This window comes from Azolla caroliniana, unplaced genomic scaffold (assembly GCF_043228905.1).
Source record: "Azolla caroliniana isolate FFs.n. ecotype wild unplaced genomic scaffold, voAzoCaro1.0.p SCAF_8, whole genome shotgun sequence".
Classification (NCBI taxonomy): domain Eukaryota; kingdom Viridiplantae; phylum Streptophyta; class Polypodiopsida; order Salviniales; family Salviniaceae; genus Azolla; species Azolla caroliniana.
Window position 1 is genome coordinate 2,424,124 of NW_028230443.1, and position 124,806 is coordinate 2,548,929.

General features: G+C 39.2%; 8 protein-coding genes and 1 long non-coding RNA gene across 12 annotated transcripts; 5 read left to right on the top strand and 4 right to left on the bottom strand.

Annotated features, from left to right (window-relative positions):
• Positions 1-11,520: 11,520 nt before the first annotated feature.
• LOC147860745 (tRNA ligase 1-like) lies at positions 11,521-28,088 on the bottom strand. The gene is made up of 28 exons (XM_087323477.1): positions 28,071-28,088; positions 24,554-24,874; positions 24,339-24,389; positions 23,950-24,029; positions 23,770-23,869; positions 23,501-23,579; positions 22,870-22,990; positions 22,655-22,761; positions 21,780-21,905; positions 21,214-21,278; positions 20,992-21,132; positions 20,722-20,873; positions 20,468-20,499; positions 20,167-20,333; positions 20,014-20,093; positions 15,385-15,450; positions 15,029-15,297; positions 14,774-14,881; positions 14,156-14,256; positions 14,012-14,072; positions 13,858-13,934; positions 13,193-13,264; positions 13,040-13,116; positions 12,862-12,942; positions 12,676-12,778; positions 12,401-12,565; positions 11,956-12,222; positions 11,521-11,870 (listed from the first exon to the last, which is right to left on the bottom strand). Exons 1-28 carry the CDS (start codon positions 28,071-28,073, stop codon positions 11,742-11,744), a joined length of 3,201 nt encoding a protein of 1,066 aa, XP_087179603.1. The 5' UTR covers positions 28,074-28,088; the 3' UTR covers positions 11,521-11,741.
• Positions 28,089-34,731: 6,643 nt separating this feature from the next.
• LOC147860746 (uncharacterized) lies at positions 34,732-35,236 on the bottom strand. Its single transcript, XR_015530115.1, has 2 exons — positions 35,159-35,236; positions 34,732-35,122 (listed from the first exon to the last, which is right to left on the bottom strand). It is a non-coding gene; the product is annotated as an uncharacterized LOC147860746 (long non-coding RNA).
• Positions 35,089-37,739, top strand: LOC147860747 (uncharacterized). The gene is made up of 4 exons (XM_087323515.1): positions 35,089-36,097; positions 36,302-36,574; positions 36,845-36,991; positions 37,120-37,739. The coding sequence occupies exons 1-4, from the start codon at positions 35,302-35,304 to the stop codon at positions 37,680-37,682; spliced, it is 1,779 nt and encodes a 592-aa protein (XP_087179641.1). The 5' UTR covers positions 35,089-35,301; the 3' UTR covers positions 37,683-37,739.
• A 1,923-nt stretch (positions 37,740-39,662) lies between these two features.
• On the bottom strand, positions 39,663-41,534 carry LOC147860748 (homeobox-leucine zipper protein HOX10-like). Its single transcript, XM_087324009.1, has 2 exons — positions 41,337-41,534; positions 39,663-40,045 (listed from the first exon to the last, which is right to left on the bottom strand). The coding sequence occupies exons 1-2, from the start codon at positions 41,498-41,500 to the stop codon at positions 39,667-39,669; spliced, it is 543 nt and encodes a 180-aa protein (XP_087180135.1). The 5' UTR covers positions 41,501-41,534; the 3' UTR covers positions 39,663-39,666.
• An 11,832-nt stretch (positions 41,535-53,366) lies between these two features.
• On the top strand, positions 53,367-60,872 carry LOC147860749 (flagellar WD repeat-containing protein Pf20-like). 2 transcript variants are annotated; one of them, XM_087323150.1, is made up of 14 exons: positions 53,367-53,448; positions 54,552-54,615; positions 54,706-54,834; positions 54,974-55,104; positions 55,212-55,357; positions 56,050-56,155; positions 56,795-56,914; positions 57,194-57,474; positions 58,468-58,611; positions 58,698-58,794; positions 58,896-58,984; positions 59,293-59,485; positions 59,986-60,155; positions 60,614-60,872. In XM_087323150.1, the coding sequence occupies exons 2-14, from the start codon at positions 54,555-54,557 to the stop codon at positions 60,750-60,752; spliced, it is 1,806 nt and encodes a 601-aa protein (XP_087179276.1). In that variant the 5' UTR covers positions 53,367-53,448; positions 54,552-54,554; the 3' UTR covers positions 60,753-60,872. The 2 variants fall into 2 exon arrangements, with proteins under 2 accessions (XP_087179276.1, XP_087179275.1); XM_087323149.1 differs by having other exon boundaries at positions 53,371-53,448; positions 54,521-54,615.
• A 3,172-nt stretch (positions 60,873-64,044) lies between these two features.
• Positions 64,045-70,921, top strand: HAP6 (ribophorin II (RPN2) family protein). Its single transcript, XM_087323567.1, has 19 exons — positions 64,045-64,391; positions 65,727-65,910; positions 65,992-66,081; positions 66,179-66,238; positions 66,341-66,410; positions 67,319-67,383; positions 67,472-67,526; positions 67,632-67,762; positions 67,883-67,998; positions 68,084-68,153; positions 68,264-68,362; positions 68,430-68,519; positions 68,625-68,764; positions 69,044-69,155; positions 69,254-69,337; positions 69,429-69,512; positions 69,601-69,819; positions 69,929-70,051; positions 70,522-70,921. The coding sequence occupies exons 1-19, from the start codon at positions 64,243-64,245 to the stop codon at positions 70,636-70,638; spliced, it is 2,058 nt and encodes a 685-aa protein (XP_087179693.1). The 5' UTR covers positions 64,045-64,242; the 3' UTR covers positions 70,639-70,921.
• Positions 70,922-77,976: 7,055 nt separating this feature from the next.
• On the top strand, positions 77,977-81,734 carry LOC147860751 (GDSL esterase/lipase At1g71250-like). Its single transcript, XM_087324029.1, has 5 exons — positions 77,977-78,351; positions 78,827-78,954; positions 80,054-80,293; positions 80,849-81,104; positions 81,372-81,734. The coding sequence occupies exons 1-5, from the start codon at positions 78,009-78,011 to the stop codon at positions 81,566-81,568; spliced, it is 1,164 nt and encodes a 387-aa protein (XP_087180155.1). The 5' UTR covers positions 77,977-78,008; the 3' UTR covers positions 81,569-81,734.
• A 2,290-nt stretch (positions 81,735-84,024) lies between these two features.
• LOC147860752 (uncharacterized) lies at positions 84,025-93,607 on the bottom strand. 3 transcript variants are annotated; one of them, XM_087323545.1, is made up of 10 exons: positions 93,500-93,607; positions 92,667-92,734; positions 92,512-92,573; positions 92,004-92,153; positions 91,745-91,915; positions 90,602-90,817; positions 88,520-90,339; positions 88,212-88,277; positions 86,993-87,062; positions 84,057-86,897 (listed from the first exon to the last, which is right to left on the bottom strand). In XM_087323545.1, exons 1-10 carry the CDS (start codon positions 93,544-93,546, stop codon positions 84,549-84,551), a joined length of 5,019 nt encoding a protein of 1,672 aa, XP_087179671.1. In that variant the 5' UTR covers positions 93,547-93,607; the 3' UTR covers positions 84,057-84,548. The 3 variants fall into 3 exon arrangements, 2 of the variants coding, with proteins under 2 accessions (XP_087179671.1, XP_087179670.1); XR_015530117.1 differs by lacking the exons at positions 92,512-92,573; positions 92,667-92,734; positions 93,500-93,607 and adding an exon at positions 84,025-84,055 and having other exon boundaries at positions 84,334-86,897; positions 91,745-92,020; XM_087323544.1 differs by lacking the exons at positions 92,004-92,153; positions 92,512-92,573; positions 92,667-92,734; positions 93,500-93,607 and having other exon boundaries at positions 90,602-90,735; positions 91,745-91,925.
• Positions 93,608-119,836: 26,229 nt separating this feature from the next.
• Positions 119,837-122,128, top strand: LOC147860753 (L-type lectin-domain containing receptor kinase IX.1-like). Its single transcript, XM_087323524.1, has one exon. The coding sequence runs from the start codon at positions 119,962-119,964 to the stop codon at positions 122,014-122,016; it is 2,055 nt and encodes a 684-aa protein (XP_087179650.1). The 5' UTR covers positions 119,837-119,961; the 3' UTR covers positions 122,017-122,128.
• The last annotated feature ends 2,678 nt before the right edge of the window (positions 122,129-124,806 follow it).

Consider the following 124,806-nt stretch of genomic DNA (forward strand, 5'->3'; position numbering starts at 1 on the left):
AAGGTTGCCGGAGAAGACCTTAACGAAGACCGGACGATACCGGTATGTTCCGAAGAGATGTACGAAGTCATCGCGGACTTCAGTCGGGGGCTCGGGTCGGATCGGACGGCCCGAGTTAGCACAAAGTACAAGACTGTGGACCGGAAGGTAAGGCCAGTCGCGGCACCCTTACCGGAGGGCAGCGAGTCCCGGATCAGAGGGGTTGTGTCGGACCCCAGTTTACGAGATCCGGCCGGCATAGGACACACCTTCACCGACGGGACGCTCCGGGAGCTCAAAATCGGTGGGGGCGGGTTCCTACTGCCGGCGGAGGAAGACTAGTTTCGGAGGATGCTCGGAAGGCACGGGAAAGCCTTCGCATTCTCACCGGAAGAGATCGGGTGCGTAGACCCGACGATCGTGGAGCCGATGGTGATATTCACGGTACCGCATGTGCCGTGGAATCTCAAGCCGATTCCGGTACCGAGAGCTCACATCCCGAAGTTGATGGAGCTATTGAGGCAGAAGGTAGATATGGGCATTCTTGAACCGTCGAGTGCCCCATACTCGAACCGATGGTTTACCGTACCGAAGAAAAACGGAACGTTGCGCTTCATTCAAGACCTGCAACCGGTCAACAGAGTGACCATTCGAAACGCAGGAATCGGACCGACCATAGACGAGTTCGCGGAGGCCTTTGCCGGAAGGTCGATTTACTCGGTCGGTGATCTGTACTCAGGGTACGACCAGTTCCAACTAGCCGTGGAGAGCAGAGACATTACGACGATGCGAACTCCCCTCGGCCTAGTGCGAATGTGTACCCTGCCGCAAGGAGGGACTAACTCGGTGGCTCACATGGTAAATGCAATGAACAAGGTACTAAGGGATTGCATCCCCGACATCACCATGCCATTTCTGGACGACATCCCGATTAAGGGGTGCCCAGTGGAGGAGAAGGACGAGACGGTCGGGCCGGACGGATGCCGGCGATTCGTGGGGAAACACATCGACGACTGCGAAAAGGTGCCACAAAGGCTAGAGGATGCTAGGCTCACCTTCTCCGGGGAGAAATCGGCCTTCGGGCAATCGGAAATCCTGGTGGTCGGACACCTATGTGGGCCATATGGCCGGAAGCCGTCTCCGGCAAAGGTAGAAGCCATCTCCGCGATGAAGACCGACTGTAGCTCGGTTACGGAAGTCCGGAGGTTCCTGGGGGCATGCGCATTCTACCACATATGGATCCCGCATTACGCCCACGTTGCGGAGCCACTATACGGGTTGCTGAAGAAAGGGCAAAAATTCGAATGGCAAGACGAGCATACGGAGTCGGTCCGGAAGCTGAAGGAAGCTCTTGCGGCAGCACCGGGGCTCCGGAAGGCTGTCTACGGGAAGGGCACCCCGGTATACATAACGGTGGATACGAGTCCGACCGGGATCGGATGGGTCGTCCACCAAGAAGACGAGGACGGCATTCGGTTCCCGATCCGATTCGGCGCGAAGGTCCTCAGTGAGCGACAGCGAGGGTACGCCCAGGTTAAACGTGAACTCTGGGGTATCGTTTCGGCAGTAAAGGCCGACAAAGACTACCTGATCGGGGCAGAAGTGATTATCGAGACGGATTGCCTGCCAATTCTCGGCATGGTTTCCGGATGCGCGACACCGGACCTGGCGATGCTCAGGTGGATAGCGTACATCAAGTCCCTGGACCCGGAGATATGACACATTTCCGGAAAAGACAACGCCATGGCCGACATGCTTTCGAGAGCGAGGTTTGATGACGAGGGCGGCATGGTTTCGGAGGACGAAGAAGTCGGTGTGGACTTCTTCGAGGCAGCATACGTAACGGCCGATGGGACGAGCACTCTGGCGCTTAACGACTTCGACGAGAGCATGTACGACGGCGAGTGGCTCCAGATTGGTGGGTTTTTGAGGACGATGACGCCGGATGCGTCATGGACGAGGGACGAGGCAAACCGGATCCGGAAGAAAGCTTACCGATTCTTTCTCCGGGACGGATACTTATGGAAGCACCCAAAGAAGAGGGACGGCGCTCCGCTCCGGGTGGTGGTGATGAAGGAAGAACAGGAGGAGCTGCTGACGGCCTACCACGACAGCCCTTGGGCCGGACACCGTGGAACCTGGGCCACATTCGAGAAGATAAAGGGGAAGTACTGGTGGCCGGGACTGTACCGGGACGTGCATCGATTCGTGACAACTTGCGAGAGCTGTCAGATGCACTCCATAGTCCGACACCGGGACGAACTTCACCCTACGTACCCTCCGGCCATCCACTTCAAATGGATGGTAGACCTGGTAACGATGCCGATGGGAGTAGGACAGATGCGGTATCTGGTCCTGGCTCGGGAAGATCTAACGAACCAGGTGGAAGGCCGGGCCCTTCAGAACAAAACGACTGCAGCCGTATGTAGGTTCCTGCTCGAGGACGTAATATGCCGGTACGGGTGCGTCGGGAAGATCGTGGCTGATCGCGGGGAGTTGGATGCCGAAGAGGCCGAGGAGCTGTTCGACCGGCTAGGAGTCAAGCTCTCGCTTACCACTGCGTACAATCCGGAGGCGAATGGAAAGGTGGAGCGCGGACACGAACCGATCGTCAAGGCGTTAGTTCGGGCATGCGGAGGTCAAGTCGGGAACTGGCCGCGGCTGTTGCCTTACGCGCTGTGGGCGGACCGAACTACGCACAGTTCGGTAACCGGATTCATGCCGGCAGAGCTGATGTTTGGGCAGAAGCCGATCATGCCGATCGAACGTACGGTCTCCTCATGGGCAACAGTGGACTGGAGAGACGAGATGAGCCGGGAGGAACTGTTGACGGCGCGCATACGACAGCTCGAGCGGAGACCGGAGGATGTGGAGCAGGCTGCGGAAAGGCTTCGGGTGGCCAGGACGAGGAACAAAGCCCGGTTCGACCGGACGCACCGGCTCCGACCGAAGAAGATCGAGGAAGGCGACTGGGTGCTAGTCTACGACAGCAGCCTTGACAACCAGCACCGAGCGACACGGAAGTTCGCAAGAAGGTGGTTCGGGCCTTACGTGGTACAAAGCGCCAACGACAACGGGACGTACCATCTGGCGGAACTCGACGGTACGAGAATGGCGGTACCGGTAGCGGGGAAGCGGATCAAAGCGTTCAAGAAGCGTCACGACGACGAGCCGGATCCGGTTGACCTGGACCGCGACGATGAACGATCCGAAACCGAGGAAGAACCGACGGGCGGGGAATGAAGGTTGGACAGGTTTTCTCCGTCCCAACACAATTTGGCGCATGCCGGTGGATGCACGGTTAGGTGGGGGCGGATGTCGTGAAGAAAACCGTCCACGAGCGGAATCGGTGCACCGGAGCGTAGAAACCGACTCTTCATGCACGTGCGCCTTAAGTTGTATATAGGAGATCCTAGGTAGATTCGGTAGGTAGGGAGTAAAGGGGGAAACGGCTCCTTCCCTGCCTATAAAAGGAGGGAGACGAGGAGGGTAGGGGGATCGCGGAGAGTCAAGGACGAAGTGCTGTCGGTTTGCGTGCGAAGGCTTCTCTCTCTCTCTCTCTCTCTGGTTCGCAAACTCCATAGCTTCCTTCTGTGCAGGTTTCGGGAGGCTCACGCTGCTCTGAGGAATGCCCGAGTGCTTCCGGCAGCACCTCCAACCTGTTCCTGTCTTTCTGTGCATTTACGAACAGGTATCGGCATCTGTCCGCCGCCCTATTCGGTTGTAACCAACTTCGTGTTTTAGTGACTCCGTGTTCTTGTCGTTTGTCTTGTCAATACATACATACTTTCGTGTCTTTCTGTGTCGATGTCCCACTCGCGTCTTGCGTTGAAGGGCCGTGTCCCTGTGAGTCTACGCTCGCACGTAGTGGGTCTACCTCTCTTGCTCTTTGGTACAGGACCCCCGAGGTCCCGCCTCACTCCACGCATCCGCGAGTAATACCTCGACAACGTATATAACTCATTCGTAAATAGTCCTTGAGTTGCTTAGATACCTCATCTTCTTCGAATCGACTTAAGCGATACGGAGGTATACTTATTGGTGCAACACCAGGTACAATATCTATACGATGGTCTATATTACGTTTAGGAGGTAACCCATCAGGTAGTTCACTTGGAAAAACATCATGAAAATCATTTAAGATTTCATCAAGTTGTTGTTGTTCAAAATATGTTAATTGAATCGGGACATTATCGATATTGTAAACGTGAATGTCCGGATCAAGTACACAATAAAATAACGTAGAACAAGACAACTCGGATATTGATGGACACGAGGAAACAATCGAGAGGGATTGTTTTTTTACACATTGAATAAAATGCGTACAATCGTTCAGTACAAAAGAAATGGAATGACGAACCCAATCAATAAATAAAGAAGAGTTTTTATTATAAAACCAGGGATAACCCAGTATTACATCGGTGGTACAAAGATTCATTACATGGAAGTCTACTTCCTCTATATAAGTATCAATAGAAATTCCTAATGAATGAATCGCCCCGTTGATGTATTGTACTCTTCCATCAGCCAAGTGCACCGTGTAGGTGTGATCACTTACGGTGGGTTGGATTCCCCATATCTGAACCAAACGATCATTCACAAAATTGTGTGAGCTTCCCGAATCAAATAAAAATTGTACGGGAGATCCATTGATATACCCGTTTGCACGTAGTAAATCATTGGGACCCAATACATAGTGAGGGAAAGAACATTGACAATTACTTAAATGATGTGTATAGACCTGAAGGACATTAGGAATCTGACCTTTATGGTCTGCAACTTTAGCTTTGTTGTCGTGCTCTTTCCGTTGGAGCTTTCGACATTGATCTTTTGTATGACCCTTCTTTTTGCAGAATACACAAAAAGGATGTTGTCGCTTACAATCGCGATCCAGGAATTCGTTGGGTGTCTTGCGTTTCCCAACAAATTGCGACTGCTTAGTCCCGGGCGCTTCGTTGGGTTTGTTATGGTCCTTCTTCGAAGTGCGTTGATAGCGAAGAACTATTTCAACGGCCTCTTCGAAGGATTTTGGATCCTTATCGTGCACTATCCAGTGATAGTCCGAATTGGGGATGCCATTGACAAAACAAGCTATCAACCAATTGTCCCCTTCTAGACCCGATTTTTGGATTTGGGTTCTAGCATGGTGAACATAGTCTTCTAGCGAGGAAAATTTCCTGCTAGAGAGGTTCATTAAAGCTTGTGCTGCCTCGGTTCGAGTGGGAGGTTGCAGAAATTGACCCTTAAAAACCGTGACAAAATCTATCCAGGTATCGGGCAATTTCCCCATAGTACGAAGCCCACGCCACCAGGCGGCGGCCTTACCCCCGAGTTCTCGGCCGACATATGCAATCTTCGTACTATCTGGCGTGGGATAGAGCTCAAAATGAGACTCCCATCGTCCCAGCCATGTGCAGATTGCTTCTTCGGTTCTTTCCTTTTTGTCTCCCGTAAATGGCTTAACGACAAATGATGGTTCGCCTTGTCGCTCATCAGGTCTATTAGTCTCACGTTGTAGACTAATGACACGTGCCTCAAGAGCACTCTGAGATTGCCGAAGTTCGGTCATCTGTTGAGCGGTGAAACTAAGGTATTGGGTTATTTGTGCCAAATACATCTCAGTGGACATTTGTCCAGGAGGATTCCCTTGAGTTCCTTCCGCTAGAGCGGATGACATGGGGTCGTTAATTTGAGCCATTAAAGATTATTTCTAGAAAAGAAATAGGACAAGGTCAGAGATATAGTCATAACATCATGTCGTGATGTAAACATATCATGGGCGAGCATTAATCGATATCATTATCTCACGTCAATACCCCTCTAGACGTATGAGATGAGGTTCAAGATCAGGTTACTATGGTAACACAAAGGTGTTTAAAAACCATGGGGGTGACAAATAAATGTCTTTCCCTGATCTCTATATCGATTTTTTCATGGTGGCTCCCTGAGGCTCAACCATGTATGTTCGCGTCATGAATAGTTTATACACGAAAAAAAATGTTAACAATAAACTATGTTTCGATGCCCACATAAGTGGTTTCGGCTCTTTAAGTCCTATTACGAGGACCCCGAGGTGCACTTAGACCTTAAGTCTAAACATGTGTTATAGTCATATGTATCAAGGATGTTGTATGGTCTTGGTCATATTTGAACTCGAGACCTCGAGAACAAATACATTAAACACTTGAGCCAACCAAGTAAGTTGCTCTTCTCGAATGCTTAATGTTTGATGTGTATAAGAGATATGCGAGGCAATTGATCATATATGTTTTTTTAAAAGAACATATATGTCAAGGGTCCTTATTTCGCCCTCATTTACCAAAACTATGTTGGTACGTTACCTAACCTCAAGTCTTGTAATTATGATGGCATACGCCAAAGTGCAACCTAATGGTGAAGCCAAATGAGCCCTTGTTTCGTAGTAGGCTCACGTGGGCCATCACATGGTCACATCATTACGAATGCCTCTCGTAAGAACGAGCTCATGGTGGCATCGTATCCATGTAACGAGGGAGGGATGTTGGATACGTGCGTCATTGGAGCGACCTCACTTGAAGCGGGTCAAGCCCTACGTACTCAACATCATTATGGCTATTGGCGTTTCTTTACGTAACGAAATCGAGGTCATCAACGGGGTTATCAACAATAAAAATTGTTGAAAAAGGGATGGTGACAACGCCATTCTCACAAAAATGTGAGGGCGGCCACCAACATCCTTTTCCCGACAAGGACAACTTTCGATATAATCACGTAATAACGAATATACACATATGTTTACTTATCACATATATACGATCAAATACGTATATATGTGACCACATATGCCTATATTAAACATATCGTTATATTAAATAGCCACAAATGATGTGATCGAGATACGTAATCGAGGTATATACCTCTACGCACACGAAACATCCACAAATAAGAGATCATCATAATACGCAATTGAGGTATTGACCTCTTACGCATACAAGACCAACCGCATATCGTTTACAACAAATCAACAACTCATACGCAAACGTAACATATGTTCGTGAACGTAATACATAATTGAGGTATTAACTCTTCTTTTCCTCGGGATTGAGACAACCCATTAGGTCAAGTGTGAACTTGCCTGGGGGCCTTGGGTATCGCTATAAATAAGAGGCCTAGCTACCCTCATTTGATCATCTTTGGACTACATCGAGACTCTGCTCGTGTGGTGGGTCAACTCTTGTAGCGAGCGCGCCAGCACCAGGTACGACTCGACGCCACGGCGGTGGTATGGGACGCCGATCGAGGCTCGAGTCCGTCTCGATCCCTTCGCTCGGGGGTGGTCGGGTAGATCGGCACCCTTCTTTCTCTTTCTCCTTTCTATCTTTCATTTCTTTATCCTTATCTTAAGCTTACTTTAGTACTTAGATCTATAATACCTACTTACATTATTAAGTAGTCAGTTTGAAAGGATACGTACATAGTCTCATATTCTTGAACTCAGTCGGAGGGTGATTCCCCGATTTATGTATAAGTCACCTTGTATAGTCTTTCTGTAATAATCTCTCCTAACTAATGGGAAAGTAGCTCCTTTTTAGAGGAAAAAAATACTAACTATGATTTCACCATATGATCTCCTTTAATAGTTTACTCATTAACTTGTTTTTTAACATGTAGGTTTCATAAAATACTCATCTATGTTGATTACCTTCTTCATTGATTTAGAATACTATAACATACATTACCCCTTTGAGACACATTTGTTTTACTTTATATGATTTCATCTACTAATCTTATGGTATATGCATGTAAGTTGGATTATATGCTCCTAAAAATCATAGATACTCAATTGGCTTTCTTATCCAAACCTCCTCAGGAACTCTTAGATTTATAGTTGAGCAAGGGGCAAGAAAATCAAGTAAACAATTGTGATTGTTGTCTTTGCACACAAATTCTTTGCTAATCCCAATTTCATTTCATATATCAAAGCCATTCAACTAATAGTTTGGTCATTCTTTCGATGGCTCCATTTTGTTGTCGTCTTTTTGTGCTAATTGATTCTTCATTGTTATAGAATACTAGAAAGATATTTTCTCTGTCGTTGTTCCCATTATCATCATTGATATAGTATTCTACCTAGGCCATGCATTGTTTGAAAAGTTACCTCAAGTTTATGCTTCACAAAATACACCTATACCTTTCTTGAGTAATCATGAATGAAACTACCATAATATACAGAAAATATGCTATGGGCATAACCATAACTTATCCTGCATTAGTTTTTATCATAGTTTTCTAAATGCAAGGATAAGAATATGGGGATTAATTGAGAATGTAAAGAAAGGAGGATCACTTTTAATCCTATGGGTTAGGACAACCCTTAAGGGCCAAGTGTGAACTTGATTGAGGGCCTTGGGTTTGGGTATAAATATGGGGGCTAGCTAACCTCATAGGGAAGATTCATGTTACAAACAAGGGATTGCATGAAACAAAGGCGAATATTACTCCAGAAGAGAGAAAGAGATACAATGGCTAAGAATGAAGAGAACGACATCAAAAGACTTGAACAATAAATTATGTAGCTAGTGTTGTTCACCTTGATCACAATGAAGGGGAGAACACATATTTATCTGGGATCATCTCTCTAAGGATGGATATATCTAGTTGGTAATTACTCGTCGGTGATTTTTTTGTCTAATCTGATTCACGTACTGAGCAAAAAGAAGTTGGGGGTGAGTCTATCAAGACTGTCGCTTCTTCGTTCCTACTTCACGCTACGGAGACCTTCCCGGAAAAAACAACTAAGGAAGGTCTCCAACTAGCCCTACTCCTTCCATGAGTCCGCCGATGCCCATAACAAAGGAAGGGGAGAACACATATTTATCCAAGGTTACAAAGGCATGTATACAAAGATATCTTATATATGGATATTGATGTGTATCACAATTATCCTAATGGGAAAAAACACTAGTGTGAGTTAGGAACATGTATGTAGTGATCGTATCTAACTAGAAATAAGTACAACCGATATCTCTATAGGGGTAACTTTTATTTATATATATATATATATATATTGGATATTTGATCAAAAACATTAACATCAAGCTCTAGTACCAATTGTTATAGATGTATCTAATGCAAGCATGAGAATAAGGAAATAAATAAGAAAATAAGAGAGAAAGAAGGGTGTCAAGGGATTGATTTGGAGTTTCATGGGCAAAGGGATTGATTTGTAGTTGAGCGCTCACCACAAGAGTTTGTTCACCACAATATCGAAATCTCAAGGTAGTAAAATTGCCATATCAAGGATTTGAACTCAAATCCTTCCCCACATAGTTAATAACCTTAATGACTTGGCTATTCTAGTTAAATTGATTATAATCAGTATGATTATATGATCTAGACTTAATTAGCACATATTATATTGGATGATTGTTCTTTATATTCTAGAATCGACTACAGCATGCACATCTCTAGAAAAATCTAGAATCCATTAGAGTATACACATTTCTAGAACTTTCTTTGTATGCATACCTCTCTAACCTTATATAAATATATGTGCGTATGAAGGTGAATAACACTAGCTACGTAATAGGTTATTTAAGGGGTGTTGGGTGTGAGAGTGGATAATGGACCACTTCTCTCAATCTTCTTCTTTTCCTTGCAGTAAGCTTCTTTAAGGGTTAGGAGGGAGGAATATTTAGCCTTTATTCTTGCTAAAGATCAAGATGAGAGGGTAGAAGAGATGAAAAAAGGAGGCACTAAAGAGGAGGGGATGTGGATGAGGGAGTCGAAAGCCATGATGAAAAAAGGCAAGGCACCGATATTGTTCATGAGTTCAAGCCACCAAAAGCTTATGTCCCCTTTCTATTTGTAATCTCACCATTGTTACACTCTATGTTAAAAGGGGTTTTCTTATTGTAATTGAAGTTTATTTGGTTCTTAATCTAGCATATGTTATGCAAAGATTGTCAATCTTAATCCTTGTTAATGTCATTGCATAACATAACGGCGTACACAACCTACTTGAGAGAAAGCAATCAACAGTTGTCAAATCAGATTTCATGAAAGGTATTCCACAAAGGAATTTTGCAACGGAATTTCACAAAGGGAATCATGGAGTGCCCTTCCGATTCCATGAGTGTTGATTCATTACATGAGAACTTTGTTCACTCATGTAGAAATCTATTTGCGATAACTCATAATTGATGATTGCATTTAGTAACTTGCCACGAGGTCAATCATGCAAGTCAACGAGGCCAATACCTTTGAATTATTCATTGGAGAGTAAGAAACTTTATTCTACTCGATATTGGTACACAGTGATGCTCAAAACTGCTTGAGATTAGAATGCATAAAGAAATATGGAGATGTTGCCTATATAAAAATCATTTTTGGGTAATTATAGATTGGTAGTCCTTTAAATATTTGACATAATTGGTGAAACTCATGGGTGGTATGTCACAATGAGCTTAAAACAATTTTTTGTTAACATAATTAATTCCATTAACAATTTGATCATTATGATCACCTTTGACTACTACTTTTAAAAAACTCATGAGCAATAGCTAAAACTATTATAGATGTTTTTCAATTCTTGAAAGGAACCTCCCACAATTTGTTCAACCATAATGAAAAAGTTTTTGTTCCATAGACCAACAACCTCGGTCTCATGTACCAATCGAACAACTGTTCAAGTAAATTAGGAACGCTTTATGTCCTATGGAGTTTTCACCAAATATATATTGAGACAATATAGCTATTTCTTATTGATGTATTATTTTAGCCACAAGCCTCAATCAAAGTTAACATTCATCTATAAGTTAAAAACAATATAAACTAACTATCTAACAAATCGTGTTAAAATATATTGCATATTGCACTAGATGACTACCCACGATATAGCATGATTTTATACTGATTAGCATTTGGCAACATCGTGTATTAATCTTAAACAAAACGCATTTGCCTATGAATAAGAGCAATAAGTGCCAACTTTACATCACCACTAATTCTAACATCCAAGTGATAGTTTGTTTCTTGGCATTCCTTGACTTCTACTCACACCACCACCCATGAAACATTTACCACCAATGTAGCCATCATAGTTCCAACCTTTGGACATAACCTTTTTCTTTTGTGCTCACAAAATGTTCGAGAAATATGACTGGTTGCAATTTCAATGGTGGCTCAAAAGAAAAAAGTCAATTGTTTGTAAAGCACGATCCTATAGTTACCACCAAAACTAAGACAATACTCCTTTGTAGACACTAAAAGACACTTGTTTGTAAAGCACAATCCTAAAGCTACCACCGAAACTGATAATACTCCTTTGTAGACACTATGGATTTTCTTGTTGCTAGGATATTTCCGAAAATAATGTTAAGCTGAAAAAATAAAAAAAGATAGTTTCCATTGAGCAAATGAGTAAAACCCCATTTGATGGATGTCTTTTCTTAGAGAAGTGCATACCTTACTTTGTACCTATGATTTTATTGTGCCACACAATGCTTCATTTCTTAGAAGCGCACATCTTATTTTGTACCTAAACCATATGCTTGAAAATACTATGACAAATAAAATTTTACAAAATTGTGAATGTGAATTGTAAAAAAAATATGATCAAGACCTAATTATGGCACATAAGTATGTACACGAGAACAAGGCCCTAGGATGATTACACTGGTTATTTTTAGGGCTCAAGATTTTCAAGAAAAAAATCCCTTATTATCACCCTCTTCAAAATGCACCTACCGCTAGGTTTTGATGCAAAGTGTTTCCTGTAAAACTCAAAGCAGCTCTATGGCTCCGGTTACTACAATAGGTCGAATAAATTTCAAGTAAGTTGCTTCCCCTCGTTCAACCAGCTTTGGAAGTAGGCCTGCTTCCTTGGCCTTTACTCCTTGCTCTGTCCACAACTTTTCCAAGATATACAGAAATTTCAGTCATACACCAAATTTAACCGTGAGTTATATAGCTACTATATATTGTTAATTAAGGTACCGTTATGTGAGGCCAGTGAACTTTTGATGCAATCCCACAATTGTTTGCAAGAATGCGCACTTCAAGTGCACACATCTTGCTGGAAAATAGTAGACCTGTCAACTCTGCAAGCAATTTCACACCATGAAATTCGCCAAAAGCAGCTACTGCAGCTACTCCGTGTGAAGCCTTGTGTGCAAGTGTCACATGAGGAGCACGCTTTTGAATTAAACCCTCTATTCCTTTCCCAACAAAATACCTTTCCAAATCCTTATCTGCCAATGCTAGCTGAAAAACATTAAACAAGGGACATTAGTATTAACTATTTTTTGCAAACTACAATGTTTACAGAACTTGCATATAATGTAAAAACTAATAGATTGTCATTATGTTAGCAAAAGCCAGAGCACAAATTTTGCACGTTATATAATATTCCAAGGTTACAGATTATATCTTCAAAACTCACCTTCTTTAAAATATCAACTATCTCTTTCGATGACAAAACCAATGCAGCATAAGTCACATTTTTAAAAGAGCGCTCTGCGCCCAACAATTTCTGTAGAGGGATATCCCCCTTCAAAATGGCTAACAATTGTTCCCTTAAACTTTCAACAGTTTCATCAAAAGGAACCTACAGAACAACAATATAATGCACAATTATCCAAGAATGAAGTGATGTTGGCCATGCCATACATGCATGCCTTTGGAGTATAAAATCATGCAATATATTTAACAGAAAACCTGGATGGCATCGAAATATGCAGAATGTGAATTGACAACTTCACGCAATTTTTGTTCCCAATTTGACCATTCTTGCCTGAAAGACCCTTTCGTACTATCTAGCCTAAAATTTTGATTATTCTTGCTTAAATGAATTTGCCCAAATGAAAAGTTTTACAACAGAATCAATATCCTTACTGAACACACCTCGCATGTTTTGCTGTGTGCTGCCTGAAAAGGTCAAGTCCATGTGTAACGACTTCCAAAACAGGTTGTGGGATATCAGGCCTTCAGTTTACAAAATAATGTTACCTTCACTTTTATGAGAGTTACAAGCTAAAAATTTAAGTGGGATAATACATCTAAGGATATGAGGTTAAATTACTTGTTTTCCTTCAGTACAGGTAACTTCACAAGGTACCCAAAACGTCGCTTCAGATCATCTTCAAATTCACTTCGGTTCTATAGGCACCAGCTGTCACATCATCATCTGCTAGAGTCTAATCCATCAAAGAAATAATAGCAAGAAAAATATTACCTTTCCCTCATAAAGGTTGTAGAACATCAGTAAAACATATCCAGCATTTGGAGAGTTCTTATCCAAATTACCCTGTATGCATTGGAATCAACAAGATCAGGATATGTGATGAAATTTTCATTTAATTTCCCCTCTTAATAAAAATACAAAATTTCATTAGTTCCAGTTTCAGTTATATGATTCTGAATTCCCCATGGATTATTTTTTGTGCTTAGCTATGCCAGGTCTTGAAGTGTTAGGATTCCATCTACAACTCCTCATTTTTCCTCACTCACCTACGTGAGTTTTATTTTCTGTGACAGAACTGTGATAATCATCAGTTTCCTATCTCCATCCCCAAGCTACCTGACAGGAGCACTTATGGAGCTCTATGTCTTTATGCTCTTGCACACTTACATTAATATAAAGGGTTACAAATTATTTCGCCATCTCCATTCACATGCATCACTCCCTCAGTCTGTTCTGAGCATTGTGAAAGACATCAATGAATGAAGTGAATCTCATATTACAGTGAGTTCGTCTTTCTCTAGGAAAACGTAGCAATTATGGTAGTTCATCACTGGACAGTAATGGAAATATAAATTCAGAAAGAATGATTCTTATGTTTCTCAGACTGTCAGAATTATGTCCAATATCTTGCAGCAAGCTCCACAAAAAGTTCTTACTGGATGATCTGCTCGTTGAAGTACACGGTATATGAACAAGCACAACATATCCAGTGAAAATGGATTTGAATCTGTGCCTGCAGAGCAAAGGTTTCAGATGACAGAAGAACAGCAAAATGGCTTAAATTATCCCTATGAATAAGGCCATTATTACCTTCTGAATCAGGCACAACAGGAACTCCGATGGCACGTGTACTTTCACACATGCTCTCGATCTGTAAACGAATAAACTTCTAAGCCACGTTTGTTACCAAACTTCCATATTAATCAGTACATACCTAAATCACATAGAACTCACAGTTTGCCAAACTTCTACATTGGGCGCATTTTTATCAGCTAATGTAATTCTCAATCGTGAGCCTTTCCGTCTCTCTTCTAAGAGCTGAGGCCAGTATCTCCCTGATCAAGTAATACATCAACAAGGTGTACACGCATGTATATATACATATATCAAAGATAGATCCCAGAAACATGGATGAAAACTCACATCACTTCTACTCACATACTTCTAATCATAGTATGAACCATACGTGCATTCGCATTCGAGAATGTTTCAATCATTCGAGTATGGTGAACACCCCTTGAAGTATGGTAAATACCATACTTTTGTATTCATTATTTATTATAAGGTAATAGTTTTTTAAAGGTCAGAAAATTAAGGTAAAAAGTGTAAAAACAAAACATAAGAATTTTTTTATAACATACGCATTAGTTTGCATTCATATGAAAAAGAATGTTTGCCAGTGCATTCGACTATATTACGTACTATGCTTCTAATTACATAACTGACTTTTCATTGAACATAAACACATGATCAAAGATAGATCCCAGAAACATGGATGAAAACTCACATCACTTCTACTCAAATACTTCTAATTACATACTGACTTTTCATTGAACATAAACACATGCATACCTTTCATAAGATCACCCATTAACATATGCAGAGTTCTCCCATCTGACAGAGCACCAGGATTTCTAAGTAGCTCCTTGCATACGGCAGATTTTCCACAGCCAGGTATTCCTGCATTTGCAGAAAATAGAAACATAGCTTGATTTATGCCTGATAAAGAAAAATAAATGCAGATGCAGCAGGCATTCAGAATTCAAGTTTCCTAAAGTTATCATTACAATACGTCATCTACGAAATATGGCAGGGAAGAAACAGTACCCGGAAAGAAAACTATCATCCCCTTATCACTATTGTCCACATTCATTGGCTCTGTGGATAGAAGTGAATCACCCTCAGAAACTGACTCATCTTCATATTCAAGCATAGGCAGGAAATTCTCAGTATTGATGACAGCTCCAGCAAATCCAACCAATTTCTGATTAAGAGCACTTCTTTTTGCATAGGCTTCCAGGAATGGCTCTGCCTCAGATAGGTATATCTTTTCATTTAGACCTCTTCCTCTAAATTTCGTTGTTATATATTGCGCCCTATTAGATCAGGTCAAACAGAAAACATAAAACACCATAACATAACAATTCTTTATTCTCCTTCAGCTTTGGCATCAGAAGCCTTACCACTCAGTCAAAAGTTCATCAAGGTGTCGTTGTTTCTCACCAGATGTATTCCAGTTCCCCAATTGCCTGACAAACAAAGACAATAAATTTTAAATAACAATGGTAAATCCGGAAAATAATGCTTTTCCAGAGACCGAAATTAAAGGATATCTATACAATATATATTATATCATTTTGGAAAGTTGATTAGCCCATGAGGGCATATCTTCCAACTCACTCTCACTCCTCAGCTACATATCAGGAAGGCTCTTTTGCAAGTGTTACATGGACACTTTCCTAAGATGCCAATACATAGATGTTTGCATATATCCTACAATACTTGCACTCTTTATTACTCCAGTTCTAGGAAACTTCAAAGCACAGTGGGAGTAGACCAGTTTCAAGCACACTCCCCTGAGCTTAGGTTCAAATCAATGAAATTGGTGAGATGCAATAAGAGATCGAGGGATGGACCTTTGCTCCATTGCATCAAAATTCTCTCAAAAAGACCAGAAACAGAACTGAACCTAATTTGCCATCATGTTATATTGATGTGACATGCGAGTTGAACTAATTTGTCTCAAAGGCTAAATTAGCCACTTGTCATATCATTATTTCTTCCTTTATTTGATTTTGTATCCTTTCCATGATGGGAACTTCCTAGATTTGACCTTGTATCTTTCCCATGATAATTACTTCGTAGGTTTGATTTGGTTTCTTTCCATGATAATTACTTCATATATTTGATTTTATCTTTCCCATATTGATGTGACGAATGCACTGTATTAATTTTCTCAAAAGTCTAAATTAATGAACATAACAAAAGCTTTTCAGGTTGTGGTTTTTGTTAACTGTAAGCAGGGGCCAGAGTTCTTTACACATGCAGACAACAAAAGGCGGGGGCATTGAATATGGTAAATGATTTACTGTTTGTTGTAACAACCTACTGTATATAGCTGCACCTTAGTTTGTGATCTAGTTAGTCTTCATTTAAGATGTAATCTCTTATTCGGTCTTATAGGCCATTTTGGCCTCTTAAAAGACGTTAATATATCTTTCTTTCTTTCTTTCTTTCTTTCTTTCTTTCTTTCTACCTGAGTTGCATCTATACATGCTCACTTAGGAGCACATGAACTTTTCATTTTTGTTTTGCCAAAACTTTCTATCACACCACCCTTCAGCACTATGCTCATATATCCTTGTTTATTTAATTTTCAATTGTGTATCTTGTGTTCTTTTCATATTTTTACACTAACATGGTATCTGTGCTTTGAGGTCCAGCACCTATCTAACAGAGCTTTGGAGGAGATGACTGCAGATGTGGGGGCCAATGAAAGGATGCTTTGCGTTTGCACAGATAACAGCAGCTAGTGGAAGTGGAAGTGGCGCCCCTAGTGAGCCTCCTGCAATGTCAAAGAGGAAGTCTGATGGAACGAACTACATGCTGTGGTAGTTCAACATGTTCACCTTGTTGGATTCATACAACTCCTAGATAGCATCCTTAAATAGATGCCAAATAGGTGGGAATAGCACATCCAAAGAATCTTATGATCATAATCACTCCAATTGCTCTAGATCTCTGGCATCAAGAAGGGTAATGCAAACAAAGTACGAAAATGTAATGGGGACAACCAATTCCATGCACACGTCAAAGGCAACAGATGCCTGGGATTAGTATGAGATGAAGAATGAGACCAAGATCCACAAACTGGAATCAGTTGTCCACTGAGCAAATGGAGAAAGGGAAAGAATGCAGAGATGTTTATCACAAGAGAAAAGCATCTTCATGATGAGTTGTCAGCTTACAGATTGGTGAAATCATCTGTGGAGTTAGCATGAATGTGTATTCTCTCTTTGCCTCCAATACGCATTATCTGCTAGAACAGATAAAGAGAAGGCGGAAAGCCAACCAGAAGGTCATTCAGCATGCCAAGTACATGGTAAAAGATATATATCGCTCAGGACTGTCAAGACTACAAAATTAAAAGCCAAGAGTTCAATTCAACTGGTTCAGTGTCAGCCAAGAGGATTTCTGCACATTTAGCTGAAGATGAGGGAGTAATGCTGTGGCTAGTGCAGGACGCGGATGATGTCAAATCCGAAGGTCCTGCAGAAGTGTTCTCAGATGTGGATGCATCTGGATACACTTGGGCTATAGATAGCAGAGCAAACCGACATATGATAAGCCAGGAATTGATTTCAAAAGTTAAGGAACATCAAAGATTTGTTAATCCCAGCGAGGAACAATTAGGGATGTCCGGCTGAGGGGAGTGGATGAGTGTATATGAGAACTTGATGCAGTGGGACAAGTGCTTGGTCTGGTTAGCAGATCCTAATTTGGTTCTGTTGGTTAGGTGCAACAATATTGGGTAACCTTTCAAAATATATTTGAGCTGGCTGACTGCATTCGTCACAGATGAGAGCAAGGGCATAGCAGATGTGAGGATATGGCTTCAGCGCTTTGGGCACCTAAAATTCTGCAGGCAGATGAGCTAAGATACAACTTGCTGAGAGTAGCCTGAAGTCCCAGGGGGAGTGAGGTTTGCATGTTGGGCAAGCAGAGATGTAGGTCTTCTATGCAAGAGGCAAAGAGCGAGATATCTCCTCTAGAATTGGTCCACGCTAACCTCTACACAATTGTGGTAACAAAAGTGTTGGGTGGATTATCCTTTTTACTGATCATCAATGGTTAAAGTAGGATGTTGTGGGTATGTTTCATCAAAGAGAAGCCTGAAGTTCTTTGGTTTATAATGTGGTGGTAGATGGTGTATAAGCAACTAGACCTGAAGGTGAAATGTATTCAGACTGATTAAGGTGGAGAATTTCTTTCGAATCTGTTTTGAGTATTTATCATTGAAGAGTATTTGAAGGAAGCTGGTTGTGTTGTATACTCCACAGCAAAGCGGAGTAGAGGAACTTCAGAATCAGATGATTGAGAAAATGGCCCATTATATGAACAAGGAGCAAATGCATCTTTGTCAAATACATAGAACCTGGAGGCAAAGCCCTACAAACTCCATGATTTTACTTAAAAGACGTGGGCTCGGTCATGATGTGGAATTTAGGCAAGGTTCACATACCTCAGATAGGACATCCAAGACATCAAAAGTAAAATACACCATACACCAGCCAAAGGTAGAGCAAGAGCAAAGGACCCAGTAAATCCTGAGTAACTCCATCAAGCTCTAGCTGGAATGTCACTTCACTTCCCAGGGCAGGCAGATTGACTCTGACACTACACTAAGTAGGAAAATTGAAGATAAGACGGTACATCCTAAAAGGTCGAAGTGCATGAAGAAGCAAGCATGGTGGAAGTGGGCAATGGATCATACCATGAACCTAGCACTTAAAGAGGGTGATCCTTGAAGATGTCAAGTGCTAAGCTCTATGGAGGAGGCAATGGAGAGTAAAGAAGAGTTTGGACGTACAAGCTGAAGAGTATTTCGAACAACCAAACTTATGGATAGACCAGACAACAAGGTCATAAGGATGTTCTAGCATTACTACTCCCCGCATTGCCTTTTGCACCACACAGTTCTTCAATAGTCTTGTTCATTGCCTATTACTCATTAACATGGTACTCTCATAGGCCAAAATCTCTTTCTTTCGTCTCTTTTTATATTAATTTTGAGGTCACATGGATAGCATTTGGTCTCCCAATGATAGTAATAATATTAATTTTCAGGTCAAATGGATAGCATTTGGTCTACCAATGATAGTAAAAATATCTGTGCATCTCTGTTTATGTAGAGTGAGAAAGACACACTCATCAAAACTTTATAGTGGACAAACCACTTAAGTACATGTGATTTAGCCTTCGTCTCTGTTTATGTAGAGTGAGAAAGAGACATACTTATCAAAACTAAACAGTGGACAAACCACTTTTGTACATCTGATTTGTCTCAAAGGAAAAAAAATCTCTCCTCTGTCTTGATTTTTGGGTCCAACGTGTCCGATTTGGTCTCTTTTGGGTCCACTGCATCGGATTTGGTCTCCTAATGATGGTATATGTATATGTCTGTATGAAAAATGAGTAAAGATGGTAATATGTCTGTTTATGTAGAATTGAGATAGGCATGCTCATCAAAACACATGGATGAATCTGAAATTGGTAAGCAAAGTAAATAAAGTAAACACTCGTTTCTTTGTTTTTGATAGTAGACAGATCACTTTTTACATCTGATTTGTCTCAAAAGCCAAAAATCTTTTTCTTTCTCCTTTCTTTGTATTGATTTATGGTTCCCATGAGTCTGATTTGATCTCCTAACAGTGGCAATATAACTATCTATCTCTGTTTATATAGAGTCAGACAAAGACATGCTCATCAAAAACACATGTATGAATCTGAAGTCAACAAATAAACTAAATAAAATATTCACTCATTTCTTATTTTCTGATAGGGCAGACAGACCATTATTTTACATCTGATTCATCTCATAGACAAAAAATCTTTCTTCCTTATCTCTTTATATTAAATTTTTGGCACATGGATTGGATTTAGTCCCGCAACAATGGTAATATATCTATATCTCTGTTTATATAGAGTGAGTTAGAGACATGCTCATCAAAACAGATAAGTGAATTTGAAATTGATAACTAATTCAAGTATTCACTTATATCACTTTAGTTACAAATAATATATATACATACTTGAGATAATAATCTCTGTATCTCCGAAAACCGAAGCGAAATAATGTGGACAAGCCATTGCGTATAAGAAAAGTACGAATCTGTTAAATGACATGTAAGAATTATATATTTATATTTGTAAAAAACAAAGACGGCTTAATTTAAATATTTCACCTTGTAAGGTAAAAATTTCAATTTTAGCATCAAATGCTCTGTCTCATCTGCTAATGGCTCACTATGCAAACCTAAACTAGTCTGGCTTGTTTGGAACATGTCTGCAACTAGAGCTGTCTGGAGCTCTCCCTCTTTACTAGAAAACAGTTCAATATCTACAAAGAAACCTGTAGAAGATCCATAATCAATCATTCAACTCCATTCGGGTGGGAACATATGAAGTGTGACTTTTTGTGGATGTTTTATTTTTCAAACAGGTGGAACAAATTGAAAGCCGCAATATTCAAAATAAAGAATTTACCTCTATACAATGGCCATAGCTGTGGATCCTTCCTGCAAATAGAAAGTATCATCAGTCAGCTTGACTCTCTATCATAATACGTTGAGATGAAGCCAAGAATTCTTTGCTACTCTCCTACTTCTTGGTAACCGTGGGATTAGATCAGCTCCCACACTATTAATTGTTGTATTAGCTTAGTGATTCCCAGTTTTGCTTTTGATGAAACCTAATAATTACTAAACAATAAATGTAACAAAAAATCACCCAAAACTCACCTCATTTGCACCTGATATCTTCGAAATACAGAGTCATTGAGTACATGGATCGTCAATCTGAAACAAATGTTCATACTACTTTTATAATTTGCCTTCACATGACAAGGGTAACGAACTCCCATATTTCTTGATCGTAAAAAATGAATCATCTCCTGCATAGTGAAGAGCCTTAGTACTGATCTCCAAGAATGTGAATTCAAATATAGGTTAAATTTTGGCATGAAATGTTTTAACTTTTTTTTATTAAGCAACAGCAAAAGGAGCACATGCCTGCAATTTTGATGCCATTTGATTAACAGGTGTGGCCTTAAGAAACTTGTTGAGCAATGAGGGATCACCTCGAGTAGCTGACCAATCTGACAAATCTGCGCACATATCATGTCCAACATCTTGAAGAAGCGCATTAACTTGCTGTGGAGAATAATGAAAGTGTTAAACTTCAAAGGTTAATCTTTCAAATAAGTGACTCTGTACTCCAATGATATAATTTACCTTCTGCTCATTCTCTCTGTTCTCAGCACATAATTCACGAAGACTTTTTCCTGGTTGTGCATTTTCTAATCCAATTCCAAAGAAAAACAATATCAAAACCCATGTTTAATTCAAAGTGTAAATGTGAATTGCAATGTGACATTGACATCTTCAAAGGCTCAATCACCAAAAGTTACATCCATGTGAATCTCAAGGAATCTCTGGTAAAATATCATGGCATACAAAGTACATCCAGTGGACCTGGGACATCATTACAATTGGCAGATTTGTGGAATCATCAATGTGTGTCATGCCTACACAACCACATGCAAGATATTTTTTCTAAACACATGGCGAGTCATATGCCTGAAATTGACGTTGAATCTATCAGCAGACAAGTAGCCCTTATTCAAATTCTGTTGGACCTGTAAGTTCTAAAAATGCACATCAGATAATGCAGCTAAAGAACAAGCAAAACTGGCAGAAATATCTACACATAAGAATGATTGGAAGTAATAAGCTTGCATATGAGGAAAAGCAATCAGTTAGTATTGTGAGGTAAATGCCAAAAGATCATAATATCATACCTTTATATGTAACCAAAGGAAACTCTCGCAAAGCCTTTTGCATTTTCTCTGGACTTTGTGGACTGACAATCCTTGCAACCAAACCCTCAAGGATCTCCCCTTGTACATCAACATGGCTTTTGGTTGCTGAAACAAAGAAAAATTCGATTTTCAAGTAGAAATTTTAAAGAGAAACTATAGAACCATTAGTTATGGTTCCCAATCATTAAGATAAAAATGTCACAGCATCGTTAGTGCCTATGATCACCAAGAGACATTTAAAAAGGGCCAATGTAAGACCCAAGGCATAAAATGTTGCACATGGAACTAAGTTAATGCTAGATCTTGCTCCAATACTTGCAAGAAAAGCATATGATTGCAATTCAGGCCAGGGAGTACAATGTGAATGATGGATGGCGCTCTGGCTTCTGAATACAAGGATAAAGATGACCACATAGCATACCAGATTATAGTCTGATATACCAACAGGATACAGGATACAGCTAAACGCGTGCATTATGAGATATTCTCTCATAGAAAGATGTAAATAGAGTCACAAACATTCCAACAGGAATGGCTCCATTATTCCAACAGAAGATTAAGACGTCAACATTGCTAGATACATGATACAAGAACCACCACATTGAGTTTCTCTCACTATTATGAAATGTGATGCTCTTTTTCCAGCAAGTAAAATAACATACATTAACCATCACATTGAGTTTCTATCACTTCTCCTCAGGGTGGAAACTTTCATAATGATCTTACAGCCTTATTTCAGGAACAACACCCAATCAAATCTTAGCAATCTAAATGTGATGAATATTTTAGTAAACATAGGTACAGAATCTAAGAATCATAACACTTGAGGTCTCCTATGTTTAGAAGCTATATACCTTCTACTGAAATGTCTGAAATCTCATCCAAGACCTTGCTTACAGCCGTTGCCGTGCCCTCCTCACACAATGCATCATATGCAGTGAAAAAGGATGTGGCTGATTTTCTACACGAATTTTGCAGAAATTTACTGTTTCCTGCTTGAATAAATCTCTGGATGGATATGTTGATGCTTCATTCCAATAACAAGCCTCTACAGTCAAAATAACAGTACCTTGTTGAAAACAGCCATACATGATTGGCCGGTAGCCTCCACTGCCGACAAAAAGCAATAATTTCTGGAGTAGAATAAAATTTAGGCTTATTTTGAAGATTCGTCACAGCAGTGACCACCACTGTAAATGAAAATAGAAACAGCTCATTAGACATCCTAATGCTAATAAATATAACATAATGTCAGTCTTAGGTTACATGAAATGTTTCAAACAAGGAAATGGCCATTAATACATAACACGCGTGATGAGTAAAATGACATAGATTAACCATATTTGAGAGTTATATTATTTGAGGTGGAATTTGTAATTTCTCATACATAACATGTGTATTATGTAATTGACATAAAATATTCACATATATAAAAAAGATGTTTTAGATCGTAATATCTGCTTCAGCACTTTGATGGTAGTAGACTTCCTGGATATAATCAAGCATGATATGCCAAAAGTAACTTTTTAAGATTGGTCTCATGACCAACCCTTTTAAACAATGTAAGAATTTATTAAAGCATGTCTTCAATCAATAAAGATATTAAGTTTGTCGCATAATTTTAGATTCTCGATACTCTTTTATGCAATTAGACATCAATTACTTTCTTATTGTAAAGGCATCATTAAAATTGCACTAACCATAGTCCTGCTTTGGCCTCTGTCCATGGTCACCCAAGACAGCTGTAACGAGCTCCATTGAAACACAGAGATGGTGCCTCTGTGAAAAACATAGTATTGAAACACAAACTCTTTCACTTGTTAATCAAAGATACATTAACTTCGAGAAATTAAGCAAACGAATATAAAAGAATTAATATAAATTATAAAATCTACAACATAATAAGATGAATTCATAAAGACCAGTAAGTTCCTAGATTACACATAAATTTGTTCACATAACACCCCACCTCAAGGTATGCATTGAAATCCCTCTTTTTCACTGCTGCTTCAGGCCCCCAAGCTTCCTGAAATATTTTACTCAGTACAAAGACCCCGACAGCAGTGTATCTGCATTAATTGAGCCGTGATTCTTAACGGTAGTGACTACTGCAGCCCAACTGAGGTTACGAGTATATGAGGCTACTTACAGATTTCCAAAGCTATTTTTGGCAAAAGCGCCATAATGGCCACTGTACATAAAAAGAGATCCTGAATGCTTCAAAGAGACCTGATAATAAGTTATAATATAAATTTCATTAAACAGTATACTTTTACGAGCATATTTGATATACAGTTTCCTTTGTATTAGTGCATAACTCACATTTAAAAAACGTAGTCAGTATATTCAGTAATGAAATCATGATAAATATAGTATTGCATATGAGGAATCAGTACCAATCTGCTTAATCTACTATTATATATCTCCACACCAACACTTAGTAAGAACTTGAACCTAGGTGAAGTATATTTCACATGTAAAAGACAAACGTTTGCCAAAATATCTAAATGTCAAAAATATGTCTTAATTTATCTTTACCTCTAAAACTCCTTTCCCTGAGTTAACAATATCAATCATTTTCAAGCGAATCTGCATAGAATCAGACTGTTTTAGTGCTTCATCCAATTGCTACACAAAGTTACCAGCTTTTAGCTCCTTCATTCAAGCAATGTACAGAATACCCTAGTTAGTGTTTTTGAACAACTTCAATGAGCACATAGCATTTCCTAAATAACTATGGCAAAAAGGAGAACCTCTTGATCAGACTTCTCATTCTCGAATTTTGGATAGAAGGTTGCCCTGATTTGCGCTTGAGCACTCCCAAGATCTCGTCCATGACAAGACGACATATGGTGATCTCCATCATGGGACACTGAAGTACTTGAACTCTGTGCTCTATCCTGGTGATCATCACGATTAATATCAGTTTTAACTGGAAAGTTTGATGATGGTGTGGATGATGTCTGTCCTTGGCTGGAATCACCCATGTTTGATTGTGATGAACCTTCTACTTTCACAACATATGCTGTTGCTGGACGTGATGGTCTCCACGTGCCCCTACGACCCCTCGTTCCCTGTGAAAATCAACATTAGCATCATTTTCAGCAAGCAAACTCAGAATATAGTCAATCATACTTCACCATGGCTTAAAAGCCGTTAATATTTCTTTCTTTGTTTCTTTCTATTTATTCGGATTCTATGCATTCATTCCAATTATCAGGGATGTCATGGCTGCACCCAATTGTTGTAGAGGCTCTATTTAGGTTGGCATCTTTCTTCATGGTGCATGGGAGCTTCCTTTGGCAATAGGTTTGCTAGGTTTGTCTTTTCCTCTTAACAGTTGGTGAGTGGGATCGATAGTATCATTTGGTATTGACCAAACTACATAATGGTTTTAAGTTGTATGGTTTAAGCAGAAACAACCGAATTCATTGGATGCACCATCTTTGGCACTAACCCCCTCAGTGATTAGCAAGCCCATCACATAAGATCTCATCCAGCCAGTGATTAGGATAAAATATATGAAACTTTTGCAGTAGTTAGGTACATAGTCTTTTTCATGAAGAATCCATCTTCTCTACACCCCTGAGGATGGATTTAAACAACCCCTTAGGTATAAATGGATAACCAGTTTTCTGATGGATTGAGATGCACCAATACAGAGCCAGAATCTGAAGCACTACATATGTTGTTCCACAGTTTACAGTTGAGATTTCAGGATGCTTTCCCAGACTCTTTAGGAAGGGATTTGGACCATTTCCCAGGTAAGGATTTTGATGAGAAATGTTTGGGGCTTTTTTCACTCGAGATGCACAGATTTAGGAAGTCTTTTGCTGACTAGATATTTAAAAGAGCTTTTAAAAAGGCATGTCTGACTTCTTCAGAAGGTCAGGCTCAAAGAAAACACAACCGGTACCTTGGATATTGTTTGATTCAGTATTCCATTCAAATTTTTCCATAGATGGCGGAGGATGCATGTCTCCTTGGGTAGTACTCACGTTCAACCTCTGCTAGAAGTATCCTTATTTTCTTCATAGTATCCTCCACAGTATTTGTAACCATGGTCCCTAAATCATTTTACTGTGTGGTCATAACCTAGTTTCATAGCGAGGCTGCCAGAATTGGTAAAGTTAACTTTGCTTTATTTTCCCAAACATTCAACAAGATTCACATGTGGCAACTTTTGATCTCCGAGGTCACTTCAGCCGTTTGACATCATAAATATAACCTTTTGTATCATTTCATTAATATAACCAAGGCTTTGGCCCACTACTCGAGGTAATGGAATATGAGAACCAGCAGTACCTGGGGTTGTTCCTGCTGAAACTCAAGAGACACCAGAGGAAGTTGTTAAAGGATAACAATGCAACCACACAAGTTCATCAACAAAAAACAATCACAACCTTCTTTAGCCCCATCACTCCTATTTATGCTACAAATCAATCAAAGGCTACACAAATGGGATCCCCACCAAGATATTGCAAAGGGGTTACAGTAGATCAAGCAATCACAGTTTTTTTGCGCACATAAACCTTGGCCTTGTGGACAATGATCTCGGCACCCATCATCAATAGATGAAGGAAATTGTCTCCCACCATCACAGGTGTTCCATTCACTTTTGGAGATCTCTCAATTCTGGATCAGCCCATGCTAGAGATCTTTCAAAGGTGGAAATTGTAATCTGTCCAACTTGAGAATCATACATCTATCGATAATGAAAATCATATAGTTTCTTTTTTAAACTTTTTATTTACTCACATCTATTGTGGTTTGCTATTCTCAAAGATGAGACAACATTTCAAAAGGTAACTTCTTGTTTGATCTTATAGGCAATTTTGGCCTTTTTAAAGACATTAATATATTTTTCGTTCTTTCTCCCTCTTCCTCTCTCTTTGATATCCACATTTTTGTATAATTGGTAAGAGTGTGAAAAACAACTTCAGCATCAGATTCAAGAGGCAAACTCTGATATGTACTCAGAAAACTAAAAAAGCCTTGACCTTGCTGAAGATAATTTCAGAATGAGATATCCACAATTAGCTATGATCAATAGATATGTACTGCAGCCGCGTGAGATATATCATGTGCAGGATGATATATAGGTATGAAGGGATGAAAACCAATATCAGCCTCAATTTCAAATAAGTAAACTCGAAATACAGTCGGGAACCTACAAAAACTCTGACCTCATTAAAGGTAATGGTATAAGAATCCAGATTTTTATATGACCAGCAAGTACGGGATTCAATTACAGAAGAAACTTTATGTGCATTATGATGTGTATGAAGAATCCATTTGAAAAGAGAAACTCCTAAAAAAAAAAATTGACAGAAAAAGTTATTACAAAAAAGCCTAACTTGAAAAGTCATCAAAAGTTCATAATTTGACAACGTTTGGAAGATACTCATACTCTAATATGGATACATACATATATGACAGTTGTTTAATACAGGTGCATATTATGTGCGAGATGGATGTAACTAGAGCCGAAGACTAAGTTGTACTATGGATAAGGTGAAGGATGAAGTATCAAGGAGAAAATCATGATATTACTATGGTTTTACCATGTTTAAGTATCAGAAGATGAAAGAGAACAAACAATTAAGAAAGAAATATGCATGGTGATTAAGTGTATTCCAAGATTTCACACTGTTTTTGAATTGAGAGATGAAATGGACAAAGATTTAAGCAAAAAATATGGATGATGATGCGTATATTCATGGACAAAGACTTAAGTAAAAAATATCGAGTCTGATAAAGGAGACCAAAGATAATAATAAGAAGCAAGAAATAAGCCTTATGATTAGTAGATTCTGAGATCCACCATGTGTCAGAATCAAATGCCAAAGGTAGATAAAAGCAAGCAAAAAATAAGCCTGATGGTGAGTACATTCTGAAATTCATCATGTGTCAGAATTAAATGATTAAAGAGGGAAACAAATACGCAAGAAACATCCATGATGAAGTATCTTTACAAATTTTAAGCCCATGTTTTTGAATCGGAAGATCAAAGAGAGAATCAATCAAGCAACAAATAGGCACGTTGACATGTATATACCATGTCTGTCAACCATATGGAGACAATTAACCAGTTCTCACCACGTTTATGAATCACAACATCGAAAAAAGACGCAATATATAGCTGTATATGCCATTTTTTCTTGTACGGTGTTTCTGGATCAGAAGTTCAAAAGAGAGAGAAAAATAAAAAAACAAATAAAAGTCAAAACACGATATGCATGACGATGGTGAGTCAATTCTGAGATTTACCATGGAAGCTCGGCAAAGGGAGGCTAAAGACAACTCCTGGACTCAGCGATGGCAGAGGAGGGAAAAGCACAAACAGTTGACTGCTGCTCACAGCGATGGCATCGCACAGGTGGGAAAGATCAAAGCTCCCGTATGAACCCAGGGCCAAACGAATGATTGATTTTCTTCGTTATATCTTCTTCCTTTGGCTTTTTACATGCTGAAGCTATTTCTGCAGGCATTCAAGAATTTCCTATGAAAAGAGAAAGCAATGGAAATGATTGGAAACAACAAATTTCCATTTGAAATTTGCTCATATTCCTTCTCTCTTAGAACCTTCTAGAAAGAAAAAAAAAAACCAGACAACCCCTCTCTAATCCTGTCATGAGGTTTTTGCGTGGTTTCCGGGGGACTCTGTGTCCACGGCCACCAGGAATGACATTCTCTCGGATCTTTTGAACTTGTCCTGTCGGCTTCGCCTAAACCCCAAGGTGCCCGTCGGGCATTGAAGCAAGCAAAGACCCAGGCCAAATCGTGGGGCTGCATCCTGTCACAAATTCCCCAGCTGCTTCATGCATGAAATAAGTACTTTGATCATTAGAAGAGATCATTCTGAAAAAACAATGCCATGCACCGATGCAAATGCCCTCGAGGTTTTCTTTCATCCCCGCCTCCTTTACTTTGTTGCTTTTAAATCAGTCCAAACCATGCATTATTGCGTACCTGCCATCCGGGACAAGGACTGTGAGGACGTTGGCATCACTAGTATACAAACAGCTCAAGAGAACACTATATCCAATAAGAATCAAACTTGAAATTTAGGGTTTAGATGACCTTCTCTCCTATCCATTAGATGATAGACCCACATTTTGACATCCCTAGTTGATAGTCAACCATTAATATCTTTTAGAGGCGACAAAAGAAGATGCAAATTTATCAACGTGTTTTCTATCTTGGATTAACATTCATGACTGTGTGCAATGGTGGGGTAAAACTTGGTAAGGTAGGTGGAATTATCTACATAGGTAACACTTGATAAACAAAGTGCACATGTTGTATGTATACAATTAAATGTTAAGCACCTGTCATTGGGGACAAGAAACACGAGGGCATTAGCACCAAGAATATGCATAAAGCTCAAGAGGACACTAGAAAAAGAGAGGGATAAAGTAAATCTTGCTTAAAACTTGTGGTCCACCCTAATCATAATATGAAGGGAGCCCAACCTCGTTGTAAAAAGCCATGAGAGTCACTTGTTGGTAACTTTCGTACTTTTCTTCTTCCTTATTGGGTTTTCTCCTTTCACATAATTCTACTAGAGTTATAAAGTCTTTCCTCTCAATCTTTCTCTCGAGCAAAAGAGTCACTAAGTTTTAAGCACTAATTAGCCAAACCCTAATCCCTCAACATATTGTCCTCTTTAGTTACTTAACTTGCAGTTTATGCATGCTACATGTACACTTCCTTCATCAAACAATGCCTGAGTAGATAATTCCACCTACCTTACCAAGTTTTGGCCCACCATTGCACATGATCATGAACGTTATCCAATAAGGAAGTCTACACATTCATAAAATTGCACATTTTTGTCTCCTATCTAAATAGTCATGGTTGACTATCAACTAGGACATCAAAATGTGCATCTATCATCTAATAAATACGACAAATGGCCTTCTAAACCTTAAGTGCATATATTGATTCCTATTGTATATAGCTCCATAAATGCATAAACAACCATTGGTTGAAGCTATGATACCTATCTCTTCTTTTTATTGGTAGAACTTCCATATCACGAGTCTCGACTCTGATAATGTCAATGTTTATGATTTGGATTTTGACGGATTATCATGTTTTTTGTATGTGTCTATGAGTTAGTTTACTAGTGCTAATGATTCCCCTGTTATTACATCCACTTCCAAATACACTATGATAGGTCACCTTCTTTTTGGGTCATCGGATAATTATGTCTGGGTTGAGATGCTCCTTAGAGGGGGTTCTCACCACATCACTTTAACCATTATCTTCACTTTCGTTTTAGGTATACGAATGATGATCAAGATTTTGATCTCTTCAAGATGAGGGATACCAAAAACGTGTCATTCTTTTGCATTGTTATAGCATAATATTGAAGAGAATTGTTTGCTTGCCTATGAATTTATACATATATTTATTCACAAGAGGATTCGATTCCTCTTTTTTAGGTGAGCTAGGAATTGATGGTTCACTTATTTTTTGCCTTACCAAAGGACACATAAACATCTGTTCTATATATTAGGCTCAGCTGGCACTTTGTTTTACATCTTTATGTGTGTCTACTCAACAACTAACCCATGTGTTCATGTGCCCCCTAGGACTAGTAAAAGTTGTCATGGTTTTGAATAGAGAACACCAAAGCTCCCCCACCAATCATGGCAGTATTCGAAGAATCATTAGAATGCATTCATGTGTATGCGTGAATAGTCCCGAATAAAAAGAGAAAAAAGGCAATGTGGGTCATTTCAAAGTAGGAATCAATGTTAACAAATCGTGGTATCATTCAAATATCGGTTGACACGAGGATTCTCAAAAGAGAAATCACATATATGCCGTAAATCCACATAAAACAAAGTTGATATTTTTTGGAAAAAAAACAAAGTTGATAAGTTTGAAGGATTGTCTAACCCTATTTACAAGGTATTTGAGTGGAAATCAAGCAAATTGTTGCATACCTCTTGAGATTTGTCAGAACAATATGTGAACTAATAATGACTATCTATCCGCCACGTTAGCAAAAAACTCCATTATTTTGTGTTGATTAACTATACATATATACCTTTCGTGTCAATTTATTTGCCACAATAATTTACATGACAGGAGTTTTTATCAATAATGGAGTTCAATTTCTATGTTCCATACACCATACAACCAACCACCCTATGACTTTTTGTTTACACTTCAAGTTTTGTGAATCATTGCCCCTTCCCAAACTTCATCACTTAGCAACATTACAAATATTATACGTACACCACAATTTGAAATTTACCTTTGAGATCTTGCTTTGTTGCTACATTACACAGGAGAGCTTTTCCTCCCATAATATATATCACCCTTGGTTACATAAATTATGTAACAATGGTCACCTTCGACAAAAGTTCCTTTTCAACTTAAGTGGTTCATCTTAAATCTAGTTGTAGCCGACACTCTTATTGGTTGGCATAAAAGCGTGGGAAACTAAAAAGATGCAAAAAGTTGTGTGATAAGATTATTACTAGGAATCCTACACATAACACTCTTACTTGCTAAGGACCATAAATTAAGACATTAGATACGTAACATAATAACGTGTTGTTCATGTCATGTTTGGAATCTTTCATGACTAAAAAAATGTGAAAAAGCGAAGACTGGGTTGAGCTTGAAATATATACAAATGTTTCTTTTACAAGAATGAGACACCATAGTAAACATCCAACCATTTTTTTAAAAAATAGCTTCATTACAAGTTACAACTACAAAATATTGTTTTAATGAAAGTAAGCACATCAATTTAGTTTTATTGGTCATCTATAGTTGTTTTCGTAAAGAGAGGCAACACAAAATACTAATATTTCTAAGTTTAGTTAATATTATCCAATACAAGAACATAATAATGATCAATTGTTAGTATATAGATATTCTAGTAGATACTCTAATAAGAATAAATATATGAGCACGAGGAGATTAGGGCCATGGTCCAAAAATAGCATTTTGCGATAAGCTTGACAATACATGCATTTATGTGTGAATCGTGATGATAATGAACCCATGAGTATTGTCGTCTAATCGATGTTAGGGTTGTGTGCTAAAGATTGTCTCAAAAGCCGAAATATCAACTCAACCCATGAAATAATAGCTAAGAGACAAGAGGATCAACATACAATAAGAGGGAATTTTGCCTAGAATAATTTATGTGCGTGAATATTGAGATTTGGTAAGTCAACATTTCCCCAAGAGTGAAGAAAAGTTAGTGAGACACTAGATTTGTGCCAATACAAAAGCAATTAAGAAACTAAGATCAACAATTTTATTGAGAGAGAGTTGTCACATGCCCAACACCATGAACACGTACAATCATGGCATACTATATACTACACTTCAAAGTAACGTGGAAGCATTGGCTCTATACATCCACAAATCTTATATTTATTGACTAAGTTTGGTATACAGTACAAGCTGTAAATTTGTGTATAAATATAGGTGAGGTAATTGTGGGTTGGAGTACGAAGCAATGGGTCTAATGTTAGGTTGTAAAGAAAAACATTATTGCGTTATGTGTAAGATGGCCTTCACTAACATTTAACTTTATCCTTTCCTACTAAAAAGCGACATTTTCAAATTCATTTTCCTTACTAGGTTAAAACAATAACATTTCCTTAGGGAATGTTAACAATAAAACAAGGGCCACATCATGAGGTGAAATAGATCCAATTTAAGTTTTTTGCTAGATTATGCATCGTTCCATAAGCAAAAACCAAAACCGGATGAATGAGTCCAAGGGTGGCATTTTGTCTCTATGGGATGTGTGGGTGTGCACATCTATCTGATTCACGTTGTTCTCAATAATTTGTCAATAATTTCAAAACGTTTATATATGTATGTTTGCATACACATACATGTATTGGTTCTCGTTTTCAATATTTGAGAACCAGACAAACAATACATGTGACGAAGCCTCAATGAGAGCAAATCACAATGAGACATATCATGGATGTGCATGTCCCATTCATGTTGTTTTTAATCATCCTTCCAACACTTCTCACACACATATGGATGTATTGTTTCAGTAGCTGATATTCGAAGTTGACAAACAAGACACATGTCTAAAGCCCCCTCGAGGATAACAAATCCAAACGAGACACGTGGTGGGGAGAGTATGTCTCATTCATGTCAGTTTCAAACCTCCTTGACAATTATTGTTTTTCCATTCTGATATTCGAAGCTAACGAGCAAGACACACATCGAAAGCGTCGGGGAGAGGAGAATCCAAGCGAGACATGGTGCGGAGGTGAGAGCACCTCATCGAAAGCCGACTTTGTTGATAAACTCTGAACATATAACGTATGTATGTATAGTTTTTACGTTTTGAACGAAGCAGACAAGTGAGACACGTGTCGAAGGGTTCCGCCTAGGCCTCCCTAGGCCCCCCTCCCCTAAGGAGGTGGGCACACACGTCTTGTTCAAAAGCCACGATTGAGCATTAATTCGGACTTGTGTAGATACATATATACATGTGTATGCATTTGTTCTTCAGTGCCATTCGAAGCCGGGCCGAACAAAGACACGTGTCAAAAGTCCGGGGAGCAGAGCAAATCCCAACTCCTCTCACAAACAAAATAACGAACAAACAAAGACGTCCACAATCGAGACGACACGTGTCACCCACCTCCTTTTCCTATCACATTCCTTTTTATTTATTTCTAATTAATCAAATAAAAATAATTGCTTATTTTTATTAGATTTTTTCTTTCTCTTTTTCTTGTTTTACTTATTTATTTTTCTGTCCCTGGTCTCTTCTTCTTCTTCATCTCTTGGTCTCTTCTTCTCTCTGCAATTTTTGCTCTGTTTTTTCTTTCTTTTTGGTCTCCCTTTTCCTCAGAAGACCTTCGCATGCTCGGTCTGCGTCTCATCGAAGACAGGCCGAGGCAGATAGATAAAGAGCCCCTGCGGAGGTTTTTTTTTCTCAGAAGGTATGGTAAATTCTCTTCTTGCCTTGATCCATGCATTTCCTGTCGCATCTTCTCTCTGTAATCACACCTCCCCCCACATCCAAAAAGAACCGAGATTCTTTCGGGTGATCGTTTTTGCTGAAAATTTGGCTCAGAAAACAAACAATGATGATCCTGCAAGATATCGCAGTTTCGGTCAGGTCTCTTCTGTTTCCTGGTGAAGGTTCAAGAGATCAGCTGTTTGGAAAACAGTAGTATTTGGAGAATGATCATCCTTTAAGAGATACTTTTTTTTTTGGAAACAATGACTTCGAGAATTCTTTTAGAGACTGTTCGTTTGAAAATGATGGTAATTCTTTGAGAGATCATATAGTTGCAAATGATGTGACAGAGATCATTTGTTTGAAAAATGATGGTTTTTTTAGAGAGTCACGTGTATATATATGTGCTCAAACTTCATTTTCCACTGTTTCTATCATGTCTATGTTATTTGGGTGCATATGCTATGGATCCCCAGTAGGAAGTATAGTCTGTTACTATGCTATTGTTGTAAACTTTAAATGGCTTCCTGATGATGTTTCTTTATCATTATGCTTGTCTTATGCCTACCTTTTCCTTCAACTCCATACTGTGTTTCTGATTAGTATGCTGGCTGCCAGTGTGTCAAATATGTGATCTTTCAACAGATTCGAACAAATCTTGGCTTGTTTCTCGATCGTTGCCTTCGAGTCATCATTTGGGGGTGACTCGGGCATTTCAGCATCAATATTATACTTAACCCTTTTGTAGACTGTGAACCATTTTATGTGACATGTAAGAATCTAAATATGTTATTTTTTTATCTCACCATAAGAGAAGAGTCTCAGATAAGTAAAATCAAGACTGAAAGTAGTTCTTTCCATTTTGTTCAATGTATTGTTGTTCTCAGTTCACTTTCCTCTATTTCATGCTTGTTTGTGTTGGTTGCAGGTGTGAAGTTCAGAATTTAAGTTCCTGTCCCGATTATTTCATTTCACTCTGGCAGGCTTTGCGGCTCTTTGCTCTTACTCTAGTGAAAGGGTGCAGGGGTTTGCTGAACAAGCGCCTTTGCACCTGGACCTAGCATATTCTACAGATTCACTCTCGTGGAGGTTCTGGCATAGGCTTCAAGGGCTCTTGGTGGATTATGGTTAAATTTCTTGAAGGCATTCATCTTGCATAATCTACCATACAAACAATGTGGTTCTTTCAAATTGGATCTAGTAGTGACAAGTAGATACAGAAGCACCCTTTTAGTAAAGGCTCCTCAAGATTACCTTTTAGCAAGAGGTCTTTGAATCCTTTTCCAAATAAACCTCCTATATTTAATGAGCAAGAATGTGTGTGCCGCTTCTAGCATCAGAATGTTGGTGTCTGTTAATATTTGACCTACAGGTCAACTGTGATTACAGAATCATCAATGAGTTCATTAATGCCAATTCCTGCCATTCGAGTTCCTACAGAACTTGATTGATTGTTGTATTTCACTGGCTGTCACACAGTTCCTCATTTTGTGTTCAAGACTTAGCTGGGGTTAGTAAAAAACAGAAGGTATGGATGATGGCAGCATCTTCATTCATCACTCCTTTAGAGAAGATGAACCACAATTGAATGAATGCAAGATGGTGATGGCAAACAATGGGAAAATGATTGACAAGGATATTTATTCTTTTCAAAATGCACAAACAATTGAATCTGTTGTGAATATGGACACTCTAGTATTTACACCTCCAACGTTGGGGTTGGACATACATCAATGTCAAGTTGATTCTTTCAACAATGCTACCCATATTCGTGCTGTGCAAAACTGTGATGCGTATCTCCATGAAATGCCACATAACCTCTATGCAGGTGCAGTTAACAGTGATGGGTATCTGGATTTCCTTGCTCACCAAGGTGAGGGCATGAAGCACAGGTCTCCTGATCTCCACAAAGACGAAATACATTCTGAAGCATCTGGGAGAGTCTATGACATAGAGGCATTGGATGGAGAAGCTTACTACTCTGATGCAGTTCCTGAATGTTCAGTAATAATACAAACGGGTGCAGGATCTGCGGATGCTACTGATGAGAGATCCTACACTAAGAAAGATCTGTCCTCTGCTGAAGCAGGATCTGATAATGAGATATCATCACACAATGACAGTGATTCCTCCTGTACTTATGAAGACTACATAAAAGAAAATCTTTTGGGTGTTGAGGATGCTCATGCTTCCCTCTCCATGCATGTGGAGGAACCTATCATCTCTGGATTTGTTGCTTGCACCAACAATATGGACAAGTTAGCTGCAGATGAAAATGTCATTACGATGCAAGAGACTTGGAGTAAAATCAGTAGTTCTAATGAAGGTTAGTAATTTGTAGCATTATGTTCCCAAGGGCATGGACCATCATGTTCGTACCTTACAGATATCCATAGCTTGTGGATCTTTGCACAACTTGATTGTTTATTTTTTGTCACTGACATTTTCATTTTACTCATAGTTAAAAGGAAACACTATCCAATCATAGATCCATACATTAACTCATTGTATATATTCTCTGATGTTGCAGAGTCGTCTTTTCATAGGGTTAGGGAATGGGTTAACAATATCCAGCCACTTGATATGCTTCTTCAAGAGGAAGAATCTATATATTGGAATGCTGGGTGTAGTCAGCCTCAAAATTATGCAGCTGGTGAGCAGCAAATAATCAATGCTGCAGCTGTGCGATCATTGCATCCACTTTCTACAGTAGCTCACATGACGGGCGTGGGTTTGCAAGAAGTACCGTCACTAGGGATGTTCAGCTACTTGAAGACATTGAACCTTTCTGCTAATACCATTGGTTAGTTATAATAAAGACCCAAAGATGGGATTGTTTGTGAGTATATACAATTTAAAAATAATAAATTCAAAGAGAGGAAAGTATGGTTGTACATGTAACAAATTATGATTTCAACAGAGTATATTTGTTATGATTTCAACAGAGTATATAAGCTGCAAATAGTGATTCAAATATAGGAGAGCAGTTTTGTACATACATAATTTCTTAGTAATAATTTAAAAAGGGGTCCTTTGTCTGTGTTTTAACTCATCACAAAATTCATTCCTACAGTTCGAGTGCCAACAGGATGCTTACCACGAACCTTGCATTCCTTGGATCTCTCCAGGAACAAGATTGTACAGATTGAAGGTTTCAGAGAATTGACTCGTTTGCGTGTTCTGAACCTTTCTTACAACCGGATATTGAGAATTGGGCATGGTAGATGATATTTTCCTTTTTTCTTTTACCTAGCATCTGTCAAAGCTAATTGCTGACTTATTGTATCTTCCTTTACCTTTATGTCTAGCCATAAAATGCCTGAAACTTTGAAGGAAATTTCTCTGCAGGTTTGTCAAGTTGCACACTTCTAAAGCAACTTAACTTATCAGGAAACAAAATTGGTGAAGTAGAAGGCCTTCACAGACTCCTCAAGCTATCTGTACTTGATCTTAGTTTCAATAAATTAACAAGTTCTAAAGCTCTCGATCAGCTTTCTGCAAACTATCGATCTCTTTTGGCCATTAATCTCGTCGGAAACCCGTTGATGACCACTTTGGGTGATGACACCACGCGGAAGCTTGTAGTGACCCTATTGCCTCATGTAATGTATCTGAACAGGCACCTCATCAAGGTTGGCTCTATGAGGGAAACAGTCATAGACAGTGTTGCAAAAACTGTTCTGGGTACTTCTCATTTGTCGAGTAAGCCGAGCAGTAAGCCAAGTGTGAAGAAAATAGCAGGTAGACAAGTGGGTATCGTAACACCCAAGCCACATGGTAAGCATGTGAATAAGAAACCGAGTCCCATGTCTGCTAATGGCAGAATGCCAATGCAGCAGCATCCCTCTCGTTATCAGCATCATCATCATTATTCTCATTTTCAAGAATCCCGTGACAAACTATCAAGATAGCATGGGTGTCAATTGAAAGTACTTGATCAACTTTAAAAACCAAAGTTTCCTGTTTCATAGCATCTCAGTTAAAAACAATTGCACTTATTTGATGTTATCATGTAAAATGTCTCAATGGAGTTTCGTAGCACATTTTCTGGTTGCGCATAGCTATGTTATATGAGGTTAAAATCAGTTACCTTAGCCTCATTCATAGGAGTTTTTCACACTCTATATAAGTGGTGGGAGTTCTAAGTGGAAGGGCAAGTCGAGTCAACTTTGTAAGTAGAATACATGATGGTATTCATAAGGTGCCTTATCATTTGAAAGTTCCTAGTTTCTGGATAGAAGTAATGCACATTACACTATGTTTCTGTTGTAATGGTCTGTTTTATGTTTTCACATAGGTTTCAGTTTCTTGCCAATAATAGATGTGTTACAAAATAGGAAGCTGGTGTAAATTCTTACAATGTAACATTGGAACCAAAACGAATGTGTAATTAAGCAGTTCTATGTTCTTGTCTTCACTATTACTATAAATCTTGTTCATGTTTTAGTGTGAGGAGGCTAGGTCTATGTTAATGAAAAGTATGGTGGTTACCCTATTATGCATGTCTAATCATGCATTGTATCCTTACATGTGAACCTTCGTTCAAAATTGTCATTCTTGTTATCTTATTTCATTTCAACTCTTCTTGACACTTACTGCTCTTTTGAGCAACTCGATGGTCTCTGTAAAACTTCGTGCTAGATTTAACTATCCCATATGTATGATTCTCATGTGTTGATTCAAGAATTGATGATTCAAAAGTATGTTGATAGTTTGAAGTTTGAACATCCATTTGTTAATAGTGTAAATCTTGTGGCTATTTATTTACAAAGGCAGCCCACTTCCACAATTGGCAATTTGAAACATGTAGATAATCGTTCCAACCATTTCTTGATTTCTATCCATAAATGTACCAAAACAAATGTTCTAGTGATTAGGTAACACAAATAATTGTCCCAAACATTTCCTAATTTTTACCTATGATAAACTTTCATGTTTTAGATAAAAAAAAGTGCTTGAAGCCTAAAACCTTTCCATGCTGATAGTTTAATTGAAACAATATGGATGTATCGTGAGAAAGTATCCTTGGTTAAAGTATGGTACAACTTCCAATCTTTAGTTGTATGCCAAGAAGAGTTAAAGTAAGAAGTGGGGTATTTGTTTGATTTGACACTATCCATGCAAATGCATATGTGTAAATGCAAGGCTAGCAAAACTTGACACTTCAAGCGGAATCATGGGATAATGTTTTGATAGAGAGTGAAATGTTGTATGATGTGAAGATTTGAGCTCATAACCTTTTTAGGTCGATAGCCAAATAGCTTAATCGCTAAAGGAAGCTCATCTGTGGAAAATCAAAAGGCCATCTTGAGAGTTCAGTCCACCTAACTCAAAGTGAAAATAAGAAACACCTCTTCAGATGTGTACATTATGTGATAATCCCCAATTAGGATTCAATGAATTAAACCTCAGCTTGAGATGTCGACGATCACATGAATCATTGGGGAAAATGATATGAACCCGAGGTCCCATTGGGGAATCAGAACACTAGCATATATTGGAATGTCTAGTGCTCCGAGCAAGACAATGTAAGAAATGTCAAAGAGTGCATATGTGGAAAGAGGATCTGATTCCTATGTAACTTTGCTTCCCAATGCTGTGTTCCAATGAGTTAAACTAGTGGAAGCCAAAAAAGAGAGTAAATTGTAAATAAAAATTTAAGCACACCCATAATATGTACATACATCAATAATTAAGAGAGTGATATCATGTGTAATTATGATTCATGATATGCATATTGTTGCAGGGACAATTATGAGTTTATATTGAAGTGCAGCTTCTACAATAACCATTCATTCACTCATCAAAATATATGTATGTATATATATATATATGTATGTGGAGAGAGACAAAATTGAGGTTATGATTTGTAATGATGAGAACAAATATATATGTTTAACTCCGATCATCTGAGGGTGATTGTTGGCTAAGGTTTATGATGTGAGGGTCCGAGTACAAGATGTCATGATGATTGCTATTGTGATCATTATGATGATGGGGCTGCAGGGTAGTGGTGGAGTGGCCATTAAACCCTGCAATTTGGTCCTGCTCATTGGTGCTGATTTGGTTCATTACATGGGTCTTCATGTGATTGTTATTCATATTGATTGCAATGCTATTGAGTTGGTTCCTCAGGCACTTGTTGTCATGCAGGAGGTGGGCAACTTGTTGCTGCAGCTGCACATTCTCATCCATGAGCATCGTGTTCATCGCGGTCAGCTTCCCGTTCAAGCACTGCAGCCTCGCCGACTCCTTCCGTTGCTTCTCGCGGCACCTGCATATTCATATATATTGAAAAAAGTCAAGGTGAGTCAAGGAATGGGCAGTGGGTTATGGGGGGGGGAGTCAATGCCTTGAAAAACAGTCAAGGTGAGAGTCAAAGTGGTTCATGTACTTCCATGAAAGTCAATGATAAAGTAGAGAAGGAGTCAATGAAAGTAAAGATAAATGATGACTAATATTGCTGAAGACCATTAGGAGAAAGGGCAATGACAATGCATGGTGCGCGATATGGTGTAATTTGTAACAATGTAGTCAAGGAAAGTCAAGCTAGATGATGGACACATGGAGTCACTGATCCTTTGGGTTTGAACTTTGAACCATTAGGAGAAAGGGCAATGACAATGCATGGTTGGAGATATTATGTAACAATGTAGTCAAGGAAAGTCAAGCTAGATGATGGACACTCGGAGTCACCGATCCTTTTGAGTTTTGAATCATTAGGAGACGGGGCGATCACAATGGATGGTTACGAGATATGATGTACAATGATGTAGTCAAGGAAAGTGAAGCAAGATGATGGAGAGTTTGGAGAGAGGACTCCTTTGGGTTTAAACCATTAGGAAAAACCACAATGAGTTGTCTACGAGATATATGGAGCTACATGAATGTGGTCAAGGAAAGTCAAGCTACATGATATTGGAGCACTTGTAGTCAAGGCTAGTGAAGCAAGGTGATGGACAGTTGGGAATTAGGGAGCGGGGCGGGAGGGGTCCTTTGGGTTTGAAGCATTAGGAAAAAGCACACTAGATATAGCATAAGAATCCGGTCAAGGAAAGTCAATCTACATGGTGTTGGACATAATTGTAGTCAAGGAAAGTCAAGCAAGATGATGGACAGTTGGGGGCAGGGGGTTCTTTGGGTTTAAACCATTAGGAAATACATATCACAATGGTTTGTCTATTAGATAAGGCATAAGAACGTGGTCAAGGAAAATCAAGCTACATGATTTGTCTATTAGATAAATCATAAGGCATAAGAATGTGGTCAAGGAAAGTCAAGCTACATGATATGTCTATTGGATAAATCATAAGGCATAAGAATGTGGTCAAGGAAAGTCAAGCTACATGATTTGTCTATTTGATAAATCATAAGGCATAAGAATGTGGTCAAGGAAAGTCAAGCTACATGATTTGTTTATTAGATAAATCATAAGGCATAAGAATGTGGTCAAGCTACATGATTTGTCTATTAGATAAATCATAAGGCATAGGAATGTGGTCAAGGGAAGTCAAGCTGCATGATGTGGTCAAGTCAAGAAATTAGGTCAAGGCAGATGAATTTACCGTCTGTTCTGGAACCAGACTTTGATCTGCTGCGGGTCAATGTTGCAGAGAGGCGCGCAGTCACGCACGAGCAGGAGCCTTTGCTGCAGGGTAGGCTTAGGGCATTGCCTGTACAGCCTCTCTAGGGCTTCCACTTGCTCGCTGGTATACCTCACATACTTCATATTGCCATGGCCATGGCCATGGCCATTGCCTGCTTGGCCAATACTGTTGATCACCTGGCTATGGCCAACGATCATGTGCCCCTGCAGCATGTCTGCTCCATTCGTCTTCATCGCCATGTCCTGCATCTGCTCCATGCCGCTGCCGTTGTGGACAGTGTTCATGCCCATGAATTGCTGGGCTTGGTGCTGATTCTGACGATCTGTGCTGCCAGCACCAGCACCAGCACCACCACAGATGTAGCTATGGCGATTATTAGTGGAGGTAGTGTGCAGGACATTCAGGTTCTCCTCCGCCTGCAGAACATCATTGAGATCAAACCCCTGCATGCTACTGCTAAACTGCTACTTCTGCTGCTGCTTAATCAGGTCGCTAATTAGGGCTTAATTAAGCAGGTGGATGCTTAATTAATTAAGCAAGGCGGTTGAAGGGTAGCAGGAAATCAATGCAGAGATTTGTACTGCTACTACTGCGTATACGTATATGGGTGGCGGTGCTGCCTTCACATACATACATACATATATATACATGTATATAATGTATGTACATACGTATATGTATACGTATACGTATACGTATTTTATTTATACGTATGTATGCAGCCGTTGTGTGTAAGAAGCGTCTGGCTACATAGATATATGTATGAGAGAGACTGTAGAGAGAGGAAATTCGTATTTTTGTTTTATCTATTTATTTATTTTATTATTTATTTCTTTAACCCCCCCGCCCGTGAGTGAGTGGTGGTGCCCCTTCCCTTTTTTTAAAACAAAATTAATTAATTAATTAATTCCCAATTTACACATATGTTTATATGTGTACATTTTTTTTTTTTAACTCTCATCGAATTCCTATAGTTTTACGTTTTTAATGTAATATATTTATATAAAATTTATTATATATATATATATATTTCATCTTTGTTTTATTTTTTTATAAAATTTTGTTTTCTTTAATTTATTTGAATTTTTTTCAGTTTATCTAAAATTAATAAACACTTGTTTTTCATCTATTCTGTTACCATGCTCTTTGCATTTATGCACACATAGATTTAAAAATAATTAATAAAAAAATAAAAAAATAAAGATAATTCTCTCTCTGTCTCTCTCCCCACCACTACTCTCACTCTCCATGGAAGACTGTTAAAGAAAGTGTTGGTTACATTCATGTCCACATGATCCACATGTGATGGTGGTGGTGATGATGATCATCATCATCACTCATGAATCCTTTGAGATGATGGATGATGCCCTTTTAATGCATGCATACTGCTATTATATGCCCCAATCAAGGATATTATATATATATATGTATATAGCTAGTATTAGAGGAACCACTCTATGTATTATATGCCCCAATCAAGGATATCATACATAATACATACATACATATTGATATAGCTAATATTAGAGGAACCAATCTATGTTTCATATGCCCCCAATCAAGGATATCATACATACATCATACATACATATAGCTAGTACTAGAGGAACCAATCAAGGATATCTATCATACATATATACATATACCTAGTATTGAAGGAACCAATCTATGTATATCGATGTGGCATGTGCCATGCACCTCCCTTTTTTTAACCTTACCTTCGTTGGATATGTGCAGGTCCCACACCATTCCCATTGCTAACTCTCCACGTGTCCGTGTAGCCCAGTCTGCATTCCACCCGTCCAACTTATGCAGTATCTCGCTTGCCCTAGCTCTACTCGGTATCATTATCCAAATGAACAAACTATTGAATTATTGTGATCCATGCATTATTATCGTTGTCTTGGGCTAGGGTCGGTGTTTCACATTCATTTTGTCCTCGAAAAGAACTATAACCCTTGCTTCTATGAACCTCAATAACATAGCCATGAATTTCAACCCCCCTAATTGTGTCATCTTAGTCAACTCACCTTCAATGTTGGAGTCACCACATTGGTGACATTGTTGAAGGATTGAATTATTCTTCCATAAATCAATGTAAAATTTCATCAAATATTTCTTTGCCTCTACGTGGAACATTGATATAGGACACTCTTCCACAACATGCTCTCAACATACAAGTGATATGTCTTCATTCCCTTTGTAGTGAAAAATGCCCAACCTACAGTCTTATGCCATTTTCATAGCATGTCGTCAGCATGCATGCACCACATTAAGATTTAATTAAGCAAAGCCTCCACGATGCCGATCTTCGAAACATCTAACTTTATTGACATTTGATAAATGAATTGTTGGCATCACAATCTCGGATCCAACATTCGAACAACGTTGCATTGAACGAGTAGATAATAACTTAATATGTCACATTTGTTCCATGACCTTATGTGATCACAAACATGTGTGCCATACCTCGTGGAGATGGATTGAATGTGGATGTACAAAAGCATGATTATATGTGGGCACAATGCTAAGAATGAGCAACAATGCACTCTCAAATGTGACATTTGCCTTGTTTGTTGTAAATTAGCCAATGTAATATTGTTGTACAAGGTTTATGTTGTATACATTACACCAATATTGGTTACAACTTGAGCATAAAACATCGAGAGCATATTATTGCAACACTATCACCAAGATTATGGCCTAACATTAATATGAATTGGATTAGTAAACGATACTTCCACATACACTAATTGGAACTCGATGGAACTTAACCTTGCTCCAATGTCTTGCCATGCATATTTTATTATATAAAATCGATTAGCTCAAACTTAATGAAGGCAATCAAGGTTTAGTTTCTCATTGTTGTTAGCAACTTAGACCATTTGCCGATAAAATGGCAACTCTAGCAAAAGGACATTCAATTTGCAACATCCACAATCCTTTTTTTCCCAAAAGAGTTCCTGGATTAATATTAAGAAAAGCGTGGGAAGGCTACAAAATGTACAAACAGAGAGTGTTATAAAAAAGAGGTGGTCAGGGCAAGGACCAGGGGTGATGATATTTCCATATCGGTCCTTGAGAGGAGACCGTGAATGGAGGCAACTTCCTCCATAAGTGCATTAATTTTTTCCTTTTCTTAAAAACAACTTCCGAAGAGCCCAACATATTGTCATGACTCATATTGCCCACACACTATTGCCAATAAGCTCTCCCATAATTCCAACAATATATTTGAGAGATGAGGAACTATGGAATCATATCGTCTTTTACAACGATTCTTCCATAAGATCCATAATGTAACCGTAGATATTGTTTTCCATACATGGGTTGCACGCATTTGCTTGTGAGGTTGCTAAAAAAGGGACACAAGAATTAGATGCCTATTGGTGACTGTCATAGCTTATGGAGCATCATCTGCCTCATACAACAAGAGTCTCAGACTAGAATGGAGAACCCCCCATACTGTTGATCCCTAGGAGAAGAGGCAACTTGCATTAATTGTCAGGAATAAAGAAATAACTTTATTCCATACATGTTGGGCTAGTGAGCAAGACTAGAGAGCATGCTTGATAGTTTCCTACATGTCATCGCAATAACAACATTGTCTAAGAACGGTTGCCACATCTCCATTCAATGACTGACCTACTAGTAGTGTTGCATGTAGTAAAAGCCATCTAAAGAGAATATATTTGGTTGATCCACTGAAAGACCAAATCCATTTCCAATAAGCCTTCAAATGAATGCTTGAAACACCATTTATTCCAATGCTTTTGGGTTGTAGGAGCTGGAATATTCTTAGACATGAGTAAGGTTCTGGCAAATTTCTCAGTTTATTGAAAGAATGGAACTTTGTGTAATGGATCCATCATGGGACTGGTTCAGAACCATCCCCCTAGGTCCCACATTAGCCTACTAACTGGTTGTTCGTGCATATATTAACCAGAGCATATCCTACAAATGAGCTACTGACGGTTGAGGATCTAATAGTCATTTCTTACTAGATTTGGCAATCACCCTAATAGGAACTCCGTGCAGGTTTTGTAGTAATTTATTTTAAGGTGTATAAGGCTGCAATTTATTGTCCTATTGAATATGGAATTAAAAAATACCATTGTCTGTAGAAATTCCTTTAACAAAAAGCATCATGTCATTCGTAAGGCAACCAAACCACATATGCTCATGCATTGGTAGAAGTTGCGCCGAGGCCTACGAGAAAGCGGGTGAAATATTTGTTGTCATTGTCTTCACCCCATATACCAAGTGTAATTGCTTAAGCTGATTCACTTCTGGCATCTGCTGAAAATGAATCCAGGATCTCACTGATGTTGTTGGCCCATTATCAAGTTTTCCTCGAGCAAGATGAGTTCTAAGGCCCAATACATTTACAACAGAATTCTGGACGAGAGAATTAGCCAAAAGCGGCTTATTCATCCAACCATTCCACATGTTAGGCATCTGTTTGTGTAAGAAAATCTTGATTACATCCCATGCTCTAACAATTCCCATGAGAAATCTATTGGATGTTAGATTCCGTCTTGGTGTCTATACATATGTCAATAACATCCATTTCAAAGAAGACTTGACCAGTTTCCTCCCATCTTGGTAGATAATTGCATCAACCAACATCCACAATCCTAAATATACAACATTATCACTATAGATACATTGCCATTTGAATGACAAGCCACAACATGAAAATAGGATGGTTGGAAGAAGAAGTCATGGGAATCATAGCAAGGGGTGGTGAAAACGCTACCCACGATATTGGTATGATCCCATCAGTGCCAATACCTTGCCATGGGAATGACCACCATATGAACAGTGTTGTCGCCACCCCCCAACCCTATTTTTGTACTATAAACAAGAGTGTCATTCATGGCATCATATGTCATGATATATTGTTTCAATATTAGTAAAAGAACCCTAGTATGGGCTCTACTATTTTACTAAGATAATAAATTATTTACTTAATTTTAAAGTAAAAAAACATTGTTCATAAAAATATAGAGTTATGCATGTAGACTATAGTGTGAAATTTGAATGTATATAGGGATGTGTACATAATTATTAAGCCTTACTACTTGAAATGCAGCTTAACTTTTTACACATGTACATTGTAAATAAGTATTTGCTTAATGTGCATAGTAAGTTGCGTGCGAAGCAAATTCACTTATTCAACAATACCTTAACCCATGAAGATACACTACATAGCATGGTTCATAAAATTCGGTGTCCTCTATTGTATCAACGAAGATCAAGGCATTCCAAAAGGGAAAATTTTCTCTACATAAATCTAGATTTAGCAAAAACTATATACCTCAAAACTTATATATATATATATATATATATATATATATATATAGAAAACGCCATAAGGATATACATACACGATATATCATAAATCCAAGATCCCCTGTATTTTTCTAAATTATAACCAATGGCTTAAATAAATACTTTGGTGCTGAGTAAAACCACTCCACCTTATCAACAAGCCGTCTATAAAATATACATATGTCCCAGATGGCATGAAACTCCAAACTCTTAAGCTCCACTTGGTGAGTATTACCTTTTTATACTATCCAACAACCCTATGGGATTATGCACAATCTCTATCCAAATTCCCGAATTTATTTGGGAAGGTCTTTCAGTCACATTTTGAAATACCTTCAAACATCGCGCCTTCCAAATATACCAAATTGTAATACTACTTACCAATTGCCATATTTGAGGTTTATCAAAAACTTATTTATATTTGAGTATGTTTACTTGAACTTAATCTTTTGAATGGATTGAGTGAAGAGGAAAAGGATGTTTGTATTCATGTTAAGGCTTAGGTGCACTATAAAGTCATAGTATTTGCGTACATTTGCTTTCCTTTGTAAAGTGAAGAGACAAGTGTGCCACATTCCAATTTAATTTGTGGAACACATAAATTTTGACCTAAATTCCAATAACATGAACATTGAGTTATACTCAGTATACTAGATGCATAACTAGATGTAGCATGCTACAAGAGATCAATCATTCCCCCCAAGTACCATTACAACATCAACTTACATGCACAAATGTTTTTTATGTGAAAATACACAATTATGTTCATTGATGCGGAAAATACTACATTTATAGCACTATTTTTTGTCTCTCTCTCTCAGTCTCTCTTTTCTTAATTAATTATGGAAAGTAAACTACAAAGAACTCAACACCAAGGAGACTATAATAATCCTCGTGGCTCATACACACTTCTGAAATTGTTGGGGAAGACTAGGCCAACAAATGGTTTGAATATGACATTGAACATATATGTATAGTATCATTTCACCATGAGTTTTTCATCTATGTATATTTGTTGCTAAGATTCATATTGTAACACCCTATTTGAATAATTAATTATAATAGTTACCATGATCTCAAACTAAAGATTGGAATTATTTGTATAATCTATTGTTATTGCTCCATATTTGCACCTACACCTTAATAAACTAGAATGCATATTCATTGCAATAATGTGATCTTGTTTATGTGCTTAACTGTAGTTTTTTCACAAGCCAACTAGTTCATGAATCTATATGCAATAATTTGTTAGCTAATATGGATATGTAAAGTCTTTTGCATACTGTTGTCATCCTCTCTTTGTTGACTCGATGAGCTTCGACTAAGTATTATGGTTTGTCTTCATGAGATAATTCTCGATCCTCGAGTTCTACAAAGCAATTACTCCTAGACATAACCTATAAATATACCCCAAGGTTAATGAGTATCATTTACCCGAAGTTCTTCTTACTTCTCATGTTATCTAAGAGGAGAGTAAGGGTGTCCTCTCAATGATATTCTATCCCGAATGTCATTTCTTTGACCACCCTATGCACATCCTACACTTAATTGGAGCCTCCTCATAAGAAGCAATAATACTTCAATTTGGTTGTAGCTCAGTTTTACTTAGCATTAGATTGTCGTTTACACTAATTAAACCATAATGCTTTTAGGCAAATATTACACACAAAGACAAAGACAAGACATATTGGAAAAAGTTACACTTTCTAATTATAGTGATAATGTTTATGATCATCTTAGAAATTTGAGCCCTTAGGAGGTTTTTATTACTTCTAGGGCAAGGAGAACATCTCAAAAGGCATCTTCAAGAAATAAGGCTTCAAAAAGTCAACGAACAAGAATAAGCCCAAGTGTTATACAAGAAATGAAGTTTCCAACACACTTGGTAGTTTACCTTGATCCTAAGACAAAATTATAAACATATGGATATACTAAACTCATGAAAGAGGATCAATGATGAGAAGTTGTTAACAAAGTATGAAACTTAGGTTTTGAATTACAAGAATGGAATTTCCAATAAAAAGTAGCAAGTGCTAAGACCCCTTCCTCTACCCGCAATAAACTCTTCTAGCAAGGATAAGCCAACCACATGTTGAGGATTAGATACATCTAGACATTGCTAGTGATTTAGGGCAAATGCACTCAACCTTAAGGTAGACTTCCCTAATAAAGGGAAGTCTACATGATGATTGAGCTCCTGTATTTGAAACATAACGTTCTAGGTCATATCTTAACCAACTACATAAAAATTATGGTTGAAGACATTTTGAGGTCAACCCCCGGACCTTGACATGATGTGCTCATGAGAGTGAGAGGCAAACTACAAACTAGATACGTGGGAACTTATAATCATAAAACTCCAACACAACGAAGTCATCAAAGAGGCTCTTCATAACTAGGTTGATTATATGCCTTACATGTATAAAATTGGAAGTTGAGAATATGGGCTTCATTCTCTTGGTAATAATGAATTGGGTTGACAATTATGTTGATATCAAATATGAGAGTGGGAGTTAGTATAATAAGTTACGATTTATAACAAAAAAAAGGAGCCCGTCCATGGGCTCAAGCTGGCTAATTTCTCTCTTACCTTACTTCTATTAGGATCTTGAGTGTATACTTGAACCACAACATTAGATGTGAGATGTCCAACAGATACTCAAGAATACCCATAATCACACCACCAAAAATAGCAAAGATTTTATAAACCACAAAACAAAGGCAAATGGGCGAATGACCATGGAGTAAACTAAAAATATGTGCCAAATGGAATAATAAGTATTCAATGGAAAGCATCAACGAATCATAACAAAGATATATTAAAAATAGAACAACAAATGTATATATCACACGTATGGAGGCCAAACTTAGATTATGCATATGCCAAGCGTTTTCTTGTTACATGATCTATGTTTATGCATGTTCCAATGGGTCACTATTGAATAATTTAACTTTGATTATATAAATGATATTTATTTGGTACCATGACTACTTAAAGAGTATTTATTATTTCCTTATTTACACCTTATTTTACACATCATGGCCTTCCAACCATTTACACACTCGTTGAACTATCAACACTATTGCACACCCATGAGGCAACAACATTTGTGGATGAACATGTGGCATCAATAAAGGGCACAAGGCTAAATGGGGGTGACAACTCAACAATCATTAGGATGGCGCTTCTCCTAAATCAAGTTTGGGTTTGTGGAATGTTAGCAAGCTCATTGGTTTGGAGCAAGGTTGGTGGTGATGTCAAAACTTCTAAGGGCTCCATGAGGCAACAATGTTTTATTGGTAGTGGATAAAGTGGAAATAGCATGTTCAAATAGGGAGCCTATGTCTCGGTCCCACGTGGACACAAAGTAATGGAGATAATTGGTCACATCTGCCTCTAGTTCTTGGTATGCATGCATTGCATCCTCTCATTTATTTGTTGGTAACTGGCCATTTGCAATTGCTTGGCTAGCAAGCACAACATTGACGTCGCATTGATTCCTATGAGGATGGGTGCAGAATTGAGGTGAGTCAATCTTGGAAGTTGGTGTTGGCTACCTCAAATGCCACTGCCAACTCTAATTGTTCAGAGCATGAACTCATGCACATTCTGCTTTAGCCATCGTACCAATAAGATGGTTGAGCATTCATGTGGTGATGTGAAACAACTTGAAGGTTCACACATTAATTGCTCTAGTCACATAAACCATAAACCATAAACCATAAACATCGATAATAACTTTAGATTCAAATAAAGACTTGACAAACCTATAAGGACCTGTCTCTTATCCATATGAAAGCCCCATTTACTATCTTCGAGAGACATGGCCCAAATGGCCAACAACTCCATGTTTACTCGAGTACTCTTCAATGTATGTTCTATGATGGGTACTTGATTAAGTGATTGCAATTGATATAGATAACGAACTCTTAGGCTTCATGAGGGGTTGCAATTGAATATCGTTTATCATATTGAGGTCGTCAATGCATTTTACTTCTTGTTATTTTGTTGTCACACATGCACAACTCCTCAAGTGTTTCCATGTTTAGTTTGGCATTTCATAGCATTGTGTCGTAGTTGTGGGCTTTTGTTTTATAAGAACGAGCTTCTTGGTTGGTGCCTCCATGTTATTGGCTCGTGGCACGAGATGGAAATTACATAGTTGTATCACTCTTAATTAGTGTCATGGCTCATATTGCACGATCTAGCGAGAGACGTACCATGGTGGCCTTCGATGTAATAAGGGAGACTATCATCTCTTGAAGTTGGTGCTCCTTGGACACAAGTTGCACCTTAAGCTCATGCATGAGGTGGACTGTATCTAGAATTGTGTACCCCATGACCACTACTAATTGGGATCATCGCTTTGTGTATATGTGTGTGTGTGTGTGGGGGGGGGGGGGGGGGGAGTTGTCAAGGTCACCACCAATTTAATGGTTGGTTGTGCCCAAAGGTGTCCTTTGGATGTGCTCAAAAGTTGTTTGCTCCCACACATATCGATAAACTTGGTGTTGATTTCCTAAGGGCTCCACCCATCATTATCATAGCGAATTAATGGTTAACCAAGGGCACTTTAGGAGGTGGATTGATATTCTTTAGTTTTGGATGTATTGGCATTACATTCTTGATATGTGGCCAAGTGGGACCACATACGAGGTGGAATTTGAGAGTAGAATTGTCGAAACCTTCCCCACAATAGGGATAAACTCCTTAATGATTGTTGCGGTATGCATCAACCCTCAATATTGTTAATGCAAATAACACCATATTTTCTAGTTTTAACAAGTCCATGAGGTTTAATATTTTTGATCTAGAATATTGTTCATAGGCTAAATTTGTCCAAAAACATGGCCATCTTGTAATTTGTGGATAATTATCCTTTATCAGGTAGTAATGACTAGTGGCCAAATTGGGCTTGTAATTTGAAAGGGGCCCTTTAGGTTTTCCAATTTGATTAAAAGGACAATATCTTTTATGTAAAAGGGGCCTTTGGGTGCCCCCAAGTATAGGTTGCCTTATGGCGCTCATTCTCTCCCCTTGGCACCCACTTAGAGCCATTTTCCTTCATGAAGCTTTTCAAACTAATTAATTGAGATACATATGATTTTTAGTAGCTAATTATATATTTAATTGAGACACATTATATGTTTCTCATATGTGGACTCACATCTTCCATTTATGGGAGGGAATATTTAAATTCTTTTAATGTGTGTGCCCATTGAAGAGAGATGTAATTGGATAGCAGCATGGGTGAACCTACCATGATTATTGAGCTTACCTACCCTAACTATTTGAGCTCAAGTGTCGTACTTGTGTGTTGTGATTGGGGGCGGTGAGGGATGTCTTGTTGTTTGGTGTTGGTGAGCAAATTGGAAATGTTTTCTACTCCATCTGCTATGATACGATTTCATATGATAGTCATTGATTTTTCCTCTTTAGAAGGTATTGTTGTTGGCATAGTAGACAATACATGATAACCCAACAAAGACATATTAATTTACATGGTATCAAACTGAATTTAGCTTGAACATGAGCTCCATGAATTCGATAATCTTGCAATTAGTGACGTCAAGTGACAAACACTTGATGTAGTTGTTGGAATGCTCTAGTTGTTGTTGTTTATTGGCACGACCCTTTGCACTTGAAGCATACCTTTTTGAATTGATGGTATTAGAGTCCAAATATACTATAAAATCAAAAGATAAAGAAATTAATGAAGGAGAAGGTTGGAACGAGGGGGGCTAGATCCGTTGGACCACCCCCTAGCGTCTCTCATTGCAAAGTTAAATGTCTTCAATTCTCTCCCTCATTCTTATGTGAATTAAACGGCACCAACTCACCATGACGCTAGACAAAACTATTGTAGAACTACCTCGTGGTTAGTTATGGTCATGCTTGTAATGGGCACCTTTTTTTTTAAAGCGGGAATTTAGAGGTCAAACGATGGTACTTTCTAGGCAATGCATTTGTTGGCATAATGGGCACCAAGGTCCTGGTATGTGCTTCCTAAATTCACAAAAGTTGGTTATGCCATGGTTTCAAAATCATGTGGATAAGTAGATGGGAGAATTTTTAATCGACTCTAAAGGCAAATGAGTTGCCATTGGGTTGTCTTGTGGGATGATTACCCTAGTGGACCAATAGTAGAGGTGTGATTATGAAGGATGCACCGTGTACTTAGGTTCCATGGGTCAACATTGACCTCTCTACGAACGCCAAAAAATTTGTAATATGTGTTTAAATGGTTGCTTGGGCATCAAGCAAAGCTAGTGAAGATCGATGAACGCCTTTGATTGTTACGTCAGACACTCCAACTGCAACATCGCAATGAGTCGTTCCTCCACCCGAGTCAAGGGTGTGGAACAATCTAATTAAGATGTTAATTAAGTCAATTGAAGATGTTAATTAAAGATGTTGCATGTGGGTTAATTATGTTGAGGTAGAGAGGCTCGAACCTCGGATGGCCACCACGAGAACGCATTGATGGACTCACTATGTATGTATCGGTTTAACGGTTCGGTTCAGTTCGGTTCGAGCCGAAACCGGGCCTATTGCTATATGTATATATGTATGTATTGGGGCAATAATAAATAACAGTGAAATCATTCCGAAAGGGCATCTCTGAGTCATTTTTTAAAACGAACTCATCCCACCTTTCTCTCTCTCTGTTTTCAGAAGAAAGAAGAATTCTCCCTTGTTCCTTTCCTGTCTGCATGAATGGCTACATAGACCCAGGTAATGCGTGTTTTTTTTCTGTGCAGACGAATGGTACAATTCTTTGATGAGTGAGAGAGAGAGAGAGAGAGAGAGAGAGAGAGAGAGAGAGAGAGGATATATGAGAATCTTGTCACCAAATCACATGAAAGGGAATGTGATGCATGATGCAACGGTCAGGTATATCCTAATGAGATTAGTAAACGATAGCTACCCAGCCATCATCTCTACAAAGTTCTAGAAATGATCTAAAGGAAGTTATAAAAATCTACAAAAGGAGACTGGGAGCCTGTATATAATATTAGGGGAGATTACTGCATCAACGTGTTCAGGTAAAACTTAAAGAATCCATACATAGTACAAAATAAAGGAATCCCATCACACTAGGAAAGAGTACAACTTCACGATGTATTCCTATGAGCTTTCACATAGGTCTATCCCTAATTGTCATTATAGAAACCCAAAGCTCAAGATAAATAGCCTTTCAAATGAAATTTATACTTAATTCCTTTGAAGGTCCAGAGTCATATATGAGACCAAATTTTCATCTACGTGAAGCTTATACAAAGTTTCATAAAATAAAGCAAAATTAAACTGCTACTGAAATTAGTCAATTAGCCCCATGTAACAGCAAGGTTGTGATGGAAGTACAATGATGTATATGAACCATGGTTCATGGGTACAAGGGGTACAAAATGTGTTATAATATTGGGAGTACAATGTACACAATAGATTGTGGAGAGTTGGACCATGAATGTATCAGCCCATGAGCAATCTCATAGGGGACAATGATACCTTGTATCCTGAAGTATCTGGATCAGCCCAATTTTTATCGGCGTGCTCGATCAAGCCTAGGAGGTGCTGATTGGTGTGCTTGATCTGGTATGTCCCTCCATAGAAGTATGATATTCAGGGGTTTGAATAGCTCTATCCTCAGGGATATGGAGAAGATGGTCTCAGCAGACGGCTACAATGGACTCTAGGCTTTGATAAATTTGTGCCTACTGATTATTGTAAAGCTTGAAGCTGTAGGGGGAATTTATTCATAACTTCGAAGTTCATGACCTAACAATGTGAATATTGTTATTTTTAGATTGGATTTCATTGGTAAAAAGATTTTTCAGACGATGGGTAGTGAAGACTTGCTGATTACTTCAAACCAAATGGGAAGATGTGATGATCCTGTTTGTAAGTCCAAGCCAATTTATAACTTCTTTATGTTTTAAAACTTGAAATATACCATCTCAAATATTGTATCTTTTTTGTAATACAATGTAGATGAAACAAGGGCTGAATACACATATGAAGAAGAAATACAATTATCTAGTGACTCTGATGAAGAGGATACACACTCTGAAGACCTGGATGCTACACTCCAGTCTGTTCAAAAGCTTTCGTATTTGTTTGGTAGATATGATGCTTATTACAATGAGAAAACTATTATATATATATATATATATATATTTTGACATGGGTTTAAACCAAAGAGAAAATTCATTTTTCTGTATACAAATTGAGAATTCTCTCAATATATTGAAATGTGTAGGAAAAGATAAGATTGCGGAAAAAACTCATGAAGAACAAAAACAGGCAATACATAGAGCAGAGGTGGTAGATGATTTTTTCCGAAATTTTCTTGTCAAAACAGGGCTCACAAAGACCCTCAATATATTTGAGGTAATTCTCTTTTTTCTACATAATGTCTGTGTTCTGCTATTTCTGGACAATTTTAAGATGGTCAGTTAGTTTTTTGGTTTTCTAATATTGTCTAATCCCACAATCAGACTGAATGGTTTGAATTCAAAGCAAGCGGAAAACTTAAAGATATTAAATTTGACAATGTTCCTGATGAATATACAAGAAGCATGCATCTGGAAGCTTCAGTGTCCAGTTTGACACAACAGCTTCAACAAGTGAATTACTTGGCACAGTAAGCACTCAGACTTGATCCTTTTTCCGATTCTTTTAGAAATAGATAGTAATCCACCCAAGAGAGTGTTTGTAGTCTAACAAAGATTGCACATAAATCTACTAAATTTTCTTAGGAAACTAAACATTTATCTAAGATTTGATAAAGATACACTCATTTCATCAGAGATTCCTTGAAATTGGTCTCAATTCTCTCTAGGAGTATGGATGCTATCAGTCTGTTTAAGTAAAGCTTCAAGCATACAATTGGGCCATTCGAATGATGAGAGTACTGTGGATAACCTCATGCTCTCAAATGGTCCTTAATCTTAATACAATCGATCTATTTATTATAACTTATAATCATAAACATGAAAGAAATGATGAAAACACAGTTACGCCCTTGGTCCTTATCTAAGCTAGGCTACAGAGAAGCAAGGGACACAACACAATGAGAACATTATTCGGGAAAACATCACTGCTTGAGAAATGCACACAAGGCATAGTAGATCCAAAACTTCTTTCATTTGCTAGTTTTGTTACACTGTCATACAACTAATTGTATCTGACAGTTTTTAGTGTGGCTATGGCAATTTCCGTAGTTGCAAATGGAAACCTCCTTCAAAAGATTTCTTGTTGATTACCTGTTTAATAGATGTTAGATAGCAAGCATGCTTTATGTCTTGAATCTGACTTTTGTCTTTCAGATTGCAGGTGCAGGCAAGAAATGTTAGAGAAACTAAGGAAAGAGAGGAATATTCATCGAATGCATCATAGGCGGATCGCTCAGGAGAAAAATAGACTCATAGTTGATGTCAAGGTCTGATTCTCATCTACTATTAGAGCTGTCTATTTTATAACCGTAATCTAAAATCTTGACAAATTCATATGATAATCTTGCATCGCATTAGTCAATTGTCAGATGTTATGTAATTGATAAACATGTAATTTTTAATAGAAATCCCATATATGCAGGCTTTAAATTTATAGAACACATAACATATGATGTCTAGCTTGTATATAACACTTGAAACCAAATTTGAAAGGTAATTATTAATGATGAGTATAGATATATCCTCATATATCTGTGTAGCGAATTTTAATATAATATTGGAAATCATCAAACTAATGTTGTAATGCAATAGGGTTTGGGATAGTGCTATATATAGAATACAGAATTACATGAAGGGAATGAGTAGAAATAAGATATGTCAGGAGGAAAGGACATTGGAAGCAATACACTGAACTGTAAAAGTCTTTCAGACACATGACAGAAACAATAGTTTTACTTTATTACATCATGTTCACGCACACCTTACTATTATGATATGTATGTCAACCATGCTCAAACAGTATAACTGTGTAAAAATGTGAACAACTAATCTCTGTTTACCATAATTGTACCGGTTTGCTATAGATTCTCTTTAACTGCTTAAGTTTTGACTATTATGAATTGCAGAGATTACAAAAACATTTTGCTCAATATGAACCAATTATAAGAGAGTTGAAACGCAAATATGAAGTTGCAGTCAGACAGAAAGCTCTTATTGCGCTTGAAAGAGACAAATTGCTAGAACAAGTACATATGTCATATGCATCTGTTATTTCTCAAGAAGGCACAAACCACATTCTCTTGCATCTGTTATTTCTCAAGAAGGCACAAACCATATTCTGTTATTTCTCATGGAGGCACAAACCAAATCGCTAGAACAAGTACATATGTCATATGCATCTGTTATTTCTCAAGAAGACACAAACCACATTTTCGTTCGTAAACCACATTTTCTTGCATATGCATTTGAAACTGACCAGTTAATCGGGTTAGTTATTAAACTAAAAATGGCAAATATGTCTGCAGTGTTCTGCTTCATCTCCCTCTGGAAAGAGTGAGACAAGTTCCTTATTTTCCTCTGGTGAAAAGCGTGATGGTTTGGAAAAAGATTCAAGGCTAGCAAAATTGGGGCAGAAAGAAGGCATTGATAGCTCGAAGGACAAATATACAAGGATTGATCCACTTTCAATCAAGTTTAGCAGCAATAGTAGCAGTGCTTACGGTAACCCCCCGCAGGAAGCTACGGCTCCTGTTGCGAGTTTTACTTTGCAGAGGACTTTTCGGGGCCACTCCAAGCCTATAAGCAAGTCAGTCTCCTTATTTGTTTCCTTTTTGGCTTTATTTATATGGATATAACTTTGGTTACCTTGTAATTTTCTCATTCTCAATTTATTCTTAAGGGTATGGAATGGTATAACATTGTTTAGCAATATTCTTCTAGCTCTTATGTGAATTAACATCCAAAGCAGGAAGCACTCACTACATCTTATCCTGTCGGTAGTTTTTTATTATCTTTATGTGTCTGATTGGTTTCATCTGCAATTATCCCTTGTTGTGTCAACGCAAGCTTCAGTGCTTTAAGGTTTAGGAATAGATATTTTAAAATAGTGTTTTAAGGTCTAGATATCACAGGACTTACTATTAAAGTGTGCATTGTCTTCTAGCCTTTTTGTAAATTGTATTGAATTCGTTTGGTAGTTTTCCTTTCTTTTTTGTAGCATGCCATTATCCTATTCACGTTTTCGTACTTTTCTTGTTTTGTAGTTAATACATTGTATGATCAAATTGGTGCATCTTTGGCCTTAACTCTCCTACGGTCTGTACACACGAGAAAGTAAGCACCGCCTTTTGTCATAGTCATAGGCAATCATTGACATCATACCAACTTCACTCTTGTACATACTATTCAGTGCAAATACCCAAGAAAACTACAGTATTCAATGTTCTAGATGGCAAATCAAAGACGCATTTATAAACGAGCAATGAATTAGGGCACCTTATACATCATCTTTTTTTATTAAGCATGTTTATAAAAGAATTCTATTTTTAGATTTATGGTTCCTCCTTTTTCCAGGGAAAGAAGTCTCAGACTTATAGATAAGCCCAGCTGCAAAATAGATCAGCAATACAATTAGAATGACATGCCAAGTTTTTCCTTTCTTTTATATTGTAAAATTTCTGGAAGGCGTGAAAGATCATTGAATTTTGGGGGATTGGATAATGTGAGGGATAATCTCTGACCTGTATGAATTTTGATAGCTCTTAGAAAAAAGATTTGATGTGAGTTTTGGCAATTTCAGTGTGGCTATTCACCCAAGGAAACCAGTTGTGGCAACAGCATCAGATGATGCTACATGGAAGATGTGGGGTCTACCTGATGGAGATCTAATAATGACAGGTGATGGGCACAAAGAATGGGTTGCTGGTCTAGACTTCCACCCGAGGTAAAACTATATGAAGGATACATTATCTTAAATCCAAGAGTTTTTTTATCAAGAAAACATTAATTTACTCGTCAAACAATAAATAGGGGCATGCAATTAGCATCTTCCTCTGGAGACTGTACTGTGAAAGTGTGGAGTTTTGAGAAGGCTCGATGTGTTCAGACCTTTGTTGACCACACACAGGTACAAACTCTGCAGGAAACTGATGATTTGATGACAAACAGTATGGGTGTTCCGAATTTCTTTTGTGGCTAATTAAATAAAATTTCTCTTTATTGTCACAGGCTGTTTGGTCTGTAGCGTATCATGATAGCGGTGATGTCCTTGCTAGTGCATCCTTGGATCACACAGCTCGAATTTGGGACCTTGGAGGGTCATTTTTCTTAACCAATAACTACATTTTCTTTAATCGATGTGCAAATTCTATCACCCTCTTGTGCTCTCACTCTGTTATAAAGGCATTTCTTAACCGCAATATCAAAGATTGTAGTGGCAGACCTATTTTATGAAACGATTGTAGGATGCATCTGTATACATTTGAATGTTATGGTTCATATATATATTATGTATCTATCTATATATGTAAATTAAGGTCATTTGATAGTTGTGAGGTATATATTGTGGATATTTGTTTTAACACATAGATGTATGTATATTAATGAAATTTGTTAATATCAACAGTCTCAAGTGTAGAGGAACATTGAGAGGTCATGTGGATTCAGTCAATTCTGTCACATGGAAGACTTGCAGCAGCATATTGTGTACTTCTTCCAGTGATAAAACGGTCAGCTTATGGGATGCTCGGACATCACTTTGTGTCCAAACATTCTATGGTCATCAGGCATCTTGCAGTCATGCAATTTTTAACCCTAAGGTATCTTATTCTAAATTAAATATAGTTTCAAAACGAAACAAAATAAGGAATGAATCATTTGTTGAGCATATTCTAAATATAGTTTCAAAACAAAACAAAATAAGGAACAATCATTTGTTGTGCATATTCTTAGGTTAAAAACCTAAATCAAGTATTGGGCATTACGCATTTGTACCAAACATTCTATGACCATCTAGAATCCTTCAGTTACACAGTTTTTAATTGTAAGGTGTCTTATGCAAAACAAATCAAGTTTTGCGATCAAATAAGAAATAAATGATTTAAAATTCAGATCCAATGGAAACACTAGAATAAGAACAAGGCAATATAATTCATTGTACACATTTGCATGTTATGCCACATGCAACTGATAAGATGTGTCTCCTTTTTGTCGTTGATATCCATCCACCTTCTAGTTTCCATTATGGAAAGAACACGTGATCTAGTACCACTATACTATTAGGCTATTATGAACTAGGCTTGTTTATTTTGTCTTTCAGGGAACATTGGTGGCTTCAGTGGATTCAAGAGGCATTGTTAAATTATGGGATACACGTAAAGTAACCGAGTTTTTAACTATTGATACTGGACCAAATGCAGCTAACAAATGTGCATTCGACAAGAGTGGAAATGTCATTGCCATTGCTAGTAGTGACAATGTCATTAAATGGTGAGGAACTACTGCTTTTGTCTCTGAAGCTGAATACTATACTTAAAAAAATTGCTTTATACATTTCCAGTCATGAGATAATGTAGGCCATCCTTTACTATAATGGAGACTCACTTACTGTGTACTTCACTTCTGTTCCGCACAAATTGAGTAGATTTCCCTATTGCATGTTTCCTTAATGCTCATGATGAAGATTAATGCAAGAGATGCATTTTCATGTCTAGATCTGAGACCTCAATGCAAAGTGAAATTCAACAAAAAAAAGTTGTCAAATTAAATTATTTGAGGCCATGATATATACACTTCAATGATTTTGTTTTGTTGCTATAATCTATATGAAAATGTTCATTTTTCTTTTTATCAGAGCCATCTATTCTCAATCATTTTCCCTCTACGTGTGTTGAAACTAGTGCATCTCGATAAAATCATAAAATCAGCTTCTCTTTTGTTCATTGCAGCTTTGAAGTGAATGATTGTGTTGTTCCTGTCATAGAGCTAGTTGGTCATGAGGATGTGGTACAAGCAGTTGTCTTTGATCCGTCATGCAAATTTTTGGTCTCAGGAAGTACAGATTGTACATTCAAAGTATGGGCTTGATGTCCATTTTCACGGATAACTATTGTTTGATACTTTGTATGGTCTATAGAAAAGACAATTATGTCCCGATTGTAAATGCTATGACCATATGAACCTGAATTCATTAAAAATTGTTTTGAATATACAAAAGCTAACTAACAATACTCCATTGAGCTTGTTCAAAAACCTCATGTTGGAAGCAAGATTGAGCACCCTTTATGCAACAAAGATTTCCTTAATTAATTGGTGGGGCGGTTTCCATTGTAACATCAACCATTATAGCATCGTAAGTCATAAATGTGAGAGAACCCAAGTTTGATTCTCACCATGGGGCTCAAGGATGCCCAAAGGATTATATCCCATCTCCCATGAATAGTAATAATATATGCTTTCCATCTCTCTAAAGTGTATTGCATATTTTTACCATACAATAAAGGCACCAAATTACATTGTCCAAGACCATCACCCATAGATTGCAATTATCACTTAAATGGTTAATGCACTTAAATTTAGTTACATGGAAGGGAGCATGGATGTTGTGCAATCATCAATTTATTGTCTTGTTCAAGACCAAACTAATATGGATTTGAACTTGGCATACATTGTAACATCTTCTTGAGCGGGGAAAGAGTTGCCTGCCACACTTTGCTTGCAACTATTGAGTTTGTGTCACATCATGTATTTTCATTCAAAGATTTAGCACGAACTAAGTGTATCCTCGTCTTTGCCTTGCAAAAATATGCCAACCTTGATTTTCTTGCCATCAGTGATTGTGTGCTACATCACATGATCCTTGTCCAATTGTGGAGTTTGAAGGATGCATCATTTCATATAATGCGTTCATGATCAAACAAAAAGATGTTTATCCTACTTTTCTCATGATGAATATATTGGCAAACGTAAACACAGACTTTATGTTGGATTGTCGATTCCAATCAAGTACTTGTGGGCCGTATGGCCTAAGCGAGGAGTGCGAGCGTATAACCTTCGGCGGTTGGATAGTTAGGGTAAATAGTATGGTAACTAAAGAATAGTATAAAAGAGAGTAGTAGGGGAGGAGAAGAGAGAGAGAGAGAGAGAGAGAGAGAGAGAGAATTCAATTTTCAATTTATGTAAGAAAAGGTCTTTCTCTTACTTTTTCTAGTTTACACACACATCTCTCTCCTCTCTCTCCCCTTTTGCTCTCTCTTAATTTTTTTCACGTTTTCCCACTCTCTCTCCTCCTAGATCTACTCACTCCCCTTATGTCTACTCATTCCCGCTCTCTCTCCCTCTCTCTCTCTCTCTCTCTCTCTCTCTCTCCTTCCCTTCTCATCATCTCACGTAAGCCTTGTTTCCTCCTCTCTCTTAATGCCCCTTATATTTCCTCACTTTTTACATTTTATATCCTAAACTCTCCCTGTTTCTTCTTATCCCTCCTTTTACAATATAACCTCTTACCAAAGCCTTCCCCTTATCACATTAAAGCCCATAAAATCCTCTTCCTTCTTCTCCAAATCTTTCCCCCCCTTTCAATCACATCCATAAGCACAACCCCACTCCCTATTGTCATTTCTCTAAAGCCACTCCAAAAACTCCCTATATAAACCTATCCACCCCGAATGGTCATGGTAGCACTGATGAGCCCCGTAGGGGGCGAAACTAGTTTGCTCATGACCATTACCCATCGTATTGTAATTGTTTCCTTTTTCTTAATGAAAATTAGTCTCCTTCTTAATCTCTCCCTCTTTCTAATCTAGACTATTTAGCTTATGGTTATGTTTTACCTTGTTTCTAATTTTAATGTTAGTGATTAATCCCTCGTCTCTCTCTCTCTCTCTCTCTCTCTCTCTCTCTCTCTCTCTCTCCCTCCCCTTCCTCTATCTCTTATTATGCCTCACTTACACCAAGTTTGTCAAATGATTTGGGTGTGCTCAAATTATTCTTGGTGTTTCTTTTCACTTTATCCCCTCTTGCACTTAATCGTAAACCCTTTTACCCTCTAAACCCTAAGCCCAAAACAAACACTAAACCCTAATTCTTAAACCCTAACCCTAACCCTAAACCAAAACTCAAACCCTAATTCCTAAACCCTAAACTTTTTTTCTCTATAACTCTACATCTTATATATTGCACCCACCGATTGCCTACCGTCCGCACTCCTTGTTTCGACTTCACGGTCCAATTGACAACAGTTCGGTTTAGGCTTAACTAGTTTGGTTGTATCCAAGCCAAACCAGTTAAGCCTAAACCGTTTTGGGGTTCTCAAACTAGAACCGAATCGATCCCTAAACCGGTTTGTGGGCCGATTTGGGACAAAAAGCTTTAGAGGTGTGAAGAAACCCAAAAAACACCATTACCACTTCTACTCTTCTTTCTCCTCCTCATAACTCCCACCACCTTGGCATGCCTCCCATCCCCATCCTTCTCCAAATTTGACATGTCGCCCCACCCCCACCCCCACCCTCCTCATCTTCCTTTGTAGATTGCTACCGCTTGATCCTTTCCAAACCTCAATATGTCCATTCTTGATTGCTATTGCCCATCCCTCGTCCACCTTCAAGTCAAGCTCGCCGCGTCCTAGGTCCTAGGTCAAACTCAAGAGTCAGGAGAGAATTTGGAACTAAAATTTCACCTATATGTATGGAAAGAATGATATATAAAAGCAAGGAGGAGACCTCAATATGTCCATTCTTGATTGCTATTGCCCATCCCTCGTCCACCTTCAAGTCAAGCTCGCCGCGTCCTAGGTCCTAGGTCAAACTCAAGAGTCAGGAGAGAATTTGGAACTAAAATTTCACCTATATGTATGGAAAGAATGGTATATAAAAGCAAGGAGGAGGTCCACTATGCAGGCTCCCTCTCTCCTTCTCTGTCCCTTCCTCTCTTGTCACTCAATAGTCTGTTGCCTATGGCTTCCTGTCATGTCGGTCTCTCTCTCAACTTTCAAATTCTAACTTCTAACTTCTAACTTCTCACTGTCTAATTTCTAACATTCTAAACCCTAACGATTAAACAGCTTAGACGGTTTGAGCCGGTTAGGCAAGGCTCAAGTTGAGCCGAGCCGCTAAGCCGTTAAAAAACCGGTTTAGCTAAACGGGTTAGGCTTGAGCCGAGCCGTTGCCGATCCCTAGAACTTGTTACGGGAGCATGTCTTTCGAGCCCCACATGTGTATCATGTATGAGTCTTGTCTCCACACACAAACACACACACAAAACTACACAAACACAACACTTCATTCATTCATTCAATTTCAATTTCAATTTCATTTCATTAAGAAAGAAAGAAAGAAAGAAAGAAGGTCTTGGGTTCGAATCCTTCCTCCTCCTCCTCCTCCTCCTTCTTTCTGCAAGTTATAGGTTTCTCTCCCTCCTCCTCCCTCTGAAATCAGACGACCACAGATCTGGAGGAGCTTCTAAGCCATGGCTACCTGAGCCTCCCTTCCCCTACCACCATCGCTTCTCCTCTGCCATCACTTACTTTACCCCCGCCCCCTCCTCCCCACACCTGACACCTCTGCAGAATTCATCCATGGCTGCTTCCCAGAAATCGCTCCTCCTCCTCTTGATCTTTGTTCTTCAACTCTGCATCGCTCGATCTGCCAGCCCAGCGATCTTCTCTGAATGGGAGAAATCCGATTCTGTGCAGATCCTCAAGGCCTATGAAGACTCTTCTACCAGGTTTTATTCTTCGTCAACTTTCAAACCACCTATTGATTCCTTTTCATAGGAATAATTGTTTTAAGGATCTCTCAGAAGAATTTTTGCTTGCATTTATGCTTCGTTTGCTTTTTTCTTGTTAATTTTCTATCGACTGCTAGGATTTATGTATAATATATTGGAGAAAAGAAAGTGTTCTTAGATCCTCTGCAAATTTAAAATTGTGGAGTTGTCTTGAATCCTATCGTACATTTTGCAGAAAATAGATGTTTTGCTCTACATACATGGGGATCTCGCCTATGTTTATGCTCAGTTTTGTCTTTGTATTTGTAGTTTTTGCTTCTCGCTGCTGTGTATAGGCTTCTGCTTTCATCTTTCGTTTTTGAATGCCGTTGAAGGTAAAAATAGTGTTCTATCGTTGCAAATGCATGCAATTTCTTCAATTATTTCACAGTTCATTATTTAGAAATAGTTGTTTGTTAGATCCACAAGGAGTTTCATTGAATCTTGCATGCTTTATGAAGAAATAGTTATTTGCTGGATCTTGAAACAATTATTTCTTATGCTTATGGTCTGGTATTCCTTTATCGTAGTTTTGTATGGAGTAGTGAGTGTTCTGCATTGTTGTTTGAACTGATTTTAAGGTAAGTATGGGGCTCTGAGAATCTTGGAGTCTTCTCAAATCTCTCGATCTTTTCACCCAACAGGATTATAATTGAATAGAAATAGATTGTATGATAAAAAAGGACGCCTTTTTGGTTATGAGAGAGCTTCAGGTAAGTTGAAGAATGATCGGATAATATCTTGTTATATGAGTGATTTCTATGATGGATTAGCTATTTTTTACAGCTTTCGGGAGAATGTTTGCTTATATTTAATGTTTTATGAGAAAACAGCTGTATTGATAAATAGGTATATTAAATGAATTGATGCTTATGTTTATTCTACAGTTCATCTTCAGTATTTGTTCTTATTAAGTTTTGTACACTCACTGCTATTTTTACATGCCCTTGTAACCGCTTGGATGATTGGCCTTTTTCTCTTTGATCAATTTTGTTTGGACTATAATCTATAATGGGTCTATTTATTAATCTCTCAGATGCATTTTTGTGTGTATGTTCAGATCATGTCACGTCCTTTTCTCTCTGGTTATCTTTATCCAACTAATTTTGAATAGCTAAGAGGATTAGTGTCTGTTTTGGAGCAAAATTTTCTGACTTGTGGACTTTGTGTGAACTTTCATTTTACGTGTTGTTCTTATAACATATTGGACAGTAAGTGAGTGCCTTGCTCTGTAGTATGTCATTCTAGTTAATTTTATGAATTATTGAATTTTCTGTATTGCTCTATGGTCAGCTTGGAAAATAAGTACAATGTCCTAAGGTCATTACAAATTCTTGGAGTTAAACGAGAAGACTCGGTTACTTGTGAGAAGATAGGAAAAATATTGGCTTCTTCAAGCTCTCCATTGAAAGATGTTTTCTATGCTGCTAAAGTAGGCCAGGTGCTACAGTGTTCTGTAACGGAAGCTGATGTCAAGGTCAGATTTGCAACCATGAAAAGTATTGAATTCTGTTTTCAATAACTGGGTTCAATCATTTATCGAAAAAGTCCATTGCAGGCCACAATCTCAAACCTACAATCAATTTTGAGCAGCGAGGATGCATTGTTGAATTTGTATTTTTCTGTTGGAACACTTTCTGTATTGAAGGTCAGTTATGCTCATTTCTCATCCCTTATTTTGGAATTGTTCTTCGAAAGGAGATATGGATCTTAATTCTGTCTATGTTTTCTTGTGTAATGAGCAGAGTTGGATCAAAGATGATCTGGTTTTAGAGAATGGTGCACGTGTGTTTGATGCCATAAAGGTTATTATTTTTTCCTTGTGAATAGTTTATTGGAACTCAAAAATGCTATAGACAATAAAGTTTTAAGAGCTGAAAGCTTTTTTTGTCATGCTATGTTTTCAGGCATTGTCTCAACAGGATGGTACCTGGAAGTATGGTGCAGATGAGGATGTGTCAACTGCAAAGGCTGCTGGTAATAATTTACTAACTAAAAAATGTAGAGTATATAGAATGGAAACTTTTTTCTGCATCTGCCTGCTCATACTCCCGAATGCTGCTTACTTATTCATAAAGGATACATCTAGAGTAAAGGCACAAAACGAATGCTGATGGACGAGTATTTTTCCTGTATGTAACAAGATACATTTACCAATGTACAATTCAGCTTGTTCTCAAAAGACAACAATTTATGGCTCATGAACCAGCATGGAAAAATTATTCTATACACTCAAAAAATAGGTCAACCTGATGGAAAGAGAAGTGGCAGAACCAATACTGGAAACAATTCTTGTACTGCATAATTAGTTGTAGTGATTGCCTAGCGGTCTAGATATACAGTGTTTGCTTGCAAATACTATTACTGTGGGATTAGGATGAAGACCTACCATGAACATGCTAACTTTGAAACGTGGAATCTGTTGAATTTGGCAAGGCAAAATAAGATGAAGTGATGTACACACCAAGAGTTCGTACATCCACACACTTCCAGCTTCAGTTCACACTTATAAATGTGGCAAAAGTTGATGCTCAGTTTGAATTTCTACAATTACTCAGCTTCATGACTTATTCTCGTTCTTCTCTGTTCATGAACCTAAACACACACTTCCAGCTTTAGTCCATACTTGTAAATGTCATAAAAGGTGACGCTCAGTTTGAATTTCTACTATTACTCAGCGTCATGACTTATTTTCTTTCTTCTGTTCATAAACCAAAACAATCATAACCAAGTATATACAATTGTACTTATAGATCTTCTTGTACTTTCAATAGCGAAATAATTATGCATTTAGCTTGGATACAGTTGGTTTTTATATGATCCTTGCAGAGTGAAGAAAAGGCTCTTACTAATTTATTATTTCTTTATTTGGAACATCATATTAGGAATTGCGATGGAGGCAGTTGGTAATTTGGTCAGCTTAGCAGGATCTTCCATTGATGAATCAATGGTTAGCTGTCATAAAGCATTTATTTCTCATATGATTCACTGTCACAACTTTCACAAGCAGAGCAGTTATTTTGCTTCACTTTTTGCAGATTAGATCCCTTAGAACCACACCAAGCAAGCTATTTGAATCTATAGAGAAATATGGTATGTGTTCTTACTAAGATTGACCATGGGATACATACCATAGCTTCATTGGATACATTTTGTATAAATATGAACTTTTTGATTAAACTTCGTCCTAATATACAGAAGATGGCACCCAATTCTTTAGTGAGAAGGAAGCCGATACTGTTAGTGGGGTAGGGGGACCATTGGCAGCTACTTCCTATGTAATCAAAGGAATAAAAACGCTTGCTTCTGTTATGCCTGGGAGATTCAAGGTACATGCTCTAAATTTTATTGTTATTTTTTATGTATTTTATTCTGCCCAGATTCCTTCTGAGAATGTCAAACATGATCTAAATTCTATTGTTATTCTTTATGTATTTTATTCTGCCCAGGTTCCTTCTGAGAATGTTATTGGGATTGCAAACTTCTTTTTAAGTGCGGGTATACTTGGGAGTAGCGAGGATACTTACTATGTATTGGATGCATTGAGTGCATTAGAAGCAAACAGGTGAGATTCAAAGCACCATGACTGCCTTACATAGCTTGATCTTCCAAATCAGAACTGTAATACCCACTATTATTTTTTGGCACAGCTTTGCAGTACCACTGCTGATTTCTGCATCCCCATTAGTTCTTTCTCTAACGCAAAAGAGCGTGCTCAAGGTATTTGTGTTGAAGCTATTTTTTTGCTAAAGTAAATTCCTCTTTCTGTCATATGTCCCACATGTCCACAATGGCATCGGTGGTTTACTGGTTGATAAATATGTGTTCAGGTTACAGTCACAACAGTATTAGGATCGCCAGTTCCGGCAACTGTAACCCTAAGTAAGGCAATGAGGGAAGGCCAGAAAAAACCTTTTTTGACCAATAAGGTATGGTATTGATAGAATACAGTTGAATAGAAGTTAAAAAAATTCTGAGTGACAAGATTCTTTGCAGGTTCTTGAATCCAATGCGCATAATCTTATTCATACACTACAAATAGCTGATAATACATTTGATTTGGGTAAATTTGTGCTAGATTTTGAGGTAAGATATTTGTCGAATAGTAATAGATTTCGCTGTTCTAATTGAAAATATGGATCTCATTTCCATCTTGAGTGTTCTATATCGCTTATTGTCTAATAATGTCAGGTTAAAGTACTAGAAGAAGGCAATTATATTGTAGGAAGTCATTCTACAATAACAATCTTAGTCACTGGTCTTGCTTCTATTGAAAATGTGGAAATAAGAGTGCTTGACAGTGACACTGGGAGTGCAGACATCACAAAGAGGTTGGTTGTATATTACTGCATTTATATGAGTTCTCACAATAAGCGTCAGATGAATTAATTAAGGTTGTTTGTAGGAAACTGGTTGAAACGTAAAATTGAGATCTAATAATGCCCAGACATGAATATCCTAACTGTGATAAATAGGTTGCTTATTTGGATACTTCTCTATCTTTATATTATTAGAAAGCATCTTGATTCACATAAGCCATTGACCTCCAGTGTATTAGCTCCTTCCTAATTTAGTTTGGATCTATCTCCATATGTGCTTGATAACTATAGGTGGGATCCATCAACCAAGAGCCAGGTTTCACTTTTTGCAACTCATCTTCAGAAGCTGCACTTCTCATTGGATGTGCTTTCTCCCCTGAAGACTCCTTTCAAGCCACATCAGGTGCGTTATAGGAAATAAAAGCATAGAAGTGGTATAGTTAGGATTTAAACCATCACTCGTAGTCCATGAATTGTAAAAGAAACCAATTACTGCTTCAGGTATTCTTAAAGTTGAGGCATGGGAACAAAGCTGAGCATTTGTTTCTGTTGAGTTCAAGCGGGCAACAATTTGAGCGGACCCTGGTATCAATTGTAATTGCACAATATTATTTGTCAATAATATCTCATCGTTTACCATCAATATTTATTTGTGAGATATGTCATTGCTATACAGGATCTTCTTGCCCTTGTCGAAAAGCAGCTCAATTATCTTTCTGGAGTGTACACAATTGAATTAAGTATTGGTGATGATGCTATGGTTAGAACAGTGTTTAAACCCCATCTATAATATATGTGTTTATATTTTGTAGTCAGAGATTGTTGAGTATGGTTTATGTTGAATACAGGAAAACTCACTGGTATGGAACTTGGGAACTGTAGAACTAGACTTGCCAGATGCCCCCGAGGGTGTACAGAAACCTAGTGGTGCAGAAATCTCTTCACCATTTGGCCCCAAACCAGAAATAACTCACATATTTAGACAAGCTGACAAACGTGCACCCTCCTCACTCTCAACCGCATTCCTGGTCCTGACTCTTCTGCCACTGTTAGGATTTCTTGTTGGAGTAATCACTGACGCCCTTAATCACTTTTTTTTTACCTGTCATGTATTTTTCGTTAACTGTTTTCTTGTATGATGTAAATGTCTTAACTTGTCTCTCTTATTTGTTACAGCTCAAATTTTTGGATATAAATGTGAAGCTCTTTCCAAAATCAGGGCTTCCAACGGTTGCGGCTCTTTGCTTCCATGCTGGCATCGCTTCTATTCTAGGGCTGTATGTACTATTCTGGCTTAAGGTCAGTAACTTCATTATGCTTTGCTACATGAGCAAATGTATTGATTGATGCAACCTTTATGTGAAGAATATTTCTGATTGAAAGACCGCATCATTCTTGTTCCTCATGATCTGTTTTTAAAACCATGCATATAAGGAATACACCTTTTTGTAGAATTTAGGTTGTATTGTAATATAATTGGTGATCTGTATCTGTATCTGTATCTGTATCTGTATCCATATCCGTCTTACAGGAAAAGGCACGCATTGAAATATAGCATGAGAGGTATCCATTTATTGGGCCTATGACAAAACTAACTTGAAACAAGCTTTCTGTAGAGTCAAAAGACCACTTCGTTTTCTACTAGATAATGCATTCAACAACTGTGTGAACTTTGATAAGCAGTCTTTCTTTGTCCTGCTAAGGACTATTGTAATTTAGGAACTTATGTACATAATTACATATCTCATGGATCTCTGTATTTCTTGCAGTTAAATCTATTCCAGACATTGAAGTTCCTTGGTATCCTGGGATCAATTATAACCATACCAGGTTATTACATTCTTTCATACTTGGCTGATTCCTCATCCAAAATCAAAACAGCATGAGTAAGCATAGATGAACAGTATAATTGGCAACCAAAGCATGAGAAGCAGGTTGCAGGGCAGAGATTCAAAGTTCAGTGAAAATTGCAACAGGATGTGGATAATATTAGTATAGCATATTCTGAGCGGATTTTTAAATTTTGTTTCTAACGGAACTGATCAGAAATTTCTGTTTAAAGAGTTTTAGTTTAAGCCTTCTTATTCACCCTTTTGTAACACTGAATTATATTGAATTCGTGTAGTTGAAAGATTCAGTACTGAATCATTTTCTAGTGGTTATAGCATTGACATTGTGCAAGCATTATAGATCTATGCTATTTAGAAAGCATATAAAAGTCATCTTTTCCAGCAATGCTCAACCATTTCATGTTATCTACCATGATAATGTTTTCTACAATCCTCTATTTGTTCGCACCTCTTATGAGTCCTCTTTTAGGGAGGGGATGGAATGAATCTGTAGAAAAGCTATTCATGAAATGGCTTTGATTGACTTTCTGTAAAGCTTTTCTTGCAGAATCAAGCAACGGAAACAAAATGTCTAATGTTTCTTCTTATACTAGAGTTCCACTTTTTACTTTGAGAAGAGAAATTTTTAATTCCTTGATACTTTAGGAACTTTGGATAATACATGTGATATACTGTATCGAATAAGAGTATGTTCTATGAAGCGCAAACATCCTCTCTAGAAACTAAGAAGCTTAGTCAGAGAGATCCGAGTAAGAGAAGGTCACAAGAATGTACAAATTCAGGTTGTGTTTTGGAAGCATAAATTAAGGTTTCTTAACTGTTAGAAAATGAGATTACTACTCAATAAGAGTAGGTTCTGTGAATGGCAAGCAATCTCTCTGGAATACCAATCAACTTGTTCAGAGAGTTTTGAGAACAAGAGTACAAATTCAGGTTGTGTTTTGGAAGCACAAATTCAGGTTTCTAAACTGTTAGAAAATGAGATTGCTACTCAACAAGAGTACGTTCTGTGAATGGCAAGCAATCTTTTTGAATACCAATCAACTTGTTCTGAGAGATTTGAGAACAAGAGTATCACAAGGATGTAAAATAAATCTGATTTGGAAGCACAAATGCAAGGTATAACACTGTTCATAATTTTGATTGCCACTGTACATTCTTCACTCCTTATGGTAGGTAACGTTTTATGGGGCCTACAACTCATATCGCTGGCCTGTAGAATGTGTTGACTTATCATCATCATCCAACTAAAATTTTCGGTTGATTGTCATGCGTAAATAATAAATTATAGTATGAAAGTCATCATATCATTCAATGAATAGGCATCAATCAAAGTCTTCTGTCTAGTTAATTCCCAACCTTCAAGAGGCATTTGTAGTAAGCATGATCAATGTCTCTTGATTGCATAATTATTGGTAATTGTTTGAGATGGGTACACAATCCTGACCATGTATCTCTATTGACATCATAATTAACGTCATTGATGTCAGTTTAGTTTATAACTGACCCAATCAATTTCTTTGCGGATGGTTGGCATAATGAATCTGTGGAGTAACATCTCTCTATTTTTTATTCAGCATCATTAAATTCCATTAGTCTTTTTTATTTGTTTTAACTATAGATTTTCAGTATGTGTCATGTACAACAGTGCAAGTAAGGCTCACCCAACAAGATCCATGTTAGAATTGTATTACTTGTCTAGTGCTCCGAGGCATGAATCTCCCTAATCGTTGTGCACTTGAAGTTATTTATCTTTGTTAGCATGGTTTCTTTGTTTGTGCCAATCTACTCATCATATTTCAATCCAATGTTCATGTATGATTGAGTTATTGATATGGTGACTAAACTTTCATTGGAGTTCACCATTGTAAAAGGAGTTACTTTGGAATGTTGAAATCTACAGAGCTTCAATCTTTTCTTGCAGGCGTACTCAAACCCATTGCCATTGTTTGGGTCCGTTTCCACTAGGTTTCATTGTTTTGTCTTTTATGGAGAATATTTACATAGATAAACTTCAAGTCTTTTGCTTCATGTATGAAAAAAAATAAATTGCAATGTATTGATTAACAATTTGCTTTGTATTTCATATTGTACATTGTTTGTAAACAATATATTATATGTTTCGTCCACATCTTTTAAATTAGCAATTGGCGATATAACCCAAAAGATAGGTAGTGGGATTGACGCTCATCATTTCCACATAATGCGGCAAAAATTTGACCGTGTTGTACTTCAAAGACGTGCCCACACTTTGTGTTTTACTTTAATGGTCACCATGAGGCTCATTTACGCTCGGGTCCTTGGTATGACCAACTACTAGTCACATTATGTCCTTAGGGGCAAAGTGTACTTGTAACCATGCATGTAAATAAACTATGAACCAAATTGATTTGTCATGGTTTATTTATTAATTTGTTCATAACGGACGTAAGAGAGAGAGAGAGAGAGAGAAAGTTGACATGTAGTTTTCTAAACACGTGAAGGACAAGGCAATTGATTACTTTGGAAGAGAAACTACATCAAGTTTATCTTTTGAAATTCGTGAAATTAAATTTTAGAATACGTGATGGTCATCAAAAGATAGTTGAACTTGTAAATTGTAATCCCTTCCAAAGGATGCATTTCACTCTCTTTTTTTATCCTTCCTTTCGTCATAACTTCTTTGTTATCTTCTTTAGAAGTTCTCCCATCTAGTATAACTCCAAAAAGTATAGTGTTAAACCATGCTATTGTTTTGTTAGCAAAAAGATAGTTATAAGTTTAAGAACCATCACGTCCACTTTCTAATGACTCTCCATTTCGTCTTTTACAAAAATATATTTCACTTTTGTGCTTTTGAATATAATCTTGAATGTTCCCTTTTAGTATAGTAATAATAGTTTAGATTTTCCCTTTTTGTTTTGCTTGGTTTGCATATGGTCATGTAATCATTTCAATCATTTAATGGTTATTACACTCTTGCGAGATGTGATGATTTCGATCATTTATGATTTGTTGGCCATCTTCCATACGAAACCATCGACCTCATGTTTTTTTCTCTAGTGTGAAGCTTTGTTTCACATAGTTTTGTTAATGGGGTCATTGATTTACCGCAAAGTTTTATTTGCAACTTTTTTGCAATTATGGGGCCATTGATTTACCCCAAGGATTTGCTTGCAACTGTTTTGCAAATGCAGAGTAGATTTCAGCTCATTTGGGTCCATTTTAAAGGAAGTATTTTACTCAAAGGTCATTTGCTCCTTTAGAGAGTCTTTTAACACAAAACCTTTTGTTCTTAAGAGAGCAAGTGCATGTACACAATATCTTGGGTCCTTTAGAAAGCAAGTTTATGATGCTCAAACTATTGCCAAATCAATTTATTATGCTTATCTCATGTTTTTTGAACCCGTTCTCTTGTTGCTTCTTTTCCTCATATATAAAGTACATTTTGTTTTTAAGTTCGTGTTTGTCCTTTTAGACTCAAGATCCTTTTGACTCCTAAGTACCTATCAAGGTAAAACCGTGGGAGTTTGAACAACATTCAACATGGTGCAATCACTTCACAAAAAAGGGTCATAACTTAAATTGTCATGTCTATTATCCAATATTTGGAATATACAAAATATATCAATGTGCCACCATTTCCATGATACATTTATAGAATTTGAGGACATCTAGCCATGTGGTATACCATGCCTTCACAAATAAGGTATTCTAAGTGCATTTATTAGTACACAATCAAGCTACGGATTTTTTCTTACAAGTTTTTAAAAGAATCGCCTCTTTTTTAGTATGTGAACATCAATTTTGACTCCTTTGAAGAGATTGAGATGTTTTGTACTAGTTTGAAATGACTTATATTCAAGAAATAATTAGATAAGGAAACATTGTTTGCTTTTATTAAGCCTACACAATTTATTGAATACATAACAAGCCAACTAAGTAAAATTAAAAGATCAATATATAAACATGATGGGGTGATTACAATAATTTGTGCTTTGCATCAATAGGTTGTGGGTCCAAGCTTGATGCAATTTCTCTAACATTGTGTGTATTCTCAAAATTTCCGTCATTTTAGTTCTACATCATGCACACCAACCATTTGCTCTTAAAAAGAGAATTTACAATGTTGATGTTGACGTTGACAATTGCTTTACAGAGTAATGAACAAGAACTTGAGTATTGCCATTTAAACATAAATGGGTGACAAATGGTTATTGGAAAAGGCGATATGTATGTGTGAATAATTAGAGTATTGAGAGCTACAATGCTCTAAAATATTGTGAAAGATGACGGCAAATCTGATGAATTATAATTTATCTAATGATGGAATAAGGCATAAGAAAAGAAGAGAAGAGAAGTTCTAACTTCTATATAATCGAAACACCGGAACAATGGGAAAAGACCACGTGAATTAATCCTTGATACCCTAGTTTTATGTATTGTGAAAGATGACGGCAAATCTGATGAATTATAATTTATCTAATGATGGAATAAGGCATAAGAAAAGAAGAGAAGAGAAGTTCTAACTTCTATATAATCGAAACACCGGAACAATGGGAAAAGACCACGTGAATTAATCCTTGATACCCTAGTTTTATGTATCAAGAATACTTTGACCTTAGTTTATACTCTTGAAAAAACAATTTAAAGGGTATACAAAGTTGTGTTAATCAATGTATAATCAGATGGTTGGAGATGCAAGGGCGAGGGACAAAATAGAACATGGACAAGTTATAGCCTTCCCTTCCAAATGTTGTGCTTAACAACATTACAATTGTGCATTCTGGTGGTATCAGTCAATGAATTTGATGTTGTGTTAAATATGAAAACTCTTCATAAACTTAGCTTGAGATCGTACACATTGTACCAAATTGAGAATGACAAATTTCTTAAATTTAGGCTCATATCATGTACTCTCCTAGTTACTCCTCAAAGTACAAGTTTTCTGCATAGATGCTGACACTTTCCACAATACAAAGATTGCAAACAAGTCATGTTGCCTTTTTAAGATGGAAATATTTTGGAACAATATCCACATAGATTGATGACTAATCACGAGACCGAAACATCACAAGCAATCTAATATTATATCATATCATGTGCGTTGATTTTATCTCATTGAAATGCACATAATACACATAGAAATTGCACCTTGATGGAGAAATATACTATTTCATGCTACTTCAAGTTCCAATGCAACCCAAGATGAGAGTGATACCATTTAAAGCTATTGGAGACACCTTTCAAGATGAAACTAATGGAAGGCATGCTTTTGTGTGTCTATTTCGTGGATCTAAACATCGATACACTAAGAGATTTGATCAATGATTAAAAAAAGACAACAGCCTCCAATTTACTTATTTGATGCATAGTGTCATGTGATAGGATTATTTGAGATATGACTATATACCAACTCAAGGATTTGGCGCTAACCATCTTTTTGCTCGACTTAACATTGCACGCCAATATTGGACGGGGGGAATCCCTCAAACATGTAATTAAGCACGATAATCAAATTAAATGGTGTACCCTTCTCGATCTACCCTGTAACAACTAATAACGCTTGGTGGAAATGTTGTGGCATGTGCATAAATGATGTCTTCCTTTCATAGATGGATTGTCAACTACGTTTGGGCTTGGTGGTCTTAGGTTAAACTTAAAGGCGCTTGATTCCATAGCCTCTACACATAATAAGACAAACAATAGAAAAGGGTCGGATGAGTCAATAACTCAAAGATTGATTCCGCAATGTGTCTTGGCACGCATTGCCAGAGAGAGAGAGAGAGTTGATGCACCCATACCACCCATTTGTGGAGGGGTGTGTATGATACTTTTAGCAAAAACATGAACAAATTCAATTTTTGTGTGTGTGTGTGTGTGTGTAGTAAGGAATTGGGAATGTTTGTGGAAATTAAGACCAAATACTAAAAAGCCCAATGAATGAAGGAATGTCATAGAAGTAAATTGTAATAGTAGTGGGTAGTTGAGGAATATGAGCATCAAAACATGGCCATGATGGGGGGTTGGGGGGGAAATCTCCACACACATGTACATACATTCATACATACATTCATACATTCACTCAATCAATCCATCATACATACATACATACATTCAATCCATCATAACATACATACATTCATTCATTCATTCATACATACATACATACATACATACATACATACATACATACATACATACATACATACATACATACATACATACATACATACATACATACATACATACATACATTCATACATACATTCACTCAATCGATCATACATTCATTCATTCATTCACTCAATCAATCCATCATACATACATACATTCACTCATTCATACATACATACATACATACATTCAATCCATATAACATACATACATTCATTCATTCATTCATTCATACACTCATACATACATACATACATACATACATACATACATACATACACTCATACATTCACTCAATCGATCATACATACATTCAATCCATCATAACATACATACATACATACATTCATTCATTTATTCATACACTCATACATTCATACATACATTCACTCAATCGATCATACATACATTCATTCATTCACTCAATCAATCCATCATACATACATACATTCACTCATTCATTCACTCAATCAATCCATCATACCTACATACAATATGATACATATATACATATATACATACATACATACATACAAAACAATGCAATACAATATAATACACACATACATACATTTATTCATTCATACATCGATACATGTCATACATAACATACATCGCAATTCAAGACATACAATACATATTAGATACAGCACAATAAAATACAATACATACAATACATGCATGCATGCAGGCATGTATAAGACATATTACATAATATCATGCATAAGACATCACATAACAATCAGAATTACCATGTAACAAGCAGAATTACCACATTATAATAATCCACAAAATATTATGGAAAAAGAAAGGGGGGGGGGGGGGGGGGGAGCTCCTTTAATATGGCATTTATTTTGATGAGGATCAAAGGTGTTACTTCAAGAACAAAGAATCAGAATGACAATTTGTTTGGTTTTTTGGGTTTTTATTGATGTATTATGAAGTGGGTTGTTCATTTTTGGGAGAAAGGGAGGGGCCTGACTGACTTGGCAAATTATGGCATACTGTAAATAAATTCACTCTTCTCATCCTTAGTAATTACAGGGGTAGTTGAGAATATTATGGCTACATATTATCTACTAGTTTTGGATGATTATTGTGCAATTACAACCAAAACAGAAAGTCTAGGAAGCATGATATAAAAGGGAAATCTAGAACACACCACAGTATAGAGTGGGAGAGTGATTTGGAAGCTTCCATTAAAGCTTGCTGGTAGTCGTAGTAGTAGCAGCAGAAGCTGTTAGTAGATCATGGCTACTTATAATAATAAGTCTATGAAGCTGGATTATGCTGTAATCTCATCATTAACAGTGGTGATGGTGATGGTGATGGTGATCCAATTGAGTAATGGGCAAACTATGCCTACCATCAATGGTTATGGTAGCAGTAATGTATCTTATTCTTATCCTAATCCTACATATTCCAAGCCACCATTCCCTGGCTTCTTCATCTTTGGGGACTCATTGGTGGATGTGGGCAATAACAACTACATTATCTCTGTGGCAAAGGCCAATCAACTCCCCTTCGGTGTTGATTTTCCGTCTGGCCCTACTGGCCGCTTCTGCAACGGCAAGACAGTCCTGGATGTCATAGGTATATATATATATGTGTGTGTGTGTATATACCAATCCATCATATCGTTGCATGTTTAATCTCAAATGACTCTTTTGGATTCGATCCGTAAACCTTGCTTCCATTTGGATTCAAATTTATACGCAGCTCACAAATCTCTCTCAATCCAACTCCTTTAAAGTATTGTCAGAATCTCTCAGATTGATTTCGATACATTTTTGTGGCTCTCTCGATCGAATCTTGCTGCTATGCTGTATCCCAGTGTTGTGCTGGATTCAATGCGCCTGTCTCTAGTTTCTATTGATCTCGAGTCAATTAATTCATTCGATCTGTTTAATAGCCTCGTTTCAATACAATTTAAAAACGCAATCTTGATCAACTCGATATGATTTTATGTTCCATCGAATCAACGATTGTCATGTTAATGAAATTAATTCTACACAGTTATCTGAGTGTCTAGGTCTCACAAATTATTCTATTCATTTTGATTTTGCAGCGGAGATGATTAAGCTTCCATTCCCTCCACCTTACTTGAATCCAAACACGACAGGGAAAGCCATTCTACAAGGGGTAAACTTTGCATCTGGAGCCGGAGGATACCTACGAAGCAGCGGATTCAACTTTGTAAATGCTTCTTTATTTGATCACATCTCTGCAAATCTACTAATCTTGATGAATGTCTGTGTGTGTATAGTGACATACATACATGTGACGGATTGGAAGAGTGATTTCTAACATTTCGTATATGTTTTTATGTGATGCATTGCTATGGCATGACAGATTGGAAGTTCAACTTTGTAAATGCTTCTTTTCTCGATCACTTCTCTGCAAATCCACTAATCTCGTTGAATGTCTGTGTGTGTATAGTGACATACATATATGTGACGGATTGGAAGAGTGATTTCTAACATTATGTATATTTTTTTGTGTGATGCATACATATGGCATGACAGATTGGAAGTTCAACTTTGTAAATGCTTCTTTTCTCGATCACTTCTCTGCAAATCCACTAATCTCGTTGAATGTCTGTGTGTGTGTGTGTGTGTGTGTGTGTGTGTGTAGTGACATATATAAATGAGACGGATTGGAAGAGTTATTTCAAGCACAATACACCTTAATTCTATATTTTTTTGTGTGATGCATACATATGGCATGACAGATTGGAATTTCAGCTTTGTAAATGCTTCTTTATTCGATCATTTCTCTGCAAATCCACTAATCTTGTTAAATGTCTGTGTGTGTGTGTGTGTGTGTGTGTTGAGTGACATACATTATATATGAGACGGATTGGAAGAGTGATTTCTGACACATATCTATGTATATGTTTCTGTGTGATGAATACATATGGCATGACAGATTGGAAAAATGATTGATGAATACATATGGTATGACAGATTGGAAGAGTGATTTGTAACACATATCTATGTATATGTTTCTGTGTGATGAATACATATGGCATGACAGATTGGAAGAGTGATTTCTGACACATATCTATGTAATATATGTTTCTGTGTGATGAATACATATGGCATGACAGATTGGAAGAGTGATTTCTAACACATATATATTGTATATGTTTCTGTGTGATGAATACACATGGCATGACAGATTGGAAGAATTATTTCTAACACACACATACACACATATATATATATGGCATGCACAGATTTCTAACACATATTTATATGTTTCTGTGTGATGTGTATATATGTGGCATGGACAGATTGGAAGAGTGGATTTTGACACACAAATCGAGTGGTTTAGCAATACCGCCCAGCAGTTGAGATCTCAGATGGGGCCAAAGGAAGCTCAGAAGCTCTTGGCACAGTCGCTGTTCATCACTGTGTTTGGGAGCAATGACTATGTCAACAATTACCTGCTCAGCTACTCACCCCTCAACAAGGTCTTCTCACCCCTTGAGTTCAAAGATGTCATCCTCCAGAAGATTGCTACCCAAATCACAGTTAAGTATCCATCCATCCATTCAATCAATCAATCAATCAATCAATCAATCATGAATCAATCAAGAATCAATCAATCAATTATGAATCAATAATCAAATACACACACACCAGATCAAATCATTAAAACCACATCATATACATAACACACCTCAAAGTGCATAGCAATGCATACCATATAAGATATCCTAACATTCCTGCAGGTATGTATAGCTTAACATACCATATCCGATCACATCATCCTGACATAGCTTTTTCATAGCATTTCATTTCATGACTATCATAGCATATAGCATGCCTTAACAATTGCATGTCAGTATGCCATAGCATATCAACCCTAAGTTTTGGGTACCTTCCATTCCCAACATGCTCATCTCATCACATGGGAAACATGTCTTACAACTTTGCTAACCCTAACTAAATCTCAGCAATAGGAAGTTTGCACAATTATAGTAACACAATGATGTTGTAAAGCTTCTTTTGATATGTGGACAGCATAGCATGATTATACACATACATGCACTTCATAAAACCCTTGTTGTTTCTTTTGTTAATAGGAAATTTACAAGTTAGGAGCACGGAAAATTGTGGTGGCGGGGGTGGGTCCGATTGGGTGCATTCCTTCGCAACTTGTTCGGCAGCGTAGTGTGAAAGGAGAATGTAGCGATTATGTGAATGAAATGGCAAAAGACTTCAATAAAGGGCTTGAGTCGATCATCATCCAACTCAATGATCAACTTACAAGTGCAAATGTCTTATATGCGGACACATTCACGCCGGTCATGGACTATGTGAACAACCCTCATAAATACGGTAAACATAAATAAACACTCGGAAAAACCATCAAAACATCCCTAAGATATTGGGTATTATGGTTTTTAGAGGGTATTGTCAAGGTGGCCATTAAGATTAGTAAAGATAACCAACAACATGGGGGTGGTTTGATGCATATATTCATATGTTTGAGAGTTATCTTTGACAATATAACATGCACGAAGTGGTGTCATGGACTTCCTTAGTAGTGAAATCCCTAATGTGGTGATGGGTTTTGATGATTTTATCGTTTGTGTGGATGTGTAGGGTTCAAGTATACATCGGAGGCGTGTTGTGGGGCAGGAAAATACAAGGGCCAACTTTTGTGCGTCCCTATATTGAAGCCTTGTGCAGATAGGAAGGACTATGTATTTTGGGATGCATTCCATCCGACCGAGGCCACCAATGAGTTACTTGGTAGAGACCTCTTCTCTATTGTCAAGCCTATCATCAATGATCCGTGATTTTCCGTCGTTTCCTTCTCTCATTAAAATACCAACATTCTTTCCATTCGCATGGTGAATCCAAAAATGTATTTATGTTTCTTACAACGACCAAACCAAATCAACAATTTTGCTTCGCTTGATCGATCAAGATATTTGAGATCAATCAACATCGTCCCTTAAGCAACATGCTCGGAATGTAGCACGCGCAAGGGGGCATTGATATTTCGGGGGTTTTTTACTAAGGGCATGGGCCAATATGTGTTTAAGATACACTTCCAATCAATACATTGTAATTTTTAGCTTTATGGTTAAAATTACTTTAAAAACTTTGTCAAACACATTGTTTGTCTCTCAACTCCGTTTGTGTTGTGTATCTCAATAAGAAATTGGTTTAAAGATATAATCAAATTATATCCTTCTTTGCGGGGGTAAAAACTTGGAATTTTTACCATTTTAGGCCACGTATCTATCTCCTTTATGGATAATGGTGTGCTAATGTGAGATTAGAATCGTTAACAAACTTATGGTACTTTCCATTCATAAATTTATTTAAATTGCTGATTAAATCTTCGTGGGGTGTTGCGCACTCACACATCACTCACGTACACATGGGTGAATTCAACTTGTGGAAATTTTGAACAATGAGCCTCCATTCAATCGTTGCAAAATCTACACCAAATTGTACTTTTAGATAGTCATGGACCATGGTATGAATGCATGTGATGTTGAGGGTTTACATATCACTGAGATCTCTATTCCCTTATTCGAGACAACCAAACGTGCACTACCATTGTTGTCCACAGTACGATGCGTTAAAGACATAAATAAGTGTACAAGCTAGCGAGAGGAGATAGACAAATATAACATGCTAGTTTTTTGATGTTTTACGATTGGAATGATGTGATGTTACATTGGAAAGCCCCATTGTGGGAACTCGAGACTTGGAATGCTAGTAACATTGAATCACGAAAGTACATGCCCTTTCTTCAACTTACATAGTGAATACAATTAACTCCACTTGGTAGCCTTAGGACAAGGAAATGTTTTTTTTTGTCTCAACCATATCGTCATTGCCTTTTACAACTATGACAAGAGAATGCACAATTATAAGACTCGCCCTTCACTAATTCTTCATTCAAGTCCAAATACCCGCTACTGCTTGTCTATGCCCCCCTACATCTTGCAACCAAACCTAATAATTGGCCGCCATACAACATCTATAGGATTTACTCAATTTTGTGTGGTTTCATAAATCATATTCATCTCCTCTTGCATGGCAATTGTTTGTGGTCTCACACCTACACATACATTGATGATGCCAATACATTAGGATTTGTGGTCACTTGCTTTTCGAGACCGCCACTACATTGTTCACACCACTATTAGAGACCTCTTTCCCCTTGCTTCAAGACTACCAAAGCCTTCACCACCCATCCTTGAAGCGACCCCTTCTTGGACATGGAACGTTGCAAGAACTCTCCCAAAAGAAGATTGTACAAGCAGATGCAACGATTACCCCCAACATTATTGGGCTATATAAAATGAAAGACGCCAAACCTAGGTTTGGATGAACAAACCACGAAAGGGTCTCTCCGCGCCTTAAAAAATTCAACTCATGTTTGATGTTGTCCTTTGTTTTACCTTTTTTGTTATCCTTGACAACATTCTTAGTCCCGCATCTTTCCCAAGTGTGGTGCCACATTCTTGCTTTATCGATACTATCGTTGTCACCAAACATCATACATCGTTTATCCCCGAAGCCCGCACAGTTTCATCATAAACATGGTAGGGTCGATTGACAACCCAACACTTTTTCTTGGTGTCCATGGTCCTCTTGCCGACACTCACTACAGTAAAGCTTTTACTATTACACATTTTATAATTCATACGAACATCTACCATGGATTGACACTAATTTTCATACCCATTTTTGTACATTTTGCCATTATGTTAAATTACTTGAGCATGGATTCATATTATGATCCACCTAATCAGCTAACATTCATTGCGTGTAGCAATGAAGAATGGGGTTAAGCAATTATTCATTCAACTTGTTTTAGATTATAGAACTTCATTTATCTATGATTGAAGAGTTTTTGGATCTTTTTAATGCTAATCTACATTTACCACAAACAAATTGATTAACTTGGCCAACAAACAAATTAATGACTGTAAGGCACAGTCTGTTTTTTCATTCTCAAGGACAAAAGGGAGCATCATAAGTTGCACCAAGATGCTTTGTTATACACCAAATTATGAAAAAAACTTTTAAAAAATCATGTCTAAACAGATTAATGACGGAAATAATATAATGAATGAACTATCGATGCAATGAGAAGAGGAAAGAGACAACATAAAATGATAGGAAACTTAGAACATGATAAATACTTGGATAGACCTACACAATCCTTATCAACAACAATTGTCATATTTTCATGCTAGCAGAAGTTTGTTCTCCTCTAGCATAATCTCACAATGTGGCTTACAAAGCAAGAGACAGAACCACTAAGCCAATCCAAGGAGCATTCCCTTTTCATATTACAATACTAATCAACAACAGTTGTCATATTTTCATGCTAGAAACAGAAGTTTGCTCTCGTCTACCATGTTCTCACAACATATGGTTTAAGGGACCAAACCATTAAACCAATCCAAGGAGCATTCCCTTTTCATATTACATGCCTAATCAGCAACAATTGTCATATTTTCATGCTCAAAGCAGAAGTTTAGTCTGCTCTAGCATTTTCTCACATGTGCCTTTACAAAGCAAGGGACAGAACCACTAAACCAATCCAAGGAGCATTCCTTTTCATATTGGGCTAGTTGGAAGCTTAGATAATCATTCCTGAGGCCTTACAGTCTTCTTAATGGTGGGATCCTTTGACCTTGAATAATTTGGCGTTTGACATTAAAAATAATTCTTGGTTGTATGATTCATTGCATACATAAACGTTTTTCATTAACCAAAAATGCACATATGTACTAATATTTCTTTGCCTCAAGGTTTCAGTGGTGATGATTGTTTTAGTAGTTTCTCCTTGTTCTCACTAATAATACCCATAATGGTCCATAGGTGCTTTTGGGCACATGCCAAATCTTCAAATTTCATAGTTTTCCATTGAGAAGAAGAACACATAGCAGCAAGGAGGTCACATACCTTCCCTTCCTCCTTAGATGGTAAGGAAATGCAACCACCATCACGAGTCTCTAATCCACCATCACTCTCATCCCAAAGCCTTTTTATAGAAACCATACACGAGTCCCTTCTTTTATCCTCTTTAATATTGCTTACACATGGATCTGATTTACATTCTAGTTGAACACTGTCTTCAGCGGCAGAAGATACAATATGTGGTGATTCTTCTCTATTAAAGAGTAAACTAGGGTAAGCTTGAGATCTAAGCCTCTTGCCAGATCTCAGTATTTTTGAAGGAGACAACATTAAACTCTTTAAGTTTAGCTCATCACCTTTCCCAACATTCATTTTTTTGTTATATTCTTCTACAAGTGGTTCTTCAATTTGGAAAAGCGGTACCCTTTTTGGGAAACTATTTTTTCGACGATGAGACCTAGTTGATACAATTCTGGCCTCTGACTGCCCCCCTTGTGAGTTCAGTGTTTTCCCCAATATACCACGATTTAACGTTTGCACACAAAAAGGCATTGGCAAAGAGTCAAGCACACTATCTTGCTTTGCAATCAACTCATCTCCAGCTAGAACCAAGCTTTCACCTTGGTTGCATGCCATTTGCATCTCTTGGAAAAGGCTGTGACTATCTACTGCACTAGGCTGAATGCTCTCCACAAAGTCTTCATAAGCTATAACATAAGTTTTCACTTCCCCACAACTTATCATTCTTTTCAGGGATGTTTGATGTTCATCAACTTGTGCATCATCTCCACAATTTCTCACTTTACGAGGGCGGCCCCTCTTTCTAAGCTCCTTTGCAGCATTTACTTTTTCCATCACTAAATCAGTGATAACATTTTCATTTTTATCTCCAGGGACTTCTCCAATATGTTGCACTTTTCGAGGCCGGCCCCGCTTTCGGTGTTTTGTATCTACAATTACTTCCTCTATGTTAGAACCCTTGATAGTATTAGTACAAGGCTTAATCATCATTTTTTGCGATTTCTTAACTGTTATAAGTGTATCCCGCCAGAATTTTCCTCCCTTCAAGTACCCTGAGCTCCTCAAAAAGCGTTTCCGCTTTACACCAAGTTTTCTTACTTCAAGATGAACCGCATCCTTACATCTTTTTGGCTTTTTTGTCTCTGTTTCTTTGTGTTTGTCTCTTTTTGTCTCTTCTTCTTTTTCATCCATACACTGATCTGAATTATGGTCCAAAGAATTTGATATCTCACCTACTATTTCCACCTCAACTTTCCTAAAAGGAATTTTTGAAGTAGAAGAACATTGAAATGTGTCACTTCCTACATCCGGAAATTTCAACTTTTTTCTACGAGCACATGTTTCAGAATCTGGTTCAGATATTGTAGTCTCATTCCCTGGCTTTGTGTTACCGCTTATAATTGCATCTGTTCCTGAAGGAAAACCTTTTTCATCCTCAACATTTGAATTTGATGAAGCATTGGCAGCTATGTCAACTAAAGCACAAGATGGCTCATGTGTTTTTTCTAATTTATTCATATCCTTCAATGTCTGAGGCATATGACAAAGGCTGTTCAATGATGTGTCTACAGACAAAGAGATTCCAATTTGAGATTCTAGGCTTGTAGAAGCAGCCCTTGAAAATCCAACAGACCCTTCTCTTCTTGCTGAAAATACAGTTTTTGATTCAATCAAGAATGCTGGCATCACCTTCGAAGGTTGATCTATATCACCCATTTTAGATTTGCATCCAGTTAATGCAACATTATATTGTGGATCATCTTTCATATCTAATAACTGTTGTTGAATCATTTGTCTCCACCTTTTACCTTTATATCGATGAGAAACAGATCCAGAAAATCCCCCTGAATCCTTGGTAGATTCTTTCTGTGGCCAACCTGGTAATGAAACCTTAACTCTGCTTTTCAGATGACCAAGTATTGGAAGCAAACAGGGTGGATACTTCAAAGAAGTTGTTCTCCCATAAGTTGCCTCCCAGAATGAGAGAGTGGAGCTGGATATGGAAGCTTGAGGGTGCTGAAACGCTGCTAACAAGGCTGAAGCTTGAATTGAAAGAAGATTTGAATTGAAGTTCTGAAGAGGAATATGCTTCCCCAAACCATCTAGATGTCTTTCCCATGCGTGGAGTAGAGGAACTTTTATTCTTCGTGGTTGCTCAAAATGTGGTTTGGTATAAGAAGATTGTAACCACTTCGCAAAAGGATCGGAAAAATACTGCAAAATACAAAACTATTCGCATTTAGAAGTGTTCTGATATCTCTCAAGGCATTAGGGCTGTATTAGATAATAATAAATACTTATAACATCACCTGCAGGAACATAAGCAGATCATATTGTGAATGAAGGCGTGCAACAAATGTTGCCAACTCCTCTAGTATCCTGTTAAACCAAAAGCTTCAACAATCAACAAGGTCTTTATTTTAAAGTTTAGTGTTTAACAACCCACAAAATGGAAGTCTATAATCACAGTACAGATCTGGTGCAACAATAGAATTCTTTAAAAACCCTCAAATATGGTGAATTCTATAAAGATCAAGGAACATTAAATTCACTTAAATAATATATAACAATCTATAACATGTTCCAAATAGCCTTCCCATCTGTATAATTCTCTCTTTAATATTTCTTTGTAAGACTTTTTGGCAAGCTAAGATGACCATGTCCTCAAATTTCTTGGAGCTCCGACATCCCTACCTGAGGACGCACATGTGATACAGGATTTCTTATTTTGCAATACTTTCCAAATCTTTGAGAGTTAACTGCACTTTATTCAAACTCTCAGGAATGGCAAGAGAAGGAAGAAACAAAACAATACATCTAGGCATAGATTGACACATGCATGATATTCGTAATATTCGAGAATACGAAATCACCCCAAGAATATTATAAAACCATTCGTTTTGCAAAATAAATATAACAAAATTAATTCATTCATTTTTTTATTTAAATAAATTTATTTCACCAAAAAAAGAACAATTATTCATTAATAGATTATAGTGTCAGCCTTCGGGAGAGTTTATGAAACTTATTTTAATTAACTAATTTTTTAAAAATAAATATTTTTATATTTATTATAAAAATATGATTAGTGTGAACTTTCAAGTCCTATTTTTAATGTCAAGATAAAAATATCCATAAATTTTGAGGGAATAAAAAGTGAAAAATTAATGAACCTTTATTTTATTTTATTTATTTATTAAAAATAAAACGAATACTTATAGTTATAAGTTACACATTTATTATAAATATTGAGTAGTGTCAAGTCCCTCTTTTATTATCCCTATTTATTGTCAAAGTTCCCTTTTTCTTATCCTAAGAAATTAAAATAGATAAGTTTATGTACTCTCTCTTCTTTTTTTGGGTCAAACGAATACTTGACCACCCATTCGTATTCATATTCATTTGCATTCGAATGGGAAACCCCACCAATGCAAATATGTCAATCTATGCATCTAGGTAAGAAAGGGAGGCAAAAGACAAAATCATAACAGGAACATCTAAAAAATGAACAATATGGACACAACATACCTCGATGCAGGGCCCAACCAGCACGTCTTGCCAGCAACTATTTCATCACATGATATATCCAATATCCTAATGAAATCATCATACAGGGGATAATAAGTATGCATGATTTACCCACAAAAATAGCCAACTTTTCTAATAAATGGCAGAAGTCCTGAGACCTAATACTATGTAATATGATTTAAACTTCTTTACTATGCTTAATTCTCTGTTTCCTATCAACATTTATATCTGCATTTGACAGCCAGTTTAAGCTACCTGTGGTATGAATTTATGCCATTTTATTATGAGAATGATTCATTCGGACAAACCTAGAAGCAAGATAGAGGATATGTCGAATATTGCTTATATCATCTGTTTCACTCCCTGGTGCACCATGAATAATTCTAGGTATGCTCACGAGGCTTCGAAGCCTTTTCTTCCTGATTACTGCCAACATTTCAAAGGTTGACATCTCTGTTTGCTTCAAAACATTTCTGATAATGGTTCCAAGAATCTCGGAAAGTAAAATATTTTCATGAAAAGCATCCTTTTCTTTGCCTTTTTGTTTCTCAAGCAACACTGACATTCTTTGGCAAAGCAAACTTGCAAAGAAGTTCGGTTTGGATGAGATCAGAGATGGAATGTGTGAGACACAATAAAAGAGTTTGAACCATGTAGTAAAAAGTGACTCAATAGTATCCCAGGTAGTCATGGCATCATAGATTTGTACATCACCATTAATACTGAATGTGGAGGCCTGTAAATGAAGCTGAATAGGGAAAAGCAAAATTCTCTGGATAACTTGATAACCCGAATCACTAACACCACCCTCAATGGCAGGTACAACATTAGCACTTCCAAGATAACTGGTTATGCGTTCAGCAAAAACCTTCCAAACAAGCATCAAGAATTTTGATCTATCCAAACACTTTGGCGCATCTGTCCAGCATCTCATTTCTACATTGTCGACGAATTTCTCAACAATCATATTTGAATTAGAATATGCCAGAGATAGGAGCCAATCTAATACATGGGCAATCCCAATAAGGTTGCCCATTGTCCCCAATCCTGCAATTGCCAATACAGATAATCTCTCAACTCTCTCCATGAATTTATCTCTCTCTGCTTCCTTCATTTCTCTGCAACCAAATCGAAGCCAAACCCCTAATATAAACACAATAGGTGTCACATCACAAGATCCATTCTGTACAACGTCTTGTTTTTCCACCCAGCTGTATGATTCTTTGCAAGACTCACTCGATTGTTCCACCTTTACTAGATGTGTAAGGGATATCTTATAAAAGATTGAAGAAAGTACAAGAGATTTGAGCTCAGCAAGGCTCTCGACAGCAGACCATAAAGTTGAGATGAGATCCTTTTTATTTGCTATTGGCTTACAATCAGAGGCAATACTATTCACAAAGTTGAGTAAAGAGTGCACAGAGTGCACATGTTGCTTTGAGGGCTTAACAGAGACCTTTCCATCCTCTTCTACTCCTTTCACAACTAATTGCAATAGCCTAAGGGCTCCATTCAAGCTTCGATTGTCTACAGAAGGGTCTTTTAAGTACAACCATTTAATGCCAAAATCCCAAAGAGTTTTCACCAAATGTAGTATAAGATTGAGAGAATCAAGAGACCATGGAGCCCAATCAATAGTTAAATTTCCAGTATTAATATGTTCAGGACAGTGACAAGTAGGAGTCTTTGGAGATGGGGTCCTATCCTCAGCATCAGAAACCACCCTCAACATGCCAGAATTGAGCTTGTCTCTTAGTTTACAAGTAACCCAATCTTCTAATGCATTGAGACAAAGATCCCATAATAGTTGGTTGCCCTTGTCCGGACCACATTTAAATACTTCTTCAAATATTGGAACAACTACAGCAGTAGTTATTGATAACTGGTTAATTCCAGGACCAATCTTATGTGCAAAATAAACCCATGTGCGCCAGCATGCCAGTCTAACCACTTCATCTCTTTCTGTTCTAATGATGGTTCCTATGGGCATCATAAGAAGCTTTATCCGTTTCAAAGATGGCCCCACAAATGACTTCTGACATCCAAAAGATGGTGGTGTTATAGAGGTATCTATTTCTGATTTGACTGATGGCTGTAGCAATGCATCTATCAAGGCTTCCCAAGATACCTGCTAACCCAATCATTAAGCTCAATATATAAATTTACATATAATTAGGGCAATCATCAAAACACCCCCAAGCTTTTAGAATATTTACCAAAATACCCCTAAGTTTCCATTACCAGCATATTCCTATGTAGTAGCAAGTTCTGTGCTACACTGAGGTATTCTGGTAAATGCCCAATAAGTTAGGGCACTTTGATATTTTTCCCCTATATTTTAAGTTATAACAGTGTACATGTCTTATGTTATATGACAGAAGATTACTAACCAGAGAAGCAATTCTAACAGAGTCATCATTGCTCACAAATGTAATCTCGAGTATCTTCAATAGCTGATTCACAAGAATTCTATGTTGTCCAGCTAAGCCTCCAAGCAGCTTGACTAACCACCCCCAAGCACGAACTGTGGGCAACATCAAAGACCTTGTCTTTACCATTTTTTCCATCTTTGCCAAGAGTGTCTCATTTATGTCTTTCACAACAACCTGAGTGCTTAAGATACGGCAGCTGTTAGTTGTCAGTAGTTGACTTGCACCATGTGGTCAGTAAACTAAGAAATGTTAAGTAAAAATGAAGAAAGAACATAGATGAAAAGATAATTATATTTAAACACCTTCCCTTTCAGTTATATTTATATTTTGGGTCAGAAATACTAATAGGAGGAATAAAAATAACTTCACCTTTAATCAGCCTTCTACATCATGAGTTAGAACATGGTAAATTTTCATCTCTAATATGTGGCATCAAAAAATCATAATCTAAGACTTTGCCATCACTAAATGCATTCATTTAGATGGCCAACCTTAAGATAGCACAATAGCGGTTCAGAATCATAGTTTTCCTTATCCGTTTCTCTTTCCCTTGTCATCAATAGAATCAAGTGTGCCATTGGCTGTCAATACCAAAGATGTTTTACTTGCTTTGTACTACTCTCCATCTTTAACCAGCCCATGGTGGAGATATTTCAAAAGAAGTATTTTCAATCCATATGCTTTATCAAGCAGGAATATCAATATTTTTCTCTAAAACATGGTATTTCTATTTGTATATTCCTTAGACAAGTTCCTAATAGATTACCAGGGTTTCTCAGAAAGTTTTACGAATTCATTTACATTTTATTCTGGTTTGTTATTCTGAAGATGAGACCATTTCCAGATGTACTTTCTGTTTGTCCTCCATTTTGGTATCTCACAACAAAAGCTAATGCATCTTTCTTTCTTAAGATATGGCAGAAGTTCAATATTAGTTTGTATAAAATTTTTGGGGTGTGGCAGAGTTGTATCCATAAGAGATAAATTACACACCTGAGACAATGTATCTTTCTTTCTTAAAATGTGGCAGAAGTTCAATATTAGTTTGTATAGAATTTTGGGGTGTGGCAGAGCTGTATCCATAAGAGATAAATTACACACCTGAGACAGAGAGAGGTTTGGTGGAAGTAAAATTGATTCCAGATCCGTCAGACATTTTTCAGCTGCATCACGGTCGTCTTGATCAGTAGAGAGTAGTTTTCTATATACAATGGGTGCCCAGAATGATGACTTATCCATGTTTGAGACTTTTTGTAGCATCTTCACTAAAACCTGGTTCAACCAACCAATTAGTTGTTATGAACTCTCTTGCGTGAAGAAGAGAAACAAGCAGTAATCGAGAAAATCCATGAAGCATTGCCTCCATTGCTTTGGGTACTATAGTCTTAAAATGCATTGGATTTCCAATTGCATGCACTAAAGCTTGTAATATTGCATCTATATGGACTTCGAGTGATTGTGTTTGTAGTTTCTTCCCCTCCAGGCACCACATTGCAAGACTACAGAGTTCCTGGAGATTCAAAAACCATTTTGATGCCCATGAACATGTTTCAAAATAAAGTAACAACAATAAGCAGAATATTTGGGAAAAACCTCTGAAATACCCCAGTATTTTATCTTATTTCCTGATATGTACTTGAGCTTTTGTTATTTTCTCAAATGCCCTTGGTCAACCCTGAGAGAGATGTCATCTGGTTAATTCATACCCTTCTTCTCAATTACATGTGCCATTTTCTCTCTTTCAGGCATTGACCATGAGCAACCGGGGAAATTGCAAAAACAGAGGGCCATATGGGAGAAATAAAGATGAGCTCTAGTGTATTTCAGAGTTCTTCTCTTAAGCTTGAACAACATATGTTTTTACATACTTTGTTATCTGTGGAGGTAATAAGTTGGCAAAGATTGTGTAGCATTGTCGATGCATCATCTTCTGAACAGTATACATTTCAATAAATTCCAAAACACTAATTGACACATACAATGAAATTAATTATGTAGAAAGAAGGATCTGTTAAAATCTTACCAGAAATACCATCTACTATTTTGTTGTTATGCATAACATAACCAAACGATTTCAAGGCTGACAAAGCACTGATTAAGACATAACATGTAGAAACATTTAATGCAATGTCATTGCATCAGGCAAAAACAAATTTGAATAACCTTCAAATTTTAGGCCTAATATAAAATAGTGTTCGCATGCATTTCCGAAATTATCACATATGCCCGTGGTGAAAAACTTTCTGTTGTTTTTCCTCTGCCATTGATATGGAATAAAGGTATCCTTTAGACAAGGTCTTATAAATCATGATAATTTTAGAAAAATTATTCTTTAGTTACATACTGAAAGACTTACATTGGAACAACAAGTTTGAGGAATTTTGAGGATTACAAGAAATCACATGCATACATACATATATTCATACACACGTACATATATTAAATTCAGACAAAACATGCATGCATACATACTTACTTACACACGTATATCCATACACACATGCATACATGCATACACACATATATACATACATACATACATACATACATACATATATATATACATACATACATACATATATACATACATACATACATACATACATACATATATACATACATACATACATACATACATATATATATATACATACATACATACATATATACATACATACATACATACATACATACATACATACGTACGTACGTACGTACGTACGTACATACATACATACATAAATACATACAGTGGTTTCTTCTCATTATTTTTATTTTTATTTTTCTTTATCTTGTTATCTCTCTCTATAGGCAAATTCAATGTCTAAATATCTCGAAACATTAGAAACCACTTACACGCCCTGATCCTCGGAGAGGATGTTGGAGATGATGAGCTTGCCCATGTCCACAAGAAAGCACGGAGAAATACACAGACAGAGAGAGAGAGAGAGAGAGAGAGAGAGAGAGAGGAGGGAAAAGAGACTCAGTGGAAAGCCATGGCGAAAATCAGAGAGACAGAGATGGATAGACAGATCTACGGGTCTCTTTCTCTTTGACAGACAAAACAAAAACAAAATGGCGCCAAATTGGGGGCAAATCGCTCGTGAATCTTCGCACTTTGCATATTTACAGAAATACCCCCCTCACTCTACTTTTCCCAAGCTTTGCATATTTACAGAGAATAACCCCCTCACTCTACTTTCCCAAGCTTTGCATATTTACAGAAATACCCCCCTCACTCTACTTTTCCCAAGCTTTGCATATTTATACACAACAACCCTCCTTTTTTTCTCATTTTATCTTAATTACCTTACTCTAGTGGTAAGGTGTTAAACTATTATTAGCCTTAGGTCTTGGGTTCGAGACCTATTTTCTTACCCCTCTATTACTCTATAGAAATATTCTCATGATTTATTAGATGTCATTGTGAAATGTCTCTCTCTCTCTCTCTATCTATCTATCTATCTCGATCTTGATCTCTTGGATAAGAATATACTGGAATGTGAGTTACCTTGCCTTGAAGCTATGGTCGAGAGAACATTTAGATTGACACCACAGGCCACACCCATATCAAAACCCTTCAACCCCCCCACTCCTTTTCGAGAGACTTTGACGAACATAAAATGAGACTCAATTCATTCTTTTATAGCACATACTACACTCCATCATACTTCTGTACCATGTTATCACTCGTTTTTTTATGTTCGCTTTTCTCATTTAAATCCCATTATTGGGCCTTGGCACTTTAAGACGTTTTTTTTAAGGTTTTTTTTATCATCCCGTTATTGTATATTCATTTTTCTCATGGGCCTATTTTGGTCTTACAATATGTTAATATAGCTTTCTCTCTCTCTCTCTCTTTGTAAAAGCACACAATTCATTAATTGTATGTAAATCCATTTATTACAACTTCTTAGTCTTCTCTACGTATGTAGGGAGCGAGATGGACATCTTGTAAAGCCAATAGAAAACCTGAATATGCACTTGAGGGAATGATCCCCACATGCTCTAACATCCCAAATTCCCTTTCAACATCTTCACATAGGCTTTCACCCCATGTCTATTATCAAACATGAAAGCATTACGCATATTCCAATTGTGTTACAATCACCAATATCGTAACAAGAGGAACAGTATCTCCAACTCGTCATTTGGACCATTCTGAACATACTGAACAAAAACCCATTATTGAGGCCTCAAAAAACAATAGGTTAAAACTTTGCCAAATATCAACTAAGTATTTCCAAATGATATACCTTATAGGACACTTAATGAGCCTATGTGTATTGTCCTCCAATGGGATAGTGCAAACGAATTGTGTACTTGATGTTAGGAAACAGGTCCCTCCGGATGGGAAGTGAGAAGAACAGTGTTGATGGGAAACCGGATGTGGAGTACCTGGTTACGGAAGACCCAGTGAGAACCGGATGACGAGTACCCGGCAACGGAAGACCCGGTGAGAACCGGATGTGGAGTACCCGGCTACGGAAGACCCGGTGAGAATCGGATGATGAGTACCCGGCAAGAGCCGGATGGTGAAGGCCCGGTGAGAAGTGTTCACCGGATGAAGGGATATATTCGTAAATATGTTTTCTGAGAGTCCATCGGTGGCTATATTTGTAAATAGCCGATAAGTCATATTAGTATAAATATGACTTAGGGCAAACTTAGTGTAGTAGTTGTCATTCTTGTTGGTGCAAGATTTGAGTGCGTAACTGTGTACAGAGAGAGAGAGAGAGAGAGAGAGAGAGAGAGAGAGAGGAAGAGGTCGTTGCCTCTGTTGTAACCGCCGCCTGTGGCGAAGAAAGCAAGCTCGAGGTCGTTGCCTCGGTGCTTTACTATTGTACATTGTGATATAGTGATAGTTTGCAGTCTGTGGGCTGTCGTGGTTTTTCCCTAGTTTGGGTTTTCCACGTTAACATCCCGTGTACTCTTCTCTTTACTGTGTTGTGCGTTCATTACCCGTTTCCCATGTTTGATTCTAGCCTCGGTTGTGGCCGACCGTTGTTCATCGGGATCGTGTATTCCTGTCAAAGTGGTATCAGAGCGAAACGACACAGAAAAATGGACGATTCGTTGGGAGGCATGTTCAAGCTCACCGGCTCCAACTATTCGGTGTGGAAGTCGAAGATGAGGGACATGCTCGTGGTTAAAGATCTTTGGTTGCCGGTTCAGTTCGGGGACAAGAGACCAGACAAAATCGACGCCACGATATGGGAGGTGATGCACATGAAGACAACGGCGTACATACGGTGCTTCATCGACATGAGTCTATACAACAACTTCAATGAAGAGAGCAAGGCTCATGAGCTCTGGGAGAAGATTGACATTCTGTTTCAAAACAAAAATGTTGTTAATCAGGTTTTGGTATTTCGGAAGCTAGTAAGACTTCGGTACCAAGATGGCTCCAACATGGTGGAGCACGTGAATGTCTTCCAGGAGCTAATCCACCAGGCAACATCATTGGAAGTACCTCTCGCCGATGAGGTACTAGCGCTACTCCTGCTCAGTTCCCTCCCAGATAGCTGGGAGACGTTGGTTGTCACTTTGGGCAACGCCGGGCCGGAAGGGAAACGGTTATCCCTAGCAAGAGTGAAGTCGAGCTTGCTAGATGAGGAGGCGCGTCGGAAAGATAAGGATACGAGCTCTGACTCCAAAGCGCTCATTACTGAATCGGAACGCAGAAGACAAAGGAACTGTAGTCCCTAGAACCGGGAGAAGTCGAGGACACGGTCAAAGTCAAGGGGGAGGCCTACTTGCTTCTATTGCAGCAAGCCGGGACACTTCCAGAAGAACTGTCGGCACTTCCGAAAAGACAAGGAAATCGACAGTACCGATTCGAAGTGGACATCGGACCGGAACAATAAAGACCGGAGGGGGACGGACCGGAAGGGAACGACGACAATCACGGCAAGTGAAGAACAATTGATGCTCATCACCGAGGAGAGTGAGCTAAACCTTGTCGGCGACGAGATGACCTGGGTGGTCGACTCCGGAGCATCATTCCACCTTACCCCGGACCGGAAATGCTTCTCATTCTACTCAGTCGGTGATCACGGTTGTGTCCAGATGGGGAATGAAGGTACATGCCGAATTGTTGGCATAGGAGACGTGTGGTTGACAACACCAACCGGATGCAAGCTGCTGCTGAAGGATGTCTGACACGTTCTAGAGGTTCGTCTGAACCTGATATCAGTCGATCGGCTAGATGATGAAGGCTACACGAGTAACATCCAGAACGGTGTTATGAAGTTCAGCAAAGTGAGCCTGATTGTGGCTCGGGCCAGGAAGGTCAACACGTTGTACCTGATGAATGCCCGGTTATGCCCAGAAGAAGTGAACGTGGCATCCGACATTGCCGGTGAGCTGTGGCACAAGAGACTGTGTCACATGAACGAGAAGGGGATGAAGAGGCTTGCAGAAGACAACCTCATTCCAGTGAAGAACGTGCACTTGGAGAAGTGCACTGATTGTCTGGCTGGTAAACAAAACCGGACCTCCTTCCGATCAAGGCCACCGATGAGATGTAATGCACCACTAGAGTTGGTGCATACTGATGTATGTCAAGTGGACACGAAGTCACATGCCGGATCTTAGTACTTCGTGACGTTCATAGATGACCACAGCTGGAAGCTGTGGGCCACACCGTTGAAGACGAAGGATCAGGTGTTATCCGTCTTCAAAGAGCTCCACGCGAGAGTGGAAAGAGAAACCGGCCGGAAGCTGAAGGCAATTCGAGTAGATAACGGAGGTGAATACCGGGGGCAGTTCGAGGAGTACTGTCGCTCGAAGGGAATCCGACTCGAATTTACCGTGCCGAAAACGTCGGAACTAAACGGGTTGGCCGAGAGGATGAACCAGACCATAATGGAGAGGGTCTGGAGTATGCCGGCGCATGCAAAAATTACCCAAGACGTTTTGGGCTGAGGCACTGTCGACAACGACGTATGTGATAAACAGATCACCCTCAATGCCCTTGGATGGAGACACGCTGCAGAAGGTATGGACCGGTAAGGAAGTGTCCTACCGGCATCTGAAGGTGTTCGGGTGTCTCGCATACGTGCATGTTGCTAAGGACCGGAGAGGAAAGTTGGATCCAAAGACCCGGCCATGCATATTCCTCGGATATGACAATGATGAGTTCGACTACCGAGTGTGGGATCCGGTTGACAAGAAGGCTTTCCGGAGTCGAGATATTATCTTCATGGAGGACAAGACCCTTGCCGACTGGGAGTTGGAGAAGAAGATAATGAACTCCGATGAGATTCAGACACACCCGGCTAAGAGCCGGTTGACACTCGACGAACCAACCGGTTATAGTGAGGATACCGAACCGGCAGAAGAAGAAGTAGAGGAAGCTGAAATCGGAACCGGCCAAGACCCCGAATCGGATTCGGATGAAGAACAAATAGTGGAGCCGGTTGCCGAAAGCCAAAGACGGAGATATCCTCTTAGAGAGAGAAGGGCCCCCCGGAGATTTCCGGATGCAGAGCATGTGTTGTTGACCAATGAGGGAGAGCCAGAAAGCTTCAAAGAAGCGAAGGATGACACCCACAGCCGCAAATGGTTAAGTGCCATGCAGGATGAGATGGATTCCCTGCATGAGAACCATACGTACGAATTGGTGGAGTTGTCGAAAGGAAAGCGGGCACTCCGAAATAAGTGGGTGTACAAGTTGAAACCGGGAGATGCCGACAACCCCCCAAGATACAAAGCCAGGATCGTAATGAAGGGGTTCCAACAGAAGAAGGGCGTGGACTTCGACAAGATATTTGCCCCGGTGTCGCGTTGTTACACGCGTGCGTGTAGAAGGGCGGGACCACAGGGGTCTCGGATGAGGGAAGGAGGGAAGCCGAGAAGACAATTCCGGACGCGTTCTGGAAGCAACCGAACGAGAGAGAGAGGAAAAGAGGGAGCGCACGCTTGACACCGACTCACACACACACACACACACACACCACACCGACCCAACTCACGCCCTTATGTACAGGAAACGCAAGGAAAGGAAGCACCCGACACCAACAGAGACACGAATATGCACAGACAGACGCAAATGTATATATTACAAGAAAACAAATACATCCTCGGCTTTGAGCCGGACCAAGGTAGGTTATAGCAGCGGTCTGTTGCCAAGCCGCCGATCGGGGAGCTCACGGGCTTGTTGCGCCGAGCGGGGTCTTGCGCAGGAGGTTGAGCTGAAGCAAGCTGCAACAGGGAGAGATACAACCCCAGCCGCGAGCCGGGTACGCACAAGAGAAGAAGAGTTAACCTAATAGCTTTCCCGCCATAGCTACTGCTCGACTCCTCAAGAAGAAGCAGAAAGAAACGAAGAAGAGAAAGGATGTCGCTAACCCTAGAAAGAAACACAAAACGGTATACCCTTAAGACTAAAAAATGGGCAACCCCCTCGAAGAGGGGCGCTCCCTCCCTTTTATAGAACAAGGAGAGGGATGCGTTACAATGTGGGATAAATCCCGACTTAATTATTGTTCGGCGCCATAAAGGTGCCCTTGTTATTCACACTAAATGTACAAGGGTGAGCGCGCATGCTGCACCCCACCGATGTGGCCAACATTTCCCGGTTTCCGCCTCTAGCCGAAATTCTTCACGACATCCGCCCCCACCAAACCGCACATCCACTGGTACGTGCCAAACCTGGTGAAGGGTGAGAGATTTCGGCCGGTGAGAAACCAATCTTCCGTAATCCGCATCCCGGCTCGATGCCGGTTTGAATCGTCGGTTGCGGTTCTTCCTTCGCGCTTACCTCCCCGTAGCCTCATTCGACCCGTCGAGGGGTCCTTCGCCGCGATCTCCGTAGTACGCGTACTCCCGTTGGCCCTTGTTCAGCCGTATGCATGCTCCGCTCTCCGCCGTATGCCCGATGTCCTCCATTTGAGGAACACCCGTGGTGACCCGCCTGGCCTCCATCGACCATTCGCGTGGTCCTGGTCGTCATCCCGCGTTGTTCCCCACTGCCTTCGTCCCCTCGCCGCCACCTTCCTTCTCCTTGGTCTTACGTCACCATGTCGGCTCGGACCGCCAAGGTCTCCAGAACGGTGTGGAGGATCCTTCTCCGGTCTTCCACGCGTGACCCCCGAACCGTGTGCAACCCATTCTTCGCGCTCGCCTTTCCGCTCTGGCACCTCCGTGTGCCGTCTTCCACTTCCTTCGTTCGGCACCGCCCGTGCCGAACACTGTCTCGTAGTCACGCTTCGATCCGGCCTGCGATGGCCACTTGCGAGACTCTTGTTCCGACCCCAAGTGTGCCTTTCCAGCCCAACACACCTGCCCGTGTTTGCCCCTACCGACTCCTTCCGTAACCGATCGGTAAGGGCTTCGCACTTCGTTTGCCCCGTCTTACCGACCTTTGTCGATGTCGGGTTCCGTTCCTTGCTGCCACCTTCCTTCTCCCTCGGTCTTACGTTGCCACGTTGGCCGAACAACCGGAGTCTCCGGAACCGATGTGAAGATCCCATAGGACCGGACTTCCTTATGCCCGTGACCTTGACGGTAGGTCCGATTCGGTTAGTAGCCGCCTCGTCGGCCTGATACCTTCCTTCTCCTCTTTCTGTCGTCCGAACACGTTCACCTGCCGCCACCATCCTTTCCTATAGGACTCACGCCGGCTCTCGGGCCGACTGCCGGGTCAGTGGGAGGATCTTTGTGGGACCTCGGTTTGCCCGCCCTCAGTTCTTTGCCTTCATCCCCTAGCCACCATCGATCGTCACTCTAGGTCTCACGCCGGCTCTCGGGCCGACTGCCAGAGTCTCTGGAACCGGTGTGAAGGATCCTCCTTGGGCTCGTCGTATTTCGCCGTTTCCGCCCTTGTCCCCTCCCCACCACCGTCAGTATCTTGGTCTTACGTCGACCGCATTGCCGACTGCCGAAGTCTCTAGATCCAGTGTGAAGGATCCTCCTTGGGCTCCTCGTATCCTTGACCCTTCTCCCGGGTCTTCCTTCCTTCGCAAGCCGAGAAGGTGGCTCGCTCCACACCCTCTCCCGTGGTACCAACGTACCGTGTTCTCGGCCTCTTCATAGGCCTGCTCTCTTCCTCCCTCCCGGAATGGTTATCCGGGAGTCCGCTCCGCCCGGTTCTCGTTCGGGTCCGTTCGTCAATCTTCGGATTGCCGGGTCCCGTTCTCCTATCGTCACCGACCTCTCCTATAGGACTCACGCCGGCACTCGGGCCGACAGCCGGATCGGTGTGAAGATCTCATGGGACTGGCCTTCATTCTCCTCTTCATCCCTTGTACTTCTGCCGAACTCGTCATCGCTTTCCTTGCTGTGTTCCAGCCTCAATCTTCCATCTCTTTCGGTCTTACATTGCCCCGTCGACCGAACAGCCGAAGTCTCCGGATAGGATGTGGCGTAATTGATTTCTCAACGTCTTTCGGCGACTCATCCAGGCCACCGCCCCTTTTAGTGGTGTCGATGGATAGCATCCACTCTGTGATCAATCAAGCCCGCCTGAGCTTGATTCTCCAATGTCCGGAGTTTCGGCTCCGATGCTGACCTTGCCAGACTCTTTCTGAACCTCTGATCACCCTTCTTCCAATTCTCGACATTCGCCCGGTCGGTCTTTCTCCCCATGTAAAAGAGGGTGGCTCGTCCCGAACCCTCTCTCGTATCGGCACCCTCATGCCGAATACGGCCCCGATCGAACCATCCACGACCGGATTACGCTCCACCCGTATCGGAGCGTTGCGCCGTTGGGTCCCCGGTCGGGTCGTTCCTTGGTCTCTTCGTCGACCCTTTTGCGGGCCATCTCCCATCCATCTTCACTAGCATCGTGCCAGGACTCCTGGATACCGTCATCCATCTCCTCGGACTCACTTGGGCATAAGGGCCCGAATGCCGAGTTCTCCGGAATCGGGTTCGAGGGCTTTCGTCCGCTCCTTCCCCGTATTGTCTCGCCAGTGATTCTTGGTCTCTCGCCGCCGCCTTCCTCCTCTTGGGACTCACATGGGCACTCGGGCCCGACTGCCATCGTCTCGGGAGCAAGTGTGGGAAGGCACAAAGAATTGTTCGTCCGTTTTACGCCCTTGTCCGTAGCCACCGACTCTTCGTGGTCGGCGGTTGTCTTCTTACCGATCGCGCAAGCCCCGTCTGGGCTTGCTTCTCCAATGACCAGGGTTTCGGGCTGACACGCCCGACACCGCTGGTTCAAATGTTCCGATCCCGTGATCGGTATCTCGTCCTCGTCCTTGGTCGTTCTATCTCCGCAAGTCAAGAGGGTGTTTTGTTTCGCACCCTCTCCAGAAACGAAGAAGAGAAAGGATGTCGCTAACCCTAGAAAGAAACACAAAACGGTATACACCCTTAAGACTAAAAAATGGGCAACCCCCTCAAAGAGGGGCGCTCCCTCCCTTTTATAGAACAAGGAGAGGGATGCGTTACAATGTGGGATAAATCCCGACTTAACTACTGTTCGACGCCATAAAGGTACCCTCGTTATTCACACTAAATGTACAAGGGTGAGCGCGCATGCTGCACCCCGCCGATGTAGCCAACATTTCCCGGTTTCCGCCTCTGGCCGAAATTCTTCACGACACCTGTAGTAAAGATGACCTCCATCCGGACAGTGCTGAGTATAGCGGCAAGCATGGACCTCGAGGTAGAGCAGTTAGACGTGAAGACGACATTCCTTCACGGTGACCTCGAAGAGGAGATCTACATGCAGCAACCGGAAGGATTTGTGGAGAAAGGGAAGGAGCACTTGGTTTGCCGGTTGAAGAAGAGCTTGTATGGACTGAAGCTGGCTCCCTGACAATGGTACCGGAAGTTCGACTCCTTCATGACAGATCAAGGGTACCACAAGACGCAGGCTGATCCTTGCGTGTTTGTGAAGAAGTTCGAAGGAGGTGACTTCTTGATACTCCTTCTATACGTGGACGACATGTTGATCGTCGGACGAGACCAAGCCAGAATACGGATGTTGAAGAAGGCTCTGAACCGAACCTTTGCAATGAAAGACTTGGGTCCGGCAAGACAGATGTTGGGGATGCATATCATCCGGAACTGGCCAATGAAGCAATTCTGGCTGTCACAGGAGAAATATGTGACAAAGGTGCTTCAGCGGTTCAACATGTTAGAAGCGAAACTGGTCGGATCGACACTCCCGGCAAATTGCAGATCATCCGGTAAGCAAAGTTCGAAGACGAAAGCAAAGAAGGCTGATATGATGAAGGTTCCATATGCCTCTGCCGTCAGGAGCTTAATGTACGCAATGGTGTGTACCCGACCGGATATAGGATACACAGTCGGAGTGGTGAGCCGATTTATGAGCAATCCCGGCAAGGAGCACTGGAACGCGGTCAAATGGATACTCCGGTACCTGAAGGGCACTTCAAATATGTGTCTCTGATTCGGCTCCGGTAAAATGAACGACACGAAGAAGAGACGAGTACGCAAGATGTTTACGTGGAAAACCCAAACTAAGGGAAAAAACCACGGCAGCCCACAGGCTGCAAACTATCACTATGCTAGAATGTACAACAGTGAGTTCACGGAGGCAACGACCTCGTGCTCACGATCCTCGCCACAGGCGGCGGTTACAACAGAGGCAACGACCTCTTTCTCTCTCTCTCACTCTGTACACAGTTCCACACACTCTCTTCTTACGCCAACAAGAAAAATCAACAACAACAGTATCTAAAAGTTTGCCCTAAGTCATATTTATACTAATATGACTTTTCGGCTATTTACAAAATATAGCCTCGATGGACTCTCAGAAACATATTTACGAATATGTGTCTTCATCCGGTGAGCATTCCTCACCGGGTCTGCACCATCCGACTCTCCGTAGCCGGGTACTCCTCATCTTGTTCTCACCGGGTCTGCACCATCCGGCTCTCCGTAACCGGGTACTCCTTATCCAGTTCTCACCGGGTACTCCTTATCCAGTTCTCACCGGGTCTGCACCATCCGGCTCTCCGTAACCGGGTACTCCTCATCCGGTTCTCATCGGGTCTGCACCATCCGGCTCTCCGTAGCCGGGTTCCTCATACGGTTTCGGCCTCGGCCGAGTTTGTTCATCAATACCGTTCTTCTCCCTTCCCATCCGGAGGGACCTGTCTCCCAACACAAAGTGCCATCCACCTTGCTAAGAACGCAGCGTACCACTCCAGGACAAAGCACATCCAGCGTAGGTATCACTGGATCCGGGAGCGAGTAGAAGATCGAGAGTTCGCGTTGATGAAGATCCACACGGCCGAGAACAGGTCAGATATGCTGACCAAAGTACTGATACCTGACAAGTTGGATGCATGTCGGAAGCGGATCAGACTAGTAAGACATCCCATGCCGGAGTGAAGGGGGAGTTTGTTAGGAAACAGGTCCCTCCGGATGGAAAGTGAGAAGAACAATGCTGATGGGGAACCGGATGTGGAGTACCCGGCTACGGAAGACCCGGTGAGAACCGGATGACGAGTACCCGGCAACGGAAGACCCGGTGAGAACCGGATGTGGAGTACCCGGCTACGGAAGACCCGGTGAGAACTGGATGACGAGTACCCGGCAAGAGCCGGATGGTGAAGGCCCGGTGAGAAATGCTCACTGGATGAAGGGATATATTCGTAAATATGTTTTCTGAGAGTCCATCGATGGCTATATTTGTAAATAGCCGATAAGTCATATTAGTATAAATATGACTTAGGGCAAACTTAGTGTAGTAGTTGTCATTCTTGTTGGTGCAAGATTTGAGTGCATAACTGTGTACAGAGAGAGAGAGAGAGAGAGAGAGAGAGAGAGAGGAAGAGGTCGTTGCCTCTGTTGTAACCGCCGCCTGTGGCGAAGAAAGCAAGCTCGAGGTCGTTGCCTCGGTGCTTTACTATTGTACATTGTGATATAGTGATAGTTTGCAGTTTGTGGGCTGCCGTGGTTTTTCCCTAGTTTGGGTTTTCCACGTTAACATCCTGTGTACTCTTCTCTTTACTGTGTTGTGCATTCATTACCCGTTTTCTGTGTTTGATTCTAGCCTCGGTTGTGGCCGACCGTTGTTCATCGGGATCGTGTATTCCTGTCACTTGACCCTAGTTCTCGTGTCTTAAAGGCTAACCTAATGGTAGCCCATTAATCACGACTCTCCCTATGAATACCTTTGCCTGAGATGGCAAATGGGAATGCCAACTATGTTGGAATATATGCCACCACCTTCCATTTGACTCACATAAATTCCAGACCCTTCCTCCTTTAGACGGAAACCAAGATAATGATGTCATTGCATGATGATACAATATATTTCTATGACTCATAACTAGAGCATACTATCCTATAACCCCCAATCCACCCAAGGCGTAACATTTATATTGTAACTTCTCCCAAATAATTCCATAATTTGGGGGAATACATAACTACCGTTTAGCATCTTCAAATTTTGACAACCTTGGGATTCGTTATCAACCACATCTCCCCAAGTCTACAACCCTCAATCAAAATAAACAATTAAATTGAGATTGCAACTTCTCTTTTCCATGTCAATGCAACAATAAAAAAGAAACGAGCAATTCCTTTCGTAATGAATTACCAAGTTCTTGATTACTTGACGGTTCCTACTCATAAAAAGATAATGCATATTGTCATGACCTTACCAATTGTTGCACACATACGTAATATTGAATATTTAGAGGAATACATCCATTGAGCAATGACCATCATGATGCTTGAATCTTAGTTATCCCATGTGTAAAAGTTTATATGCGAAAGCTTGTGGACAAACCGGCTTAGCCGGATAGCAACAAAGAATAAGCACATGTTTAATGGAAGCTTCAACACACATAGAATACATGAGAGAGACAGGGTGAGCAAAACAACATAAACTCAATTAAAAAATAATAACCCTTTGTACATACAATGTGCTCAGTGAGCACTTTTATACGAGTCCTTAAAAGGTTTGACAAAAGTATTGACAAGTACTTCAATGCTCATACGAGCGATTGACATTGATTCCTAAAAATATGCCTACATATTAGGCTAGATTCGTAGGCCTCTAACAGCCTACCGATTACAATCCGATCCGGCTCCTGGTTCTAGACTCCGATTCGGCTCTGGCATATTCAGCCGATCCGGATCTGGTTGAGCTTGTCCGCTCAAAACTCCCCCTCAAGCTCAACTTGAGATCGGATCGTAGTGTCAGTGTTTGTCTAGCTTTGCAATCAGCTTCTTCTGGCATCTTCTCACCTTGCTCGCGCACCTCGACCTTCTCGGTCGGCTTTTTTGCTCCCTTGGCCCTTGGCCTTTAGTTGATTCGGTTCCTCCGAATCAAACATCTCGACCAAATCGGTTGTCTCCGATTCATTCCCGCTCTTGTCCAAATTGGTTGTCTCCAATTCGTCTTCAACCTTCAGGCCCTTCACCACATCGGACCACGTCTAGGTCCTGGCCTTCATCCTCCGGTCAACTCTGTCCTTGACTATGTCGTCGCCGCCACTTGTTCCAACTTTATCGGATGTGCCGATTTCTTAAGTCGACTCGGCTTCGTTTTTCTTCTTGTCTCCCCCTATTTCGGCTTTGTCCTTCTCTCTGGTTGCTTGTCCAGTGCCTTTGCCTATTTTCTCGGTTTCTATTCCAGTTTGCTCCTTTCTCCCCCTCAAGTGTGGCATGTCGAGATGTTGAAGACCAAGCATTCCCGAAAAATATCGCAAATTGTTGGTTCCAAGTGCCTGGATGAAGATGTCGGCAACCTGTCGATCTATCCGGACATACCGAACTTCGACTTCACCACTGAGGACCCGTTCACGCTTAAAGTGATAGTGCACTTCTATGTGCTTTGTGCATGGAACACAAGATTCTTGGCAAGTTGCGTGTTGCTCATGTTATCACAGTAGATCGAGATTGGAGTCAGTACTTTGATCCAAAGATCTTTTAGTAGCCGTCGAAGCCAAATGGCTTCCCAAGTGGGAACGGTAGTGCCCCGATACTCAGCCTCAGTGCTCGATAGAGCCATAGTCAGCTACTTCTTGCTGCTCCATGCAATAGTCGCACTACATAGAGAGAACATGTAACCAGAAGTTGACCGTCGATCCGACACATCTCCGGCTCAATCGGCATCTGTATAACCGGTTTTTCGGTTATACTGTGTCGGTATAACAATCCCTTTTCCTTAGTGTTGCTAACATACCGGAGTATCCGGTGTGCGCATTGAAGATGCTCCACGGTCAGCTTCTGCATAAACTGATTGATCACCCCGACCCGATAACTGATGCTGGGTTGGGTGATAGTGAGATATATCCGACTTCTGACAATTTGTCGGAACCATTTCTCATTGCAGGCCAGTCCAGAGTTGGGACAAATCTTGAGGTTCCGATATAGGGATGCGGAGACCGGTCGGCAATCCGTCATGCCGAACTTGTACAACATATTCAGGACATAACGTCGTTGTGAGAGGAATATGCCATCAGGGGTATGGATCACTTTGATCCCGAGGAAATAATGAAGGTCCCCCAGGTCCTTGATTTCAAATGCTTTCGACAGTTGGAACTTCACTCAACCGATTTCAGTGAGTCCGGGTCTGGTGATGACTAGATCATCCACATATAGCAGTATAAATACCAGACCGTCCAGACCTTTTCGATTGTTGAGAGATCAAGCTCAACTTAGTTTAGTTAGTTAGTCAACCATGTAACTTCGTAGTTACCTAGATAGAATCTAGTTAGAAGTGTTGATTATAACGCTTTAAATAGGACCTTGTACTTAAGTGGGATATTCTAGATCCTCCACTCCCAAGTACATTTAATATAGGACTTACACCTTTGTACTTGTATTATCCTCACACATGTGCACCCTTGCACATGAGATCTATATATACCTCATTGTAGGTATTTTTGTATTTGATGATGATAATGCTAATTTAATATAGTTACTCATCCCCCATCTTGTGTTGTTCATAAGTCTCTCTCTCTCTCTCTCTCTCTCTCTCTCTCTCTCTCTCTTCCTCTCACACACATACACACACATATCACATAATCTTCCGCTTATTAATTAATCACCTAATTCTTTGCATGGTATTAGAGCGCGTGGTTTAGAAAATCCACTAAGCCCACCCGACTCCGTGATTGTGTGTTCGAGATGTTGACGACAAAATTCGGTTATTGGCTACCGTAGTGCCGCTACGTAGCACGTGTACGTGATCGAAGGAAGAAAAGAAAAAGAAGAGAAGACACAATCAACATGAACACACAAATGGGTAGCTCGCTCCCTAGTGAAAAGCTAGATCGGAGCAATTATTCACCTTGGGAGTACAAGATGACCCAATACCTCGTCAGCCAAGGGTATTGGAGCTACATCAACGACGCTCAAGAAAATCGACCCGACTCAAAGAATTCCGACTACGCAACATGGGAGCAAGCGGCGAGTTGAGTCATGTATTGCTTGGCAACATGTGTCCACAACCACATGCTTAGCCACATTCGAGACGCCAAGATGCCTAAAGAAGCATGGGTGAACTTAAAGAAAATGTTCGCCGCCATCACAACTGCTCGAAAGCTTCAACTCCGACAAGAGTTGAATAACATTCGACAAAAAGAGATGTCTGTGTCGGACTACACCGCCAAGATCAAGAGCATTTGAGACTCGCTTGGCTCCATCAAAATAAACGTCGACGAAGACGAGATGGTTCAAGTATGCTTGGGCAGCCTCACACAACGATTCGATCCATTACGGACGACAATCTTGGCGAGAGAAAACCCTCATTCATTCTTCAACCTCCAATCAATGCTATTGGTTGAAGAGAACCACATCCGAACCAAAAGCAAGACATCGAAAGGACAAATGTTCTTCTCGAATTTGAACAGTGGCTGAGGAGGAGGTCAAGGCGGTAGAAGAGGTCAATTCGACCCATCACGCGAAGGGAACTCAAACCTTCACAGAAGCCATCAAGGAACCTTCGGAAGAAGGGGGAGCTTCCACACCGAACATGGTCGGCAAACGAGGCCCGCAACTTGCAATTATTGCGGCAAAATCGGCCACTACAAGGCGGAGTGTCGGAAAAAGAGAAGTGAGTCGATTTCAACAAGTCGACACCTCACAAACTACACATCGACCTCCGACCACAACAACCGTAGCGGAATGTTCACGAATCACGTGTTGAATTCTGACTACGACGATCGTAGTGAAATGTTTACAAATTATGCCCCAAATTCCGACTACGGCGACCGTGGTGGAATGTTCATAATGAGGCATAGAGCGAACTCTATGACAGACTCCAACTCTACAAGCACCTCCAACTCGGAAGACGTGTGGTTCGTCGACTCTGGCGCCTCACATCACATGACATCTCATGAAGAGTGGTTTCATGACTTGTGTACAACGGACCGACCCGTCTTCATAGAGACGGGAGACGACACCACACACCACATTCGGGAAAGAAGGCAAACAAAATTGCATCAAGAATGTCTTGCACGTGCCCACAATAACGAAGAATTTGGTCTCCCTTGGCCAAATCGTGGAGCAAGGCATGCAAGTCCGCTTCAACAAAGAAGGATGCTTCATCGAGAAAGATGGTCGACTCATAGCGAAGGGGCGGAGAGACAGCCAAATGTTTATCCCTGATTCGAACGAGGTGAAATCGGCAATGTACGCCAAAGGTCTCAAAACCGAGAGAAGCATCGACTTGTGGCACAAGAGAATTGGCCACATAAACCTCCAACGACTATGAGCGATGCAAACCAAGGGAGTCGTCATCGGATTTCTGACATTCGAGTTGAAACGAGTCAACCAAGTATGCGAAGCGTGTCAACTCGGCAAACAACATCGACTCCCATTCCCGAACGAGAGCCACGCGAGCAAAGGCCTCCTCGACATCATACACTCGGATGTATGGGGACCGGCTCAAATGCCGACGATTGGCGGATGCCGATTCTTCGTAACCTTCATCAACGACTACTCGCGCTACGCGTGGATCTACCCGATGAAGAAGAAAAGTGAAGTGCTCTCCCACTTCCAAAAGTTCAAGGGCCAAGTCGAGAAAGAAACTGGTTGGCACATTCGATGTCTATGATCGGATGGAGGCAAGGAGTACTTCTCCGACAAATTCACCTCCTACCTCCAAAGTGAAGGCATTCGGAGAGAATTCTCGTGCCGACACACACCCCAACAAAATGGAGTCGCCGAAAGGAAAAATCGGCAAATACTCGAGGTAGCACGCGCCATGATGCATGAGAAGCACATGCCAAATTTCTATTGGGCTGAAGCAGCATCCATGGCCGTCTATCTCATGAATCGATGCACCACTAATGGAGTGCATGAGCTAACTCCATACCAGCTCCTCGTCGGAAGAAAGCTGATCCTATCGTACCTCAAGGTGTTCGGAAGCATTGTGAATGTACGCATCCTGAACGAACAACGACAAATGCCCGACGCGAAGTCAGAGGAATGTATCCTCATAGGATACTCGTCCGAGAAGAAAGCATACAAGTGCTACAACCCTTCTACCCGAGCGGTTCAGGTAAGTCGAGACGTAGTCTTCAACGAGTCCACATCCTGGTACACACCAAAGACAACTACGACTCCAACTCCACTCGACCCGGAATCCGCCGAACAAGAGGTAGAAGATGCAGATTGCTTCGAACACATGTTCAAAGAAAGTCTGATTACGGCAAAGCCTAGTGGGCCACAAGAGCCCCCACGCAACCCAAGCACGTCGCGGCCAAGTATGAATTTGGGGAAAGGCAAAGGAAAGATGCCCAAATACGAAGTCGAGCACCCCGATGATAATGATTCGGATGGATTAGCTCCCTCACTAGACAATGAGTTTGGTGTACCCATCATGCGTACACCCGGAGTAAAGAAGGTGCTCACATTGGCAAGCGAAAAACTTTGACGCTCATCTAGAGAGAAGAATCTCGTCACTCGGCTCAGCTACAATGAGTATATGACCCATCATTACGCCTTCGCGATGAAGGTAGCGGCCAAACAAGAGCCCAAGAGCTCCACCGAAGCGGCTCGTAACCCACAATGGGTGGAAGTAGTCAACCTTCACCCACACGCTACAAGCCTTCGTCACCGGCTTGAGGGGGAGGAACTGAGATTGCCACGACGAAGAAAGCCGAAGGCCAGACGGAAGCACATGAAGCCGACGAAAGACAAAGCGAATGTCGGACGCCTCACACTTGAGCTTGAGGGGGCGTGTTGAGAGATCAAGCTCAACTTAGTTTAGTTAGTTAGTCAACCATGTAACTTCATAGTTACCTAGATAGAATCTAGTTAGAAGTGTTGACTATAACGCCTTAAATAGGACCTTGTACTTAAGTGGGATATTCTAGATCCTCCACTCCCAAGTACATTTAATATAGGACTTACACCTTTGTACTTGTATTATCCTCACACATGTGCACCCTTGCACATGAGATCTATATATACCTCATTGTAGGTATTTTTGTATTTGATGATGATAATGCTAATTTAATATAGTTACTCATCCCCCATCTTGTGTTGTTCATAAGTCTCTCTCTCTCTCTCTCTCTCTCTCTCTCTCTCTCTTCCTCTCACACACATACACGCACATATCACATAATCTTCCACTTATTAATTAATCACCTAATTCTTTACACGGATGAACAATGAAGAGTCTGACTTCAAAGCCGCAAACCCCATCTTACACAACCTATGTGTGATCTTCAAATTCCAAGCACGGGGAGCTTGCTTGAGGCCGTAAAGGGACTTTTTGAGTCAGCACACTGCCGACTGAAAATCGGGGGGCTGAGTCATATAGACTCGTTCTTCAAGGTCACCTTGAAGAAACACATTCTTCATGGCCATTTGATGAAGATGCGACCCCCTTGCCGCAACAACCGCCAACACCACACGAACCGTCGTCGTCTTTGCTACTGGAGCGAAGGTCTCGTGGTAGTCGATTCCGTGGGTCTATGCGTATCCCTTCGCCACTAATCGGGTCTTGTACCGATTGACCGAACCGTCAACATTAAACTTTACCTTGTACACCCACTTGCAACCGATCGGTTTGCAATGCCGGGGAGGGTCAATCAGGTTCCATGTGTCGTTGGCATCGAGTGCCCGCATCTCTTCCTCCATAGCGGCACACTAATGTGCACGCCAACATCGATAGAATGCATACCAAGATGCAATATATCACTATGGGTCCATCAGCCTCCTCTCAACCTACCGGGTCGCCAGACGATGACTCTATATGGCAAACCCTTACAAACTACCAAATCTCCATGCCCTTGCATAAGCTTCTGCAATTATTTCCACGATTCAAGGACACAGTGGCATCCCTAACAACCGGCAAAGAGCCCCCTGTCTTGACATGACCACTTGTATCTATTGATTTCAAAAACATTGTGCCATGTAGCGAAGAAGCTAAAACATTAATAATTGGTTTATTTCTAGTGTCTAACCAACCATCACTAACAATAGTGCATTTGTATGTCTTCCAACTCTCCTTCAACAATATAAGATCATGCTCAACATTTACAACTTCTCCATTAAGATATTTCTTACGCAATTGATAATTAGAAGGTGCTTTAAATGAAGGACCCACTTTTGCAACAACCATATGCATATCATGGAAAAATGAACTTTCCACTTTCCAATGTGCAATATCTTCCACATAAAAAAATATTGTAGCAGCCTCTTCTGCATGTTTCCTCAATGCCAATTCAAAAGACATTGGTAGTAAATCACTTGTCTCTATTTTCTACTTTTTAGTTGCCATTTTATTCATCGAAATAGAATTAGAAATAGATGCATCTGCATTTGCATTAACAACAATATTACCATTTGCATCTGTTTGTACATCTGAATTCGAGTGATCAGTTCCATGAACCATTCCATTTCTTAATTGACTCTTCACAATATCACTTGCTTTTGTGCATTTTTGTACACCTTGTCCTCTTATTCCCAATATATGGGCCCTAATTCGATGAGGGCCATCAACAAAGACATGATTGCAATATTTGCATTTCATCAAATGCATTCCTTTTGCATTCTTTACTTGAATTAGAACATGTTCCCACTCTAAACCCTTTTGTCTAAATTAATGTAAAACGTAAATATCAAAATCTATTTATTGTAATTTTTGTGCGTATAAATTTTGTACTACATTATAGCTTAGTATGTGTGTATAGAAATTACAAGAATTACTTCAAAATGATAGAAATTACAGAAACTATAGAAAAATTACAGAAATTATAGAGCAATTACAAATCAATTACAAAAATTACAAAGAAATGGCAAAGAAATTACAAAAAACTCCTCTCGCATTCAGGTATGTTTAAGGTTAGTAATAAGGTTTAAAGTTCTTTAAACTTTAGTTCATAGTATAAACTTGCTATGTAGAAATTAATGGCCAGGAGAAGATATGTAGTCATTGACTCACTAGTGTGGCAGCATTATGCAAGCTCAAGGCTCAAGCAACATATTGTTCAACGCTAGATGGGAGAGGAGAGGAGAGCATAATGCTGATGTGCAGAGGAAAAGTGGAAAAAAACTAAAGAAAAAACCAAAATAAAAAACACGAATGTTTGAATAATATTTGTGTTCGTTTTCCAACGTATGAAAACAAATGATGTGGCAGACGAACACGAAATTTACGTACTATGTTATACATCATACTAAAAGAAAAAACTAGGTAACATGATCATATGTTTTTTCCAAATCTAATTACACTATAATCATTTCTTGATGTATATGATGAGCATAATTGATAGTCATTTGAGCATTCAATACATTATGCAATATATTTCTACTTGCAATGAAACCATATTGAGATGCATGAATAAATTGAGGTAAGAATTTCTTAAGTCGGTTGGATAATGTCTTTGCAAACACTTTGCACAATCCTCTCATCGATGAAATAGGCCTCCATTGATTAAATGACTTAAGAGATAGCACCGTTGGTATCAATTTGATTTAGGCCTAACTTCCAACTCTCATGTATGAAAGGAGAATCCCAACATTGTTGAAACATTTGCATGAATGGTCTCTTAAGAATGCAATAATATTTTTTAAAGGCTTCATTTGTAATACCATCCCAACCATGACTTTTACCATTTGGAAGTGTAGCAATACATTTTTCACCCTAGCTTCTTCAAAATCAACATCCAACTCTTGATATCTTAAGTACCTCTAGCAAAAATGACTCACCTGCCTCCCTCCCTTCGTTGTAGGCCCCAGGAGTTGGCTCGTACTAGCCAACACTGAAGGGCATCATATTTAGCTATAGGTATCTACTTACATTAAATAGTCAGTCTGAAAGGCTATGTAAGTAGTCTCATTTTCTTGAACTTGATCGGAGGGAGATTCCCTGATTTGTGTATAAGGCTTAAGCCTCCTTGTACAGTCTCTTTGTAATAATCCGTCCTAACTAATGGGAAAGTAGCTTCATTTTGGAAAAAAAAAGATACATTCGGTCCAACCTGCTCTATATTTCCTTATATTTCATAAATTAAAATGTAAATCTAAGTTTATCTTTATGCAACCATTTCCATACATCCAACTTCAAAACATTTGACACCAATTTGTCCCAAGCCACTTGCTCAAAAGAATCCCATCAATGAGAATCGTGAAGTAGTTTGTGATACATCAACACACATGTTAAAAACACCCATAAATAAACCAACACAACCCACTAATAACCTTGGATGCATAGAAGACCACGACTCAATGTGTTGATTAGTAGTGTTGGTTGCATAAATTCTTGTCAACAATATTTGAACATCAAAGTACTTGACTTCCATCACTAAAAAGTGTCTATATGGATATGCAAACAAAACAAATCACAAATGATAATGACTAAACCTAAAATATCCACACAAATGTATCACAAATATTGTTTAATCATGACACTAATGTTCAATTAAATATAAACCATCACATTCCTTATTAAATAAAATGATCCATAATATATATTTATTGTGAGGAGAAGATCCCCTTCGCACATTCCATGATACCACTTTCATTTAACACCTTTATTAAGAATAGGTTCTTTATGAGCAGAAAGTGCGTTGCCTAAAGGTCTTCCAGGATCTGGTGCGGCTCCCAGAGGAAGTGATCATGGACATATGGTTTGTGCTTATTAGCTGCCTACGAGGGCAATTGGAGGAGGTTTGCAACCATTCCTCTGACATGGGCACTGCCCATTTGCGCTTTTGGCAGAAATGGTGGAACACGCCTATGGTGACACAAGGAGGAAGTGGCCCGAGGTGGAACTACCAACCCCCACGTTGGTTGTTTCCGGCTCACTTACCACCCTCCCTTTGTTGTCAACCCCAATAGTTGTCTCATACTAACCATCACTGCAGGGCACCGTTTTAGCTATAGGTATTTACACTAAGTAGTTAGTCCGAAAGGCAATGTAACTAGTCTCAATTTCTTGAACTTGATCGGAGGGAGATTCTCCGATTTGTGTTTAAGCCTCCTTGTACAGTCTCTTTGTAATAATCCTACCTAACTAATGGGAAAGTAGCTTCATTTTGGGGAAAAAAAAAGGTTCTTTATGAGCAAGTAAATGTAAGTGCTTATTCAAGCACCGAATAAGCATTTCTATGTAGTACATCTCCTTCACCAATCATAGAGTTTTGTTGTCTAGAGCCTAGCCCCATGAGAATGAAATCCTTGATTAAATTGAGTTTGCACCACCCTTCCTAAAGAATCAAATTGTAACTTGTTAGACAATCTTTTATTTCACACTTGTTTTTGCCAATGATTTCTCTTAAAGCCCTCGTTCATTCTCAAATTACCTTTTGGTAATGCCTTATAATCTCTCTTTGTCTCTCTCATGGTGTGTAGAAAATTAATACTCTCTACAGTACACAATATTCTTTACAAAATAAAATATGAAACTTTTTCTCTCCCTTTTATCCCCTCTAGTGAGGCGACCCAACAAATACATTGTTCTCCCTCCACCTTACTTGTAAATGCTCTACTCTTCTCGCATGTCATGTCGTTGTCATACTCTTTTTAAGGTAAGCATCTTAATCTCTCTCTTCACATGCTTAACCTAATGTGCTAGGTACGTAAATAGAGAATACATGGGATTATACGTAGACATGATTTACATATGGAGCAAGTTTACAACTACAAGACTAGCACAATAGTTCCAAATTTAAACAAATGATTCCTCACATAGATGGATCATAAAAAAGTCAATTGGAACTCAATGTGTTTATTTATATTTTTGCGTTTTAATTGTGAAGGATACACCTGGCATTGAAGCTTGTCCTATATTTTACCACATGAAGGATTGGCACAATAACTTCCTTAATTGATGAGTTTGTTACAATCTATTTTGGTTATACCATAGAGGATTGCTCCTTGTGAGAGAGGGTTCGACGCACAAAATGTCACCGAGGATATGAAAAGAAGCATATTGAACATAGAGCATCTAGATGATGTTATGTGAGTATAATTGAAGAGCGTAGAAATTAATGATACACAATGGGGTTGTGAAATTTAAGCTTAGAAAAAAAATAAAGGTTGAAAGGCTAATTGTATGTGAACAAAGATGGAGAAAGTATGTATTTTGGCATTCTAATAATACGTAACATGATAATGTATTTTAAGTATTGTCATGTATTTTATAAGTATAAATTTGCTAGGAAAAAGTATCGCATACTTGGTAGGTAAACCACAAAAAACTATCAAATGGGGTCAAACAACATGTAAGTTTTTTAGAAAATCACAATGGAATCTTTGCTCGACTAGCAAGGATGGCTATCAATAAACAACATTGCATGCCAATGTGAAGCTTTTATTATATATATATATATATATAGAATCCTCTTGACGTTGTTACGGTTTTAACCATTGAATATTATAAGTAGCTTATAAATTTAGTGACATGCTATTTGAATATATATACACTCCTATGCATGTCAAATGTTCAAGGTTCCCAATTTCCTAATTTATTTATTTATTTATCATTTCCCCCGAGCGTTGCCAATCAAAAGAGAAAGGAATGTAATTGCTTCTGTGAGTGAGAGCCATGGGAGAGAGACACAAGAATGAGTAACTACTCCTTCCATCTCAAAGCTTCTAAGTTGTCAACACTTTTCATGATATTGTCCTATTTTCTCACCCTCAATGTCTAAGTAACTACCCCTTCCATCTCCAAGCTTCTAAGTTGTCATCATTTTTCATGATATTGTCCTATTTTCTCACCCTCAATCTTTGACTTTGGTTATGTCAACCCTTAGTTTGAAAGTTATCACATAAAAATGAAATTCTTGATAGTTATACAATCAAACATCAAATAATTGACCTATGATCTGTTTCTTTAATCTACAACTTTGGTTATGTCAACTCTTATTGTATAAGTTATATGTGTACACAAAAAACCTTGATGGTTGAATGATCAAACATCAAATAATGGTTTCTTATTAATATTCTACAAGAGTCGATTGAATGCTATTTTCAAAGGTCAAAGTTGCATAGATATGCTCATTATCCATACAATGTTACATTCATATAAGCGTTACAGAATTATAGTTATAGTCTATGTTCATGTGTGTGTGTGTGTGGGTGTGAAGTTCTTTCATTTTCTAGATTGTTTTGAGGGAAACAAATACACAAATGGTTTTCATGATCATCACTTGTCAATGAGATTTTGCAAGTATACACGATTGGTACCATAGTATGAACCATACGCGCATCCCTCATTCGAGTATGAAAAACACCCTCGAAGTATGGTAAATACCATACTTTTGTATTCATTATTTATTATAAGGTAACCATTTTTAAGGTAAGAAAATTAAGGTAAAAAGTGTAAAAAAAACATATGAATGTTTTAATAATATACGCATTCGTATGGAAAAGAATGTTTGCCAATGCATTCAAGTATATTACGTACTATGATTGGTATGTGTTATTCACTTTGTCAATAGTCATAAATGATTATGGATTTGTCAATTGCAATCTTACTATTGTTCATGTGATAACTATTGCTTGGCTTGGTAAAAGATTCACAACATTATCACTAACGCGTGTACGGACGAAATAAATTTTTAGTGGTACAATGATGACAAGATTATGTTCTAGTTTGTTTTGATGAAAATAATTATCAAGGTCACACCAATGCATTTTAGGACTTTGTTTTGATGTAAACAATTATGGCAATAGGTAGTTCTTAATCTGCCAATTGTTATAACTTATAAATGATCGTGCTTGTCTAAATTCAAATTGTCATGCTAGATATTATTTGTACTTCATGGGTTTTTTTGGGAAAGTGATTGATTCAATATTATATATCTTATATTTCTTAGCAAAAAATATTAAAAGTGTAATCAACAAGTTTTCTTGCTAGAGAGTTTGGGCATCCTCATGGAGGAGGTGTCCAAATACTCAACATTATTATACTTTTATTCTAGAGATAACAATTTCAACAAAGTTATGGCCGTGATGGAATGTTACCAGCACCAATGCCAACCTAGATTGAGTCCAAACAATGAATTTATTCCATGTGAGTGAGTACAATAAATAACATTAATGGATATGCATGCAAGCATGTTTCCAATTGTAAAAGTGCCCTACCAAAGTCCTAGAGCCAACATCATCGATATTCATTGGTGAAATGTGCTTGATAGAAGGCGAAGTTGAATGCATAGAAGACAATGCCACAAACATGAAGATGAATGCATAACTTTGAGAAAGTTATATCACTTTTGTAATCTTTCACTTCAAACTATGTTGTGAGTCGTGACCTCTTTCACTTTGTGGAACTTTTTAAGTCTTACCCTCCCCCACTGAGCACTTGGTGTGCACGAAGCAATGGGAGGCACTTCGAGGGTGGGTGTTCCATGATGGACACTAACTTTGTGAAGCATATATCATCATACATGTTTTGTTAATAATCATTTTCATATTATTATGATTGCCTTAAGAACAAGCTAAAGTGTTTTTCTACCCTTGAACCATGGATATTAAATTCATATTTTGGGTTGATGACAACCACAAATTTCTTAAAATATTAAACCCTACACTAAACCCACTTGGTAAGACAACCCATACCCTTACACTTTATTGCAAAGCACAACCTTCACATCCAAAGCAACCAGACTGTCAATTTGGAATTTTATCAGTTTCTCAAGATTCGCTTGTTCATAAAAACATGACGACATGTTACATCAAAATGGTGGGGACTCCTAAAACTCCCCTATATGATGCATAAGACAAGACTTTCAAATTGTGCCTCATGGCTTTTTTCCACACACAAGATGCACGTGCATTATTTGTATAGTGGGTCGGCAAGTGTATCAACTTTCTCACGGATTTCAACGAAGTGAGTTGTTAGTCAACAAAATGAAGTAGTGTACACATGTCCAAAGCGGTTCGAGTAACCCACTTTCATAATAGTGACATAATTGCCCCAAATGTTCGAGTAACCTATTTCTATTAGTGGAATAAAGTGCTCTGAAGTTGGAATAACCTACGCCAATTAGTGGGTTCTAGTGCTTGGAAGCAATAATAACTTATATGAACTATTTAGTGGTTTCACGTGCTCGGAGGTCGGAGTAAACTACTTACTTTTACTGGTGGTTTCAAGTGCTTGGAGGTGAGAGTAAACTACTTACTTTTACTAGTGGTTTCAAGTGGTCTGAAGTCATGGTAAACTACACTTCTATAGGTGGTTTCAAGTGCACGAAAGTTCATGGTAAAGAGGCTCGTTGCACAAACAAAGTGATTAAGGTCTCGGATCCCAGAGTAAACCTTCTTCACCTTGTGGCTCTAAAGCAGGTCGAATCGTGGATGAGGGTAAAACCCTAATTCCATCAACCACTCATGCGGAGTGCTTGAACTTGAACCAAGCTCAATATGAGATAATGCATTTTGGGTTCAAAACCTTGACATAAACCCCACCTTGCCAATTATGGCACAAACATTTGAAGGAAGGCCTCCTATTTATCTACTCCTGAGGAAAATCTACAAAATAATAGTGAATTCTCATCATTTTTAGCAGAATCAAAAAACAAAAATAAATAAATAAAATAAAAAAAATAAAATAAAAAAATCCAGAGCTGTCTATATTGACAATGTCAAAGATTAGTTAAAATTTAATAATAAATAGAAAGAAAATGGAATTTCAAAAATAAATAAATAAATAAATAAATAAATAAATAAATAAATAAATAAATAAATAAATAAATAAATAAATAAATAAACAAACATAATAGTAAAATTGCATAGTTATCCTTTTCTTTTGGTACAGAGAAAGACAGGGGAAGGATAGAAAGACAGAAAAAACAGAGGATTCTTTTCTCCTTCTCCTTCTTCTTCTCCTTCTTCTTTATGCTCCATTCTTTCCTGCACACATTCCTTCCTTTCCTACCTAGACAGACAGAAGAAAAAACCCACACTTACTGCTAGGTATGGACATGAATCTTAAGCATATGCCCCTTCTTCTTCTTCTTCTTCTTCTTCTCCTTCTTCTTGTGTTTACCTCCATAGCTGCTCGAGCAGAGGAACTGGAATTTGAGCATGCAGTCTTTGACAACAGCAACATAGCAGATCTGATCCTTGTGGTGGAGGATCCATGGTACCAAGGACAAGTGGTCTCCTACTCCAACTCAATAATCTGGCTAACCCCTGACCCAACCACAGCAAACCCTAAGGTGAACGACACGATCGGGAACCTCGGACGGATGGTGTACAAGGATCCTTTCACACTCTCCCCGACCGCCTCCTTCTCCACCTCCTTCACCTTCCAGATCGTGACGAATGCCTCGGTGTCGGGCAGCGGGATGGCCTTCTTCCTCTCCAATTCCTCGGTGGCCCCGCCGTATAGCCAGGCAGGTGCCCTAGGCCTAGTGACATACCAGAACACCACCAACACTAACCAGACCATAGCCGATCCGCCATACCCTTTCTTCGCCATCGAGTTCGATACCTCCCTAAGCCTCCTCTACAAGGACCCTAGCCTGAGCCACATCGGTATAGACATAAACTCGCTAGTCTCAGCCAATTATACCGACACGAATGACACCTCCTCGCCTCTCTTCCTCTACAACAACTACACCTTCACCACTTGGGTCGAGTACACCTCCTCTTCGAACCTTATCCAGGTATGGATGACCAACATCTCGGACCCCGAAAACCCCCCTCCCCGCCCTCTCGATCCTATCCTTCATTACACTTACAACATCTCCAGCCTCTTCCACCAGCCTGTCTATGCCGGCTTCTCCTCCACGAACCTCTTCGGCTTCGGGAATCTGGAGGGCTTGGCCTTGTATGCATGGAATTTCAGCATGACTGACCCAAATTCGGCCTCTTCCCCTCCATCCTTGATGGTACTTGCGATCGCCTTACCTATTGCTCTCTTGCTTCTAGTCCTAGTTGTGATCTTCATTGTTTACCGGATGGTCTGGCGCGCCCGGCGGGAATCGGTGCAACATCTCGCCTCGCTGAAAATGACCAATTTCGCAGCCGATACCCAAGCCTTTCTGCTACGCTACCGATACAAAGAGCTTAAAAAAGCCGCTGCCGGCTTCTCGGAGGCCAACAAGATCGGCGAGGGTGGGTATAGTAGTGTCTATCTCGCAAAGCTACCCAATGGCTCCTTGTTTGCCCTCAAGAGGCTCAAGGATGGAGTGAAGAAAGAGCAAGATTTCGTGTCCGAGATCGAGATCATCAGCACTCTCCGCCATCGCAACTTGCTGGCATTGGAAGGATGGTGCTACGAGAAAGGCGAGGCATTGCTGCTCTACAAGTACTTGAGCAAAGGAAGCTTGGACCAGTACATCTTCGGGAAGAAGAAAGGGTCACTCGACACGGGTGTGAAATCGAAGATACTTTCGGGGATCGCGGCCGGATTGGAGTATCTACACACAGGATTGGGGAGTTGCATCTTGCATAGGGACGTGAAGGCCGAGAACGTGTTGTTGACGGACGATCTGGAGCCCTTGTTGTGTGATTTCGGCCTCGCGAGGCTCATCTCTCACAACCAAGAGGTGACCCTAACGGCCGTGGGCACGCCGGGGTATGTGGCCCCGGAGCTCGTGTACACGGGGAGGGGCACGGACAAGGCGGATGTGTATAGCTTCGGGGTGCTTGCATTGGCAGTCGCGTGTGGCCGCCGGCCCATCGATCCGTCTCTAGAGCAACGAGAGCAACGGCTAATCGATTGGGTATGGCTTCTCCACCAAGAAGATAAGATCATGGAGGCCCTTGATTCTAGCATTGTACCCACCCATGAATGGGCATGTGTGTTACACCTTGGTCTCACATGTTGTCATCCCAATCCCGATGGCCGCCCCACGATGAGACAAGTCATCCAAGTGTTGGAAGAGAAGACATTGTTGACACTACCCAACACTACGCCGACATATCCGATGTCCTCTGCTTGGAGCCAACTCAGTATCATATCTATGTCTCAATCTCAGTCTTCTTTACCGCCGGATTTGTCTTCCACAGACACAAGTCATTGAATTGAATCATCATGATTCAGCATCATCATCATCAACATCTTCTTCTTCAAGCAAACTCATAATTTGGACCCCTTTTTAAACAACAAAGTGTACATAAAAGGCATTATTCTTTTGTCGGCCTCATTCATACCCATTTATATAAAAGTTTAATACAAGATTTTGCCCATTGCCCATCCTTCATTCTTGAGAATAACCTTTTGTTTCTTTAGAGCTCTCCTTTGCATACGGAAATGAAAAAATGTAAACCATCCATCCTTCATTCTTGAGAATAACCTTTTGTTTCTTTAGAGCTCTGCATTGCATAAGGAAATGAAAAAAATGTAAACCATCCATCCTTCATTCTTGAGAATAACCTTTTGTTTCTTTAGAGCTCTCCTTTGCATAAGGAAATGAAAAAATGTAAACCATCCATCCTTCATTCTTGAGAATAACCTTTTGTTTCTTTAGAGCTCTGCTTTGCATAAGGAATAATTTATGTAAAGAGGATTTTGAGCATACTGGTGATGAACGAGGAAGGGTATACGAAATTAGGACAAGAATATGGACACAATGAGAACGACATGTTTTACGACATATACGCATACTAGACAAGGATGTGGCGGGTCTAGAGGTAAGGTAAGGGGGAAGCTTGGCCTCGTATAACAGGATGAGGATTTTCGAGAGAGGTAAACGGAGATGGTATGTGATAATCCATTCAAAACACATGTTTAAGAGTATGTGGTAATCCGTTCAAAACACATGTTTATGAAATAAATGACTGTTTGATTGTAGCAAAAGAGTTGGATGGCTTGGTTTTATATAGAGAGATCTCAATAGGATGACAAGGTTGTAGGAAAAAAATGTCTTAGGTTAGAGGCCAAATTAAAGAAGGCCAAAATTAAGCTTCTTTTGCATGTCCCCAAGTTCACATGACACAAGAAGATGGTTGTCCTTCGGACTGAGAGGTGTGGTAGAAGATGTCCCCAAATCTAGAATGCCACCTCATCATTCTATAGGATGAATTCAGGGGGCATGGTGAAACCTTATGTCCTAATGTCATGTATACACACAACTATATTGAAAATGATCACATGATAGCATTTCACTAAATTAGATGGAACATTTAGCTATCACCTTCACTAGGTTGAATATGGCAAACTTCGAAGTTTTAATAATGAAATGTTATGATTCCTAGCTACAATGTTTTCCAAGATCACATAACATGACAAGAACCAACACAAGCTATTTTCTTAATGAAAAAAGGTCTGAAATCAATTCAAAATATGATAAATGGTCTATGTCACAAGCTAAGTTCCAATGACATAGCATGTCCTTATAATCTTGGCCTACATCATTGACCCGTATGTATTGTACTCACATTAATAGTTGTTCCTTGTCTCAACAAAGATTACAAAACTCACAATTAAATTTTGAAGAAAGGCAATAATGTAGTTCTGATGGATAAGGTCAAAACACATTTAGTGTGTATATTGCATAACCATCATCCTAGTTTGAAGAATGTGTGAGACTTGAGTGCCTTGTGGCCCTTACACAAATCATGTTCTTGATGGAAAAACAAGCTTATGGGTACATGAAACTCTAGTTTTCCATTCAAACGAAGAGCATTCATGTAGAGATGCTTATTGTGTGTCCTGTGATGGGTTGAAACGTTAGAGTAGAAAGATAGCTTCATTGCAATGTACATTATGTGATGGAAACTTGGAAACAAAATTTGCACTTCCTATAGACCTGTTCCAAAGAATCATGATATATTTGTAGTGGGAAAGAGAAGAGAGAGTGATGAACAATACATTGGATTTATAAAATATGATGTATGAGCTACACATGAGTCAAGATAAGATAAACTAGGAAGCAAAGGTAACAAATAACATTAACCCAACTATGAATCAAAGGTAACAAATAACAGTAACCCAACTATGAATCAAAGGTAAGAAATAACATTAAATCACCTATGAACCAAAGCTAACAAATAACATTAAATCAACTATGAACCAAAGGTAACAAACAACATTAAATCAAATTGAAGTAAAGGTAAGAAATAACTAAATAAACTATGAATCAAAGGTTATATTAAACTGCAAATACAAGAGGGCGAGGGGTTGGCCTTTATACAACTATCTGCATCCGTGTATTAAGCATGAATCCACATGCATTGATGGGGACATTGAAAATATCCACTTCATTCAATGCAAGGTATCTCCCATACATTTACAATAAGGGTGGACTTTAGACACATTTGCAACAAGGAGTCTGTGTTCATGTACAAATAAGTGTGGTTAAGCTTAGTTACCATTAAAACATTCTTACAAAGAATTAAGTGCATCTCTTTAACTCAAATTCATAGGGCAAAGGCTTGGAAAAATCTTTTGGCTGATTGGACAGATTTGCACAACCTATCAACCAATGCATATACCCTCCGATGAACAAGATTTTTTGGTACTTTGAACCATTTTGATGACCTCCATTGGGTAATGTCCAATCAATTGTGAGAAGTACCAAAAATCAATTGTGGGTAATGTTTAGCTTCTTCAAGCAATCTCTTTGACAATCTCCATTTGATTGTCTACAACTCAAGGACATTCCACTTCAGACTGACACTCTTCATTTTAAGTGCTTCTAAGCACTCTAGATTCGAATTCACAGCTTGTACATTGCTCTTTATTGTGGATTTTCATCTCATCTTGAAGTTTCCCACTAGCAATATTTTACTAAAGTAGTATGATTAAGATCTTGTGGAGAGACATTTTGGATCCTTGGACAATTAAACAAGACCCATCTTGACGTCCAACA

Coding starts and splice junctions, on each gene's coding strand:
- LOC147860753 (XM_087323524.1), top strand. CDS start 119,962: ATGGACATGAATCTTAAGCATATGCCCCTTCTTCTTCTTCTTCTTCTT.
- LOC147860747 (XM_087323515.1), top strand. CDS start 35,302: ATGGATGATGGCAGCATCTTCATTCATCACTCCTTTAGAGAAGATGAA. Junction 36,098..36,301: donor AATCAGTAGTTCTAATGAAG/GTTAGTAATTTG, acceptor CTGATGTTGCAG/AGTCGTCTTTTCATAGGGTT. Junction 36,575..36,844: donor CCTTTCTGCTAATACCATTG/GTTAGTTATAAT, acceptor TCATTCCTACAG/TTCGAGTGCCAACAGGATGC.
- LOC147860745 (XM_087323477.1), bottom strand. Junction 22,991..23,500: donor GAGGCCAAAGCAGGACTATG/GTTAGTGCAATT, acceptor TTTCATTTACAG/TGGTGGTCACTGCTGTGACG. Junction 21,906..22,654: donor TTCAGACATTTCAGTAGAAG/GTATATAGCTTC, acceptor TCTTTGTTTCAG/CAACCAAAAGCCATGTTGAT.
- LOC147860749 (XM_087323150.1), top strand. CDS start 54,555: ATGGGTAGTGAAGACTTGCTGATTACTTCAAACCAAATGGGAAGATGT. Junction 54,835..54,973: donor AAAGCTTTCGTATTTGTTTG/GTAGATATGATG, acceptor TGAAATGTGTAG/GAAAAGATAAGATTGCGGAA. Junction 59,486..59,985: donor ATGCAATTTTTAACCCTAAG/GTATCTTATTCT, acceptor TTTGTCTTTCAG/GGAACATTGGTGGCTTCAGT.
- HAP6 (XM_087323567.1), top strand. CDS start 64,243: ATGGCTGCTTCCCAGAAATCGCTCCTCCTCCTCTTGATCTTTGTTCTT. Junction 66,411..67,318: donor GTCAACTGCAAAGGCTGCTG/GTAATAATTTAC, acceptor ACATCATATTAG/GAATTGCGATGGAGGCAGTT. Junction 67,384..67,471: donor CTTCCATTGATGAATCAATG/GTTAGCTGTCAT, acceptor CACTTTTTGCAG/ATTAGATCCCTTAGAACCAC.
- LOC147860752 (XM_087323545.1), bottom strand. CDS start 93,546: ATGGGCAAGCTCATCATCTCCAACATCCTCTCCGAGGATCAGGGCGT. Junction 92,154..92,511: donor TTACCTCCACAGATAACAAA/GTATGTAAAAAC, acceptor TTGAATCTCCAG/GAACTCTGTAGTCTTGCAAT. Junction 91,916..92,003: donor TAGTACCCAAAGCAATGGAG/GCAATGCTTCAT, acceptor TGGTTGAACCAG/GTTTTAGTGAAGATGCTACA.
- LOC147860751 (XM_087324029.1), top strand. CDS start 78,009: ATGGCTACTTATAATAATAAGTCTATGAAGCTGGATTATGCTGTAATC. Junction 78,955..80,053: donor GAAGCAGCGGATTCAACTTT/GTAAATGCTTCT, acceptor TGGCATGGACAG/ATTGGAAGAGTGGATTTTGA. Junction 81,105..81,371: donor GAACAACCCTCATAAATACG/GTAAACATAAAT, acceptor GTGGATGTGTAG/GGTTCAAGTATACATCGGAG.
- LOC147860748 (XM_087324009.1), bottom strand. CDS start 41,500: ATGAAGTATGTGAGGTATACCAGCGAGCAAGTGGAAGCCCTAGAGAGG. Junction 40,046..41,336: donor GTCTGGTTCCAGAACAGACG/GTAAATTCATCT, acceptor ATGAATATGCAG/GTGCCGCGAGAAGCAACGGA.